The sequence below is a fragment of the Siphateles boraxobius genome, unplaced genomic scaffold, assembly GCF_051911475.1.
Source record: "Siphateles boraxobius isolate OS27281-9 unplaced genomic scaffold, OSU_SipBor_1 1, whole genome shotgun sequence".
NCBI classification, from domain to species: Eukaryota; Metazoa; Chordata; class Actinopteri; order Cypriniformes; family Leuciscidae; genus Siphateles; species Siphateles boraxobius.
This window is the reverse complement of record NW_027508699.1, coordinates 2977755-3102696: the sequence shown is the minus strand read 5'-3', so window position 1 is coordinate 3102696 and position 124942 is coordinate 2977755. Positions and strand designations below refer to the sequence as shown.

The 124942-nt window shown below is 40.5% G+C and overlaps 2 protein-coding genes and 1 pseudogene across 6 annotated transcripts; 1 reads left to right on the top strand and 2 right to left on the bottom strand.

Moving 5' to 3' along the window:
* The first annotated feature begins 28906 nt into the window (after window positions 1-28906).
* On the top strand, window positions 28907-96965 carry mov10l1 (Mov10 like RNA helicase 1). 2 transcript variants are annotated; one of them, XM_077242177.1, is made up of 26 exons: window positions 28908-29253; window positions 29374-29561; window positions 34657-34816; window positions 36231-36343; window positions 38168-38355; window positions 39875-40015; window positions 46628-46900; window positions 50575-50772; window positions 52500-52614; window positions 70443-70620; window positions 71700-71770; window positions 73940-74031; window positions 74117-74175; window positions 75244-75329; window positions 75440-75521; window positions 78667-78848; window positions 79746-79892; window positions 80078-80199; window positions 81512-81611; window positions 81721-81867; window positions 83741-83914; window positions 83993-84142; window positions 93257-93364; window positions 93785-93925; window positions 96435-96526; window positions 96633-96965. In XM_077242177.1, the coding sequence occupies exons 1-26, from the start codon at window positions 29157-29159 to the stop codon at window positions 96652-96654; spliced, it is 3426 nt and encodes a 1141-aa protein (XP_077098292.1). In that variant the 5' UTR covers window positions 28908-29156; the 3' UTR covers window positions 96655-96965. The 2 variants fall into 2 exon arrangements, with proteins under 2 accessions (XP_077098375.1, XP_077098292.1); XM_077242260.1 differs by lacking the exon at window positions 93257-93364 and having other exon boundaries at window positions 28907-29253.
* LOC143741919 (uncharacterized) lies at window positions 91237-92042 on the bottom strand (annotated as a pseudogene).
* A 1975-nt stretch (window positions 96966-98940) lies between the features above and the next one.
* LOC143752581 (uncharacterized) lies at window positions 98941-101868 on the bottom strand. Of its 4 annotated transcripts, none has more exons than XR_013207407.1 (4): window positions 101349-101422; window positions 100913-101038; window positions 100020-100706; window positions 98941-99979 (listed from the first exon to the last, which is right to left on the bottom strand). XR_013207407.1 is itself a non-coding variant. In XM_077245532.1 (3 exons), exons 2-3 carry the CDS (start codon window positions 100995-100997, stop codon window positions 100090-100092), a joined length of 702 nt encoding a protein of 233 aa, XP_077101647.1. In that variant the 5' UTR covers window positions 100998-101038; window positions 101349-101868; the 3' UTR covers window positions 98941-100089. The 4 variants fall into 4 exon arrangements, 2 of the variants coding, with proteins under 2 accessions (XP_077101647.1, XP_077101651.1); XR_013207404.1 differs by having other exon boundaries at window positions 100010-100706; window positions 101349-101421; XM_077245532.1 differs by having other exon boundaries at window positions 98941-100706; window positions 101349-101868.
* Between the last annotated feature and the right edge of the window lie 23074 nt (window positions 101869-124942).

Here is a 124942-nt window from a genome sequence, read left to right as displayed (position 1 = left end):
AAGCCATCAATAACACCACCACTAATAATGTCATCACTTCTTTTAAATGAGGACCTGTCCATCAACTCTCCCACTTTTTTCACCAGTCCACCTCCTATGGCCTCAGTCACCAACTCATGTCCAACTATGGCACATGTGTCAAACTCAAGGCCCACCACATCATTTTACTTGGCCCTCGAGAGCATATGATTGTCTTAAAATTAAAAGTCTATGCTGCTTTATACCGTAAATTGACCATAAACTACATCTCCCACAATGTATGTCGATTTTGTCTGCCTTCCGCCACTTGACTGCAGTGTTTTCACAACAGCATTTAACTAAGCAGTCTTCCAATAAGTGGAGTTGAGAAATATCTACAGATAATCCCGAATTGTCCAAGAAAATACAAAATTGATGCAGAAGGAAGGCAATTTAATGAAATATGGGAAAGCGAATACATGTTTGTGCTTCAAAGAGAAAAAACGATATATCTTTTGTGTTGTGAGGCAGTTTCAGTGGTGAAGGAGTACAATATATATCGGCATTTTGACAGCTAAGTGTGCCAAATTTAACCTCCAAGAAAAACAACAGATTGTCCAATAACTAAAAGGCAGACTGCAATCACAGCAGAATATGTTAGCCAAAGCGACAGCCCAAAGCATGCAGCAGTGAAAGCTAGCTTTATTGTGGCTGAAGAAATCGCCTGGGCTTCGAAGTGTATTTCTGAGGGGGCATTTTTGAAGTTGTGTCAGCAGGTGTGCCCCGACCAGATACAGAGTTACAGACCTTTAAAATGTCAGTTTGTCAAGAAGTACCATCACAGGCCGAGTTAGGAACTAGCAGGAAATCTAACAACACAGAGACCCACAGTTATCTGGCTTTTTCATTAGCTGTTGATGAAAGCACAGACAACACAAATATAGCGCAGCTATTCATTTTTATAAGAAACGGGAAGCAGCACTTCTCTGTCACTCAGCTCTTGGATGAAGCTGCCCTGTAAGGGACGACAACGGGGAGGGACGTTTTTGATGCGGTTGAGAAGTCCGTAAGTAATAATAAATTACCCTTGGAAAAGTTGGTCAGGCTAACTATCCATGTCGGGTACACCTGCAATGTGTGGAGAAAAAAATAATTGGTTGGACTAATGAAGGACAAAATGCGGAAAAGTAACTGCCATGCTCCTCTGATAACGTATCATTGCATTATCCATCAAGAAGCTTGATGTGAAAAGGTTCTGGAAATGGACGATAGAATGATCACTATTATAGACAGTGGACTAAACGCTACTACAGTTAGCAATCTCACTCCAATATATTTTTGTGTGAAGTGAACAAATCCCTCACCCTCAATTTTTCATAACTCGCCTGTTTGTACTTTAGTTAACCAATAAAAACATTTGCCGCGAGGTCACAGCGTTTGGGTTCGCGCGCTCACAAGGTTTGCAAAAAGTAAAGGCTACAGGCTAAAACACTCGAGGTTAGATATATATATATATATATATATATATATATATATATATATATATATATAGTATATATAAGGTGTAGAGGCATTGTTTTTATTCCACTATTGACTTCATCAGCTAAATTTACTGTTTAGATGCGCTCGAACTGTAGCATGCTGAGGACATCTGCTGGTAAAAGACGTGTAACTGTAACAAACTGATATTGATTCATTCAAAAGTATAAATCAAATTTGTCTTCAAAAGAAGGCAACTCTCTAATCAGAGTGACGGATTCTCCCAACTCTTCTCGTCTTTTAAGGTTATTGTGAACTTTACCCAAAAGCGCCTGTTTTTCTTTTGATGTTTTTGTGTAACGTAAAGCAGCAGCAGGTCATCCATTTTCACTACTTTGAAACGGCAGCACGGGCGCGCTTGCGCTTAAAATAAAATGACCGTTATCGTTCTTGGTGTGAACTAGACAGAAGTGACAGAACCCTAACACATTGAGTATGTACAAATATTAACATTTAAAGGGGTCATATAATGTCATTTTTATACAAGTTAATATAAATCTTTAGGGTCTAAATGAAAACTTTGTAATATACTTCTATTAAAAATTCTCATTAGTATTGTAAGAAAACACAAATTTTACCTGGTCAAAAACAGCTCTGTTTTCAGCATGCCGTTTCAGTGCATATGCCTTTAAATGATAGTGAGCTTTGCTCACTCCCCCCCCCTCTGTTCTTTGGGGCGTTTTGACACAAATCACGTGGAGTGTTGCCTTGACAACAGTTGAGGGTATATTTTGCAACACGAATGTTAGTGAGAGTCTCTGAGGAAACATCTGTGCAACCGTATCAATTTGAACCGGAGTCGGACCCGGAACAAGATGAAGTTCGACAATTAAGGCTCGAACAGGACGTTTCTGAATGGTTGGTTAACATAATGTCACGTAATGTACACCTGCGTACACAGTTCTTAATAACACATTAACCATAACGCGTTGTTCATTATGAACCGGATTATGAATTATATTGAGAACGTCGTAACGTTATATAAAAAACATGCTGTAATATACCCTGAGTGTAAACATTAGCCGCATTCATCGTGAAGCGTGCAAGCGATTTGCAAACATTTATATTTAAAGGTTAATAAAACGTTACACTCACTTCTTCTGGAGGTGCAGCAGGAACACGAATAGTTGGTAACGATTCTTTTTTCAGGACCAGCTTCTTAGCAAAACCAAATTTACACTGACGCTCGTTTATAAAGCAGTCTGGTGAGAAATGATTAGTGCAAACATAAAAGCATTTATGCGTCTTCAGCGGTTTGAATTTAGGAACATTAAAATGACTGCTGAGTTCCTTATTACAGCCAAGAACAGAACACCACAATCGCTTAGATGCCATTCTGCTCCAGTCTATCAACAATGGCGGACTACAGTGACAGCTCCCTCAGGGCGGGTCTGTGTTGAAATGCTGCTGTCAATTATCAATCGTGGGAGGGCAGTCCGATCTAGTGATGTCACAAAAACGAACGTCTCAATTTGAGGCAGGGGAAAACATATAAGGAGATTAAAACAAAAACACTGGATGGATTTTTATCATTATATGATGGTTGTGTACAGGCACTGCCAACACACATTTCAGTACAATCAACTTGTAAAAGTGCATGTACAATTATATGACCCCTTTAAAGTCACTGTAAAGGCAATAAAAAAAAAAGTGTAAACACATTATTAATGTTAGAAAGGTATTGCTAAAACACATTACAAAGACTGAACTGTGAAGTACTGAATTGTGGGGTTAGACCTTTAAACAGTTTTTCACCATTGCTGTGTTCAGGATTTTTTGGGCGGGGCTAAAACGGTGGCTCGATGACGCACTGGAGCCATTGAGCTCCTGGCCCCCCCCTACTGTCAATGACGCACTGGAGCCCCTGAGCTCCTGGCCCTGCCCCCACTGTCAATGACGCACTGGAGCCCCTGAGCTCCTGGCCCCGCCCCTACTGTCAATGACCCACTGGAGCCCCTGAGCTCCTGGCCCCGCCCCTACTGTCGATGACGCACTGAAGCCCCTGAGCTCCTGGCCCCGCCCCTACTGTCGATGACGCACTGGAGGCCCTGAGCTCCTGGCCCCGCCCCTACTGTCGATGACGTACTGGAGGCCCTGAGCTCCTGACCCCACCCCTACAGTCGATGACGTACTGGAGGCCCTGAGCTCCTGACCCCACCCCTACAGTCAAAGACGCACTGGAGGCCCTGAGCTCCTGACCCCACCCCTACAGTCGATGACGCACTGGAGCCCCTGAGCTCCTGGCCCCACCCCTACTGTCAATGACGCACTGGAGGTCCTGAGCTCCTGGCCCCGCCCCTACTGTCAATGACGCACTGAAGCCCCTGAGCTCCTGGCCCCACCCCTACAGTCGATGACGTACTGGAGGCCCTGAGCTCCTGGCCCCACCCCTACAGTCGATGGCGCACTGGAGGCCATGAGCTCCTGGCCCCGCCCCTACTGTCGATGACGCACTGGAGGTCCTGAGCTCCTGGCCCCGCCCCCACTGTCGATGACGCACTGGAGGAACTGAGCTCCTGGCCCCGCCCCTACTGTCGATGACGCACTGGAGGCACTGAGCTCCTGGCCCCGCCCTCACTGTCGATGACGCACTGGAGGCCCTGAGTTCCTGGCCCCACCCCTACTGTCGATGACGCTCTGGAGGCCCTGAGCTCCTGGCCCCACCCCTACAGTCGATGACGCACTGGAGGCCTTGAGCTCCTGGCCCCGCCCCTACTGTCGATGACGCACTGGAGGTCCTGAGCTCCTGGCCCCGCCCCCACTGTCGATGACGCACTGGAGGCACTGAGCTCCTGGCCCCGCCCCTACTGTCGATGACGCACTGGAGGCACTGAGCTCCTGGCCCCGCCCTCACTGTCGATGACGCACTGGAGGCCCTGAGTTCCTGGCCCCGCCCCTACTGTCGATGACGCACTGGAGGCCCTGAGCTCCTGGCCCCGCCCCTACTGTCAAAGACGCACTGTAGCCCCTAAGCTTCTGGCCCCGCCCCCACTGTCGATGACGCAGTGGAGGCCCTGAGCTCCTGGCCCCCCCCTACTGTCGATGACGCAGTGGAGGCCCTGAGCTCCTGGCCCAGCCCCTACTGTCGATGATGCACTGGAGGCCCTGAGCTCCTGGCCCCGCCCCTACTTTCGATGACGCACTGGAGGCCCTGAGGCTGTCCCCTGACTTCTATGAAATTTTTTGTTTATCCTATAGAAAAAGTTGTCAAAATAATTTGAATACTATAAAAGCCAGATGTGTTTTGAAGGCCTCATGGCCTACATGACTGTGAGAGAAGTTATACAGGAAAGAATGGGATTTTAACTTAAGTTGCTTGCGCGTGGCATGTGCAGTGATTGTAAGTTGCTCTTTTGGTTCACATGAACTTCAACATGATATCTTGATAAAAATAATGAGGCAAAAACACAGAATAATCACATTGTGGGACAATCAAAATATGTTTTTGACTGGTTGGCAGTCGGCCAATGAAGTAACTGTGGCGAAAATGTTGGGGAGATTCCAGAAAGAGAAAAGGGAGGAGAGCACTTGCAAATGAGGTCATCAGTTAAAACTGTATAAAAGTGTGAGTTGCGAGGGAGATAGTCAGATGTCCTGCAGGCATCTCGGCTTTGTTCAAGTCTTGTTTTGAATTCTGGAACTCTGCCTCTTGAGCTTCATTTGCAAGAAAGAGATGTCTTTTCTCAATAACATAAAGTTGGGCGAATGACAGCCAGGAGCGTCCGAGGCCTGACATCGATGAGAGCTGTGGCTGGTGGGGCTTGGCAGATCACGCAAACAAAGGCTATTAGGTAAGAGCAAATTTTTGCTAATTAATTTTAAAATGTTTGCGTGATCTGCTGGGTCAAACCTGTGGCAGTGATCGGAGAAAGGGCTTCACCAAATCGAATCTAGAAAAATTAATGATAGAATAGAAGATAAGGAGTTCCAGATTTCAAAAGATGCGCTTGTATAGTGTAGATTAGGAGTACTCTGGCCTGGGAGCAGCCATGGGATGTAAGGAGCCCCTTGGTAGGAGATAAGGGTGGCCTTATGGTGTTTACCACGTAAGAGTGCTCACACGAGTTTAGAGAAAAGAAGTATAAGAGTGAAACACCAGCAGAGAGGTGTAAGAGTATTTACATGCAAGAGGCGTGTGACACCTGACAGAGGTGTAAGAGTATTTACACGCAAGAGGCGTGTGACACCTGAGTGAGGTGTAAGAGTATTTACACGCAAGAGGAATGTGACAGCTGAGTGAGGTGTAAGAGTATTTACACGCAGGAGGCGTGTGACACCTGAGAGAGGTGTAAGAGTATTTACAGGCAAGAGGTGTGTGACACCTGAGTGAGGTGTAAGAGTATTTACACGCAAGAGGAATGTGACAGCTGAGAGGGCTAAAGAGTATTTACACGCAAGAGGTGTGTGACACCTGAGAGAGGTGTAAGAGTATTTACAGGCAAGAGGTGTGTGACACCTGAGTGAGCTGTAAGAGTATTTACACGCAAGAGGCGTGTGACACCTGAGAGAGGTGTAAGAGTATTTACACGCAAGTGGCGTGTGAAACCTGAGTGAGGTGTAAGAGTATTTACACGCAGGAGGCGTGTGACACCTGAGAGAGGTGTAAGAGTATTTACACGCAAGTGGCGTGTGACACCTGAGAGAGGTGTAAGAGTATTTACACGCAAGAGGTGTGTGACACCTGAGTGAGGTGTAAGAGTATTTACACGCAAGAGGCGTGTGACACCTGAGAGAGGTGTAAGAGTATTTACACGCAAGAGGCGTGTGACACCTAAGTGAGGTGTAAGAGTATTTACACGCAAGTGGCGTGTGACACCTGAGAGAGGTGTAAGAGTATTTACACTCAAGTGGCGTGTGACACCTGAGAGAGGTGTAAGAGTATTTACACGCATGAGGCGTGTGACACCTGAGTGAGGTGTAAGAGTATTTACACGCAAGTGGCGTGTGACACCTGAGTGAGGTGTAAGAGTATTTACACGCAAGAGGCGTGTGACACCTGAGTGAGGTGTAAGAGTATTTACACGCAAGAGGCGTGTGACACCAGAGTGAGGTGTAAGAGTATTTGCACGCAAGTGGCGTGTGACACCTGAGAGAGGTGTAAGAGTATTTACACGCAAGAGGCGTGTGACACCTGAGAGAGGTGTAAGAGTATTTACACGCAAGAGGCGTGTGACACCCGAGTGAGGTGTAAGAGTATTTACATGCAAGAGGCGTGTGACACCTGAGAGAGGTGTAAGAGTATTTACACGCAAGTGGCGTGTGACACCTGAGAGAGGTGTAAGAGTATTTACACGCAAGTGGCGTGTGACACCTGAGTGAGGTGTAAGAGTATTTACACGCAAGAGGCGTGTGACACCTGAGTGAGGTGTAAGAGTATTTACACGCAAGAGGCGTGTGACACCTGAGTGAGGTGTAAGAGTATTTACACGCAAGAGGTGAGTGACACCTGAGAGAGGTGTAAGAGTATTTACACGCAAGAGGCGTGTGACACCAGAGTGAGGTGTAAGAGTATTTACACGCAAGAGGCGTGTGACACCTGAGAGAGGTGTAAGAGTATTTACACGCAAGAGGCGTGTGACACCTGAGAGAGGTGTAAGAGTATTTACACGCAAGAGGCGTGTGACACCAGAGTGAGGTGTAAGAGTATTTACACGCAAGAGGCGTGTGACACCTGAGAGAGGTGTAAGAGTATTTGCACGCAAGTGGCGTGTGACACCTGAGAGAGGTGTAAGAGTATTTACACGCAAGAGGCGTGTGACACCTGAGAGAGGTGTAAGAGTATTTGCACGCAAGTGGCGTGTGACACCTGAGAGAGGTGTAAGAGTATTTACACGCAAGAGGCGTGTGACACCTGAGTGAGGTGTAAGAGTATTTACACGCACTAACCAACTGCAACATACACTTTGAGAGATTTTATTGGTAACTGTCATCCCCACCAGTGAACCAGAAATAGAGGAACTGCATTTTTTTTTTAAATGCCTGAGAAAGACTAATAAAATATCCTAATATTGTCTGACCATCTTGGTGAAAACTAGTTAAGAATAGAAACTGGGGTTTGTAAGATATAACATACAGGTGATAATAATTACAATTATAATGACATCAACACCTTTAGAGATACCAAGGTCAAGACATGAATTACGTAGAGATACTATAGGACAACCCTCCAAAAATGGGTAAAAAAGGCCAAAAAGCCTTTTTTAAAAGAAAGAAATGGCCCCTCAGAGAAACAGATGTCTGACACAACAGGAATAGTAGAAGTAAGAGGTAGGGCTGCACGATATTGAAGAAAAATTTGATATTCAACATGCCATACGGTATTACTTTAGGTGTGTAAAAGAAATTGAAATAGTGCCAGTTGGCGCAAGTACCGCAATGAGTTATTTTTGCGACTTATTGCGCTGAATAACTTTTTTTAATGTCAAGCATGTCACACATAAATAACAGTTTCGTGCCTAATCTATTCTCTGCTATATCTGTTGATCTAAAAATTTGACTTTTAACATTTTTTGAAGCAGCCTATTAAAACCATATAGATTTTGCAAGCTGTTATGCAGGATAATGAAGAAAGCACATCAAGTTACAGGGAAAAGGTGAGAGCAAGTGCATAAGACATGAGGATGAAAGGGAAAAGGTGGCATCAAGCCGAAAGTGGGAGTCAAGAAAAGAGACTCCAAGGCCATATGAAGAAAGCCTAAAGAAAAGACAGACATCTAATAAAAGTTTGGCAGATATAATGAAGGAGTTAGAGCAAGACATAAGGACTGATGAATGGATAAAGAAAGGGAAGCCCTGAGAAAAGAGCGCGCAAAGATGGATTTCTGAAAGCAACAGACAGACAATCAAAGGTTAACTCAAAAATGTTCAAATCAAACATTTCTAATGATTGGTCACATACATTTTTCAATTGGCCTAATTGAGTTTTTGTGAATTTAATTTGATCAGTTGTGGCAACAATCTATTAATGTCACGATGAGGTGGAAGCAAGGAGGAAGCAGGATCCAATTGCAGCACACTTTATTTAATAAACTCAAACTACATAAAGACTCTGGCTAGGGCACAAGACTCAGGAACAGAACCACCAACATCAAGGTACAACAACAACTCACAAAGACTGGACTGAAACACAGGGCTTAAATACAAGGCCAAACAAGCTAAACAAGATAACAAGGGGGCGTGGTATACATGAACACAAACGAGGAGCGGGAAAACTGAACAGGACTGAACCAAAAGCACAAAGACCGGGGGAACACAGACAGACATTACAACATAGCCCCCCCTCTATGGGCGGCTCCCAACGCCCATCAAAACTAGAGACATAGTTCGGGAGGGTGGTGGAGCGGAGGCGGTCCCGGGGGAGGGATGGCGGGCCAGGTCCGTGCAGGGAACGGGACCGGGGTCTTGCGATGGCGGACCTGGGCCATGGAACATGGGCGGAGCTGGACGAACAGACTGCCAGGGCGGAGCAGGCTGTGGGCGTGTCCACGACGGAGCAGGCTGAGGGCGAGGCCAGGGCGGAGCAGGCTGAGGGCGTGACCAGGGCGGAGCAGGCTGTGGACCCTCGGGCATCCAGAGCGAAGCTGTCGGACCCTCGGGCGTCCAGGGCGAAGCTGTCGGATCCTCGGGCGTCCAGGGCGAAGCTGCCGGACCCTCGGGCGTCCAGAGCGAAGCTGTCGGACCCTCGGGCGTCCAGGGCGGAGCTGTCGGACCCTCGGGCGTCCAGGGCGGAGCTGTCGGACCCTCGGGCGTCCAGGGCGGAGCTGTCGGACCCTCGGGCGTCCAGGGCGGAGCTGTCGGACCCTCGGGCGTCCAGGGCGGAGCAGACCCTTCGGGCGTCCAGGGCGGAGCTGTCGGACCCTCGGGCGTCCAGGGCGGTGAAGACCCCTCGGGCGGCCACGGCGGTGAAGACCCTTCGGGCGGCCACGGCGGTGAAGACCCCTCGGGCGGCCACGGCGGTGAAGACCCTTCGGGCGGCCACGGCGGTGAAGACCCTTCGGGCGGCCACGGCGGTGAAGACCCTTCGGGCGGCCACGGCGGTGAAGACCCTTCGGGCGGCCACGGCGGTGAAGACCCTTCGGGCGGCCATGCTGGAGAGGACCCTTTAGGTGGCCATGGTGGTGGCCTACTGCCCCCCCCCAAAAAATTCTTGGGGGTAGCTACGGGGTCGTGGCCTGGAGAAGGCACCGGCTCAGGAGAAAAAGGCAGAACCAGCGGTGAAGAGGGCTTTAGGCTGGGCAGGACCAGCGGTGAAGGAAACTCTGGGCTGAACAGGACCGGCGCAGGATCAGCGGGCTCTGGCGCAGGATCAGCGGGCTCTGGCGCAGGATCAGCGGGCTCTGGCGCAGGATCAGCGGGCTCTGGCGCAGGATCAGCGGGCTCTGGCGCAGGATCAGCGGGCTCTGGCGCAGGATCAGCGGGCTCTGGCGCAGGATCAGCGGGCTCTGGCGCAGGATCAGCGGGCTCTGGCGCAGGATCAGCGGGCTCTGGCGCAGGATCAGCGGGCTCTGGCGCAGGATCAGCGGGCTCTGGCGCAGGATCAGCGGGCTCTGGCGCAGGATCAGCGGGCTCTGGCGCAGGATCAGCGGGCTCTGGCGCAGGATCAGCGGGCTCTGGCGCAGGATCAGCGGGCTCTGGCGCAGGATCAGCGGGCTCTGGCGCAGGATCAGCGGGCTCTGGCGCAGGATCAGCGGGCTCTGGCGCAGGATCAGCGGGCTCTGGCGCAGGATCAGCGGGCTCTGGCGCAGGATCAGCGGGCTCTGGCGCAGGATCAGCGGGCTCTGGCGCAGGATCAGCGGGCTCTGGCGCAGGATCAGCGGGCTCTGGCGCAGGATCAGCGGGCTCTGGCGCAGGATCAGCGGGCTCTGGCGCAGGATCAGCGGGCTCTGGCGCAGGATCAGCGGGCTCTGGCGCAGGATCAGCGGGCTCTGGCGCAGGATCAGCGGGCTCTGGCGCAGGATCAGCGGGCTCTGGCGCAGGATCAGCGGGCTCTGGCGCAGGATCAGCGGGCTCTGGCGCAGGATCAGCGGACACCGGCTCAAGTGTGTGCGTAGCCCACACACACCACATGGCTGTGGCCATAATGGCCAGTGTTGCGGTCACTGAGGGCTCAGGCGGCGCATGCGTGGCGTGATCAGTCTCTGACTGGGAAGATGTGACGAGAACGGTCTCTGGCTGGACGGTCTCTGGCTGGACGGTCTCTGGCTGGACGGTCTCTGGCTGGACGGTCTCTGGCTGGACGGTCTCTGGCTGGACGGTCTCTGGCTGGACGGTCTCTGGCTGGACGGTCTCTGGCTGGACGGTCTCTGGCTGGACGGTCTCTGGCTGGACGGTCTCTGGCTGGACGGTCTCTGGCTGGACGGTCTCTGGCTGGACGGTCTCTGGCTGGACGGTCTCTGGCTGGACGGTCTCTGGCTGGACAGGCGGGATGTGGATAGGCTCCAGGGATACTGTGAACTGGCAGGGTGCTTCATCAGCCAAGCCCACCGTAGATGCCGAACCCCCCAAGTAAAGGGCCAGGTCAATATATCCCTCTAGGGTCCAACCAGTATAATCATCCGGCATCAGTTGCGCGATATCCGCATCCAGCCCGCTCCAGAACAGGTCCATGAGCTCAATGTCATTAAGCGATCCCAGATGGCAGCAGTTCAAAAAGTCCCTCACATACTTCTCGATCAGCTGGCCATCCTGAAACATAGAGGCTAGAAATCTTCTTAGTACCTGGTTGTGGACAACTGCTGGATCCATAGTTTGGTGAGTTGTTCTGTCACGATGAGGTGGAAGCAAGGAGGAAGCAGGATCCAATTGCAGCACACTTTATTTAATAAACTCAAACTACATAAAGACTCTGGCTAGGGCACAAGACTCAGGAACAGAACCACCAACATCAAGATACAACAACAACTCACAAAGACTGGACTGAAACACAGGGCTTAAATACAAGGCCAAACAAGCTAAACAAGATAACAAGGGGGCGTGGTATACATGAACACAAACGAGGAGCGGGAAAACTGAACAGGACTGAACCAAAAGCACAAAGACCGGGGGAACACAGACAGACATTACAACAATTAACATGTGCTCAATCAGAAATATGTTGAGCCAATGGATGATGCCATTTTTTTACCAAACCGTGTTGGTCCAATTAAATATTTTAAATTGTAGTAGCAATTTTATTTCTCACTGTCCCAAAAGAAAAATGTATGAAAAACAAATACATTAAGCCGTATCCCCCTGTAGCCCAAGACTGGTTGCCAACTGAAGCTAAGCAGGGCTGAGCCTGGTTAGGACCTGGATGGGAGACCTCCTAAGAAAACCAGGTTGCTGCTGGAAGAGGTGTTGGTGAGGCCAGCAGGGGGCGCTCACCCTGTGGTCTGTGTGGGTCCTAACGCCCCAGTATAGTGACGGGGACACTATACTGTCAAAGAGCACCGTCCTTTGGATGAGACGTTAAACCGAGGTCCTGACTCCCTGTGGTCACAAAAAACCCCAGGATGTCTTTTGAAAGAGTAGGGGTGTAACCCCGGCATCCTGGCCCAATTTGCCCAGTGGCCTCTGTCCATCATGGCCTCCTAATCATCCCCATTTATATACTGATTGGCTTCATCACCATGTCTCCTCTCCACCAGTAAGCTGTTGTGTGGTGGGCGTTCTGGCGCAATATGACTGCCGTCGCATCATCCAGGTGGTGCTGTACATCGGTGGTGGTTGAGGAGATCCCCCCTTCAATGAAAAGCACTATATAAATGTAATGAATTATTATTATTAAGCAAAATACATAATGCAGATAAGTCATCAAGTCACCTTTATTTATATAGCGCTTTTTACAATGCAGATAAAAAAAAAAAAGAGATAACAGGAATAAGGATAACTTGTTAGAACAGATGACAAGGTTTACATTATCACACCTGTGTTGGATTGATGACAGGTCAATCCAACACAGGATATTTGGTGAAAATACTTTATTTTAAATAAGGAAAAACACTGAATACATTCAATAAATCTTCTGCTTAACAGAATGTCTTGATGTGGTGAAGAAAAGTTTCAAAAACTGCACTATATAGGTTAAAAAACGGCATACAAAAGACTAACATTACTAATACAGTCCCCCTGCATAACATCTGGCAAGTGACAGAACAGAAGTTGGCCCACTTTTCCAATCGGCTGGGTAAAAAAAGTATTCAAAAACAGTTTACTAAGAGATCAAGTAGGATTGCTACTTAAATCTGCAAATTCAGTCAGAATTATAAGTAGGCTAATTTCACAATTACCAAGAAAATACCAATAAAAATAGTTAAGATTTTAACCTGAAAGAAAATAATAAAATTCAATAAATGTTAGTTGACCGGTCTATAGGGGAATTAAATTAATAAGCAGGCCTAACAGGGATTGATATGGAGGATTGCGCAAACTGGTGGCCATCAAAAACACTGGAGTTTTCTCCTTAGTATAAGTGGTTTGTGCAATTCCCAGAGGAAATTTAAATAATTGACAAAAAGGACTGTAGAAATATCAGACATATAGAGATAAATATATATAGAGAGAGACATGCTAGATGTGGGTATGACTGACCTGTTACAGTATATAAAGAAGACTGTAATATTTGTATCTTGTTATCCCTGGGAGACAATTTGAAATTTGATCCATTGCAGAAAATCAGATTTTTGGATTGTGTGACTTAAAATCACTTGTGCATTGTGTTGAATGAGCAGGATTGGGTGACCAAGCTAAACAGACATTTTTAACAGACATACTGTATTATACACAATTTACAGAAATGAGACTCATTGATTTAATCCTAAAAGGTTTGAAAGAGTAGGGATCAATATAACGAGTGATAAAAATACTATAAATGTGACTGAAAATAAGGCAACCCAGATAGACTGAAACGCTGCTATTTTCTGCATTCTGCAAAGAAGAAAGATTTTTGCTCATTTCTGCAAAGAATAAATTTCTTTACTAAAATTGCATGGGGAAACTGCTGTTGTCAACCAGAAGATACTTCTGAAATTAAGAGACAATTGAAAGAGATGGTTGCAGAATTTATAAAGGATGAATTTGATTCATGCGGATCTCTTAGTGTTCAATTCCAGATGATACCAGACAGCTTGTGGGACGGCTGCCTCAACATAAACAACAGCAACTGGACTGTGCAACAAGTGAGAACAAGAAACACAAGGAAATGGCTGCAGAGAAAAGAAGAGGCATTTGGTTTGTGGGCCTTCATCCCCCCTGAAAGAGGAAGTTGAAACTTGTATTAGCAAAGACTGAGTTAATGTAGAAACAACCAAGAAAAACATCCTGCCATTATGCAAACTTGCCTCCTCCGTGGCTTGAGCAAAAGCCAGGCTGATGAGAGGCAGAGAGACAACAGCATCTAGAGACAAACCACTATGTCCCAACATGACGCCAGGCCCTTGAATGCCATCAAAGACTGACAGATCAACTGCATCGGATGAGGAGGGAAACACACAGACCGCAGCCCAACCAGTTCAACTGATCCGAGCAGAAGGACTTTATCATTTCCTAAGTGGGCACAGGTGATACATTTACAATGATCACTACAGAGACCGCTTCAAATTTCATTGATTGGCCATTTTAATTGTATTTTGATTATTCACTGGTCCAACAGCAGTTCTCTATATTCTGTTAAGCTAACACTCTCTATTTGCTTTATTTCAACAGACATTAGTCAAGCTGTAAGTATTTCAAAAATTAAAAAAGAAAGAAAAGAGGAGGAGAAGTTGAGTGTTTGTGTGACTCAACTATTAACTAAAACTGGGACTGGACTATTGCATTAACCAATTAGGGGTAAATGAATGATTGATGATGTTGTTTCCAATGAACAGAGAGTTTTTGGGCTCTGCTTTCAAGACAGAGCTGCTAAGCTTGTATGATACTGAGCTCTCTATCAGGAAAAGAAAAAGGGACATAATGTGTTCAACAACAAAAATCTAGATGATAAAGCTACGGTGCTGGTCACTCCATCTTGGTCATTTTAAGTTTAGAAATAAAATAGTAACTACAAAATTTACAAACTCGTGATATCTCAAATGCTGTCATTACCAGGGATTACGTGATGTTAATATTGTTGGTCGTGAATTCGAGATTATGCTGAGATCTCCAGTCATTTAATAGAGCAGATGATAAGCAACAGAAGAACAGATTATGAAGAGAAATTAAATTAACAAATGAATGACAAATCAGATTAGAGAAATTGATATTGGTTCTTTCAAACTGCAGCATGTCCAGGCCTACCAGATCATTTGATCTGTTAGATATTGAAAAATTCGAGGTTTATGGCAGCAGTGTTTAACACAACCAAATGGCAACTGATATCAGCTGTGTTATTCCAAACATTTAGACACTGTCACATGGGGAATGCCACATTGCCTACATTCAGTAGCTCTTATCATCAGAGTTGTGTTACCAATTTTGATGGGTGGTATTCGAACCTTGATATTTAGGATGGATAATTGACTATAAAATTAAGTCTATATCAATAAGGCATAAGCAAAACGCCTCAACTTCAGACTGTTGGACAAATGAGGTATAAAAGAACAAATAATTACACTAGCAACACTTTTTACTATTTTAATTTCAGATGTGCGTGGTTTTGACATTTGCGCAAGGGGGGAAGTGATTAGAAAATAAAAACAGTCTATGATAGATGATTGATAGATAGCTGAATGCAATATTTGTGTTCAATACAATCTCAGAAAAGGTGTGTACAGATTTGATTGGTCAACCAAGTGGAATACCAAATAATTTTAAGCATATGGATGAAGTAAATCAGGCTTTGAGTACATTGAGAGACATTGAGAGCCTTGGCAGAACATTTGGAGATCCATAAGCGACATGACATGGCAAAACAGACAAACATTAAATTGGTTATTCTCTGAGAAAGAATGTGTTGTGTAATATTGGAAGCTAACTGTTTTACTTATGTTCCAAATAATACAGCTCCTGATGAATCATTCCCCGAGGCATTGAAGAAACTGAATAATAAGGGTAGAAGTCACTGAAAATGTAGGAGATAATCATATTGGGAGTTATATGTGTGGATCATGGCGTAAATGGCTTACTAAAATGGGAATAATAATAATAGCTACAGTAGTTGTTATGTTTGTGCTGTTGTTCTGTTGTGTTATGCCTTTCCTCAGATCAATGATGGCCAATGCAGCATCTAATCAGATGATTAATGTGTCTGTGTGGAGATCTGGAGTTGATGCACCAATAAGTATCCAATGGGTCCTGGATTGGATGAACTGAACGAGATTAAATAAAATGTGGTAGGGAAGGGGTGCCTTTTCTTTACTCTATATTTTCAAATTTATTGTATTCTTTGGACAGTAAGGGAGTTAGTATACTCATTGTATTTTTCTTTTTTTCTAAAATTATTTAGCATGATTAGAATTGGGGCAGAGTAGGCAGGAAGTTAGAGGGTGTTATGTTTGTTATTTTGGCGTATACCCCTTCCTGAAGTCATTTATAATAATCTATTTATTAAAATCAAGATCCCTCCCGAAAGTAAGGGGACGACGAGGGTCAGAAGTAGGTCATTGCCCGTAATACGAGGTAATGCAAGCAGATTTAAGGGGACATTAAGTCTATTTTGATTAGTAGCTAGATCAATTTTGAGTGTAATATGACTGAGACTGAGAAGGAAAGGATCAATGAGCACCTCAGTGTTTAGCATAAAGAGCAGACTCAACTGGTGGTTTTAAAAACCCGCGGTCTGCTCCAACGAGGGAGCAACACCGGATAGCACCTCACACTACCCTGAAGTAGATGAGGTACCTCTGGCAACGCAGGAGCACCCCAGATAGCGCTCCAGGCTACCGGAAATGTCTGGAGTTCCTCTGGCAATGTGGGAGAACCAGTGTATCAAAATAGATATTCTTAAGCATTTTATATTACCTGGAATAAGTTTAATCACCAATGTATTCTACCTATGACAACCATGGGCAATGCTCAGACATTCCACGCACATGTTTTAACACAAAATGTTTTTGTGTATTGTATTTGGTTTAGATTTTGTTGAGCGCCTACAACGTTGAGTTAGGGAGGCGGACTCTTTTACACTGCCCTAGTAAAAACTGTGGGCAGTGATGTTTGGCTGCGACCTCTTCCGGAGTGCGGTTGTGGAGAAAAGTCATCTCTTTCTTGCAAATGAAGCTCAAAATGCAGAGTTCCAGAAGTCAAAACAAGACTTTATTGAACAAAGCAACAAAGCTAAGATGCCGGCAAGACATCTGACTATCTCACTCGCAACTCACACTTTTATACAGTTTTAACCAATGACCTCATTTGCAGGTGCTCTCCTCCCTTTTCTCTTTCTGGAATCTCCCCAACACTTTCACCACAGTTACTTCATTAATTGTCTATCTTCTTCTCTTTGTAAGGGTGGCCAACTGCCAACCAGTCAAAAACATATTTTGATTGTCCCACACAGTAATCATTCTAAACTGAACTCAAATGGCACTGAGAATTGGGTAATAGACAAACAAAAAATTACTCTGAAATGTTTATTGGGAAATTGAGAGATGAAACCATGTTGATGACCTGAGTCTGTGGTAGAGTAGTGAGTTTACTGTAAAACTCGAGGTCGGGGACCAAATCTGTTCTGTGGGGTGCGGACTGGAGAAAGCACGAGAGACTCCGAACAAATGGGGTGCGGATTGGATCGATTCCTTTCCTATAGCTTTTCCTGTCCGATTTTAGGGAAAAATCAGATCTATTGGAAACATCCAATATACTGAAAGACCTCCACAGACACAGTACAATCAACATGGGTAAATCTCACAGTAAAACAAGCAGCTGTGTCTTTTTACTCTTTTAATTCTTTGTATAACTGTATTATCTTTATATCTCTTTTAATTCCTTTTTAACTGTTTTAATTTTCCATGCCTTTATTTTGTGATTATTATTAATTCCTTTCTGTGTAAAGCACTTTGAATTACCATAGTGTATGAAATGTACTATATAAATAAACTTGCTTTGCCTTGCCTTTCTTAAAATCCCATTCTTTCCTGTCTGGCTTCTCTCACAGTAAGGTCAGGTGACAAGATTTCTGAAATGGAAACCGGGAACATTTTCTATTTGAGTGGAAATTCTTTGGTATTCTGAAATCTCATTTGTTATTATCTATTCATTAAAAATGAGGACAATGCATTTTTTGAATGTTTTTTTTTAAATTGTTTTTTTTTATTATTATTATTAAAATGGCTGCCTGTATGGTACAGAATTCTTTTTAAGGCTCTTCACAATCAGGCACCTATGTACATGTCCAACATGTTGTCAACATATACTGCCCCCAGATCCTTGAGATCGGAGAATCATCACCTTTATGTGTTTGGACAAAATACAAACATAAGGGTGACAGAGCTTTCTCACGAGTGGGTTCAAAACTTTAGAATGATCTCCCCCTCTCTATTAGATCAGCCAAATCACTAGGTACTTTCAAATTTAGGTTAAAATTACATCTGTTAAACGCTATGTGAGCACTCTCATGAAGGGGTTTCGATTGCAATTGTGTCTGTTTTATGTGGTTCTATGTATTTATTGTTTTTTTAATTATTTTTTTATTGTGAAGCACTTTGGGCAACTCGTGCCGCAGTAAACTGTGCTATATAAGAATGAATAAATTAATGAAATGAGATAATAATTATAATGATTTAGTTTGATTATTAGAATTTTTGGTCTGGTTTTAATACAATTCATCACCGCACCCACAAAAAAAACAAAAAAACATTCACAATGAAAACAGTTCATAGTTAATAGTAACCATTGTAAATAGCAAGTAGTTTGAATCAATATTATAACAAAATTTTACAAAAAACCATTACAAAAATATATGATAAAACTACTGTATGTAAAATCGTTCTTTTAATGGATCAAGTCTCCAATGAGGTTCCAGCGGACGACGGCTCTACAAATCTACGGGCAGCAGTTGGAGCGATTTAATGAACTGATTAAGGAAAGTGAACTGTTCCAAATTGTTTGGTGGATCGCAGTGAGTACTACCAAACAAATGAAATTGATTCTGAAGAGACATTTTTTTTCTCTCTCTCTTTCTCTTCATTGATCGTGCCTGATTTAAAGGTTGATGGACATTGCTGCGTGTAGATCGCCTATTAATGGACTAAAATATATCAAACAGTTTCATATTTAAGGGCTATGTGGTTTAAAGTGAACTTGCTGAACATACTTTATCAAAAATAACTTGAATGTTAAATGTGAATGGTCTGTAATTTGGTGAACTGCAAATGTAAGAGAAGATGTCCACATCAAACGCAGGTGCAAGTGAGGCAGATAGGCAAACTGATAGCCACCATGCAAAAAATCAAAGTGAAAGTACACGCCAATCAAATCGCACGCATGTCCCTACTGAAAAATTTATAGCATACCAGCAAGAAGAGCTACAAAAGAAGGAAAAAAAGATTGTATCTTTATATAATCAATGGAAAAATAGAACCTTGTAGTGCACGTGAGCACCTTAAATCAGATGCACTAGGAACTCAACTAGCTATTTTGATGGATACTATGGAGGCGGCTAAAAACAAAGTTTTGAGTGCTTACAATGACTTTAGAGAGCGTGTAACGCCTACTATTGAAATGAGGAGAAAAATGGATGCATGTGAAGCAGTTACAGCTGACATCATTAAAATCATTTATGAAAGAATAACAGGTGTAGATGGAGATTTTGATGGTGAAAGGGAGAGAAGTCGTCTTCGTACATTATTAGACCATCAATATGCCCATTCAATCTTCGGTTCAACGGTGTCACGAGTTAGTCGGAAACCTAGTAATTACTCTAGTCATCGTTCTGCTGCATCAAGCTTAGAAGCCAAACGGGTGGACGCTGCAGCAGAAGTGGACGCGAAGCAAGCTGCATATAATGTTCTACTAGCAGAATCAAAACAAAAAGAAAGGATAAAGCAGTTAGAAGAACAACATAAAAGGGCTCTTGATGTCGAGTTAAAGGAATTAGAGCAAATTCAAGCGCAAAGGGATCTGAAAGCAGCTCAAGCTAAACTAAAAGTCTACAATCAAGAGGTTGAGAAAGAAAAGACCAATTTGTCCAAAGATTGCAGCAGTGCAAACGGATCAGAATCCGGTTTCTCTCAGACAAGTGTGAAAGGGCAGGAAACGTTTCAAAGGGTGTGTCAGAAAACCAAAAAGGAGAGAGTTCAAGCATCAGCGACTGATATACCTTCTCTTGTTCAAGCATTTCAAGCTGGCCTGACTATGAGCAAGTTGCCGATGCCAGAGCCTCCTGTCTTCACTGGTGACCCCATTCATTTCATTGAATTTAAACAATCCTTTAAGGCACTCATTGACAAGAAAACTATTTCTCCTGCTGATAAGATGTTTTATCTCAAGAAATATGTGAGTGGTCCTGCTAGAAAGGTTTTAGAAGGAATTTTCTTCAGAACAGATGACGAAGCCTATCAAGATGCATGGGGCAGACTGAACAGTCGTTATGGCCAACCATTCGTGATACAAAAAGCGTTCAGAGAAAAGCTAACAAACTGGTCTAGAATTCACCAAAAGGACGCCATTGGTCTTCAAGTATTCTCTGACTTTTTAAATGCATGTCAAGGGGCCATGCCACATATCAAAGGCCTTAAAATTTTAAATGATTACCAAGAAAATCAGAAACTTGTGCTGAAGTTACCCGACTGGGCAATTGGCAGATGGAATCGTCAAGTCACAAAATCTCTTTCCGAAGATCATGAGTATCCCACCTTTAAAGAATTTGCTGCTTTTGTGTCTGCTGAAGCAGAGATTGCTTGCAACCCAGTTACATCATTTCATGCGCTTCATGTTGCAGAACCTGTTACTGAAAAGGCAAAGCTGGAAGAGACCACGAGAAACCGAGTTAGAGTTTTCAACACTCAAACGAACATCAAGTGTCGGAAGGTTGTCAAACCAGTGAACAAAATTCCGTGTATGCTTTGCCAGAAAGATAACCATCAACTTGACCACTGTTTCAGCTTTCTCAACAAACCATTGGAGGAGCGACGGAAACTTATACAAGAGAAAAGGCTTTGCTATGGTTGTTTGAACTCTGGTCACAGCGCAAAGGAGTGTCGTTGTCGTCTCACTTGTAAAACCTGCAAAAGGAAGCATCCAACTAGTTTACACGATGACAACTTTGTGAAAATGGTTAAGACTCTATCTTCTGCAGTTCAGACTCAAAGTGATCCTGATGGTACAACGAATGCAGTAGCCTTGAGTGTAAGTGGAGAAGAGCGAAATGCGTACACTTCAATGATTGTACCTGTTTGGGTGTCTGTAAAACAAAATCCAAGTTGTGAGAAACTGGTGTATGCGCTTTTGGATTCTCAGAGTGATACCACGTTCATTGATAAAGGAGTGAGTGATGCTCTACAGGTAACAACATTTCCAGTAAAATTGAAGCTTACCACCATGCTTGGAAAAGATACCATCCTGCAGAGTGAGAGAGTATCAGGACTCCAAGTGAGAGCATACAAGTCTGGCAGTTATATTGATTTACCACCTACCTACACCAAAGACTGCATACCAGCTAATCGTAGCCACATTCCTACTTGTGAAGTCGCTAAGAACTGGAATCATCTTACAGTCATTGTGGACAAGATACCTCCATTGCAGGACTGCGACGTTGCTCTTTTAATAGGCTACAATTGTTCAAGGTCAATGACTCCCAGAGAAGTGATAGTGGGAGGAGATGATGAACCCCACGCCATTCGGACAGATTTAGGGTGGAGTATAGTAGGTTGTTCTTCACCACACTCTGTTTTAACTGGAGCCAGTGGATTGTGTCACCGCATTGCGGTCAAGGAGCTTCCCTCAATCACACCAGGTGATGTCATTTGTGTTCTTGAGAGCGATTTTAAAGATATCGAAGAAGAGAGGACAAAGGTTTCCCAGGATGATTTCCTCTTCCTTGAGAAATTAAAGAAGGGTATACAGAGAAATGTTCATGGCCATTATCAAATGCCACTTCCTTTTAAAGTAAGGCCCAACTTATCAAGCAACAAACAATGTGTTATGGTTCGACTCAACCATCTCAAAAGAAAGATGGCGAAGGATGAGTTGTATAAGAAACGCTACAATGAATTCATGAGTGAGATCTTGCAGAGAGGAGATGCTGAGGAGGTACATAGCGACGTCAAGGAAGGAGAAATATGGTACTTGCCTCACCACGGTGTTGTCCATCCGAAGAAGGCAGACAAACTGCGCGTGGTCTTCGATTGCTCTGCAAGATATGAAGGTTACTCCTTAAACGATTACTTACTTCAAGGTCCAGATTTGATAAACAGTCTAAATGGCATCTTAATTCGATTTCGTCAGCACCCCATCGCATTTATGTGTGATGTAGAGAAAATGTATCATCAGTTTCATGTCGACGAATCTGATAGAGACTTTCTGCGCTTCCTATGGTGGAAGGACGGCAATGTCAGCCAGCCTGCAAGTGAGTTTCGCATGAAGGTTCATCTCTTTGGTGCAACTTCCTCATCAGGGTGTGCTAATTATGGCTTGAAACATCTTGCAACTGAAAATAGCGAGTTGCATCCACTAGGTTCACAGTTTGTGATAAGAAATTTCTATGTAGATGATGGAGTGATCAGTGTAGAAAATGATGAAGAAGCTATCAAAGTTGTAGATGAGACACGTAAGCTCTGTGCTATAGGTGGCCTACGGCTCCACAAATTTGCGTCAAACAGTAAAATAATGCTGAACAGCATTCCCACTTCAGAAAAAATCTCTGATGTGAAAGGTTGTGATCTTTCATTCGATGAGTTACCCCTCGAAAGAACTCTTGGCATACAATGGGAAAGACAATCGGACTGTTTCAAATTCAAAGTCCAGTTGAAAGATCAACCTGTTACTCGACGTGGCATCTTGTCTACTGTTGCTTCTGTTTATGATCCTCTGGGACTTATTGCACCAGTACTGTTGAGTGGAAAAGGAATATTGCAGGATGTGTGTAAACGTGGTAGTAGATGGGATGACCCTCTATCGAATGATCTTAGTCTAAGGTGGGAGCGATGGAGACAAGATTTAAACCATCTGCAGAAAATAGATGTACCGCGAACATATGCACCATCTAGTTTTGGAAAGGGTAATCAAGCTGAATTGCATCACTTCTCTGATGCTAGTGACCATGGATATGGTCAATGTTCATATTTAAGACTCAAAAATGAGGAAGGGGACATTCACTGTGCACTGGTGATGGCGAAATCAAGAGTTGCACCTCTTAAGGTTACAACGATCCCTAGATTAGAGTTAGCAGCTGCCGTTGTTTCTGTAAAGGTGAGCTCGTTGCTTAAGAGAGAGCTGGAGTATGCTATTTCCCAGGAGACCTTTTGGACGGATTCCAAAGTAGTATTGGGATATATAAGTAATGAGGCACGTAGATTTCACACTTTTGTCGCTAATCGAGTACAAAGAATACACCTCAGTACAAATCCCCAGCAGTGGAAGTATGTTCCAACGGAGGAAAACCCTGCTGATCATGCCTCCAGAGGTTTGACAGCGAAGGAGTTACTTACCTCAAACTGGTTCACAGGGCCTAAGTGTTTGTGGGACAAAGAAGTGTCTGTACCGGAAGAATATGTTCCTGAACTTCTGCTTGGAGATCCAGAGGTAAAGACATGTTGTACGTTGAATGTTGATTGCGTAGAAAAACCGAGCTTGATAGATCTTCTTTTAAAGTTTTCTTCTTGGTCGAAAGCTATTGGAGCTGTAGCTCGTCTTTTAAGGAGAGCTAACAAAGACAAATATAATCATCTCAGTACTGTGTTTGAGCGACAAAAGGCAGAACTTCATATAATCAAATGTCTGCAAGATAATTCCTACCAGGATGATCTGAGAGGGCTAAAGAGTGGTAGAAGTATCTCATCTCGCAGTACATTATACTCTCTTGATCCTTTCATGGATAAAGACGGTTTACTCAGGGTGGGAGGCAGACTTTGTCGTTCAACCTTTCCAGACTCCGTAAAGCATCCTATAATAATCCCAAGAGATCATCAGATCGCAAAAATGGTTGTTGCTCACTTTCACAACAAGGTTGCGCACCAAGGGAAAGGATTTACTGTAAATGAGATAAGATCTAATGGCTTTTGCATACCAGGGATCAACAAAATTGTGACATCCTCTATCAGGAATTGTATTATTTGTAGAAAGCACAGGCGACCCGCTGAAGGACAGAGAATGGCTGATTATCCCAAAGAGAGAGTGGTTCCATCACCTCCGTTTACATATACTGGTATGGATTGCTTTGGCCCATTCCTTGTCAAGCAGGGCAGAAGTGTTCAGAAACGTTATGGCCTTCTCTTTACTTGTTTCAGTTCCTGTGCTGTACACATTGAGATGCTCACTGATATGACAGCGGATTCTTTCATCAATGCTCTGCGATGTTTCATTGCTGTGAGGGGCGCTGTGCGACAGATAAGGTCCGATCAAGGAAGCAACTTCGTAGGAGCAAAAAAACGAGTTGAAAAATGCACTTAAAGAAATGGATGTGGAAAGAGTAAAAATCTTCTTATCAGAGAAACAGTGCGACTTCATCATGAATGCACCGCATGCGAGTCATGCTGGTGGCGTGTGGGAACGTCAAATTAGAACGGTAAGATCTGTGCTAAACGTTACTCTGGCACTTCATCCGGGAAGATTAGACGACTCTTCTTTACGAGCCTTTTTGTGTGAAGCGATGGCCATTGTGAATAATAGGCCTTAAAGTTGATGATCTTGTCATCGTCAAAGAAGAGGAAATGCCTAGGAACGAATGGAGGCTTGGCAGAATAATTGAAACTATTTCTAGTGAGGACGGGCTTGTAAGAAGAGCTAAAATTTCTCTAGGCGACCCAAAGATTAGTGCAAAGGGAAAGCGTGTCAACAAGCCGTCCATAATTGAAAGACCAGTGCAAAAACTAATTTTATTAATGGAGGGATAGGGGGGTTTCCTCCCATTTGAAAATTTCTCATTGAGATATCGTAAAGTCGATGAGTATCATTTTAATTTTTCTACATTTTTAATATTGGGTTAAAGTCAAATTATATATATATATATAAAAAAAAAACATAAAAAAAAAACGTGTAGACAAAAAATAGGGGGATAAAGAGAAATTATTAGTGCTTGTATACTTGGTGTGAGATTTGCACTCATAATTTGGTGGGAGTGTTAAGGACTTTGTCTTTGACAAATATGAAATATTAAATGATTTATTTATTTTGTTTTGTATGGTATTTGATTTGATTTGAGTCTTATTTGTGTTGATAACGGGAGTCTTTTATTTTGAAGTTCACTAACGTGAGCGGATATAACACGCATATGGTCCAAACATATGGCGTTATTTTTTAGTCAAAAGTTACGAGCGTGTAAGACATGCTCACGAGCACATTATGTTATTTCACACGCGCAAAAATGAACCTTCAGCTGGCATGATATAAGTACTCGAGCACAAATTCAACAACCGAGAGGTGTATGGGAAGCTGCGAGCGAGCGCCTGGCATACTACAGATACTTTGACTCCGTGCTTCCTGTAATGAGAGCTGTCCATCAAGGTACAAGGATGTCCCTGTGGTTGTGATTACGATGAAAGTGACCAATCATAAGAGGGTCAGTGCCTTCCTTGGTTTCCGCCCCCAAATTGTCAAAAGTCATGTAGACTCGAGGGAGCAGAAATCAGCTGAGCGAGCAGAAATCCACTGCGCGAGCAAAACAGCACTCCGCGAGCAGAAGCCCGCTGCGCGCGAGCAGGATTCCACTGTACAAGCAGAGTTAACCTATGAGAGTATGCCAGGCGCTCGCTCGCAGTTACCTGTACACCTCTCGGTTGTTGAATTTGTGAGCGAGTACTTTTATCATGCCAGCTGAAGGTTCATTTTTGCGCGTGTGAAATAACATAATGTGCTCGTGAGCATGTCTTACACGCTCATAACTTTTGACTAAAAAATAACGCCATACAAACATTCCAGTATGAACGAGACCCAGACGCACACGGCCATGGTATCAAAGGCTTACGGTTTATGAGGAGTTTTAAAAGGATTTAGCTCCTGGTTTGAATGGAGAACAAGGTATGATATAGACTTCCTGTTATCTTTGTGTTTTTGGTTTGAGTTATATTGTTTGTGATAAAATTATTTATTGGTTGTTACTTTGTATAATGTGTAGGTTATTCATTGTTTTTGTTTACTTATTTTATTACTTTGGGTTGTTTAGATGTTTATTCATTTTCGGTATTTTGTTTTGTATACAAGCTTTTACAGTTGATTCCCAATGAACATGGTGTCCAACGATGCTTTGTCTGTGACGACGGACAATACAATAAAGAAAGGGAATCATCAGTATGAGTCCAATCGTTTTTGAACCGGGCAGCTACAGATGTCTCCAGAGGTCGCAGCAGGACCTCATGATCAACTAAGTCAAATGCAGCACTCAAATCTAATAAAACTAGAGCCAGTGATTTCCCAGAGTCAGTTTCAGTGAAAATATCACTTGAAACTCTTAAGAGAGCAGATTCGGTACTGTGTAAAGCTTTAAAACCAGATTGAAATGTTTCATGGAGGGAATTTACAGATAGATATGATTGTAGTTGAATCAGTACAACTCTCTCAATGATTTTCGAAATGAAAATTAGAAATTAGCGAATTAGAAATAGGACGAAAGTTACAGAGAGCGGAAGGATCGAGATTAGTTTTTGGCGATAGATATGGCGTCACCACAGCAACTTTCAGACTGCTTGGGAAGGAACCAGTTGACAGGAATTTGTTAATTAAAAGTAACAGGCCAGGACCAACTGTGGCCATTATTTGTCTCAGGAAAAAAGGTGGAATAATATCCTGTGGACAGATGGTAGGTTTTACATGACCAAAAATTTCATTACATGTGTCCAGATCAATCGGCTCAATCTCAGACCAGGTGGAGGGACAAAATGGATTAACATGTTTATATCCAGAGTTAGACAAGTGAGATCTTAAGGGTTGTTATTATATTAACAGAGAACCTCCCAAAGTTATCACAGAGAGCAGTAGAGGGTTCTAAGATGGGATGCACAGAGGGATTTAATACTGAATTATTAGTAGCAAAGAGAACTTGAGGTTTATGAAAATTATTAGATATGAGTTCAGAAAAATGTTTACATTTTGCAGACTTTGCAGCATTCTGAAACGCCTTGTAAGCGTTTTCATGATTTCATACGAAACCTGCAGATGGTCCTTTTTCCACTGACGCTCCGCCTGTCTACATACCCGTCTATGGGTACGTGTAGTGTCAGTGTGCCAAGGCACAGGTGCAGGCTTGTGGTTTTTATACTTCAAAGGTGCAATAGAATTCATAATGTCTGAGCAGGTGGAGTTAAAGTGCAACATTGTAAAGGGTCCGTCTGAAACAGTGTCGCGCGGCGCAGCGTAACATTCGTTCCGAACATTGTGTAATTAAATACATCGGTATGGCGGTATATTAAAAATTAATATCATAACAAAAATATACACGGTATGTACCGGTATACCGCCCAGCACTAAAATAAAGCATTTAGATCATTTTGAAATTTACATAAGTGTATAAGTGTTAAGTGTGTGTTTCTCTGACAGCTGTATAACTATCATTTTAAAGCTGCTTCGAAACAATCTGTATTGTAAAAAGCACTATATAAGTAAAGGTGGCTTGACAAGTAACAACATGCCACTCTGGGCTTTCTATGCAAATTCTGGGTGGCCCATCTTACCCCAAGGGACTAATTTGATCTTTTTACTTCAGAATAAAAATTATAACATTTACTCCACAATAATGGAGTAAATAATAATAATAATAATAATAATTATAATAAAAATGTTACTGTGTCCACAATCCCCTTTATTAACAATATAGACACAAAAAAGTGATAATTATTTAAAATAATACAGTGTCATAGATCACTATTTTCCAGAGACACAATATAGATAAATTAACCTTAAAAACCCTGTTCTTTGACCGGACACCTGAAAATGATGGTGTTGCCACTATAGATAGTTACTGTATAGCTCTCTATAGAGAAGCTTCTGAATTCCCTACTAGTTTTTGGACAAAATTACTTTACTAAAATTCTTACTTTTTGTCAAGGTTTATATAAAAAAATATTTATATTTTTTTAAGTGTACACGTTTTTGCATTATTATTACTACAGTCAAACCTGAATACAGAGAAAGCATTTTGTTACATGTAACATTACAATTCAATAAAAAAAAAATGTTTTATCACACCTTAATCCATCTGGATCTGATCTAATTTCAACCTCTTATTTCAGTCTTCTGACTAATTTATGCTGTATGTTAATAGCCCTACCAGTTCATTTGTGTGTATAATCGTGTGTGTGTGTTTTGCACTCTTGATGTTTCAGAGTTTCACCCCTTTATTGCTGTGCACTTTTTTCTGCATTATCGTGGCTGATTTGTAGATTTTACACACAAAAATATTCTGTTTTTCCATATTTTCTGCCCATTTCCCATTAATTTCCTATGGCGGTCATTTTTGACTGCGAAGATCATGAGTGTGACTTTTTTTCTTACTACCATTTAGCCTTTTCCAATAATGCCCTCAATTTTTTTGTGTGTTCATATACCAAGTGCCAGAAAAGTCACGAGGTTTTGTCAAAAGTGACCGAAGAGCAACAGAGGGTCTGTTTCGACTGTCTAAATCTCACAAATGCTGATATTAAGATGAAATGACAATTAAAAATTGCATAACCCTACATAAAAAGTGCCTAGATGAGATTTTGTGTCATCTGTGGGCAGGAGATAAAAATATGAAAAAATAACCTCATAGAACAAATATAGCAACACGTGACAAATCAAAATATTATCCTGAATGTCGGTGTAGTGGAATGTGATTGTGCATAAATACAATGTGAACAGTGAAACTAATGCATACTGTCATTAGATAAGCTCCTTTGTGCACTGTCACTAAATAACTGTCAACAAGTTGAAGAACTTGAATTACAGATATCCATCATATGCCCTAATTAATTCATTTGAGCTCCAATTGCCTTTCTGCTATAATTAAGCCTCTCATCATCATTTTTTTTCTGTTTTTTCTGTTCACTACAATTCACAGCAACACAGAAATCAAAATAGTATCCTGAATGTCTGTGTAGTGGAATGTGATTGTGCATAAATAGGCCTACAATGTGCGATCAGTGCGTTATTGACACGTCTTATATAATATTATTTTAACGCATTAAGGATTTTGAATTAATTGCATGCCAACGTTACGTTGCATTGATGCGTTAACAATTAATATTATATATAGGCCTATATATATATATATATATATATATATATATATATATATATATATATATATATATATATATATATACACACACACAAATTACATAATTTTTATCATGTTTTTATATTCGTAGTTGAGCCTGAAAACTTGTGCACTCCTACCTTTTTTATGGAAAATGTGGCAGGAGGAGTGTGCAGCCAACTTAGCGTTAGCCACCTTTTTATTTTCTTCGTCACGTGTTGATCGCGTACTAGCTTTCTCAAGCGTCACGTGCAAACGTTATCTCACTGTTAGGGCACATGTGTTCTTCATCTGGTATTTAGAACTCTAAACAAACCATATTTGCGCTGTTTGTGAAGTGATATTGGTGAAGGTCAGCTCTGTTTGGTAACAGACGGAAGTCATGGTGAGCGTCGTGCAGTGTTTCATGTCTAAGCTGCTTTCCCCGCTGTGGCGCAGAGCTCTTGAGGATGAGGAGGAGCAGAATCTTCACTCTGAGGGTTAGTGGATAACATGTGTAGAGTGTAAGTGTTGTTTTAAAGCAGGCGCCTTGCGTACAGGTGAGATTGAGCTGTTAACTCTGTGTGTGTGTGTGTGTGTGTGTGTGTGTGTTCGTTCAGGTGTGGCGCAGATCCGGCAGGTGCAGACGGGGGTCGTGACGCATCTGTGCGCGGATTATGGTCTCATAGATCATGCGGTGTATTTCACATCAGAAGTTGTGTTAGGAGGAGTCGTGCTGTGTGTGGGAGACTCGGTTCAGGCCCTGGCCGTCCGGGAAGGAGCTCATGGACAGTGGAGGGCGCTCAGGGTGAGATGAATGTCCATGAATGAGCAATAGAGTAACTTACACATTCACAGCTGGCATTCTGAGTTTACTCAATCTCCTCTACTTATATCTTCTTGCTCTTAATTGGCTTAATAGTTGTGTTCAATAAAGCATTAACACAGCAAGTTGTTTGAAGATAGTTTTACTGATATAATGACTCCTTGCTTACCTTGACATATTTGTCAATTCAATTGAAATTACAAACATGTCAAGGTATTAAGGAAAGCTTATCAGTAAAACAATAACATTTATTGTCAACCAACTTTTTCAAACTCTTTTAAACATTTTCCTGCTTTTTGGCTTGGTTTATTCAAATACAAATATATAAATATATATATCAGCGCCCTAGACTTTTTAAACTGGTAAATTTACTAAAATCCGTGCCGGCCCGAGCATTTTGGGGGCCCTAAGCAGAATTTGATTTGGGGGCCCCCTCCCACCATGCGGAGTCACCTGTGTTTGACTATTATTGACACAAATGTCACGCTATAATGTTACATTATAAATGAATACAGTGAAGTTATGTATTAATACAAAATGAATATTTAATTAAAAAAAATAGATACTTGAAAAAAAAAGTTGTAACTTTTACTTTACTCTTTTACTAACTCTTTGAAAGTTCCTTAAAACAAACTGTCACAAAACATAAATTATTTGCAAATGTGCAATCTTCAACTACAAAATAAAACCAAAATAGACAAACATTAATATAATAAAAAATAGGATGTTACAAAAAATAATGAAAGTGCATCAGCATTCCACTTTTGTTTCTAAAACTTTTAACTTTTACTTTACTCTCTTACTAACTCTTTGAAACGTCTAAAAACAAACTGTCTCAAAACATTTCAAATAAATGATTTGCTAAATTAATGAAAAAACTGAGAAATCAGAAACCTAATAACAGCAAGGGTTGAACAATGACAATTATTGTTGAAAACTGTGAACATATTATTATTCCTCAACTGTGTCAATACAGTGTAACTGTCCGCAAAATCTTTCCTTCCTAGCTTTCCTGGAGGCAAAGTCACTGATGACATCATTGTACGGTATTGCTTGGCCAACTTTGTTGTTATTAATACTAATACCAGCAAGTCCACTCAGTCTTTCCTGGGCCATTGATGATCTCAGGTATGTTTTAATCAATTTGAGTTTGGAAAAGCTCCTCTCTGCTGAGGCAACTATCACAGGCAGAGCGTAGGCTGTCCTGAGAGCTACCCAAAGATCTGGGTAAAGCTCACACATCTCATTTTGTGAGAGGAACTGTATGTGAGAAGCTCAAGGGCGGCCATCATAGTTTGGGGAAGTTTGGGAAGACTCCCAATCTCTACAGCCATTGCGCTACCATCATTATCAGCCTCCTCTCCACAACAGAGTTTTTCCCCAAGAAGCTCACATTGTTCCCTCCGGGACTTTCGATATATTTTCGGTAACTGATGAGTTCGCCTTTGTTCACAGGTTAAGAGCTACATCAAGCTGCATGTTGGTTGACTGTAGAAGCTTGCTAGTGATGTTCATTTTAGACAAAATGTCAAACCAGACAACACAACAAATCTGAAATCTAATGAACCTATTTCTTCCGCAAGGGAGTTGGCTTCAACAGCCACTACACAGGAGTCAGTCGCTTATTTCTAACTTCTAGCAGGGCTTCTCTGCCTGGTAGCGCAACACTTCAATGCTTTTAAATAGCAATTCACCCTTTTTAATAAAGGGTGAATCTCAATTCTCTCTTACCCCTTCCCTTAGTTTTGCAGGTTCACGTGAGAGTAAGAGCTATCCCAGTTCTCGTTTTGATCGAGGGCTAGGGTAAGGGGAAGTGGTAGATACCTCTTAAAACCAAGCATTTTCGCGGGCTTACTTGAAACCAAGGGGGAACCCCTCGATAAAAACAAGACCGGGGGTCTGTATCGACAGACACCCTGAGTGCAAGATTCCTCTCTGCCAAAGACTGAATGGTACTAATCAAACGGATGAGAACATCTCTCCAACGTTTTTTTTCTGCCTCCAAAAGGGCCATTTCTGTTGCATCCCTAGTCTTCTGCTTAGAAAGACGGAGGGCAAAGTCTTTCCACTTCACCATATCATTGCAATCATCTGGACTTTTCTCATGCTACATTTACCCAATTACGCTGTCCCTGTTGACAGTTTTGTGGACTTTCTCGAGAATAATTTGCAACAGAAGCAGTAAACTGCATCATTTTTCTTTTGAATAAATTAGCCAGCTTTGCTTGATTCATATTTTTTTCTTTCTTTTTTCCCATTAACTAATTGTCTGTATGTATAGTGGTAATGAAAGCTTCGTCCATCTGATTTTTTGGGGGAAAGGGTCACTTATTGGCACTGGCCCTCTTCTTACCAGATCAGTCCTTTCTGTGTCGGACAGGAACGCTGACATTCACCTGGGTCGATTGGAGGAGCTGTTGATCTATCTATCTTGATAGCTGGAGCTTGTTGAGGGAGTGGATGGGAAATCTATAGCAGTGGCTGCAGATGTAGAAGGACCTGTAGGGACATTAGATGAAAAAAAAAAAATATAGACTTATAACATAACACAGGATATTTTACAGTGAAGCCAACACAAAACAAAAACTGTTAGATGAACTGATCTGTCATGCCGGCTGAGGTTGAACACGATGTATCAGTGAATGTAAGTGCTGGTAACTGCTCCTCGCTTTCAGGCGCCTGTAACTCTGCAGTGGATGAACCGGCAATGATTAAATAAATAAATAAATAAATAAGCTATGTTAAATCTGTCATGTCATATTAACAGGCTATGTAACCGTTTGTATCAAGAAAAACCTCACCTGCTGTATCATCAGCTGTGGAGGCACTGGCACGTGATGAAGCATCAGGGGCAGGTAGAGCTGGTTGTGCTCCAAAGTACTTCAACAGTGTTCCTGGAAAAAAATAACATTGCATAAGTGCATAGTTGATCGAGCAGAATGAGTTTATTTTGCCAACATTACTTGCACTCATCAACAAGCAATTCCACACCTAACAATTCATATACAATTGGCAAAAGAGGCATAATTGCATGATTAACTTAACATGGCGATCTACTGCGGCCTAGCACCAGAGGGATACGTCCTTTTTTGTGACATGGCTTAATATTATAGTGACTATGCGCAGTTGCGGACGAATTGTCTGTGCACACGAGGTGTCTAGTTTATGCGTGTCAGAAATTAAGAGTCCAGTCACAGTGCCATTCTTTCCGGTCTGGTCCTTCCTAATGCACAACAGATGTTGCCAGTACATTCATACAGGACAAAGGAATCCTTATATAGCATGCTCATACACTGTATGCCGTGGACTATGCTGAGACTTTAGACAGTTAAACTAGAACTTCTAACAATGCGCATGACTCAAACGCTGGCAGTGGAGCAGCAGTTGTAGGCAGGTATATTGATCATAACATCAGAATTTTCTTGTCTTGAATTATTCATTCATTCATATTCATTCATTCATTCATGTATGTCACTTGTTTAAGTTATTTAATATGTAAAAAACAAAACAAAAAAAAACCACTCGATTGGGCCCCAAGCAGCCGCTTAGTTCGCTTATGCCTCGGGCCGGCCCTGACCAAAATGAATACTTTGATATGTCCATTGAAGTGGAATGAGCTCTGAAAGAGAGCAGAATTCAGGATTTTTACCTACATCTTTACATTAAATAGTACAGCGAAGTTTATGAAATGTAACACTTTAGAAAATCGATTTTTGAAATGTGTGATTCGCCAGAAGATAGAATTGTGATTCATATGTGAATCGACCCCCCCCCTGAAATAATGTCATATTTCTATTGTACACTATGCATTTTGTTACTATAAAGTTATGTCCCTGTCTGAACTCAACCCCGTCACGCCGACTATTCTCTGCCTATAATAATTTAGACTCCACCCATATGTGACATCATTTACCAGAAATGACATCATTCGGGTCTCTTTAACAGTGGTGCCGGAGATGGTAAGTAGCGTCATACATCATATTTTTGATGTCTATTATAGTCAGGGAGTGCACTGGCAAGCTTAACAACTCAAAAAAAGATGGAAAATTATTATTTTTCAAAATTTTCTTTTAATTCATAAGTATATACAATATAGCCTATTTCATTGCTGCCATATATGGTCTACTCTCCTACACTACACAAGGATCAGTGGCCATTTTGTGCAAAAAAACTCAACCCCCTCAAACTCTCACATATATGTATATCTCACATATATGTATATGGGGTTGCAACTTTTTCACTTCATTTATGAATTATTTTAATACAAAAAAATAAAATAGTCATGGTTTCAGTAAAGGTACACTTACCAAAATCATGACAACTCAATTTTTGTTATAAATAGAATATTTGATGTAATGTGTCCACTTAAACATCGACAAGCATCCTGTGTCAGAAATGGCAGCCACATCAGCAGCAGAAAGACCGTGTTGTAGAAACATGTTGACCCAGAAAGAAGAGCACAAAATGAGAGAGAGGCAAAATATAATAAAAAAAAATATTAAAAAATGTATGGCAATGCCTCATTTCAAACCGGTTACAGTCTTTCAGCCCGTCAAGCTATTCTCAACCTTGTCACATTAATATTTTTTTGGGGAAAAATAGGGAAGACGAGTAAAAATGAAGATGTTTCTTGCTGATCACCACCTGACATGTTAGGACTAGGACAATAAAATTGTGTTTTTACTGAGACATCTAAATTGAAAACATTTTTTACAAAAATAAAGAGACCACAGACACACAATCGGTCAATTTTTAAAGGACAGATCTGTCTTTGACCACACACACACACACACACACACACACACACACACACACACACACACACACACACACACACACACACACACACACACACACACACTGTCTCCAGGAATAGGGTTGAGAATCACTGATTGATTGGGTATTTCTATAGTTGTGTTGTGAGATTGTGAAAAGTAACTGATTGTGCAGTCTAGATGCTGTTTATTAATTTCTGCAGTAATATTATGAGCATCTTTTTTTCTATTGAAGTGTTGTTGATTTTGGAATACATTTATTAAAAAGTAAATAATGTGTACAGTGTGTTTGTTGATTTCAGGTGGAGCTACTGAAGGACATGTGGGAGAGTGGAGGATCAGAGGCACTCGCACAGGACTCTGCCAAACCCAAGCCTCTGATTGGAACAGTGACATCATGTGATCGAGACGGAGGACTTATCAACCAGACTACGTTTTTCCCACGATCGGCTCTCTGCGAAGGTCAGAAGAGCAGTTCATTCACTTTAATGCTCAATAGGATGCTGTGACAGGCCTTTATTGTGGATCACATACTGATATTTTATCTCAATGTGTTATTATTTAAAGGACTTTTCTCATGTATCTGTAACTGTCAGAACACTAAACCATTTCCCCAGCATGATTGAATTTCCCCAATTTCCCCAAAAAGCATTTATTGAGTTTGAGCTAGTGTTAATTTTGTCAGCTATTTTTTTAATTTAGTCTCAGTCCTGTGTCAAATGTTCTTTTTAGTTTTGATCATATTTAGTCAACCTTTGTCCTGTTTTTGTTAAGTCAAGTTTTAGTCGAGTAAATGTGTTTTAGATAATGAAAACTTAGTGGTTAAATTTGATCTGATAAATCGGCTATCGATTATTTTGCTCAATTACGTGTCGATTGTTGTCATTTAAGAAATGTATATGTACATTTCATCAGAATTATTCCACTTTCATATACAGTATAAGCACAAATCTAGAGAATGTTTTTTTTATAGGCTATTTGTCATAAATTAACACATTCTCTACACATTCTCACAAATAAAAACTGAAATTCCTCATAGTAATTTTAATAATTCCAAATTACATTCATGTTTTTCTATTAAAACAGCAAAAAAGGATTGTGTTTTGTCACACAGAGCTGCGCAAGTGCATTTATTCATATAGTCGAGATCTATAACCCTGAGAAAGATGGATCGCAGATTTAGTCACAGAATCCAGCGCAAGCGGCTCGTGAAGCAACACAGACTGACTCATTTACACTTTAATTTAAGCAGAATATCTCAAATGGAGATTGCTTAACTCCGGTTTACTTGTTTGCCTGTTTTTTTTTTTGTAGAGAGAGTGTGTGCGTATAGTTGCCAGATTGCAAATTTTAAGTGAAAAAAACACCAGGCAGAAAATGTATCCAAGAAAAGCTCTGATTGGGCGATTTTTAAAACCTTGACATCTGGCAACCACAAACATGAAAGCTCATAGAGGCTTTTTTAAAACGGTTTGTAATATTTTGTTCTTTTTTTTTGGACAAAGACAAAGAGGTGTATTTTTTTGTCAACGCAATTGCATGTTGATCTAATCACAGTTATCATTTAATGACATTGGTGTCGTTTTGTCATCGTTATTTATTTGACCGCTTTACATGGTTTGTTGCAACTGGTCTCTGATGTTTCAAATGGTTTAAAAACATTTAGTTGTTGCTGAGATCACGAATCCAATACACTGAGAGAAGGATTTGAGCAGAGGAGGCAAAGCGGCACAAAGAAAAGCTTATGCTTTTTCATCCTGGCTGTGTAAAAGAGGAAAAATACATAAATACAAATATGTAAAATACATAAAAATATCATCTATAAAAATTGTTTTTAAATCAGTTTCACAGAGTGTTGATGGTGTGTGTGTTTCAGGGTTCGAGCCGATGAAGGGGGACTGGGTGCTGGCGCAGTATGTGGTCAGTCCTGGAGAAAGTTGCAGTCAGGCTCAAGCTGTTTCTCCTCTGCGTTACCGCCGCATGGACGGGGTCAGTCATTCTCACGCTGGGCATGTGCGGGAATCTGGGCTTTCTAAAAGTCAAGAGTGATTACACACTTAGGGATGTCCTGACTAGGGTAGGGTTAGGAATTTTAAAATCTATTCCAATTCTGGAATCCAATCCAGTCCCCGCCATTGACGTAATTTTCCGGCTTTCCGTGTTTTTTCACTGTTATACGGTTACGGTAGGGGCGCATCTTCTGAAAAAGTGCTGAATCCAGCACTGATCAAAAAATATGTGAAAAATAAGCAGAAACAAGCAATCTCATAATCATATGTTAAATAACGTTATCAACATTAAGCAGCATATATACATGTCAAACCAAAATTTATTCAGACACCTTCAACATTTCTCACATTATCACAGTTTATCCGCTATAGTTTAGAAAATGGTAATAAAATATGACATGTACTCAGAGTTATCAAATCAGTTGATATTTCACTGGTTTTGTCCATCCTTCTGTTAGCTTGTCTCGCAGATGAATCAGGTGGAATATCTGTCAGCTGTTAAATTTAACTACACAATTACATAATAACAATTTAGCTCAACCAATTACCAAGCAATGCTTAATTTTGTTCAGTCTGTGGTGTAAAAAGGTGACATTAGCAAAACTGGTGTAAATCAACACTGCCTAATGTTACTGCCTAAATGTCGACTCAGGACGAGGTATAGGACTGTGAAGCTTTGGGGGTGTTGATGGACTCGATCTGAGTTTTGATCATCGTTCTGAATCGGATCCAGATGTAGTCTTTGACAAAAATGCGATTTTTTTTATTTATTTATATTTTTCTTTATCAGCTTTTTGCTCAAAATGTTGCTTTTTTTTTAATGAAACTTATTTAATGAAAAAGAATGCATGAAGCTAGAACAGGGGTGTCCAATCCTGCTCCTGGAGGACCCTGATCAAACACTCCTGAACCAGCTGACCAAGCTCTTACTAGGCACACTAGAAATTTCAGGCAAGTGTTGAGGCAAAGTGAAGCTAAACTCTGCAGGAGAGTGGCCTTCCGGGACCGAGTTTGGACACCCTTGAGTTAGAATATGAATTATATATATATATAATATATTATATTATATATATTATAATATATATTCTATTATAATATTATATATATATATATATATATATATATATATATATATATATATATATATATATATATATATATATATATATAATATAATATAATATAATATAATATAATATATTTATTATTATTATTATATATATATTTTTTTTTAAAGCAGAGGGTCTGTTCTTTCTTTTGATATACTGCATGTTCAGATATTCCTTCAATCAAATATTCTGGGGGCCATGACATTTTTTGTGAAAATGATCAAAAGCGCTGCCTGGCAACTTTAAAAAAAAAAAAAAAAACCTGGCGGGGTTCATGAATTAGATGCTTGTTATAAAACTAATATTTCTATTCCGCTTATCGATTCATGTGGGTGCATTTTAATGTGTTTTTAAACCATTCAATTCAGCACTCGCAGACTGTTTTCTGTGCTGGGCACATCCAGAGTTTATGCTCTGAATTGAGCTCTCTTTCGTGAATAGAGATAAATAATAAGACTATTGCTTTACAGCAGAATTTGAATGTATTGCATTTTTGAAGTTTGCATTATTGATTTAGTTATTTTCCTGTTTATTACCATGCTGTATTTTATGAAGCGCTATAAAAATGAAGGTGACTTGACGAATGCAGAAACCAGAGCTGGAATGGGAATTTAGTTGTGATGAGTCAAGTTATTGTCATTTGTACTGAGCGTTCGTGAGTTGCTCAGGACTCTCCTGCCGTCCGTCTCTTTTAGGTCAGTGTGACGAGAACACAAGGCAACAGTGGCGTCGTGGAAGACAGCGTGTTCTTCAGCCTGGAGTCTCTGATGGTGCCGCCGGGCTTCAGACCTGCTCGCGGTGACGTGGTGAATGTGGTGGTGTTGGAGAGCAGTCAGTCGCTCTACTGCTGGAGAGCTCTCTGCATGACGCCGGTTCAGCACAGGTGACGTCTTCCCTCGCTCCTGCGCGGTCACGTTTGCACCCGGCTGCCATTTATCCGAGAAAACCCACATGCGTTTTGCTGTCCAGTCACAGAATTTGTTCACGCCGCATTAAAGTCTTTGAAGTAAACCCCCCCTGCTGTGATTGGGTAACAGTTGTATATTAAAATCATTTTTAGCTTCCCAACCATTACACATGGAATTGATCATCTCTTCTGCTTAACTTAACGTCGAGAGGGGAATTAAACAAGCAGTGCCTTACTGACGTGATCTGACTGGAACTATGTTAAAAATAAAGTTCACCCACGCTTTCTTAATGTTAGGATCCCAAGAAAGGCAACTTGGCACTTCAAAACATCTTGTAATCCTCAAAGGTGGCTCTATGGATTTATTGCCGGAGTAATCGCGTGTTTGCGTCTGTCTCGTATTTACGACTATATGACATATGCGGATCAGTGGTCCGGGCTAAAGAGGCCATGATGTAGAAGTAGGTCTTCTGCAGAGGCGCTCTTTCCTCGCACTATGACGTAATAATGTGACAAAATCCAAAACGAGTCGTTTTCTTAGCTTGGGTTCAATAAGAGCGGTTTTTGGACTACCATGGAAGTTTTGAGTTTTGAATCTTGCAGGATTTTCTTATAGTACAATGACCTCTTATATGTCAAAAGAACAAGAAAACTTTCATTTCTCAATTCATGATCCCTTTAAATACAGCACTTCACAAGCTACTGGTTTGACAACCAAACCCACTAGAGGGTGGAATAACCAGTAAATAAAGGGAGTAAAGTAAATAAACAAAGTAAATAGAGGGAGTAAATAAACCAAATCAAGCAGTTTATTCTAGGTAAAGAAATAAGATTGACTGTCTGTTGAAATAAAAGTGTGCAATGTATTAAATGAATGTTCATGAATCAAATATAATTTCATAAATTGCCTGAACGATTAAAAACAAAAGAGTACCATGTTTTTATGCATAGTTTAGTACAAGGAACATGTATGACTGGTAACAAAAGTGGATGTAATCAGAAGCTACATCAAATCATATCAGTAATATGAGAAAACAAACACTTTAGCAGACTGTGTTTATGTATAATGTGAATGGAAAAAATCTAAACTATCAACAGTTTTTCCAATGACAGTCCAGAAACCAATGAAGTAACAATCATCTATAAGGGGCCATTAAATGTTGGAAAGTGTTCAGACTGAGCACTCCTCTCCAAACAGACATGGAGAATGACATAATTAATTATAAACGGCATCATAAATTAAACCAGACACAGAAAAGTTTGTTTTAAGAACTAATTTTATCAGCCGAGTACATGAAATAAGGAGATCAGTTACCCAGTTAAATGTAAATATCAAAACTTTAATTTTGGTTTCTGTAAAAAAAGCTTAGGACATCACTATTTTAAAATAATATAATACAACAAACCAATCACAAACCAAACTGTCATAATCGTGTCTAGGTTGAAACATTAATTCACATTATCACAGTCATGACTTTCTCTGTTTTTCTGATAGTCCAAACCCCTCGGAGCTGACAATGCCCGACGCTGAGATTCACAGTTTGCTGGAGAATAAGGGTGGGCTTCAGGTCAGCCAGGAAACACATTTTGGGCCTCTCCTACTGGGACACCGCAAGGAGCTGCTGATCTGGATCCAGTGAGTTCACACACGCACACATGTTAGTTTGTTTTAGTTAGAACGAAAATCCTGTCATTTATTTCCCAAATAGGAGTGTCAGGGGTTTTCTGGGGGATTTTTCCTTTACCTTTTGTTACATTTAATCAATACATTGGATTAAAAACCCGTGACACTACAGGCTGATATCAAATAAATAAAATCCAAATATCAAACTCCATTTTTGCACTGCAGAAGGGGCACAGAAGCTGCATTTAGATGCATTTACACTATAATTACAATTGCAATAAATACATGTTTAATATTTAAATATGAAATTATTTATTTTAGCTTTTTTATGAAATGTTACTTTAAACATGATACTAAAACTGCCAGCATGTGGCAGCAAGTCACTGTCTTAATGAGTGACTTAATTGAGTCACTTGTTCAACCAATCCATACAAACGGCTGATTCATTCAGGAGAGATGCATGTGACTGTCTTTATGAATGGATCGTTGAATCATTGATTCATTTATAAATACTGGATCTTTCAGGAGCCAAACAGTAGTGTTCTGTAGTCAGTGTTGAGTAGTTAACTACACGTAGTGACGCTACTAACTTAACTACATTTTTCAGTAGCTTGATATTCAGTGAGTTGCTTTTAAAACAGTGTAGCTTTTCCATTAGCTAACTACTATTTCCAGCAAGTACCGGTGTTGCGCAACCAAAAGCTACATTCTGTTTTGCATTTTGACAAGCTTGTAATGCATTAAAGCAGGGCTCGACATAAGCAATGGCCCGATGGCCCGGGGCCAGTAAAAGAGTATGTCGGGCTAGTTGATTGGCCAGTCACTGGCCCGCGCGGGCCAGTAGCGCGAAGAGTGTCAATGTTACTTCAATTGTCCTAAACATGACACAAGGTAGTATTAAGCGCTTTAAAATAACTGGTAAGATATAGTTAACAAGTTTAAAGCAGCTTCCCCTGCAGATGCTCTGACAGATACTGTTGCTGACTGACAGATAAATACTTGCGCTGTTCAATGCGTTTGAGACATGGTGCTTTCCTCAGTGCTTAACTTACATTTCACTGGTATATTCTCCATCTGTAAATGCTAGAAAGTCAAACAAATATGTCCATTTCACTGTCAGGAGAGGTCGAGCTTCTGCAAGTGAATCTCCGCTAAAATTCAAGCTTCCGTTAATGAGTCGCCAAACAAACGAGCACGATAGAATAGTAGCGCAATAATTCTGACTAAAATATACTGTAGATGTTGCTAACATACTTGTTGTTGGAGACTATAAATGTGCCATATGTGGAATTTTAAACCTACAAGTATATTTTTATGAAAGTGACCATTATAATGGGGTAATCAAATGCAGGCTAAAATAATTAGTGTTTGCTTTTGTTTTTATTTTCATTTTTAGTTTAGCCTTTCGTCATTTTAAAAACAAAGTTTTTAGATTGTAATGTTACAATTTTAGAATGTAATGTGATTTTAACCACCTTTTTGCACATAATATAGCCTATTGCATAGCCTACATTACATTTCCTATATTTGTTTCCATATCCTTCAATTTCAACATTTTGTTCTTCATTTTTTTTTTTTTGACAGCTTTTTTAGGTCATAAATGTTAAATGTATGACAAAAATAATCAGGCAAACTAATATACTTTAGTCTAATTTCGCCATTTTGAAGTGAAAATAGCCCTATGTAACGTTACTCATCACTCATGTATCAATAATTAGTTTGTCATTGTGAGGGGACAAGAAAAATTAATCCTAATCTATACAATAAATACAATTTAATGGAAAAGTGCTTTTCCTTCTATTTCTTTCAGGGCCAGTAAAAATATAGAAGGGGCCAGTAAAACTCTGATCTACTGGCCCTGGGGGCCAGTGGGGATTTTTTTTTTATGTTGAGCCCTGATTAAAGCATTGCAGCGTCGTCGTCTTATTAGGTCACAAACTAAAATTGTGCTTTACCGCCATCTATGGTTATATATAGGGCTGTGCCGGTAAACTTGAAAACCGCATCACCGACTGAGTAGGTGGTCCGCCAAAACACATTTTTTTTTGTATGTGAATGCTGTTTTACATGAATATTATGACACGAGTGAATCACAAATCTTTGTTTACAAAAGAAATAATAGGTTAGCAGTTAAATTTTACATTGCAGCCATGGAAACATTTGGATTTTTGTGGAATGAGAGAGGTACGTCACGTGAGCCCATACGTTTAAAGGTGCAGTGTGTGATAGGACTCTGCAATTAATCGAATTTTGATTTCAATTTCGATTTTGGCTCCCAACGATCTCCAAAATGGTACAATCGAGTAAAAACGATTATTTTGTCATGTTATTTGGTCTTGTGTTCTGAATGACTCGCGCACATCCGCCCCTCCCGAAGCCATAAACACTCTCAGCCTATACAGTCATAAACTGCAAGCACAATAAACTTCACAATAACAATTGGCTAATTTAATATAGACTGGAGTGAGACCATAGTCGAGACACATCTCTTTCTGCTCGAATACTGTAGTGCCTCAGTTCAAGCGAACAGCAGCGAGCGCACGTGACCTGATCATCTGTTCCACTATACAGCACGAAACAAATCGAGAATGAACACAGGGAGCGACATTAACACTTGTCTGCTTGTCCGGGAAAAGGGGATTTTTAAGTTTCAAGTAAAAGAGTTTTACTTTTTTCCGACCAATCGAAACGCGAGATGATTTTGATCTTGTACAGTCAGTGTAAACAAAATTGGTAATGGATAGTTTCTGGAAGCTGCGCTGCCTTTGTGAGAGAGACATTGGTGGACAAATCAAAACAAATGAGCCTAACAGCTCATACAAAAACTCAATGGTAGAAATGTTGAGTTTTTTATTTATTTATAATAGGCTATATGATAGTTAAGTAACATAACACGACTAAGGGCTGTTCTATAATATCACGATTGCAAATGTTACACTGAATTTATAGTTTTATAAACAAGTAGCCTAGTTTATATGTAGTAACTTACATTTTAGACGCAATATTGACTGGTTTTGTTCTATTTCACCGACGAAAATAGTTACAAAAGAAAAGCATCACTAAGCGCTGTGTTTTGTTACTGTATGATTCATTTGAACTAATCGTTTTAATGAATGACTCAATGATTCATTTATTAAGACGGTCACTTGCCGCCACCTATTGATTTATTGTTTAAAGGCAAATGCATCATTGATTTATTTTATTTTATTATTTGTTTAAACATTAATCTCATAATATTTTTACAGTTGTAATTTTGAAGTGTAAATTAATTTAATGGATAACAGCACTTTTTATTAACTGAATTTGATCAAATGTAAGAATTTGACATAAAACATATATTTAGTAAGGTTTAATAAATTGTCCTTTATATAGGCAAATAACGCCCTGGTGAACCCCTACAACAAATTACTTTGTAAACATGTCACCCTTTTCACCACTTGTGGGTTTCACCAAATTTAGATTTTTTTAAGAATTGTTGAAAGGTGTCTTTTAATAAATGCAAAATGTTCCCAAAGTCATGTGAAATAATCGTGTTACATAATCGTGATTTCAATACTGACCAAAATAATCGTGATTATGATTTTTTCCATAATCGAGCAGCCCTAGTGTGTGATTTTTAGCGGCATCTAGTGGTGAGGTTACGAATTGCAACCAACAAAAGTTAAGGTGGCCGACATGAAAATATGTCATCGTCTGAGACCGTAGAGAATAGCCAGTTCAGCAATGAGGTTTCTTTACAAGGATAAATGAAGAAATTATGTTTACTTAATTATTCAGTAAAACTATATGTTCTTGCGAATATTATTGTTACTTGTTCATCACTGTGTCAGTGTTTTATTCGCTGAACTAAGCTTGCTTCCTTGCAGGAAGAGCAACAAGAGCAGTAACGAAACGCGTTTGTCCGTTTAGGGCCACTGTAGAAACATGTCAGTGCATTTCAGTGTAAGGGAACCCGCGGTGTGTGTAGACAGAAACTGCTCATTCTAATGGTGCGTTCACACCGGATGTGAATAGAGCGTCTAGCGCGAGTGATTTCAATGTTAAGTCAATGCAAAGACGCGTTACATGCGTAAAAAAAAAAACCGGCGCGGTAGACGCGAATTCGCGAATTGAGCATCTGGCGCGTTCCGCGCAAATGATTTATTTAGTGCTTTTTGTGCATTCACGCGTTTGACGCAAATTCGCGTCTGCCGCCCGAGTTGAAAAATCTGAACTTCTGCGTCAAATTCGCGCCTCGTTAACCAATCAGGAGCCAGCTTGCAGCTGTCACGTGGTGAATTAAATATTTTACAACATAAAAACTTGATTTTATTATATGAGACATTCATTTTGTATGCTATTTATCTTATCTAGATTCTATGAAACATTATTATTATTCTAATGTAAAGAGAACCAACATACTTTAGAGCAAGAACATAGTTTGTGTCTGTGTTGTGTGAGGGGAAAAAAACACAGGACAGTTTAATCACTTTTGGAGGCTGGCTCCATTTATCATCAAAACAAAAATAAATTACAGATTAGGTTGGTGAGGGCGAGGGTGATCCTCCCTCCGATGCGGGACAGCAGGTCATTGAACTGGGCGCGGGACAGGCAGAAGTACCGCTGAAAGCGGCCGTCATCCAGGCGCAGCTCCTGGAGCAAATGGTGAAACTCGCCGAACTCGGTTCGCCTCCGAAGGGTCTGGTGGACACAAACACGGCGATGATGATCCCTACGCCGCTGTTCTGCTCTCCAGAGCAAATACAGAGCGGTGACTCTCTCGATAAATGACCCATCAACAACAGACATCTTGTAAAAAGATGGCCGCCAACGGGGTTCGAAACTTTTGAAACTTTCGTCTCTGACGAAATTTCGCTTCAAACTTTTTTTACGCGCGTCAGTTTCACTCTTGTCGCACGAATTAACACAAAGTGGTCAAGCGTCAAACTAGACGCGGTAGACGCGAATTTGACGCGCTATTCGCGTCCGGTAAGGCAGGTGTGCCCAAGCCTGCTCCTGTCGATCGACTGTCCTGCACATCTCCAACCCTAATTAAACACACCTGCCTTTAATTTTCAAGTGATCCTGAAGACCTTAATTGGTTGCTTCAGGTGTGTTTGATTAGGGTTGGAGATGAACTGTTCAGGACAGTCGATCAGCAGGAGCAGGGTTGGGCACACCTGTTCTAAGGTAATACAAATATAACAGTTCATTAAGTAAGGTCTTTATACAACACTGAAAACTTCTTTTTCAAGGTAGTGACGAAACGCGCTCTGTAGCGCTGTGTGTTCGCTGTCGGCTATGGTAGAAACATGACGACACAATATGTCGACCTCCATAGAAGGTGGTGCCCACAGTTATGGAGGTATAAATGTCTCATTCTAAGGTAATAAAACAAAACGGTTCATTATGCAAGGTCTATATACACCACTGTAAACATAGGTATGGATCTTATATTGCATTTCTGTCAATAGATCCTCAGAAATATTACACAATGCACCTTTAAGCTTTGTCAGCTTTGTATTATGTTTTGCAATCTGGTCACCAGATTATCAGCGAATTGAACAACATTTTTGCAGGGGATTATAAATGTTTCTTCCTTTGGTTCGATTTTAATTTGTCCTACAGCGTTTCTTTTCTACTTTATTGGTGTCTCAAAATGAGCTCAATCGCTGCATGTGCTGTGAGTTTCACCTGCATTTTTGACACTACTCCTGTGCATCCAATTTAACTTGCATACATTTTGTTCTTGCATTGATGTTACATTTGTGGCAATTTTGCACTTCGACAGTCAGATATTGTATGTATCTTTGAATAGTTTCACGAATGAAAACATACTCTTGCATTACGTTGCTTAAAATATACATTGTCATTGTAAAAAAAAAAAAAAAGCTGTTTCAATGTAGCTAGCTAATTTTTGATAGTAACTTGTAGTTTAGCTAACTATTTTTTCAGAGGGGTAGCTTGACTATATCTTACTACTTTAACTTATGAGTAACATGTCAAACTACAGTTTGTCAGCAGCGTTCGCTTCTGTTTTGTTTGGAACTATTTTATTTTGGCGAAACTGAGCAAAAACAGACACTAGTATGTCTATAATTTGACTTGCAATGTTAACTTCTAGTTTATTGAACTTGTATAAAATCAATAACACATTCACAATTGTGCTGATATTCTCTGTCATTCTATTAGGACTGTCAATAAGGCAAAGTGAGTGACGTACTCGATAATGTCTGCTTCCACAGCATCAAAACAACAGTTACCATATTACTGAGAAGAAGCATATCTCGCAGCGCCAGTTCCAAACCTGTATGACTTCTGTTGTGGAACACAAAAGGAAATGTTTAGCAGTGTCTGAGCTGTTTTTTTCTCAATACAACTAAATAAAAATCCCATAAAAGTAACCTGTATGAGCCATGCGCTGGAAAAACAGGATTGGCATTTGCTGTTGTGTGTGGCGTGACTGATGGTGCTGCACCAAATTAGTATAGGTAGAGTGAGGTAAAGATAGGTGAGTGAGTGATGATATTTCATTACTAGGTGTGTTGTTTCTTTAATGCTTGAATGCCTTTATTACAGTAATGTGACGGAAATAAAAGGACTACATTGTGACATCATTTCATCTTGCTTCTCTCTCTAAAACAGAAACACGGGCTCAGAGAATCACAGGCTGAAGTGCTGTGAGTTTGCAGGATGGGACTCAGGCCAGCAGTTCTGTCTCAGTTCTGTGTCTCTCAGCAATGGCAAAACTCAAGACACGCGTGCCTCCGGCAGCTTCCGCCGGCGCGCTGGAGAAAGCAGGACAGATGGGGAGGTGGAGGACGGTGAAGGGGACGATTCTGTGGAGACTCGAGCCCTGCGGATGCTGGAGATTGAACCCGGAGAGAAGGTGTCCGTGACCATCAGCTGTCAGGCCAAGTGAGGGGTTTTTAAATGCATTAATTCACTCATATCCCCTTTCACACAGCAATCCCGGTAAATTACCGTAAAATTGCCTGAATGACTTTACTGGTAAATTCAAAAATGTGCTGTTCACACAAGCAATAATGTTCTGGCTTTTTACCGGTAACGGACCATTCACACATCAGTTCCAAATACCACACAGCGCATATAAAGGGTCATTTACTGGTAATGTTACAACTTCCCTTACTACTGGTAAATTGCCGGAACCAATTTACTGGTATATTTCACACATGATTTGTTACCGGTAATTTACCGGTAAAGACTGTATGTGTGAAAGGGGCTGTTGTTACTGCATGATATATTGGAATAAAATTGAAATCTTGATATAGCTACCACATCATGCATCATTGGGGCAAAATTGCATTGAGAAAAAAAAAATCTGTATAAGTCGCATTTTATTATTACATTCAGAAATAATGTTAGGTATAGTGGTGTTCATCAAACAAATTTACGAAACGCAAGTGACTGTGTGCGGGGAGACGTAACTGTACGGTCGACAGCACATCTGTGAAGGTTCTCCTCCAGCTCAGGCCATCAAGCTTTGTGTCCACCATTAACTCTACTCATATTCATTTCATTAAGTGTTTCACCTTTTTGCCAGTCTCTAACCTCTTTCTGCTGCACTAAACTGAAACTGTATTTTGGTGTTATGATGAGGAAGAAGGGTTTCAGGCAAGCTGGAACTGGTTTGTTTTTCAAGCGCATTTGTGTGTATGCTTACTCTATTTTGCATGCTTGACTTCAATAGACCTTAGTCCGGTTTTAATGTTTTAACACAATAAATGGAAAAAATAATAAAATATTTATTTCGAAATGAACAGAAACCTTCATCCGTCATTTTTTTGTCAACTCTCCGTCAGTTTTTAACAACGTCAGAGTTGACAAAAACTTTCAGGACTATGGCACTGTCCCAAATGGCACACTCCGGACTTGTGGACTTCCTCAGAGTCCACACTTTGGTGACGTCATGTAGTGCAGACCTATAGAGCATTTGGCGTGAGTCCTCGAGGGCGCATTGAGAGGTATTTTTGGGACACACTCGATCGTCACGCCGGATATAGGAAGACGGTCTGGTTGTTGTTATGGACAGGAGCTGCAGGTTCGAGGAAATATGCTGCCTATTGTTGTTGTTGTTACACATGACTCAGTAAAGCCCTGACATTCAGTTCTATTTATTTAATGAATCATAATGCGATCGTATTATTCAGTGCACTATTATTAGCCTATGTTTGAGACATCAACCACTGGGCGATGACCATAATGTTTGTATAAACTGTTGGTAATAACTGGTAAAATGTACACCTAGGTCATAAAAACAGTAATGATACTTACACTTAAATATTTTCTTCTCAGCCATGTTAACAATTGTCCGTGAGCGAAATCTCCTCCCATTCGTTGTCTGATTGGTCTTTCGCAAGGATTCTGGGTAGTTAAAGTGTGTGAAGTCTGCATAGGGTACAAAAGGAGCGCTGCTAGGCACACTTCAGAGCGTTAAAATGATGAATGGGACGACATACGGACTCGTAGACTCAGCGAGCACGCGCAATTTAAGTCCACGAGACCGAAAGTCCACATGAAGTGCGCCATTTGGGACAGGGCCTACGTGTCCTGTTTAGAGAAGCTGTCAATCACAGCTGTCAATCATGACGTCACATTCCCGTTTTTATAGCATCAAATAACTAAGACCAAACTTATTTAAAAAAAATGAACACTTGAATTTACATCAGCGTGAAAAACAAATTGCTAAAATGACAGAAAACATCCTTGGAAAAAATTGATTTGAAGTGTTATTTGATTGTTTGGTATCCATCACGCTTATTAGACTTCATGGGGAGGCGGGTTTATGACCTATACTGGGACCAGCCACCGAGGGGCGATCGAGACACTTTGGCTTCACTTTTCAGGACTTGTGTGGCACGCTTGGTGAGGACAGGTTAAAGTGTGTGTTTCCAAGTATAAAGCATGTATTTAAAATAATACTAAAGAAATTATTTAAAAATAAAAGCAATGAATGTCCCGAGTATCCAGATTTCCTTTAGATGCAAGTCTATTTATTTTGATGAATTTCTTTATTTTTAACAAAGTTGAATAATTGCAACAGACCTCATTGGTTCTCGTGTGTCACACGCACATTTGAGCTTCTTCTTTTCCTTTTAATGGAGGTCGCTGGTTGGCAAACCCACTGGAAGGTTCATACGCCACCTACGGCACAACACCGTCATGACAGCTGATCTAAAATAAAGGCTCGGGCTTAGAATAGTCAATACCGATCAGTTTTAAAAAATTGCTTAATCATCCCTGATTACATCCCTAGTTTCAGTGGATTGTACTATTATTTAACAACATACATTATTCAGCTGACATCAGGGGTGCTTCTCATTTCTTATTTGTGCATCCTCGTTTCCTTTCCTCGCTTCCTTTCCTAGCGTCTCAGCTCCTCCCCCCTGTAGGATACGAGGGAAGGCTGCAAGGAAAGAAAACGATGAATCGAATGAAAGCTTTTTTATACATTGGAATACTTGATCACTCGAGCGTCACTTCACTGCGTCATCAGCAGCGCTCAAAGGATCTGCCCTCATGTTGTTGAAGTTTAAGAAATTCATAATGAAAAATAATAAAGCAAGATACCTTGTTGAAATATTTGAGATATGTAGTTTATATAAACTGCAAAGGTAAAGAATAAATTAAAATGATTGTGATCGATGTGAAGGGGGAGGAGATTTGATACGTGCGTCACGTTTAGTCGATAAAACTCTCCGCATAGGATACACCCGTGTATCCTCGCTCATAACTTCTCTGGAAGCCTCCTAACTCCTCGATCCTCGACTCCTCGCGGTGAATTGAGATGTCCTTCAAGATGGCTGCGCTCGTTCGGTTTCCGGGTCATAGGATGGAGGACAGAGGAATGAGGAGACGAGGAGGGATATTGAGAAGCACCCCAGGTCTTCCCGGTAAAACAAAGTCCCTGTTTAGTCCCTGTCTCTATGAAGCCCCTGCTTCTGACAAGCAAACTGTGCTCTGATTGTGATTGGTTAACCACTTCCAGCGTGTTTAGGAAATGTCCCACACTAATAACTAACTCAACCAGGCCCCGCACCTTTATTCTGCGTATGAATTATTGAAATGATGAATATTGTGACGTATTTGCTCCCAGAAGAAAACTCAAGACTACAATGGAGGCGTTTCAGAGTTCAGAAACACTGACACTGATAGAGAGAAGAACTCCTGCTGGAGGGACCTTCTGCTTTATAACTTTACAGAGCTTTTTCATGCTCAAACAGCAACATTACAGACTAAACATAAATATGTAAAAAAAACAAAAAAAACATAATAGGTCCTCTTTAACATTTTAGAAATTTTGTTGTGGGTTTTTCTTTCTTTTTTAAATATCTATATATATTTTTTATTCATTTTAATTCCAGTTTCGGTTATTTTAGTGTATCGAGTTAAAGTAAAATGAAAATGAGAAACATTGCTTTGGCAGCTAGCTGAAGTAAAATACGTTTTTTTTATGTTTTATTTTCATTTTTTGGTTTTAGTTGACTATGATGATCGTGGTGTGTGTCACGTCTTCCTGGTTGAAACGCATGGTAAGGTGTTTTAATGCTCTTTGAATGTGTTTGCTGTAGGACTCTGGGTCGCTCTGCTGAGCTGCTGCTCCTGCACTTCTCCTCGTTCACCATCGCGAGGCGTCTGGAGGTGTTGGTGAGCTGTGCGGAGGAGAGTCTGCTCAAACCCAGAATCCCCTACACCGCTCTAACAGCAGTGCCGGCGCAGCAGAAGCCCATCCAGGTGCTCACGGTCACGGCTCCTCCGGCTCCCATCAGGTGACGCTCGCTGATCACATCCTTAACATCACTGATCGTCTGCTCAAATGTGTTTCCTTTCCTTCACTTCCTCAGTGAGGTTCTCTTCAAACTGGAAGCTGGCGGTGCTTTAAAGGGGTCATATGGTTCTAAAAAGAAAATTATTTGTGTTTTTGGTTTAATGCAATGTTTTAGGTAAAACAACATTGCATTAAACTGTGCAATGTTTGCTCCTCTATGACCCTCTATGTTGCTCCTCTATGACCCGCCTTTCTGAAACACGTCGATTTCGTTCTGAAAAGAGTGCTGTGCTCTGATTGGCCAGCGATCCAGTGCATTGTGATTGGCCCGAATACCTTGCGCATGTGACGGAAATGTCACGCCCCTTACCATATTTGGAAGATCAGCTCCCAAAGCAACAATGACAGGTGATCATGTCGGTACTACCTTATCAATTCGAGCCCGAATCTGAACCGGAAAATGCAGATGACCACGCTGATCGATCCACTTTGCCAGCGCGACTGGACCAGAACGTATCAGATTGGTAAGGTTTTATTTCATTGGGGACATAATTACTGATTATAATGACTTACTGTCTTTTTACACGCTGTGCCGCGAATGAGGGGAGAACACTATGTAAACATAAAACCATGTCTGCATTTGTGATCGTAGAAGTGAACGACAAGCAAGCACTACTCTATACTACTAAAAACTTGCATTTGAATAGCCTTTAAACACATTTTCATATTTTAAGAATTTTCCATAGGCTGTGAACAATCCTATCCGCCCTTTCTCGAATCCCGATCGTTAGCGTGTGTTAAACAGCATTCTCTAGCAGTCGTCAGCCTGCTCAACTCACACTAGCTGTACTCCGTTAAACACACATTGCAAGAGAGGATGTCTGTTTATCGTAGCAGAAGTTCAACAAAAATAATGCGAAGATGATAACGAATGACAAGGCAGCACCAAAAAATTAACATACATAAACAAGAGTTTGTTGTTAGTTGCCAACAGCACAGCAGCTCCAGACACACATGACACTCAAACCCAGTGCTACTCGCGTGTGGAGCGAATCAAAGCAGCCCCCGCGTCTGTTTTCAGGCCTTCCCGCTTCTCTCTCTCCAGCGCTGGACAGCGTTTCTAATATTAACGCAGGTCCTAAAGCTCTTTCCAGATCATAACCCTTCTTTTTCCAGTGATATTCTTATGAGCTTTTCTCTTTTGTAATGTCTCTCAGCCATCTCTCTTTCTACAGTCTTTTCTTGCTCGTTCTCTCTCCTCCACCTTCATACGCCCCATAATGCTGATTGGCTACACGTTTGTTGTTGTGTCCATATATCGCTTACCCCACCTTTAAAAAGAGACTAAACGTATTCCAAAGCATTTGAGTACAGATCTGTGATCAAAAATGTGGGGGATAGTTACAAACTCGTAACTGCTGTTTTTCCATTCCATTACACTTCTATTACATTTATTACATTCCCTCCTCCATCTCAATTGCGAGTTATAAAATCATAATTGCGAGTTTTAAAGTCTTTCTGAAGAAAAAAAGAATTGGACTTCATAACCCGCAATTATGATTTTAGAACTCGCGAATTTATATCACACAATTCTGAGAAAAGAAGTCAGAATTGTGAGATGAAAAGTCGCAATTATCCTTTAAATTGGTTAACTCTAAATTGTTTTTACTTAAAACATTTTTTTATTATTTTTGTCTTGCTTTTTGAGCATTTTGTCTCTTTCGACAGGCTTACAAGGCGGCATCTTCCAAACTTCTTGGGTCAGTACGCCGTGCCGCAGGCTCTCAGAGATTGTGTTGAAGCCCAGAAGGACGTGCTGGTTGTCCAGCCGGCTCTGGCAGAGGTAATGTCGACTTCAGTGCTGTCTCTCCCACATCATCATTCATCTCAGTCGTTGCTCCAATTACCAAATTCTGTGTTTTCCTCTTTATTTTTTCTGGATTCAGATTTAATGGGTAAATTACATTTTTGTTATCCAAAAGCATGTCTTGTTAGGTGAATTTATGAAACTCGTATAATTTAACAACAATATGTTAAGTTTAACAAAAATGTAATTTTAAGGGCTTAAAATCCTTTATTTATTTATTTCCTGTATTCCATTTTAATGATTTAATTGAATTATTAAAATCGCAAATTATACATTCTACTGTTCAGTTAAACCGTACTTTTATTTTAGTGCGTAGTAGTTAGGAGCTTTGAGTTTCTGTGTGTATCTGACGAGAGTTTTCTCAAATGAAATGGTGAAATACTGGTGAAGTGACTATCAGAGCAGCTCTGGAGGTGAAGTTCATGTCCTCATATAGTAAGACGGCAGACGAGCGTCACATGCTTGAGTTTGTGTAATAGTGTTACTGGAATGTCTTACTTCGATACGATACCTTGAAAAATATTGTGGTGGGGTGAGAAACTGCCCATAAATACTGCCATAAAGATGTTTTAATATTATCTCATAATTTTTTGTCCATCCATTTAAAGTCTTGGCAATATTTTTTATGCTTCAAAAATGACACATCGTAACTGTCACAGGTGGGCTTTGTATAGAGATTGCTAATGTGTCGTCATCATGACGTATTACCAGTGATGAACGCAAAGCATTTTGGGAATCCGCGGCACAAACATAAGGCGCCAGACTTGATTGCATGGAGGGAAGAACGCAGTGTTCAAGATAGCGCTTACCTGCTGTTATACACTGCAATATAAACTTCAATAACTGCACAGCCAACTTAATGCAAAAGATGTGAAACAGACCAGGAAGTTAGCTCATGTCAGGATCCACGTGGAGCGAGTGATGGGGTGTAAGCGCTTACCTGCTGTTATACACTGCAATATAAACTTCAATAACTGCACAGCCAACTTAATGCAAAAGATGTGAAACAGACCAGGAAGTTAGCTCATGTCAGGATCCACGTGGAGCGAGTGATGGGGTGTATGCGCTCTAAGTTTAACATATTAAATGACACAATACGCCTGGGATTTGTGGTGCCTTGTGAGGGGGAGGATAAGACTTTGCTGGATAAAATTGTGGTTGTGTGCTGTGCTTTAACCATTTTACATTTACATTTAGTCATTTAGCAGACGCTTTTATCCAAAGCGACTTACATTTGAGGATTAAACCAAGCGAGTCATCGTGGAGAGGCAAAAACAACGCAAGAGTGCTCAGAATACAAAGTTCAAACATTGCTCGGAGTAGCATAAACCAGACAAGCGAAGATTTCAAGAGAAAGGGTTTTTTTAAATTTTTATTTTATTTTATTTTTTATGTTAAGTGCTCACGGAAGAGATGAGTTTTCAGTTGTCTTTTGAATGCTGTCAGGGATTCTGCATTACGGACGAGGGTGGGTAGGTCATTCCACCAGCATGGAACCGTGAATGAGAATGTTCTGGACAGTGATTTTGTGCCTCGCTGTGAAGGCACCACGAGCCGTCGCTCCTTGGCCGATCGTAGGCTTCTGGTAGGGATGTAGACCCGTAGGAGCGAGTGAAAGTAGGAGGGAGCTGAGCCGGTGGACAATCTGTAAGCAAGTGTCAGCGCCTTGAACTTGATTCGAGCAGCGAGTGGTAGCCAATGCAGGGAGATGAACAGCGGAGTGACGTGGGCCCTTTTGGGCTCGTTGAATACAAGACGAGCAGCAGCATTCTGGATCAATTGTAAGGGTTTAGTTGCACATGATGGAAGACCAGCTAGAAGAGCATTGCAGTAATCAAGCCTAGAAATAACCAGGGCCTGTACAAGAAGCTGTGTTGCATGCTCAGTTAGGAAAGGCCTGATCTTCCTGATGTTGTGCATTGCAAACCTGCATGTTCGAGCTGTCTTTGAAATGTGGTCTGTGAAGGTTAGCTGGTCATCAAAGATTACTCCAAGATTTCTGACTGACCTTGATGGGGTGATTGAGGATGAGTCTAACTGGATAGTGAAGTCGTGCTGTAGAGACGGATTGGCAGGGAGAACAAGAAGCTCAGTCTTTGCCAGATTGAGCTGCAGGTGATGTTCCTTCATCCATGCCGAGATGTCCGCCAGACAGCTAGAGATACGTGCAGCTACTGTGGGATCGTCTGGTTGAAATGAGAGGTAGAGCTGGGTGTCATCAGCATAGCAATGGTAAGAGAAACCATGTGCCTGTATGATGGGTCCCAGTGATGTGGTGTGAATGGAGAAGAGGAGGGGTCCAAGGACTGACCCCTGGGGAACCCCTGTGGTCAGTCGATGTACTTTGGATACCTCGCCTCTCCATGCGACCCTGAATGACCTACCTGTGAGATAGGACTCAAACCAGTGGAGGGAAGATCCAGTGATGCCCAGTGATGAGAGGGTGGACAGAAGGATCTGATGATTCACAGTGTCGAAGGCAGCAGACAGGTCTAGGAGAATGAGAACTGATGATTTGGAAGCAGCTTTGGCGATCCGCAGGGCTTCTGTGACTGAAAGTAATGCGGTCTCGGTCGAATGCCCTTTCTTGAAGCCAGATTGGTTAACATCCAGCTGGTTATTCAGAGACAGGAAAGATGATACTTGGTTGAAAGCAACTCTTTCAAGTGTTTTTGCAATGAAAGGTAGGAGAGAGACAGGTCTGTAATTCTCTAGAAGTGATGTGTTTAAAGTTGTTTTTTTAAGCAGTGGGGTTACCCGAGCCTGCTTAAATGCTGTAGGAAAAATGCCAGTATGGAGGGATGAGTTGATGATGTGTGTGAGTGCTGGTAGAAGTGTGGGAGAGATGGGTTGAAGAAGGTGTGAGGGGATGGGGTCTAGAGGGCAGGTGGTAGGATGACTGGAGAGGAGAAGTTTAGATACTTCTTCCTCGGTTAGAGGAGAGAAGGAGGAGAGAAGGTTATTGGCTGTGGGAGAGGTTGGACTAGGTTCCTGTGTGTGTGGAGGAGAGAACTGACTGCTAATGGTTGTTGTTTTGTTAGTGAAGAAGTTAGCAAAATCATCAGCAGTTAGCGAGGAGGTGGGTGGTGGTGGAGGTGGACAGAGGAGAGAGTTGAATGTCTTGAAAAGTCTTCGTGTGTTAGAGGAGGAGTTGATCTTGTTGTGGAAATATGAAGATTTTGCGGCATGAACATCAGCAGAAAAGGAAGAGAGCAGAGATTGGTACATACTCAGGTCAGATGTATCTTTTGATTTGCGCCATTTCCTCTCCATTGCCCTGAGTTTAGTCCGGTGTTCCCGAAGAACTTCAGATAACCAGGGGTTAGAGGGGGTAGCGCGTGCTGGCCTGGAGGAGAGAGGGCAGATAGTGTCTAAAGAAGAAGTTAATGTGGAGCATAAAGTATCCGTTGCGGTATTCACATCTAGAGATGAGAATTGTGAGGGTGAGGGAAGAGAAGATGACACAGCAGAGGAAAGACGGGAGGGAGAAAGTGAGCGCAGGTTTCGTCTGAAGGTAACTGGTAGGGGAGTTGGTGGAGTGTGGATAGTGAGTTGTAGATTGAAAGTAATGAGGAAATGATCTGAAACATGGAGAGGTTTCACCAAAATGTTGTCTGTGATGCAGTTGCGTGTGTAGACCAGGTCCAGTTGGTTGCCTGACTTGTGAGTACCTGTGGTGATGAGCCGATTGAGATCGAATGAGGCTAGGAGAGAGATGAAATCTGTAGCATACGGCTTCTCTAGATGAATGTTGAAATCGCCAAAGACTACAAGTGGAGTGCCGTCCTCAGGGAAAGAGGACAGCAGCACATCCAGCTCCTCAACAAAGCTTCCCAGTTGACCTGGGGGGCGATAAATGACTACAATCTCGATCTTAAAGGGAGTTGTAAGTGTAATAGCGTGATATTCAAATGAGTTGTTATTGCATAGAGAGGAGAGAGTTGAGTATTTCCAATTGTTAGAAATGAGAATACCAGTCCCCCCACCCCTACCAGACTGGCGAGGGGTGTGAGAGAAAGAGAAGTTGTTAGAGAGAGCAGCAGGGGTTGCTGAGTCTTCTGGACGGATCCAGGTCTCAGTCAAGCCCAAGATATTAAGAGTTGAAAGAGATGCAAAGGCAGGAATGAAGTCAGCTTTATTGACTGCTGACTGACAATTCCATAGACCCATAGAAAGAGAGAGAGGTGTGTGTGTGGATGAGAGAACGGGACGCAGATTAGCAGTATTGCGCTGCCTTCTGTGCGTGATGAGAGTGCGTTGTCGGGAGACAACAGGAATGTATTGAAAGCACATGTTGATTAAGGGAAATAGAGTACAAGTAGGAAAGGAAAGGGAGAAGAAGATACTTAAGTGCGTAGCTGGTGTCGTTGCTCGGGGGAGTCGCACAGGTAGAGTCGATGGTCTTTACCCGAGTCGGTCTTCACACGAGGAGGCTGAACGCTTCCGCTGGCGCTTCCGCGACAGCGCGCGCACTACATAGATATAATGCGTACTAACGCCTGAGTGAGGACAGCTGTTTCTGCCCAGCAATTAACACAGCAAACGCAAATCACCCGAATAATGGGAGAGGAATCGAAACTAGCTGTTGGACAGCGCTCACTTAAGTGCTATACAATTTAAACTGCAATATTATTCAGAGCGGCTGTTATATAAAGTGGGAACGCGTCTAATTAAAATACAAATTTGTGAGAAGGCAAAACAAGAAAATAACCAGAGAATCGAAAACAACCTTACCTGCTGGTAGATACTACACTGAAACAACAGGAGAACTGGATATTCAGAAAAAAACGACTTGCGCGCTCTTGTCTCGTTCACGGACTGACCGCTTGTCCTGGCCTTGTTCTGGATCTCTTCGACTTTATATCTGTTTTACAGTTGCTGTTTCTGCCCAGCAATTAACACAGCAAACGCAAAACACCCGAATAATGGGAGAGGAATCGAAACTAGCTGTTGGACAGCGCTCACTTAAGTGCTATACAATTTAAACTGCAATATTATTCAGAGCGGCTGTTATATAAAGTGGGAACGCGTCTAATTAAAATACAAATTTGTGAGAAGGCAAAACAAGAAAATAACCAGAGAATCGAAAACAACCTTACCTGCTGGTAGATACTACACTGAAACAACAGGAGAACTGGATATTCAGAAAAAAACGACTTGCGCGCCCTTGTCTCGTTCACGGACTGACCGCTTGTCCTTAACCAGAGTATGTGAGCGGTGTCCTTAACCAGAGTATGTGAGTGGAGCGGCAACAATTTTCCCTCCGCGCTCCGAGCATTTAATAATCAGTCCGCTCCAGCTCCGCTCCGGGTTCACCATTTACCGCTCCACTCCTCGCTCACTGATATCAGAAACACCGCTCTGTCTTCGTTCCCCGAGGAAATTGCTAATAAAGTATTTAAGTATGCTTTGAAATCTCACAAAATTTCTCCTCATCATAATATATAGGCATATTTAATAAAAAACAACATTAGGAGAATAGTTTCAATATGGTTTATTGGATAGTGTGCAAACTTTTCATATGACATGCTAAGCTTATTATATGGTGTTGTGGCAAAAATTCATCTCAAACAAACATCACTGCGTAAGAGACACTCATAGTCAAATTATATAAAATAGAAGTATTTATTCCTGCAAGAATAGGAGCAGTCTAATACACAGTTGTTACCCTGTGCAGAAGAGTGACACACCCCCAGACAGACTGAACTAGCTTTTATCTTAGTTTCAAGGCCTTCTTCCCCCCAGAGCCTTCCTCCCAGTAGTTTTCCATAGACGTCTAGTTGGCCCACTAAGCTCCCCTGCACCAAATGGCCTTCTGACATCTAGGTCAGAGGTCCTTGTTCGTCTGTTCTCTGGAGTGTCTCCCCCTTCTGCCTCCCCAGGTACATAAACAGAATCTTCTCTCACTACAAGTGAGAGACACACATGTGACATTATTTGAATCATCTATATTTTACTAAAGATCAATGAATATCATTAAAATTGCCACCACAACTCCTCACTTTTTATCATTATTATTACCCATAATCACAATAATAAACAATAAGACAAATTTTAAGTCATATCATCACACTTATACTCTTCATTTCTGATTTTTGCATAAATGATCACTCTCCTTGAACCTGTGAAGAAAAGTTTAGAATGAAGAGGCATAAGGCTGTTTTTGTGGGGATAGTCCCTTAAGTATTAGCAAGCAAGTAAAGACTTTATCTGCGGCCGGGCTGAATGAATAAGCACTGTTATTGCACTCCCGACCTAGGTCGGACCCTCAGTCACCTCAGTATAAACAAGAAATAGTGTATAGTTTAAGTAGGAAACACATCAATTTAACACCCTGGTTATCATTACACATCTTGAAACCCACATGGCATTTCAACAGGCTAAGAAATACGAAGAAATAAAAGTAGAATAAAATCCCTCATTTCGACCCCTCTCCTTGTACGTCAACACATAGCGGATAACCACAGCTTTTAACCTTCTGTTCATATCAAAAACATTCATAGAAATAAAGAAAAAGAAAAGGAAACATACACTTTAACACATGTCACAGTAGCTCCCACTACTTGTATCATCATATTTTGTTCATCCAATTGAACAGACTCCCAGCTTTAACCAGTCTCTGTACTGAGCTGGAAACACACTATAATGCATGGTAAACATAACAATATTGATAATCCTATCGCTGAAATTGGTAGTACAGTACCCCCAACCCCCCAAAGATTAACCAATCTTATCCATTTACCATCAGTCCACGCCCATTTCCATACATCGCCTCCATTTTCCTAACCATATTTTCTTAACTTTTAACTCGATTCAGCCAATGGTTTTACTTAGTAAGCTCTATTTAACACCATATTTAATAAAATCTATCCAGAAAAGGTTTTATATTTTTTTTTATCCATTCTTTTAACCAATGTAGTTGTTCAAAATTAACTCTAATATTTCCATTACGGACACAATCAATATATTTTCTACATTTACAATCAAATCAATACCTAGTTTGATTCAATCAAACAAAATCATCACAAAAACAGATTCTTCTGTTAAACTTAAACCATCAGTTGTGTTGATCATCTCGTTCGCCCCACGGACGTTCCGTGTTCTTTTACCTTTAACTTTTAATTCAAACATGCTGTGGTTCTACTTAATAAGCTTCAACAATTATCCCTATAATTTACATTAATTAATAGATCTTCTCTTCCCAAAAACATTTTCCTTAAATATTTCCTAATGAATAAGTAACCAATCAAATCTTTTGATCTAGTGTATATCAATACTAAGCCCTATTTTGATTTAATCGAATCAAATCCTCAAAATAATCACAAAACCACATTCTTAAACCATTAGTTGGTTCACATCCTCCTCCAGGCGTGTTGATCATCTCGTTCGCCCCATGGACTATGGGATGGTTGTGGCCTGTTGGTGTAGGTGAGAGGCTTGGACCCAGGTGTCACACTCTCCAACCATTTTCTGATCCTTATAAGGTTTTCCCTTAAATCACGACCGCACCCCCACTGGAGTGAACTGTCACCTGTGAATGGAGACCTTAAGTATTTTGTTAGTGACCGCTTGACCGCTTCCCTTTGGTGTGACCTGTGGAATCAACAACCTGAAACATTATCTCCGGATAATTTCTTGCTCACTTAATAGCACTCGGGGTCCTTTTACCCTGAAAAACACTCAACCCCTATCCTCATGTCCACACAATATTTATACATTTGGAACAGAATTAGTTCTGTTTGATCCAATCCTTCCTGACATTCTGTAAAAGGAAAATTTTAAGTTATGCGCTGCGCAGGTGTAGCACCTTTCTGCCACACTAATAACCCAGGCCAGGACAGTTAGCCAAATTCATCCATAACCATTATTTTAGTGGGCACATTTTGCCCTGTCTCCCAATCCTGCATGCTCTCTGTAAAGAGAAACAGATTTCGAGGTTATTGTCAGATAGTAAAGTACGTAGTTTCTTTTGTCTACTGTTCTCCCGTGGCCTTCGATGCCCTGGCGTTTCCTGTTGAAACAAACTTTGTTATTGGTGTGTGCGGCACACTCACAGACATCCATTTTGTTAGGCAGAAAAAATGGCTTCTTTCAGGGCTTTTATCAAATTACCCCTAGTGTTCTCCCAACATTTATTCAGCAAATGTGAACCCCTTAATAAACCATATTTGGCAATTGTTATACCATCTCCCTCTTGATGCACGACACAACTCGAGCATCAATTTAACATAACATTTAACATAGTGTTTTTTATAAAGTTTGCCATCAACACTAACCCAAACGTTGTCCTTCAGACAAATTTCCTCCAGACATCTTTCTCTGCCTCTGAAACAAAAATATTACATTCTTCACTTAAAGCCACAATCTCATCTTCTTATCGAAGTATTTGAAAGGCAACGGCCCTCAGTCTCACAGCGTATTCTGCTTTTCAGGCCTGTTGTTTGGTCTCTCAAGTCAGTCATCTACAAACATTTCCAAAGTCATCAATTTTCCCTATCATTTCAGGTCGTGCTGTGCAGACTTGGTCAATGTCAGTCAATCATTTCTCCCCCTTTGTTCACAATAATCATAAATGTGAGGGGCTCTCTTGATAATTTCATGTTGACTTAGCCAATATGTCACTTTGTTGTTTCCCTCAAATCTACAACATTTTCATTTATCTCAGCCCATGCCAGATGGTGATCTACAACTACACAATTCCAATTTACTGATCTTCAAATCTACATTATGTATGACAAAAGTATTACTACCAGACAGAGCTTGATGGCCAATCAACTTAAAGCTTGTCCCATGTTCTGTATTGTCTCTTCATCAGAATTATCAGCTTCTTTAAAATTTGTCATTTGCCTTAACCCATCTGTAATGATAAACTCATTCCAGAGGTTAATGAGGCAATATACACACCATTCAGGCGGAATATTAGTGCCCCAAACTAATACATACAAGACATAAAGTGCTGTCACCATCACACACACACACTCATACTAGACACACATATGTTAACTGCTCATTCTCAATGTTCACTTTTCTTTATATTATTGCTAAAAGATTTAAATTTTAAATAAGATTTTAAACTTCCCATTTTCCTGTAGCTTCTACCTAATTTTACATGGTATCTTAACCACTTTCAAAGCACGTCTGTTCATTATTCATTTGATTTTTAGACAAGTCAGCTGGGTTGTTTTGTTTCATTATCATTATTTTGCTTCAGCTTGCTCTAGCAGGCAGATAACAGAAAGACAGACACAGTTTCCATCCCTTCCTCCAACTCAGGCAGTCTCTCTCACTATAACAAATAATTTTTCCACCAGCCTCCTAAGGCTGTAACTTAGACAAAATTTGTATTCATTACAATAACCTTTGACCATTCACCTTTGTCATCCAGACTTTCCTTAAATCAAAAGCTGTCTTCATCTTTAGCCACCACCATGTCTAACGACCTTCAAGAGTTAAAACTATGTCATAGACCTATTAGTTCAAAATCAACACTATGATTTTCCTTGCCCATAAGGCAAACCAGTACATAAAAAGTTTCGCTACTGTCTCCACAACAGCTAATGGGAATCACTTCATGGCCTCAGCTGGCTCTTGAAAGCCCACTCCTGTTAGCCCTTTATCTATAATCTCCATCAGGGTGTTTTCCCCTGGCATATTTGCAGACGCTTGTCACAATAAAAAAACAAGCCATACAACTAATGCGGTTTCTTCTGGCGAGTGGTATATATAGAGGAGCTTTGCTTTATTGGGGAGACATGCCGTGACTCGTCACCGCGTCTTCTCCCCTTAACGGCATAAGGACGCTGCTGGCCTCACAGCTCCTGCTCAACCCTCATACCTGTCTCACATAACACACCTCCATTCAGGAGATGCCCAATGACTTTACGTGATCCACTCTGGCTTAGGTTGCCCCCTGTCTGGCCAAAGAAGGTCTTACCCGTCATCGAGATGGTCACTCGTGCCCACTGGTGACCGCTCTTTCCAATCACACAATCAGTTCTCTTCAACAGACCTCAGCTGTTTTCTGGAGCTTAGGAAAGGCACGTTCAAGAGTCACCAGGGCCATTCGGATTGCCTAATAGTGTTCACACAGGGAGACAGGTCAATAACAACAGTATTTAATCACTTAAATCCATTAAATATCTTAAAAGCAGAAACCTAGCTGCTTAGATTATACTCAGTGAATTTAGATCACAACCGTACATTCAGTGTACTTCATCTGTAGCCGGAGCCATCGGTCCTGAATGGTGGAGACTAAATGAGACAAAGTTGTTACTGGTCCTAAAATACGCTAATCAAAATGTCACCTCTATCGTTTAAGGTCTGCATTATTTTAAAGACTTCTTTAAAGTCATTCAGTTTTACTTAAATCCATTTACAAATACAAATTGCCCTCTGAACGGCAATGATTTCTTTTAACCTCTCCATGTCTATGATTTTCAACTTAAACACTGTGCTTTACTTATGACACAGGCTCAGATAACAGCTTTTAGCTCACATTGAATCAGAGAGAGACTCTGAGGCATTCAGGACTGGTACACTGCATTTTCATAAAACTTTTAACATCAGACTTTATCTACCATATTTTAACTCTAGCCCAGCTTAAGGCATCTTTGCCAGAAATTACATGTGTTTTCAAATAAACATAGTTTTACAGTTGTCTTTTGCCCACGTCAGGGAATCTAGACATTACAAATTTCCATTCAGATTGAGTCTCTGTCGCCCTGGCACTTTCAGCCACAGCACACACCAGATTCAGATAAGCGAACTGTTTCAGCCAAATCACAAGCTTATCTTTTAAAAGCAAAGCATCAGCTTCTAGCTCTTTCATGGTCAACTTTTCAAGCTGTTTGTTTAATCAGATGCCTTTCAACACATTTTACATTTAGCAACTGTTAATTCAGTAGCCTACTGCTTCTGCTTATTTGTTCTTACATAAAAATAATTATTCTAGTTCTCAATAACGTTTCACATTTCTCAATCTCAATTTTAATTGTCAAGTTCTCAACCATAGTTTAATATTTGACTTAAGTTTTCTCTTGGAGTTTATCAATCTCCAATTAGGATTCACACTAATTTTGACAAGGCTACTCTGCATCTTTTGCAGTTATTATAAATCATCTTTGAGATCTGTCTCTCTATATTACCTTTACATATTTTGCAACTCACATTTGTTGGAGTCACAAAAGGATTCACTTTAAGACTTCAATCTTTTGACCTTGTTTTTTTATCTCTTATTTCTCAGACCAAAAATTGTCACTGTCGTCATTTAAACACTGATCTATTTTCAACCCCACATTATTATCAGAAATGTGTCACGTGTTAAATGGTCCTGCTGACCACAATCAAGACACTCTCTGTCATCTGGTTGGTTCGTGTGTCAGCCTCAACTACAGCATCAGACACCTGTCCTTTACTATAGTTTGATCACTGTGAGCTTCCAAAGGGCTTCAACTTAACTGCACACCCTTGAAGCAGTGTGTGTCCCATTCAGGAATGTAACCAGACCCACTGATAAGCAGTTCTCTGTATTCCTTTGACCATCCACCAATGGCGGATTCAATCACAATAGCCAACTCATACTCTTCATCATTATTATTGGCAGAACATAATTTCATGAGCAGCACAGAGAATGCTCAAAATATTCGAATTTGTTTTCTGTCTTTACCTTACTAATTTGGTATTATCATCAACAACACTAATTACAAGTACTGTTGCTGTTATCCCAGCTTATCTTTTACAAAACATCATCTGCAAATCTCTTCAAAATGAGATCTTCAGAGCAGAGCTGTTTACAGCATTTGCTCTCTTCTGTCTCACTATTTATTTATTTTCCCGGACTGTTCAGTTACTCTTCATAAAGTGTAACAATTTGTACATCATTATTTTCATTACAACTGGTTTGAAGCCTTTTCCCTTCCATCACATGGTTAGTCTGCAGATTCAACTTAATATTATCATTATTGTCTCAGTCTTATCTCTACTGTTTCTCCAAAACAGATTATATTACTCAGTCCGTAAATTACACAGACAACCATTATAGCTACTTGCTTCAATACCCTTATTTTCTTAACATTAATAAAATAAAGCAGATATATCATCATTTCAATCATTATTTTATCAAAATCTAGAATTGTTCCCCATTCTGCTTAAAACATTCTTCATATCATGTTAATCCCTGTCAATCATACCATGCCTTATTTTATTCTAAAACTTTTCATATCATTTAAACAGTTAATTTGACTTCCATAAATTCTGTCAGACCATGTCTATTTTCATCACATATAGTTTTCTACTATATTTCTCCTTTCTTTTCCCTACATGCCAGTTCCTTCATTATCCTCTCCTTTCTTTTCTCAAACATGCCAGTTCCTTCATTATCTAACCAGTACATGATTGTTTGCACAATCCCCACACACACATGTCTCACACACCACCTTTTTGTTTTTTCACTTCCCTCTTCCACCAAGTCTCACTTACAGCTCCCTCTATTTCACACAGACAGCCTTATTGCTTCTTCCTACTTCAATATCTAAAACATACATTTCCCCCCATATTTTCCTAGTTCTACAGAAAACCGGTGTATCAAATTTGGCATGCTTACTCTGAGATTTTCCCATACTGGCTGTTTTCTGTTCCCTGTGGATTTCTCTTCAACGCGCGTTTTCTCTAATCTGTTTAGGCGTCCCCAACAGACCCGATTCTTTCTTTTAACCCAAATCGGTCGGGTTGCACTATTAGTGCCCTCCTAATTAAGGTTTACCCAAAAACTGTTCTGGTTCCCCCTAATTAGCCTCAGTACCTAAAAACAATTTGCTCCGTCGTGGAACAACTAATTTTCAGGGTACCTATCTGTTTGAAATCTCTTGATCTGTTACAGTTCTCACTTAATCCCAGATTATTTATCTGCTTGAAATTTCTTGTTCTGTTACAGACCTCAATTAATCTCAGATCATTTTCCCTCGTATCTGTTTGAAATTTCTTGATCTATATAGATCTCAATTAATCTCAGATTACGTACCACAGAAACAGCCTTCAGCCAATATGGTTCAATTTCACTCTTCTCCCCAATTAAACTGAATTTAATTAACTTACCCAAAAGAAAATAAATTGAACTGTCTCTTACCAGAGATGCTTCTGTTGCCACCGGGTTCTTTCAATTGATTCCAGTGGAGTTTCTCCTGGCCCTGATAGCGGTCGGCCCCTCTCTCTGAAATTTACGAGGTAGAGCTGGAACTGCTCAGTCCAGGTGGCCAAACACCGTCCGCTCTCAGGTCCAGAAGGCACTTCCAAGGAATCCCACTTCTGACACCAATCTGTTGTGGCAAAAATTCATCTCAAACAAACATCACTGCGTAAGAGACACTCATAGTCAAATTATATAAAATAGAAGTATTTATTCCTGCAAGAATAGGAGCAGTCTAATACACAGTTGTTACCCTGTGCAGAAGAGTGACACACCCCCAGACAGACTGAACTAGCTTTTATCTTAGTTTCAAGGCCTTCTTCCCCCCAGAGCCTTCCTCCCAGTAGTTTTCCATAGACGTCTAGTTGGCCCACTAAGCTCCCCTGCACCAAATGGCCTTCTGACATCTAGGTCAGAGGTCCTTGTTCGTCTGTTCTCTGGAGTGTCTCCCCCTTCTGCCTCCCCAGGTACATAAACAGAATCTTCTCTCACTACAAGTGAGAGACACACATGTGACATTATTTGAATCATCTATATTTTACTAAAGATCAATGAATATCATTAAAATTGCCACCACAATGGTTATCAGCATTATAAGTTAAATATCATTGCTGCTTTTTGCAGAGCACATTTTGTTTGGAAAGAAGACAATAACTACGTTTTCATCAGTTATTTTATCTACGGGTCGCTACATTTCTTACTGATTTCTGCTCATTCGAAATCAAATACCGACAGTACTGTAAGATCACATTTATTTGAATGCAATGCATTAGTGAGAAGGCGAATAAGTTTGAATAAGTGTTACCTGTTTAAAATATGCTTCACCCGATCCAGCCCGATCTCATGAAAGTGCGTATATATAGCACAAATTTGATTTCTCGTACCATTTATACACCAAAAATCTGATACGCGTTCATATGATACGCAATTTATGACGTGAACCCACTTCACACCAAGGGGTTTAGTGTGTTTCATTTGCACGCAAAAACTATTTTTTGCCATATAAATGGCACGAGAAATAAAATTTGTGCTATAGATACGCACTTTCATGAGATCGTGTTGCCCGATCATTTTCAGTAGGCTTGAGAACCTCCCGCAGCCACTCATGTCCATCGGCGTCATCATAACCTTTAAATTTTTTTTCTGATTTGAGTGATCCATCTGTATCATGCTAGCGTAATGTGTTTAACGTGTGAATCCTTACTAAAAATGCAGTTCTATAATGAGCCTCTGGCATGAATCGACTTTTAAAAAATCCGCTCCTCACACCAAGCTCACATCTAATATGTTTTTTTGTTTTCCAAAAGATTTTGTAAGGTCACTTCTCACATGTAAGGATTTTTAGCCATCTCTGTAAATAAAATACTGCCTCCTTTATCTGTATTAAGGAAGAATTGTGCACTTACATGCACTTCATGAGGGATAGATGCACATTTGCACACACGCAAGGTCTCTCACTCTCTCCCTCTCTGCGCTACACTGTTTGGAGCTCGCGGGCTCTAGATTCCTGGAGATTTGAACTAATTTGCAGGCATCTGGGAGCCGCTATCAATATGCGGGAGACTCCCGGAACTTCCGGGAGACTTGGGATGTCTGGCATCGCATTGCCATGACTCTTCTCTGGCTGGTGTGCTGATGAGTCCCACGCAACCTAAATGGAACCACTGTATAGGACCGTTCTGATTATCGCAAGCAACCATGTCATCAAGCTCTTCAGGCTGTCTGCAAAAGGACCCCAACACAGCCGGCTGCATTTTGTAGGATTATATTCTGTTTTTCACGCTAATTTTTCATTTTTTTTCATGCCAGAACACTAGCCTGCTATGCTAGCCCATGTAAACGGGCAAAACATACCCATAATTCTTTGTGTTCTAATGACGTTGCCGCCCAGTTGGTCACATTTCTCAGCGATCTCTATTATGTCTCAGTTCTGTGTCCCGGTTTTCAGTAGTTTCCTGAATTCAGTAGTTTGTTGCCTACATTTCCAATTGTTTAAGTTGTCACCGCTGGGTCTCGTTTCTTTGATTAGTTTGTCTCAGTATTTAAGCCCTTTATGTTGTTCAGTTCTTTGTCTGATCTCGTCAAGTTTATAGTGTTTTTTTCCTGTTTCCTCCTGAGTGTTTTAGATTTTGTTTAATAAAGAAAGGACTGCTGCACTGAAATCCAGCATTTTATTTTTGCATCTTGCTGCAACCATACATGACCGAATCGCTAATCCATTTGAATTGAAAGTTAAAGGGGTGGTTCGGATTTTTGGACATCGGGCCTCATTTACAAGTTAGCCTGTGTGTTATTTACCAGTGGAGTCAGTTTTCGAAAATGTTCACCCAGTCCTTCCAGTTGCATAGTTCGCCGGTGCTAGGCTAGCGCGAGTCAATGGTATTGGTTAGCCTACCATTAAAACAGTTTTATCCACTCCACAGTTCACCAAAAGCACATCAATTATAACGCCAGACTATCGATGTAAATGTCTGTTGAGAGAATAATGTTAGAAATCAAACTACTCAATGTAGTTTGACATATCAAAATATATTTCAATGATCGAATTACATTTACAGGAACTAGTTTCTCAGCAGCGGCTGAATTTTACTTTGCTCCGGGAGTAGTACTGCGCCGGAAAGTAAACACAACAGAATCGCACTACGTTCAGTCGGAACGTCAAGTAGTCTCGATTTTGAAACTTTCGATCGGAATTGAAAGAATTGGCAAAATGGTTATTCACTGTAGTTTTAATTGTACAAATAAACCAAAAAGATGGTCAGCAAAAAATTTCTACAGATTTCCAGTAAGAGATCCAGAAAGGAACCAACTGTGGCTTCTTGCTGCTGGCTTGGATAAGGAGACACCGACAGAGACACTACTAAAGGCCCGAATTTGTAGCGATCATTTTAGATCAGACGACTTTGTACAAAGTGATCGAAACGATAACAAGTCACTGAGTTGGAATGCAGTTCCAGCCGTCTTTCCAGATTCACCAACAGCTACAGATGAACAGGTAATAACTTTTGTTAGGCTACTCTAACGTTAGCTAGCTAACGTTAATGAAGCTACTCTTTCATAACTGATAGATCGACACTGACAACATTAGTGGAGATAACGTTACAGTTCAATGCATTGTGGAGAATTTTTTCTCTTTCTGACCTTTTAGCATCCATCTCGATTAGTTCTTCGTCTGTGTATTCTGGCTCATACATGTAACGTTATGGTTCGTTGAATAACACACATTTCCTCATCTTCATCGTCTTCAAAGTCCGAAACAATGTCATGGCTTTCAAATGTGGCCATAATCATATGTCTTGTTGCTTTATTCTTGAAATAAACTCTGTTTCTGTAGTGATGACGAGTGTCAGCGGCAGGTAAATACACTTGCGTGATTGTCATGTGGACCGGCTCTCTCGGTTGCCTAGGTAACTTAATATCACTCCGCCGCCGCTGTAGACTATGCTGATAAATACAGGGAACAAAGTATAACTATTGCAATGGGATGAAAGGGTAGTTTGATTTCTAACATTATTCTCTCAACAGACATTTACATCGATAGTCTGGCGTTATAATTGATGTGCTTTTGGTGAACTGTGGAGTGGATAAAACTGTTTTAATGGTAGGCTAACCAATACCATTGACTCGCGCTAGCCTAGCACCGGCGAACTATGCAACTGGAAGGACTGGGTGAACATTTTCGAAAACTGACTCCACTGGTAAATAACACACAGGCTAACTTGTAAATGAGGCCCGATGTCCAAAATTCCGAACCACCCCTTTAACAGTAATAAAATAAGAACAAAAAATCTAATTACAAATTATAGCACAAATAAATACAATGGAATAAAGAAGTTTTTCAGGTAGGTCTAACAGTAGTATTCGGTTAAGAAATACTACAGAAATTGAATGAAGCAATCAAATGTCAAATAACACTGGATAGTCCTAATTGTGAACATTACATTTAGATTTATTCTTGCAATTAAAGTTAGTTATTAAGTCAAGAGCAGTGAGTGATTATATTGTTGTCTTTTGTTGTTCAAGTAATATTGACACAGACAGCAGCAGATGTATTAGGCTGCTGTCACTTTAAGAGTGAATGTACGGATCCAATATGCTGTTTAGTAAAGTAACGTTACGTTGAAATCGATACTGATATGATGCCTCCAAACGGAACTTTTAAATTATTACTAATAATGTTAAGTGGGTATCATAACCCATTTTACTCTATTTGAAAGCCGTTGTAACGTACAATGCACCTTAATTACAAATTATTGATTGTTTTTGTGAGAAAAGAGCTGATGCTGCGATGTATATTTTGAGAAAGTGCTTTTTGACCTTGGATGCATGTAAACTTATTTGTATGAGACCTCCGAAATGAGTAACCTTTAAAATAGCATAACAATGGCTTTTTAATAGCAGGTGTAAACAAGGCTTGGGAGGTAAAGTGCAATCACCAAGTAGAATTGCACAATAATGACTTTTAAATACATGTCTTGAACACTCCCTCCGTCTGGTTGGACAAACGTAACCCCACCCCAAATCTCAGCATTTCATAAAAAAGTACTATTTCAAAATACTTCTTTTTAATACACGTCCCTTTTTAATAGAAACTGTTATAGCTCTTCTCCTGTTTTTGCAGTGCTTGAGTTTGTCGTCTATGTTGCGGCGTTTCTCTGCTCTTCTGTGGTTGGAGGAGCTGGAGGCTGAGAGGGAGCTCAGAGAGTTCAGCCTCATCGGCGCCATCCTCAGGAAGGGAGCGGTAAACTTACACCTGGAGGTGCCAGGACTCACAGAGGGCCGGCCAAACCTCTTCATTGGTGAGGATGTTCTCTAGTAATGTGTACCTTTTAATCGTTAGCATGTATACGTTTAGCGGAAAAAGATTCAGCTTAAAATTAATTGGAAAGCATAAGCAGCAAAATGTAATAGTTAAAGTTGCAGTATATAATTTTGTGTTCAAATTTAGTAAAATTTGAAGCGAGTACATCATGAATCCGTTTTCCAAGCTCTGTTTTTGTCTTATCCCGAATCACTACGGTACAGTATTTCTGTCGTAACTGAACGCGACGCGCTGTTGGAATGGAGAATGACTGAGGAGAGATGAGTTTCCATTAACTTTAACTTAACGACTTAATTTTAACTTCACATTATGCTATCGAATGACATTAGAAGTCTTGGAATATAGTGCACGAAAGCTTTATGGTGCGTTACAATGTTTTTTAGGCCTTTGTGTTATTGTTAAGCCCCACAATAGTATTCACAATATCGGACCTCACTGAGAAGCTGCAGCCGTGGCGGGATGATGTTTGGTGTGGCGGGATGATGTTTGGTGTGGCGGGATGATGTTTGGTGTGGCGGGATGATGTTTGGTGTGGCGGGATGATGTTTGGTGTGGCGGATGATGTTTGGTGTGGCGGGATGATGTTTGGTGTGGCGGGATGATGTTTGGTGTGGCGGATGATGTTTGGTGTGGCGGATGATGTTTGGTGTGGCGGGATGATGTTTGGTGTGGCGGGATGATGTTTGGTGTGGTGGGATGATGTTTGGTGTGGTGGGATGATGTTTGGTGTGGCGGACGACCACGGCAGAATGAATATAGCGGAAACACTGATGTTCTTCCATAAGACGCATGCAGTTCTGTTTATAAACCAGTAGAGCGCCAAAAGTTACGGACTGCAGCTTTAATCACTGATAATAGGAAATAATACTGAGGAAGAATAATATTAGGGAGAGTAAATGCAAAAAAAAAAAAAGTTACACTTTTTAATTAACTATTCCTATAAAAAACAAACAAACAACTATTAACATTGGTGATCATTAAAAAAGCAAATGTTGCATCTAATTTTTTATTGTTGTTTGGTGTACAGAATAATAAAATTGTTTAATCCTCCTCTAGGTGATAAAGTGATTCTGAAGAAACCCTGTAGTGGAGGAATTGTTCTTGAGTATATGTCTTATGTCACAGAGGTATCTTGACAATTTCTATTCTTAATGTTCAGATTATTCTTTCCTTGTTGGTCTGCAACTAATGACTGTTCATCTCATTTATTAATCTGACCGTTTCTTCAAATAATTAATTTACATTTATCAATGCTTTTTATCAGTTTGTGCATTTCCTGGTAATCAAACCCATAGCAAAAACATTTTTCAGTAAACAAATAAAGTTGTAACCACTGATCTATATATGTAACCAATAAGAGGGTGAATGTTTTGTAGGAATGCTCAAATCCCCTCGTCTGAACATAGTGATGCATTATTGAAATAGCTTTGTCCTGTAAATGTACAGGTCCTTCTCAAACAATTAGCATATTGTGATAAAGTTAATTATTTTCCATAATGTAATGATAAAATTAACTTTCATATCTTTTAGATTCATTGCACACCAACTGAAATATTTCAGGTCTTTCATTGTTTTAATACTGATGATTTTGGCATACAGCTCATGAAAACCCAGAATTCCTATCACAAAAAATTAGCATATTTCATCCGACCAATAAAAGAAGTGTTTTTTTAATACAAAAAAAGTCAACCTTCAAATAATTATGTTCAGTTATGCACTCAATACTTGGTCGGGAATCCTTTTGCAGAAATGACTGCTTCAATGTGGCGTGGCATGGAGGCAATCAGCCTGTGGCACTGCTGAGGTGTTATGGAGGCCCAGGATGCTTCGATAGCGGCCTTAAGCTCATCCAGAGTGTTGGGTCTTGCGTCTCTCAACTTTCTCTTCACAATATCCCACAGCTTCTCTATGGGGTTCAGGTCAGGAGAGTTGGCAGGCCAATTGAGCACAGTAATACCATGGTCAGTAAACCATTTACCAGTGGTTTTGGCACTGTGAGCAGGTGCCAGGTCGTGCTGAAAAATGAAATCTTCATCTCCTTAAAGCTTTTCAGCAGATGGAAGCATGAAGTGCTCCAAAATCTCCTGATAGCTAGCTGCATTGACCATGCCCTTGATAAAACACAGTGGACCAACACCAGCAGCTGACATGGCACCCCAGACCATCACTGACTGTGGGCACTTGACACTGGACTTCAGGCATTTTGGCATTTTCTTCTCCTCCAGACTCTGGCACCTTGATTTCCGAATGACATGCAAAATTTGCTTTCATCCGAAAAAAGTACTTTGAACCACTGAGCAACAGTCCAGTGCTGCTTCTCTGTAGCCCAGGTCAGGCGCTTCTGCCGCTGTTTCTGGTTCAAAAGTGGCTTGACCTGGGGAATGCGGCACCTGTAGCCCATTTCCTGCACACGCCTGTGCACGGTGGCTCTGGATGTTTCTACTCCAGACTCAGTCCACTGCTTCCGCAGGTCCCCCAAGGTCTGGAATCGGTCCTTCTCCACAATCTTCCTCAGGGTCCGGTCACCTCCTCTCGTTGTGCAGCGTTTTCTGCCACACTTTTTCCTTCCCACAGACTTCCCACTGAGGTGCCTTGATACAGCACACCGGGAACAGCCTATTTGTTCAGAAATTTCTTTCTGTGTCTTACCCTCTTGCTTGAGGGTGTCAATGATGGCCTTCTGGACAGCAGTCAGGTCGGCAGTCTTACCCATGATTGCGGTTTTGAGTAATGAAACAGGCTGGGAGTTTTTAAAAGCCTCAGGAATCTTTTGCAGGTGTTTAGAGTTAATTAGTTGATTCAGATGATTAGGTTAATAGTTCGTTTGAGACCCTTTTCATGATATGCTAATTTTTTGAGATAGGAATTTTGGGTTTTCATGAGCTGTATGCCAAAATCATCAGTATTAAAACAATAAAAGACCTGAAATATTTCAGTTGGTGTGCAATGAATCTAAAATATATGAAAGTTAAATTTTTATCATTACATTATGGAAAATAATGAACTTTATCACAATATGCTAATTTTTTGAGAAGGACCTGTATGTGCATTTAACAGCATGTGCAATCTGATGATAAAAAAAAAAAAAACGCCTGATAAAATGCTTTTGAGCATAACCCTAACTTTAAACAACTTGAGTCATGCACTCTTATTCTGTGGCTTGTGTCATTCCACAAACACTTGTTTTGCAATATAACAATATTATCCGTCACATCCATATATAATGTGTTCTTGTTTTGGTCAGTGTTTGAGATTGAGATTTGTCAGTCAAAGATTCTGTGTGTTGACGCTCCCAGATCTCAGAAGATGACGTGAGTTTACGTGTGAATGCTGATTTCCAGCACAGTTACCTCGGAGAACCTCTGGACGTGGAGTTCACCTTCAACAGGTGCTGCTGGCTCGTCCACCTTCACAGTGCTGACTCAATCAGTTCATGTCTAAAGATTCCTACACCAATATCCTGTTTTTTCCAGGGTGACCACGAGGAGGTGCCATTGTGCTTTGGAGCAGGTCAAACATTTTGGCGACAACAGTAAGAACCACATTGTGCTAATTATCATATCATATATATTTCCAATGTCATATTGCTTTGAGGAATAGCTCGTCTTTGCTAATGGTTTCTTTCACCATTTGGGAAATTATAAAACACTCTCATACTTTTATTTCCAAAAATGTTCTTGCGTAAAAATGTGAGCAGCAGTTAAAAGTGAGTCTCGACACCTTTCTGAAGTTCTTGACACAATGTTTAGAAAATGTTAGCGCTCCTATGAGAGATAAAAACACGGTTTGGATTAATATTTAGCATATTAAAATGCTAAACAGCAGTCAATTAAACATCTTTTCACTGAATCCCAGCCTCTGACAGTATCAGACTACTGCTACAATGGCCAATCTAATGAAGGACCAAATGGTTCGATCAATTGTGACCAAACTCCTAACTATTTGTTAGGGGCTGTCCCGGCTAAAGATTTTCTAGTCGAATATTAGTCGCTCATTTAAGCCATTAGTCGTCCAGTCGCACATTTACGATATTAATTGAATTATTTAAATATATACTAGAGGTGTAACAGTTCACAGAAGTCATGGTTCGGTTCGTACCTCGGTTTTGGGGTCACGGTTCGATACGAGTTCGGTACATTTACAGAAAGCAGCGGTTGCTTTGTTTACGGGGTTACTGCTCCATTTCTATATTAAAATGTATTATTCTATATTAATATCTTTCCATCAGCGCCACCTGCTAGCAATAAGAGTGTGCGTTTTTATTCAGCACGTCTCCACTCGTTCTGCCATGCGCTGCTCATGCGTGTTGGGCTTGTTTACACAATTGCGCGTGCATCTCTGTTACGCAGCATGCAGAGCATCACATGTTGATATGCATTTTGTCAAGAATTAATAATACAGCGTGTTTCAATCAACACAGAAAGGGGTCACCGCGACCTGCATGTGAACGGGTTTTATCAGGGTGGTTTTGCTCTGGGTGAATCTGGGTCCTACTGTTGAGATTTTTCCTACCATTTAAAAATATAAAGTGGATGATCATTTGAGTTGTTTTTATAGAGAAACAATAGTTTATATTTGGTGTTGCTTTGTCTTGGTTGAGTTTTGTTTCCCAGCATGCTCGCGCAGCAGCCGCCCCTGTGGAGCGGAGAGTGGGGTCCACAGGAAGAGGAAGAACATCTCCAAGAAGTGAGCGTATTCATTTATTCATCATAGTTATGACGAGACCTAAACACGCTTGGAGTCTGTAATTATATGATCTTGTGGTTGATAAGACTATGTTCTGGTTATGTCATCAGGAGAATGACGCAACGCAAACAATCAATGGCTCATCGTCACAGACAGCAGAGATGGTGTCTGTGGCCACACAAACTAAAACAGGTAACTCAGAAAATAATAAGTGGAATTAACTTTGCTTTAGCCCCTATTGTAAAGGTTGGTTTTCTTTATCATTTTTCTTTCCAAATCTGTATGGAAGCCCTAGGAACCTCACATAGGAAACTGATGAAATCTGGCACACTGATTATGGTGTTCCTGAATACTAATGTGAGACTCGGATCAACTCCATAGCACCACCGGCTGTTCAAAAATTCTCTTTTCTTTTGGTAAAATCCTTTGTTCACCCGATTACTCTTCTCATGCTGATCACAATCAGTGTCTTAACCAATGTTTATACCATGGTTAATGAAAACATAGAATCAGGCTATTAATTAATTGTATATACTGGCGTTCTGAGCTTTTATAAGCTCTGAGTTCCCATATGAACTGATCGGATCGATTATCAGCGCAGTATGACTGTAGCCCAATTGTTTTATAAATATAAAATTATAAGAATAAAATGTGTGACCCATTTGAATTCTATTTAGAATTGAATCACCGTTACTATAATTGATCAAGTTTTATTGTATTTATTGTGGTAAATTTTGACTAACTTGTTACAGGGTTTAATTACTAATCTTTTTAGTAATTAGGCCGATTTTCAACTTTGTCGTGCAGTGTTCGTGCGGTGTTCGTGCGGTGTTCGTGCGGTGTTCGTGCGGTGTTCGTGCGGTGTTCGTGCGGTGTTCGCGCGGTGCAGTGTTCGCGCGGAACACTGCGCGGTGCAGTGTTCGCGCGGTGCAGTGTTCGCGCGGTGCAGTGTTCGCGCGGTGCAGTGTTCGCGCGGTGCAGTGTTCGCGCGGTGTTCGTGCGGTGCAGTGTTCGCGCGGTGTTCGCGCGGTGCAGTGTTCGCGCGGTGCAGTGTTCGCGCGGTGCAGTGTTCGCGCGGTGCAGTGTTCGCGCGGTGTTCGTGCAGTGCAGTGTTCGCGCAGTGCAGTGTTCGCGCGGTGCAGTGTTCGCGCGGTGTTCGCGCAGTGCAGTGTTCGCGCGGTGCAGTGTTCGCGCGGTGTTCGTGCAGTGCAGTGTTCGCGCGGTGTTCGTGCAGTGTTCGTGCAGTGCAGTGTTCACGCGGTGTTCGTGCAGTGTTCGTGCAGTGCAGTGTTCGTGCGGTGTTCGTGCAGTGCAGTGTTCGTGCGGTGTTCGTGCGGTGTTCGTGCAGTGCAGTGTTCGTGCAGTGTTCGTGCGGTGTTAGTGCAGTGTTCGTGCAGTGCAGTGTTCGTGCAGTGTTCGTGCGGTGTTAGTGCAGTGTTCGTGCAGTGCAGTGTTCGTGCGGTGTTAGTGCAGTGTTCGTGCAGTGCAGTGTTCGTGCGGTGTTCGTGCAGTGTTCGTGCAGTGCAGTGTTCGTGCGGTGTTAGTGCAGTGTTCGTGCAGTGCAGTGTTCGTGCAGTGTTCGTGCGGTGTTAGTGCAGTGTTCGTGCAGTGCAGTGTTCGTGCGGTGTTAGTGCAGTGTTCGTGCAGTGCAGTGTTCGTGCAGTGTTCGTGCGGTGTTAGTGCAGTGTTCGTGCAGTGCAGTGTTCGTGCAGTGTTCGTGCAGTGTACAGGGGGAAACGAGAGGCGATAAACCTCTCCCGCACGGCAATCGGATGGTCGGATGAATTTCTGGCATGTCAGAAATGTTGGTCACTCCTCGTGACTCTAGTTGAAGCAGAGTTACGAACTGATTTCCCTAAACTCAGTGTTTTTTCCCTCACTGTGCGAAAACAGAGGTTTAACCATTTGTGACCCTGGATCACAACACCAGTCTTAAGTAGCACGGGTATATTTGTGGGAATAGCCAACAATACATTGTATGGGTTGAAATTATAATTTTTTATTTTATGCCAAAAATCATTAGGATATTAAGTATAGATCATGTTCCAAGAAGATATTTTGTAAATTTCCTACCGTAAATGTATAAAACATTTATATTTGTGAGTGAATGCAGCACAATCACGAACATAAATGGACAACTTTAAAGGCAATTTTCTCAATGTTTCGATTTTTCTGCACCCTCAGATTCCATATTTTCAAATAGTTGTATCTCGGCCAAATATTGTCCTATCCTAACAAACCATACATCAATAGAAAGCTTATTTATTCAGCTTTAATGTGATGTATACATCTCAATTTCAAAAAAATGTCCCATTAGACTGGTTTTGTCATCCAGGGTCACATTTCATCTTTAATGCAGCAAGAAAGAAAACGACAAGAGGAAGATATTTAAGTTATGTACAGTAGCTATCAAACTATCTACAAATTACTGTTGCTTGCCTCCAGTTCGTGTTGCAAAATTGATAAACCATGTATAACCCACGTCTCTCAAGCCACCTGTGTGTAGCTACACCGTGCCTCTTTTATTAATTTGTTAAACAATGTTCATGTTAAACGAGCTGTTTTTGAAATAATGCTGTTTTTAATTTTCATTGATGACTGATTATTGCAGTGTTCGGACATATTATAGACTCAATAATTTTAATTATAGGGCTGTAATTCAGTGTTAATCCACCTAAATGTTTTTAGACTATTTTCAATGAGGAGGAGTAAATGTCTATGTAATCTTTTATTATCCTCGCAGCATGTCATTTATGATGCACTATGAAATTATTACGTGCCAAATTAATTATAATAGCCTATCAATTTAATAATAAAAGTAGGCCTTCCCTAATAGTATTAATACAATAATACTAATAATAATTGAATACATAAATTGGAAATGCTAAATCCTCTTGATATTGATAGCTGATGCTTGTTTTAACAATATCACTGCATAAACGATAGCATGGTCTATTGGTATGCATTCTGTGGTTCGTGCTGAATCCGTCAATACCAATTTTGCTGGGACCATTTTGAATTTTGTCTCAAAGTGCAATATGTATGTGTGTGTGTAAATGTATATCTTTTTTTGTTTTGTTTTTTTCACTTTGACGTATCAGCAAAAAATTTGGTAGAGATCATAGTCATCATCTCCTGATGGTGCCTGACAAGTTTGTAGACAGTGCCACTTAGCGCTCACTTTTCTGAAGTGCACGGTGTGTGTGTTTTTGCCCTGTACTATGTTAACTTGGCATACTAATCAATAATCTTGTTTCTATTGTGGCCTTTGCTGCTTGCATCTATATTTCCTTTGGAATTTGTCATTGTGATTTCAGACAAATCTATGCCATTTCAGATTTGACATTGTCTGCAAAACGCATCCCAAACCCTGGACAGTTCTTCAACGTTCAGCTGAATTCTGCCCAGAAAGAGGCCATTAAACGGATTCTGAGTGGAGAATGTCGACCCACGCCCTACATCCTGTTTGGGCCTCCTGGCACAGGCAAAACCATTACACTCATAGAAGCTATTCTGCAGGTAGTTACTACACCGTTTCTGCGTGTGCCTGGAAATCTGAGGCAGAGCAAATTCTTTTAAAACAAATGCTATTAATAAATGTTTAAGCATTGCATAATGTTTAAGTGTGCTCTAGAGTTTGGCTAATATTTGGCATTTTTTAACCTTTTAGTGTCTGAAGCAGGACTTTTTATTTTGAAAGTACTTGGATGCACAGGAAGTCCCATTCTGTCTTCATTAGCTTATTGTCTTATAAAATTATAAGACTATTAAACAGAATTAGCTTCCTTTTAATTGGTAATCGAAAGGCAAACACTGTTATACTTTCTCATATACCGTTGGTATTCAGCAAATACACATTCATATAAACGATCACTAGTTTGCTCAATTTGTCACTAAACAAGTATATTTCTCTTTATTATAACATCAATGTAAAGCTGAGTCAGAAAGAATACAGGAAATGTACTAAAACAGAATCATCCGTCATTGCCTCTTTTAAAGCCACAATTTACCGACACGAGACATAATTTGCTGCTTTATTATAACACATGTAATCTTGAAAGGAAAATGGAAATGTAATCATGTTGTTTTTTGTTTTTTTTCTCACATCAAAGCACAATAATATACATAAACATTATGTGGACGAGTAGTTAATTGCAATGCAGGCTGTGCAAGTTGTCAAAAAACAAACCCCGCCACAATAATAACTAAACTGCAATAGTAAACTCTTGCACTGCTGCTAAATAAAAGGGCAAGCTTTGCTGTTTGGTATTTTTCATGGCAATAAATTTGGGTTGGAAATAAATAATTCATCGCTGAATTTCTAATCTCTCAGCACTGTTTGTAGTACAAATTGTGTATTTTGTTGAGTTTGCCTTGAAGTCAGATGTGTGTGTGTGTGTGTGTGTGCGTGTGCAGGTGCATCACCACATCCCCTGCAGTCGTGTGCTGGTGTGCACCCCCTCCAACAGCGCCGCTGACCTCGTCTGCATGCGCCTGCACCAGAGCGGACACTTGAACACCGCCAGTCTGGCTCGTGTTAACGCCACCTGCAGGCCAGAAGAGGTGCGTTGTGTCTCCAGCTGGAACTGCAGCCTGTTGTTTTAATGTGTTTCTCATTCTGTCATTCTCTTCCATCTGACGATTCTACACGGATTAAATAGACCAAGGAGGATTTATTCCTGGACCTTCTGATCTTTACAGACAGTAGTTTTTTTTTTTTTACTGTAATCATATTTTGTGCCCTACAGTCTATGCCAGAGGAGTTGCGTCAGTACGCAAGAGCTGGAGAAGATATTCGACATGCCAGTTTTCATCGTATTGTTGTTTGCACTTGTTCCAGTGCTGGAATGTTCTACCAGATTGGTCTGCGGTAAGACGCTGACATTTAAGGGCCTTTATTGCATACTGTGTGCACTACATGGCTCTGTTCTTAAATATACTTAATAAACTATTGTGCTTTATGAACTCCCACACTTAAATGGGTTGGTTCACAAATGAGAATGCTATCATCATTCACTCCGGTTGTGAATGTGGCGACCGACGTGTGAATATGGCACATGCGCTGAAGTTCTGTGCGGAATAAATGTAAATGAAAATGTGATCGAACTGTGGGTCATATAAAAAGAGCTTTCAGAATCCAAAATCACGATATATCGTTTTAGCATCGATATCACGGTGTGTGCATCTGCGATAGTCACATAGCAGGATGTGCGAGGTATAGGGATCATAGTTGATCCGTACAGACTAGGAACCATGTTTCGAACCGCACGTGAGTCCTGGATTAATTGCAAAGTTTAACCATCAGGGAAAGTTTATCATTTGCATGTGTTTTCGGTTCTGTCAGTTTAAACATTCAAGCGATTTTAAACCGTTCGATTGCAAGAATAAGCATGAATGAACACACACACGCAACAATTATGTAAAAATGTCCTTCTCGTGAGTATTCTAGTAAATGCAGTCGAGTATGGCTTATCTGTGGATTCGGTCTTAGTGACATCAGCCTAATATTCATGCTGCTGACTGTCATTCATGTCAATCAAACAACAAAATACATAGAGAAAATCGACTTTGTAGCTTTAACAAAGATTAATTATATTTAAGTTATTCAGTGAAGACTATTCAGTGAACACTATGCAGTGTTATTTTACATTTGATTATTCAATTCATGTACCTGAATACTGTTAGACTTAAAAACATAAAATACTGTTTATTTCATTTGTATCTTTGTTCTATTGTATTTATCTAGGCTTGTAATTTTTTTATTATATTCAATGCAGATTCAGTCCCCTACAAAATCACCCTAATCATTCCAGAATGCTTAATTCTTTCCAAATTGAGCTATCGAAGTCATCTGGTGAAAGTTTTCATATCCAATAAATACAATAAATATTGCAGAAAAACTAAATATCGAAATGCCCTAATGTAAACACATCTAATGGGGTCAAAGAGTTTCATCCTCTGAAAAGGACATAAAGATAGCGTTAAAGAAATCCAGATGACTCTGTTTGTATACTGAGTGAAATATAAGGGTTATTCACTCTCAAACTAATGTCATTGGTTCTTGCACAATGGCATCATGTCACATGCCATGCAAAGAACCAGTGAGGTTTGAATTTAATGATGCATTTTGTGTGTGTGTGTGTGCGTGTGTGTGTGTATACGTGTGTATACGTGTGTTTTAGGGTTGGTCATTTTACCCATGTGTTTGTGGATGAGGCTGGTCAGGCCACTGAACCTGAAACTCTGATCCCTCTGGGTTTACTGTCTGAGACAAGTGGGCAGGTAAGACTTGACAATGTTTGTGTTGACCCTTTGGAACTATATTGAGCTTATAATTGTTAATTTGTTTATTAGCCTATATCCTCTGACTTAACCCATCTTTATTCAATAGATTGTGCTGGCTGGTGATCCAAAGCAACTGGGGCCAGTGGTGAAGTCGAGACTTGCTGCTGTGTTTGGACTAGGGGTTTCTCTTCTCGAGAGGCTGATGGGAAATCCGCTCTACAGCTGCAGCGAGAGAGGCTACAATCCCCTGCTGGTCAGGAGAGAATATCTCAAACCTGTTTGTTTGTGTGATATAAAGTTAAATGCAGGTTAAGCTTTATTTACAGGATGTGTGACATGCTGTCAGTTACCACACAAAATAATTTGGTCTACAGAAATTAAAATGTTTGAAATATACACTATATTGCCAAAAGTTTTGGGAAGTCTGCCTTTACATGCACATGAACTTTAATGACATCCCATTCTTAATCTGAAGGGTTTAATATGGAGTTGGTCCACCCTTCACAGCTATAACAGCTTCAACTCTTCTGGGAAGGTTTTCCACAAGGTTTAGGAGTGGTCATTTTTTTGACCATTCTTCTAGAAGCGCATTTGTGAGGTCAGGCACTGATGTTGGACGAGAAGGCCTGGCTCGCAGAGTCCACTCTAGTTCATCCCAAAGCTGTTCTGTCAGGTTGAGGTCAGGACTCTGCAGGCCAGTCAAGTTCCTCCACACCAAACTCTCTCATCCATGTCTTTATGGACCTTGCTTTGTGCACTGGTGCGCAGTCATGTTGGAACAGGAAGGGGCCATCCCAAAACTGTTCCCACAAAGTTGGGAGCATGAAATTGTCCAAAATGTCTTGGTATGCTGAACCATTAAGAGTTCCTTTCACTGGAACTATGGAGCCAAGCATAGACTGTAAAAAAAATATGGACGTAGTGTCCATGACGTCACCCGTAGGTTTCTGAAGAGTGTTTTTGAAGCCTAAAGTGGGCGGAGTCGGCCATATTATAGTCTATCTGCTCCGTAAGATCAACGGCACCGCAGAACGAGTGTGGCCTCTATATCTTAGACGTTTTTAAATCTGAACTCCAAAAAGCAACGATAAAGTGTATGGTCACAGAGGAAAACAACTGAAGAACGCTGGTTGTTCTCTCGACACTCGACAATGATGGAATCCAACGGCGTGGGCGAAGGTATAAGGGCGGCGTGTTATAAATTGTATGAAATAATAAAAAAAGTACAAACACGGCAGAGATGGCAAGTTCAGCAGCTGGAATCAGCTGAGGTGACAGAGCAGACAAACGGCTAGTAACAGCAGCGGCAATCCACCTGTCACTCAAGTGGCCACACCCTTGATTATGCAGCATTTTAAGGCTTAATATAATTTAAACGGATGAGTTCTAAAAAACATTCACCCCCCTCACAGTTGTCACGAAGGGCAGAATTAGCTGTATAGACCAAAACAACTTAAGACACCAGGCTGTAAACATATTTTTTTCTGTGGTAAAGTTGGGCATTTTAACATGAGGGAGATACAGCTTTGACTCACTTTTGCTGCCAGCCTCAAGCGGCCAGGCGATGAATTGCAGTTTAATTCACTTCCGTGTTGGTTTCACGAGAGAGACAGGGAGGTCGCCGGTTGGAGCCAAGCCCAACCCCTGAAAAACAACCCAACACCATAATCCCCCTCCACCAAACTTTACACTTGGTACATGCCTTGGTATATGCCTACAAATGGCTTATTTATTGATATCTCTGCATATTAAGCTGAGATATAAGAAGGTAACATTGGGTAAAAAATTACGTCACCTTTTAATTATTTTTTTAAATGAGGCCTATAAATGGTCCATATTCTAGAGTACTTTCAGTATTGAAATAAACACAGATACCACTTTGACGCTTCAAAAAGTTCATAAATAGATCATGAAAATAATCCATATGAATTGAGCGGATTAGTCGAAATGTTCTGAAGGGATTCGTTCACTTTATATGATTGCTCCAAATGAGTAATACTACAAGAATGGATAAAGCCATAAACCAGTGGCTCTGTTCAGATCCTGTGATGGGGAACCACTTCCCAGGCTCTCCATCACAAAACCTCCCCTTTGTTGTATATAGTTTAATTTTTGTTGCTTTGTAGGTGACTAAGCTGGTCTATAACTACCGCTCCCACGAGGCTCTGCTGGAGTTGCCTTCACGTCTCTTTTACGCGGGCGAGCTGTGTGTGCGCTCTCAGAGAGCTGTGGTGGATGCTCTCTGCCACTGGAACAGACTTCCAACTAAAGGCTTCCCCTTTATTTTTCATGGAGTTCGGGTAAGTGAAGACTCAAATGTCACTTCTCAGGCCCTGCTTGTGTTTTTGTCTGCTGTACATGTCGATTGTGTTTTGAAGGGCACTGAGATGAGGGAGGGCAGTAATCCGTCATGGTTTAATCCTGCGGAGGCAGTGCAGGTCATGATGTACTGTTGCCAGCTAGCAAAGAGACTCTACAACCCCATACCAGCCACAGACATTGGCGTCATCGCGCCCTATAAAAAGCAGGTGAGTCTCTGTACTGCAGATGGACAGTTTTCTCACCATCTGGCCACGATTTCAGACCCTATGTCTCTTTACTGTTTTGTTTATGCCATCGATGCAATGTGGTGTTATTATTTGCAACCTCCCCCTCCTTGTTTTACGAGATTTGAAATGCATAGCCCCATGACAGAAAAAAGTTTTTAAAAGAAACCTCATCACTTCAGGTTGACTTTATACCAGGGCCATTTTTTCCATCACAGACTAGTTTTAAATATTGTGTGGGAAACAGAGATAGGATCAGTTTTCCAGATACAGAAGGCACTTTGATGTTGACCAGTGTAAAAGTGCTGTGTCCTGATTGGCTGAAGATCAGATCTGCTTGATCACATGTTAATGTCAAGTGTAAACGCAGGCTGTAATTGCTCTGTAACAAGGACACATTAAAAAAATGTATCATTGATGTAAACAATATGATTTGTGATATAGAGTTAGTTTTATCCAAGCTTCATAAAAATAATCAATCGAGTGGTGTAATTCAAATCCAAGCCTGAGGAGACACGGTGGCTTTATATGATGAACAGATTTACAACAAAGTGAATAGTAGAGAGGCGGGACATGGCAAGCACCGGGAGAGTCTGTGTGTGTGCGGCTTATCTGTGTTAGAGCAAATTCCTGTGTGTGATTCTGTATGTTGAATATAATGTACAATGCAATGGGGGAATATTCGTGGGAACTGATAAAAAATAAAATAAAAATATTATTTTAATAATAATAAAGTAATAATAATAAAAAACTCTCTTCTTCATTTTGGCTTAAAATATTGTGATAGTATCATATTGCGCGATTTGTATCGAATCGTGGCATGAATGTATCATTACACCCCTAAAAAGGAGCTGTTGTAAGTGATGATTATTACAGAAGGATATGCAATGCAGAGTATAACTGAGAATGAACATTGAAAGTATGGCTTAGGTAACTATATTCTATATTAGAACTATATTCTAGACAGAGATGTGATGAGAGGAGGGAAATGGAGTAGTGGAATATAGAGAGAGGATAAAAGTGAGAGAGGAGAGAGGAGAGACCCCAACTTAATCTGCCATGCCTGCCTCATATGTAGGCCCCTCTTTGAGCTCTTGCTTATGTCTTTTTACCATTTTGGCTATGTCACAGCTCTTTCTTTTATGTTTTGCACAAGCAGAGGTCAGAGAATCTGCTTTTGCTATTCAAAGCCTGTCTACACTTTTAATTGCATTAATTGTGACCTCTGTGGTCTCAAGCCACAATCTGTCCATTACAGATAACATGGCCGAAGCATCTTCATTGAATGTTGAAATAGCCGTACTGGCTGCTGCCTCAACTCTGATTTTACCAAAAAATATAGTTTTGGGACACCTTGACCAAATTACTGAATTTCAAGCACTCGTTTGCATTTTGGGTGCCCCTATGTTGCATTCTTTGCAATAGGCTATCGCTGGACATCCTATGATATAAAGGAATAAGCTTTTTGCCAACCTCTCTTGTCAGAGAGCAACCTGCATATGCTCATTGTGACACTCTGGTGTCAAAACATGTCCTCTGCTTTCCTGTACCAGCACCATGAGGGTTTTGCATCTGTTATGCAGGGGAATCTCATCAGTTGACATGGAGTGGAGGAGGCTAGCCCAAATAGCAGTTCTCATTTGTTCTACGGTGCCCTGATTATTAAGTATTGCCCCTCTGTAATCATTTTCAGCTGTGAGCTTGCCTGCTCCTTTCCCACCCAATTTCCCCTGTGCACTAAGTTTTCTTAGAGCTGTAACCATACGTTTATGTGCATGGTTGATGCATTGCAGTGTTGTTACTTCATTTCCTGGATAAGGATTCAGTGCAACAACCTCCTTAAACGCTGCACTGTCTCCATCAGAAAGCATGTGTAGCGCATCTGATGATTCCTGCTCCATGGCTTGCTGGACCCAAAAAAGTTCTTAGTAGTTATTGTGCATTTCTTTCGATGTTTTGTACTCATCCTCTGTGATGTTTCTTTTTCTCCTTGCATTTTCCTTTAGTGCACATGCATGAGTAGGGCTGGGTATCGTAACAAAATTTTCGATACCGATACTTTGACTTCGATACCGGTTCCTGAACGATACTTTTTTCGATACCAATTTTATCAATATAACATTGAAAAAATAAAAGTTATTTTTTTTTAAGGTAGTTTGACTTTTTTACTCATATTTTGAGTCTGTAAAAAAGCACCAATGCTAAAGTTTTCTATGTTTCCTAAACATTTAACAACATGTATTCTTTACTTCAATCAGCTCATTTTTTCTGCCTTAACTTAATGCATTGTTTAACAATGAAACTGAATGAAAATTAATTGAAATGCATTACACACAGTCACCTCTGATAACATTTAGACACATGCATTTTCTGTAAAGCTGCTTTGAAACGATATGTATTGTGAAAAATGCTATACAAATAAATGTGAATTGAATTAAATATACTGCAGGATATATGCCTTGCGCTCAGCACACATGAAGCTTGCCGCAAAGCACTGGCAAAAGTAGCCTAATGATTATGGATGTTTCGGGAAACGATAGCAAGGAGATATTTTAATTATTTATTAATGAACAAGTGTTTACTAAGTGTGTTGGCTGCAAAGATGATTATTGTGAATTTGCGATGCTGACTCGTCATTCCTGCAGGCCTATATGGATTAGGTAATCAAACTATTTATTTCTAATTGTTTCGTTTAAAAGTAGACATATTTTGAACATATATAGGACTATTTCTCATGTCTGTGAGGCAAGTATCCTATACGCTGAGTTTCGGTTCATATGTGACGCGCTCCAGTTCTTGTAGTCGAAGACGGATAAACTTTCTACTCTCAAATATTCTGTGCGCTTTTAAGTGCCTTATCAGATTTACCGTGTTGTCAGCAATTAACTTGTCGAATATTGCATCGAGTCGGTTACATAGGTACACTTTTGATCATTTCCACATATTTTCTATCTATCTGGGTTGGGACGCTTACACACATACACACACACACACACACACACTACAGCCTCACGCACACACTACAGCCTCACGTGCGACGAGGCACGTCTCTGGGCAGCCGTGTAAACTAGTGTTTTTCCGCCACAGCCAATCATGCTGTAATGCTGCATGCTTATTGTTTCACTGACGTTGACGAGATTAACAACTTAGGTACCAAAATTTGGTACTGAAAAACAAGACATGTTTTCGATACTCTGTACCCAGCCCTATGCATGACATTAAGATGATAAAACTTCGTCTATCACAAGCCCTGTAATAAGGTCTATGCACACACCAATGCCATAGCGTGAAGTAAAGCCCCTTTTCTGCCAAGTCCCATCAAAATAGAGGTTAGAGGTTTTTTTCTTCAAAAAACTTATTTTCCCTCAGAATTTCTTCCACATCTGGATCAATGTCTGCATAAGCCTGTCTGACCTGCTCTCTGGCCTTTCCTAATGACTCCAAGCCTTGCTCAATCTCTGGCTCTGGAAGTAAAAATATAGTTTATGAAAAGACTGTTCGATCTATCAAAATGTACCTATACAAGTGCTAATCTAAGTATTACACAATAAATTGTAAATGTCAGCATAAATCGGGCTGAATAATACACTTTTTATTCAATCATTGTACAGTGGAAATATGGTAGGCCTACCCTAAATTTTCTGAACAACCTCTTACATTGCGGGACAACTTCTAACTGGCTGACTTTAGCTGTCACTCTCCTTTTTTGTCTCTGAAATGTCTTCATGTGTAGTAAAGGGATACCCAACATTTTGGATATTTTCTTTAGAGCAGCATATCAACAGTCCTAACTCGTGTGCTAACAGAACCATTCTTTCATTTATATCAAAAGCTACATCACTACTTGTTGATTCCTGTAGACGTGAGGATGAGAAAACACTTTTTCTGTACCCATTTTCTTGTGATTTATATTCTTTGCATTCTAGCAACAGACTGCTACAAAACCCTTGATTTTGGGGATCTGTGTTTATTTTTGTAGAGCATCTGACATACAATTTGGACAAATCAATTCTTCAATCAACTCGTTCAAACGCGAGACGTGCATTATTGGTGTGTAACTGGGCTTAAATCCACTGGGATATTCCTATCGTTATTCATTGCATGTATTTTGCGCTTCGATGCACTATAAACGTCAATTTTCTTATTCTCGCAAATAGAATCTTTTTTGCATGTACTTTCCTTGCTTATTCGAGCTATACAGGTGCTGGTCAACGAATTAGAATTATTTTAAATAGTGCAATCATGAAATTCTTTGAATGCATTTTTTGTGCAGAAAGCAAATCAGGTGTTCACCGCACCTGTCCTACTCGTTAGACTAATCACAGAACTCGTTATCTGGAAAAAAATTTGCTCAGCTGAGCTTTCCAAAAGGCCCATTTAGGCCATTTAACTGTGACACTGTTGTTTTATTGAATCAGAATAATGGTGAAAGCGTTTCATTGAATTAGAATAAATGCTCAAATTTTTGTTTTCTGTGAAGAGTGTTCACTGTGCAGTATAAAGTCAGGGTTGAGTAGAATTTCTAAGTTGTAAAATCAATCATGGGTAAGCAGCGCGACCTCTCAACCGGAATAGTGGCTCAAATTCAAGCCCTTCGCCAACAAGGCTTGACCCAAACTAAAATTGCTGAGCAGCTCGGCATCAGCCAGTCTTCCGTCTGCAAAGCTCTCAAGAAAAACTGCAGCAAGCGCACCAACTGTTCCGGCGTCCGAAAAACTTCTGCTCGCGACAACAAGCAGCTGAGAAAGATCGCAGTCAGCAACCGGTTCAAGTCCACTTCCGAGCTCACCGACTTGTGGAACAAGCAGACCGGCGCTGACGTCTCCAGATCAACCACTTACCGTCGTCTGCGCGAACTCGGCTTCAAATCTCGCGTTCCAGCAGTAAAACCGATGCTGAACAAGAAACAAATGGTGAAACGGCTGAAGTGGGCCAAAGAACACGGCGAGTGGACTGCTGAAGACTGGCAGAAAGTGGTCTTCAGTGACGAATCACGCTTCTGCATCTCCTTCGGTGACCAAGGTCCTCGTGTCTGGCGTCGTGGTGGCGAAACTTACAACCACGAGTGCGTGAAAAGATCCGTCAAGTTTCCCCAGAGCGTTATGGTCTGGGGATGCATGTCCGCTCGAGGTGTAGGGAAACTCTGCTTCCTCAAGAAGACTGTCAATGCTGCCGTATATCAAGATGTTCTGGAAACGTTCCTGATTCCGACTGTTGAGGAACAGTTCTGCGAAGAAGACTTCATATTTCAACAGGATCTTGCACCGGCTCATGCGGCAAAGTCGACCAAAGATTGGTTCACTAAAAAACAGCTTGAAGTTTTGGCATGGCCGGCCAACTCGCCTGACCTCAATGTCATTGAAAGCCTTTGGGCCATCGTCAAGCGGACAATTCGCGACAGAAAGCGTACTACGCTGGACCAACTGAAGCAGAACATCGCCACTGCCTGGGAAGCTGTGAGTGCGGAAACTTGCGACAAGCTGGTCAAATCAATGCCGCGGAGACTTCAGGCAGTCATACAAGCCAAAGGGGCAGCCACAAAATACTGAGAAAGTGATGATTGTAATTATAATAAAAATTATTGCAATTCAATGAAACGCTTTCACCATTATTCTAATTCAATAAAACAACAGTGTCACAGTTAAATGGCCTAAATGGGCCTTTTGGAAAGCTCAGCTGAGCAAATTTTTTTCCAGATAACGAGTTCTGTGATTAGTCTAACGAGTAGGACAGGTGCGGTGAACACCTGATTTGCTTTCTGCACAAAAAATGCATTCAAAGAATTTCATGATTGCACTATTTTAAATAATTCTAATTCGTTGACCAGCACCTGTAGATAGCTGCTTGTGTCTCTTTTTTGAATCTTTTGCACGGAAATTCTGTTTTCCCCATCTTTACCGCACTGATGTCTCAGTCTGTGGTAAACTAGCGTTCCGCATCACGTGCCACATTTTGGCAAATCAGGTCACCAGAACTGGACTTTAATCTTCCTTAGCCAATGAAATTTCGGCTCGTGGGTTAGATCGGCCTTTAGTTTCTCCCTATTGGTGAGATCGGAATAGGAAATTACCATATTTAGACTACCTATTATGATGCTAGAGAGAATGATCTTTCTAACAATACCAAACACACACTGTTTTCAAAAGCGACCACGGAGATATATCTGTTTAAAAAATGCTAACTTTTAACAAAGTTAGAGAAAAACAGACGTAAGAACACACAATGTCTAAAAATAAACATTTTAATGTGAACTTTTGTCCTTTTTATGGTTTCACATGTTATAGAAGCAAAGTATACCAAATTCTGAAAATCGACCGGTATGCACAAAAATGATTTTTTTTCCTGCCGTGTCTCGCCTTAAATTGAGCAGCAGTTTGGGTAGAGGATTACAGCTCACTCCACCACAGAGGAGCAGAGAAGGTGAAGGATCTGGAAAGTGACCTAATGCCTTGCTGTGAAGGAACAGGGAGTCGTTTGTTCAGTGAATGTAACTGGCAGGAGAGGGCATGCAGGAGTGCATGAAGTAGGGAGGTGCCATTTCAGTGGCAGTCATGAAAGCAAGCGTCAAAGCCTTATAAACTCAGCAAAAAAAGAAACGTCCTCTGACTTTCAACTGTTTTTAATTTTAAACTTAATGTGTGTAAATATTTGTATGAACACTAAAAGAGTCAACACCATAAGACATAAACTAAAAATGTTTCACAGACATGTGACTAACAGAAATAGAATAATGTGTCCCTGAATGAAGGGAGGCTCAAAATCAAAAGTACCAGTCAGTATCTGGTGTGGCCACCAGCTGCTTGAAGTACTGCAGTGCATCTCCTCCTCATGGACTGGACCAGATTTGTCAGTTCTTGCTGTGAGATGTTACCCCACTCTTCCACCAAGGCACTTGCAAGTTCCTGGACATTTCTGGGGGGAATGGCCCTAGCCCTCACCCTGCGGGTGCCAGACGTGCTCAATGGGATTGAGATCCGGGCTCTTCGCTGGCCATGGCAGACCACTGACATTGCTGTCATGCAGAAAGTCATGCACAGAACGAGCAGTATGGCTGGTGGCATTGTCCTGCTGGAGGATCATGTCCGGATGAGCATGCATAAAGGGTATCACATGAGGGAGGAGGATGTCTTCCCTGTACCGCAAGGCATTGAGATTGCCTGCAATGACAACAAGCTCAGTCCGATGGTGATGTGATATACCGCCCCAGACCATGACGCTCCAAATCTATCCCGCTCCAGAGTACAGGCCTCGGTGTAACGCTCATTCCTTCGACGATAACAACAAATCCGTCCATCACCCCAGGTGAGACAAAACCGTGACTCATCAGTGAAGAGCACTTTATGCCGCTCCTGTCTGGTCCAGCGAAGGTGGGTTTGTGCCCATAGGCGGCATTATTGCTGCTGATGTCTGGTAAGGACCTGCCTTACAACAGGCCTACAAGCCCTCAGTCCAGCCTCTCTCAGCCTATTGCGGACAGTCTGAGCACTGATGGAGGGATTGTGTGTTCCTGGTGTGACTCGGGCAGTTGTTGTGGCCATCCTGTACCTGTCACGTAGGTGTAATATTCGGATGTACCGATCATGTGCAGGTGTTGTTACACGTGGCCTTCCACTGCGAAGATGATCAGCTGTCCTTCCTGTCTCCCTGTAGCGCTGTCTTAGGCGTCTCACAGTGCGGACATGGCAATTTATTGCCCTGGCCACATCAGCAGTCCTCATGCCTCCCTGCAGCATGCCCAATGCACGTTCACGCAGATGAGCAGGGACCCTGGGCATCTTTCTTTGGGTGTTTTTCACAGTCGGTAGACAAGTCTCTTTAGTGTCCTGCGTTTTTAGAACTGTGACCTTAAATGCCTACTCTCTGTAAGCTGTTAAGGTCTTAACGACCATTCCACAGGTGCATGTTAATTAATTGATTATGGTTAATTGAACATGCATGGAAAAAATTGTTTAAACTCTTTACAATGAAGATCTGTAAAGTTATTTGGATTTTTACAACATTATTGTTGAAATACACAGTCCTGAAAAAGGGACGTTTCTTTTTTTGCTGAGTTTATTTGATTCTGGCCACAACTGGGAGACAGTGGAGAGAAATTAGGAGGGGCGTGACATGGGTTCTCTTTGGCTGATTGAAGACCAGACGTGCTGCTGTATTCTGGGTCGTCTGCAGAGGCTTAGTAGAGCATTGCCGCAGTCTAGTCTTGAATTTGTTATTCTGACAAGAAGGGTTTGATTTTCTTGATGTTGTAAAACACAAAGCTACACAAACTGACTGTTTGTGAATTGTGTGGTAAAGCTCAACTGGTCATTAAAAACAACCCCCAGGTTCCTTGCGGTCCTGGTTGAAATTACAGATAATAGAGCTAAGCCTTTAATGTTTGTTCCCAATGTCAATAGAGAAAAGAAGAGGACCCAGCACTGAACCTTGAGGCACGCCATTGATTAGCTGATTTGACTCAAACACCCCTCTTCTCTATGAAACCCTGATAGATCTGCCTGTAAAGTTAGACAGAAGCCACCAAAGTACCGTGCCTTTGATGCCCAAGTCATAATTGGTGGATTTGGTGGTTTACAGTGTCAAAATCTGCAGACAGGTCAAGTAGAATAAGGACAGATGATTTGGAGTTTGCTCTCTTGCTGTTAATTTTGCCAAAATTTGTGCAGTGTGAAACAATGCAGTGTTAGAATGTAATGGCTATATGCTTAGCAACCAACAGCCAATCGAATGCCTGATATTCATGTGCTTTGGACAGTCATGGAAACACCATGTGCTGTATATAAACAGTCGTTTAAGCATTTGAGGAGGGAATATGTCACATGGTGATGGAAAACTCAGTTTCATTCTTACCTTTTATAGTTCGAAAAGTCCCAAAAATTGGTAGTACAGTTGGCAATATATATACAAGGATGTGCAGTGCTAGAGCTTTTATGTAAACAGTTCGCATAGTTTGTTCATCCAGTCAGTGACACTGATACAGCAAATATGCAAATAAGATTGTTAACCCAGGGTTTAGGAATGTACAGTGACGTCAGATTATGAATACCCTGGATTAACGTGAAACCCAGGATCACCCAGATTTTGTGTGCGTGTTGTCAGGTGGAGAAGATCCGTGTGCTGCTCCACAGGGTGGGTCTGGGAGATGTGAAGGTGGGCTCAGTGGAAGAGTTTCAGGGTCAGGAGTTCCTCATCATGATCCTGTCAACGGTAAGAAGCCCTTCCTGGGCGGGTACTTTGGAAATAAGTGACCTGTGGAAAAGTTGTGAATCCAGAGACCTACTTTAACTAATTTGGGAGTAACTGAGGCCATTTTGTAGACTTTTATATCCACTGTAACATGTAATGCCATTTTCAATAACCAGGCTGACCAAGGCAAACCATAATAAAGATTACTTTTTTTTTTTTTTTATTATTGTACACTTCACCATACTGCTCAGGGTTTGCACATAAACTAAGAACCATCCTAATAAATCTGGTGAAACTGGTAAAACATATACTGTATTATAATGAATGTTTTGAAGAAATGTTTGAAGTGGTCTATTAAATGATTTAACACATAGGTATAAATGACAGGTGTTCAGATTTATCTATCTTATAAGATGATTTTTTTTTTTTTTTTAACCGTAGGTCCGGTCCAATGAGTCCTTGCTGAATGAAGAACTGCAAAATGTTCTTGGATTTCTCTCCAACCCAAAGCGTTTCAATGTTGCCATAACACGAGCCAAAGCTCTCCTCATTGTTATCGGAAACCCACACATTTTAATCAAGGTGAGATTTAAAGCCCTGTATACTTACAGTAACTGAATGTCTTTTGTATGGATATGCAAAGGAATCCAATGAGAGGCGCTACACTCTACAAACTCTCTCTGTCAACTCAGTATAGAGTGGTGCAGGAATGATGTCACTTTGTAGGCCAATCGTCAGTTAGCGTCACAGTGGTTCCCTCAACAAAAACCCAATAGGACTTTCCCCATAGGCTTTTGGATTATCGCCAAACACCAGCTCTGTGATCAACTACAGTTTATAATAATTGCACGTTTTGTCCATCAAAATCATTTTCACCGATGAATACAACTTTTATGAATTTTAAAGTCTAAATGCAGTCGCCAGAAGTAAAAAGCTAAAGGCTATTAACTAACTACACCACGGTCCCACGAATTCAACGTCACCCTCACTAAGCTTCCGACAGCTCTTTCAGTTTTTATCTAAAGACATTTTCCCAGAACGTTTGAGGTAGAATAGTTTATAAGAAAAAATCATGAGTGGGGTAATACTGATGTATTCTATGTCATAGAATAAAACGTGAAAGTGTCTTGAGTTTGTGTTCACCACAGACCTTATTTCAGTCATTTAACCAAAACCCCATTCAAAAAACCCACAAACTTCAGGACGATGGAACCAGAAGTGCTAAAATGCAACTTGCTACAGCGTTTTGGTCTACAAAGTGATGTCTTAACTGCACCACTCTATAGATCCTGAGCAGTAGATCAGGGGCCTATACCATGAAGCCGGTTTAGGTGGCTAGCCAGCTATGTTTCAATTTAGTTTGCGACAACCCTGGGTTTTAGGGACCATGAAAGTGGTTTCGCTTTAAGCAGTGTTCATCGCCATAGTAACTTAAGTTCCACGGCTAACCTGGTCCGGGTCAGGTTATGTTCCAGGTAAGAGGTTGCAAACCGAACTTGGACCAATCAGCTGTGAGCAAAGTGACACATGTCTAAGCACTGTTCATCGCCATAGTAACTTACGTTCCATGGCTAACCTGGTCCGGGTCAGGTTATGTTCCAGGTAAGAGGTTGCAAACCGAACTTGGACCAATCAGCTGTGAGCAAAGTGACACATGCCTGATGCGATAAAGTCACTCCACCTGTTTCTACTCCAAATTAAAGGACACTACATAGCAAATGATTTTTAAAGACAAGATCGTCTGGTTTTTAGTGATGCTTATTAGAATAATAAATTTGTATGATTTAGATATTATTTAGGCCTATGTAATTATTATACCCTTAATCAAACACAGATGTACAATTTTAGTTCATAAATTATTATTACGCAGTTTAAATGAATAAATATATAAAGGTAATATAAATACACTTTAGCATCAATAGATGAAGCTATAAAATAACTACATGTGAACTTAAATGTTCAATTCTCTCTATACCTTTATCAGCTGTATAAAATAACTTCACAACTTTTACTTGCACTGATATACAGTAGCGAGACTTTTCCTTTCAGTTGTCCTCTTTCATAGACAGCTGTTTTCTTCTTGCTGTGTAAACTTGTTTAAATTCGTACTATTTTAATACTTAATTTTTTTTTCTATTTTTTATAAGTGAATTGCGCTGTTTCTCTCGCGAGAAATTAATCTCAGTTTCACTCTTTCTCAACGTGTGATTGGCTGTTCGCTACTGATGTCACACCTAAACTCATAAACTCAGGATCAAAGCCTGAGTTGACAGAGAAAGTTGATGATCAGCATCATGGTACCAACAAAGCCTTGTTGGATTGGTTTGGTTTTGTCAACTGAACACTAATCCTGTAACCCTGAGTTTGTTCAACTACCATCATGGTACAGGCCCCAGGGCTGCCATGAACCGTTTTAAAGGAATCATGACGACCTTTGTTTTGTTTGACCTGCATTCTTTTTTTTTTTAAGCAAATAATTTATATTAATTTCTGTTATACAGCAATTCATTACCTTTTTTTGTAGAGCAAATGTTAACTCTTGAATAAAAAGACATTTAGTATGACATTCCGCAAGGCAGTGAAAATATAGAAATATCAAACATAAAATCACGACAAGCTTCTGAATAAAGTAATGGAATAACGTCTTGCTGCCATTGTAATATATCTAACAGGGGTAAAAGAGATTGTATCGTTTTTTGTTTTTTTATGGCTGAGAGGTTTAGTACAAGAACCACTCAAATTGAGACACATCTCGATTTCTTGCTTGTAATGTCCTGAATGCTATATTTTGAAGATACAGAAGAGCAAGTTCACTTAGATACTGATAATTTACAGATTTAAGTTTTATTTGACTACACTATTAATACTACATTGCTTAAAATGTGTTTGTAATATAAAATATTGAATAAATAATTCTGGATTGTTGATGGTGCCTAGCACACTGATTCATTTGGTCCTTCTGTTAGTCTAAGTGTGTGTGTGTGTGTGTGTGTGTGTGTGTGTGTGTGTGTGTGTGTGTGTGTGTGTGTGTGTGTGTGTGTGTGTGTGTGTGTGTGTGCGCGTGCGTGCGTGCGTGCATCTATTTCTGCAGGACCCGTGTTTCAGTGCTTTGCTGCAGTACTCGTATGATAACCGAGCGTTCGTGGGCTGTGACCCTCCAGTGAGTCTACGGGCCTCCTCAAGGTTTGCTCGTTTGTATTTTGTCACATTCAAGAACTACTCATGCCTTTCTGTTTTGTAGGTCAGGAATAAATGGTTTCATCACTTTATGCTGTTCATGTTTTTACAGGATTCTCTCCGAAGAAACCTAGAAATCACTTTGGCCTGAACTTGGACCAGCGGAGTGTTGGATAATTATTCCGCGATTGTTTTGTATTAAATAAATAATTCTTATTAAAATCTAAATGCTTCACTTGAAGACCACACTAGATCTGCATTATCTGAAGAATAGAAATACGTCTTCCTAGTTCCCAGAACAAGTAGTTCTGACTGAAACTTCCTGAGATTTGTTTGTCGTGCCTCTGGCTGAATGGAGCTGTGTTGAGGCACTGCACTGAGAGAGCCAGTGTTGATTTCTGTTATGTTCCTTGAAATGTGTTTATTAAAATCATTTCAGCAAGTATTAATTGTAAGTTTTCATCTGTTCCATTTTTCTGTTTTTACATTTGAGATGATCTTCTGTTTAGTTGTCTGGCGAAGTATTGGTGGTCTGAGCATTATTGCTTGACCATCATCTAAAGCAATCAATAACTGACAATTTTGTTAATATTATGGGCAGGTGTGGTGTATATGGTATTCTGTAATTCCTAACTAATTTGAATTACAGATGTGCTAAGGGGTTATCAGAGATTGACAATTTAACAATCCGACATGCTAATTGTTGCGGCCCGGCACATCGTAAACATGTCTTTGTTTTCTTTTAAAATGATAACTCGTGTACCCTAATGTAACTCCTTGCCAGTCATGCAACCAATCAAATTGGAGCTTGACGTTACCCAATGAATACATTAGTGAAGTGTTTCTCATCAAATGTTGTGCTTACTCAGACAGTATGTAATGTTTTATAGCTTAAGTGCAGCAGGCATAATTAAAGCTGTTTTGGGTCGTAATAAAGCAGCTTTTTACAAGGGAGTCGAGCTTAAAGCATGTTAGCTTGTTGCAGATCTAAGCTTGATCAAGGTTACCGAACCCTTTAAAGTGCCTGGATGGCCAAGTATGGTAACCCATACTTGGAATTTGACCTCTGCTCCTAATGTGTGTGCACTTACTTGGATGGGTTAAATGCAGAGTAGTGAGTAGTGAACACACACTGCAAACGTGGATACACACACCCAGAGCAGCGGGCAGCCTTGAGTGGCGCCCGGGGAGCGATTGGGGGTTAGGTGCCTTGCTCAAGGACACCTCAGTTATATTCCTGCCGATACTGGAATCGAACCAGCAACCTTTGGGTCACCAGTCCAACTCTGTTACCATTATATATTAACACTTTCAGACACTCATTCATTCCAGTGGACATGATTTTTTTTTTCTGTAGCTTTCATGGTTTCTGTCATGTGACACCATCCAAATTTCAGAATATTATTATACCTTTAAAATCTTCAATTGAAATGATCTATGGTGGTCTGCGCAACTCGATTGCAAATGACTTTTTTATTTTATTATACGTGGTATTTTTAAGAATTGTCATCTGACTATATGTACCGTGAAACAATAAATTATGACCATTATTAAATCGATTCTTTCAGTCTGAACGGGCTCATTCCATAATTCCATAAATACATTACCCTGTCATATGTTATGGTTGGTTTTAACTTTGGTTGTCATGACACCATTATAACTGTGACATGAATATTTTACTTGTCCTCATGTAAAGTGGAACACATTGCACTAGTTATAAAGATGTCATTAAGGGTTATTACACTGTCAAATGCTTTAACAACAGTGACATTAATATTTCCCCCTACCTCAAGTAAAGTGGAACACGTTGGACTAGTTATGATTTCTTGGTTAATGTCAAGTTGTCATAACAAAGACATTTTTAACAATCCCAAATTTACATTAAAAGTGTCATCATTTACCGAATGACACTTAATGACAACAGTCATAAAAATTCATAAAGACTCCTTCATGTTTATGACAGTGTCATGTCAGTCTTATACACACCCCTTCAAATAAAGTGTTACCAAAGGGAATAATAGTGAATGAATTCTAAGCAATCATTGAAGGCTAAAGAGACTATTGAGCTTAAACGCTGAACATATTTTACAAAGCTAAAGCCAATAAGAAAATAACACCCATTAAGTCCCGAGATATTTTCTTGAATATCTGAATAGCCTTAGTATACGTCAGAAGTGTATCAAATCAAAGAATAATCGCTTGTCATAACTGCCAAAATTATGTTTTTTAATGCAAGAGCTCTGGAGTGGGATTGTAAGGATCATGTGTACCATTTAAGATGTCCTGTTATTCAAATAAGCCCACTATGCTTTTGGGTGCCAATGCTTCATATTTTATTAAATAAACTTGAGTGATCTTTGGTTAATCAACTTAATCAAAAGAGTTGAACAAGAGTTAAACATGACTGGTCAGCATACTCATTTAGGAAAAAGGTGATTTATTTTATTTTTATTCATAGACATACAATATGAAAGGCTCAGTCAATAAGAGAAAGTATACCTATAACAAGCAATGTGGAATGATACAATGTATTGTATTACTGGTATATAGTGGTGGATTATATACACACATACATTTCTGCAAATGTTGAATTTGGTAGGGTCTGTGTTACCCTGAAATCTCTTATTCAATTTTCTGGGATCAAATCCAATGTCATTCAATTATCATTACTTTTCCCAGCCGATGATCATAAGTACGGTAGATCACTGGAGAAAGTCAGGTGTGAAACAGATGAATGTAACATTTATGCATTTCACATGTTTTTAGCCAATACTGCTTGTTGAGTCACATTTATTTATTTAGGACTTTACACGATACAGATCGCTTCAGAACATTTACAGTGATACACAGGGGAAAAAAGAGCATCAAAACAAGTCATATTATCGAATCATCAATGTTGCAAAATTCTTCAATGAGGAAACAATGAATCCACTTCTAATAACTAAAAAGCACCTCCAGAGAAGAAAATATAGTGGCATTATTCAGCTCTCGGTTGATAGTTACATATACCAGTGTGAACTTTTAAGTCAACGGCTCGGCTACACGATCACCATGTGCAAGCATGTATGTTTTTATCTGGGATTTTCAGTAATAGTCACTCAAAGTCTCATCACAAGTATAGCTCGCTCTGCACACATCACTTCTCAACAGCTTTGATTGACTAAATTGAATGCTTAGACTAACACGGAGGAAGATATAATATTATTTAGCAACCCTCTTGTACAATGTAAAATATTTACAATTAACATGATTTACAACTGCTAGTCCCAACATAAAAGCAATGCTATTAGTTTCCCGAATTAATATTTTGACTTGTCCTTCTAAAATATTCTAAAATTGCTCTTTATATTACTCAATATTTTCTTAAATATGCCGGACCGAAAAATAATTATAATTTTGCCATCACTAATTGAAACCATGCTTTTCTCTACAACTGAGTGAAAACTCAGGTACAGGTTACTGGCCGCATTCCCACACACACACACACACACACACACACACACACACACACACACACACACACACAGTATATTTTATGGTTCTTTCAAACTCGGCGAGGCATAAAACACTCAGGATTTCTCCTTTGCGTGCCATCTCAGGTGTCTCTTTAAGTGTGCGGACAGGATAAATCTCTGACCACAACGATCACATTTAAAGGGCATTTCTCCAGCATGATAGAGCACAGGAGTTTTGAAATTGCACACTTGCGCAATTTTCTTGTCACTGTGAGGACTTCGGCTTGATTTCTCGCCCACGTGAATTTTCATGTGACTTGTGAGGTTTCCTTGATGTCTGAAATTATTCCCACACTGATGGCACGTGAAAGGCCTCTCTCCGAAATGACATATTATGTGTTTCTTCAGGTCTCCCTTGCGTGTGAAGCTCTTCTCGCACTGAGTGCATGTGAAAGGCTTGTCTCCGTTGTGGATTAACACATGGTTCTGGAGGTTGATTTTTTGCGTGTAACTCTTCCCACACTGAAGGCACGTGTACGGCCTCTCGCTGTGAATTGTCATGTGATCCTTAAGGTCTTCTTTACATTTGTAACTTTTTCCACAATGTGGGCATCCAAACGATTTTTTGGCCCCTGGACTTTGTGAGTTTTCTCCTGATGTGAAGCTCTGCGGCTCCTGATTTTTCTCCACTTCATTCTGGTCTTGACTTTCCTCTTCCACTTCAATCAGGTCTAAAACGAACAAGGCGGTGATAATCAATTCAAGAGCAACAATGGTGAAAGATGACGTATAAATGAACCTCATTTGGAGTGCAGGTAAGAAGATTAATTATTTTACTATGATCATTGATGTGATAAAATGGCATCAAACGTTGGTAAACAAATACACACAACATCATGATCATTTATATATTTTCTATTCAGGATCAGACACCAACCTCTTTGTTCCTCGGGTTCTTCTTCTTTGACTCTGAATGGTTCTAGATCAGTTAGATCCACAATCTCCACTTTAATAAACTCCATCGTTACGCAGATCTCGATCGACAAACCTCTGGCGTTTCTTGCTTGTTTGGAAACGGGTCAGCAATTACGATCGAGACGAGGATTAAGATCAAATCGAAAGGAAAAAAGAGGCAAAACAGTATCTGTTACGGGTGCTCTCAGGAACATAACACTCGGACATTAAGGTTTGTGGTAAAAGACGTTATCGACACGTCATATACATGCATTGTAAATACAATCAATAAGTTAACAACCTAACGTTACATTAATTTCAAAATTGTATGAAGCAAAACGTTTTTAGTAACATTACAAAGCTGCTGGAGCAAAATGTGTAAATAACGTTGGACGTTTTATACAGCTGAAAACACACACCTTTTATCCAGCGGACATCAGGGAAGACGCGGGCGCAGTGTTTATGACGTCACGCTAAGCAGACCCCTTCAAAATCAAATCAAAATTAAAGTCTCCAGTAAATTTCCTGAACTATTGACCAGAGCTTAACTGAAATTAACTATTTACATTGATATGGAAAAAATACGAAACATTACATTAAATTTTTTTCGCGTTAATTTAACAACAGCTCTGACAAAATTCCTGTAAAACTATCTTTTTTATAAACAACTTCTCCACAAATAGTTATATAATTTGTCACAGCAAGGATATTCTGTACAAAAATTAATCCACGACGTAAGTTATTGGGCAAATAATGACATTATTTTGTTTAGCCAATTGTTTAATTACACAGATGGCACTTTAAGTCTGAAGAACTTGTGTTTTATTATGGAATGCGCTGGAATAATATGCTCTCGCTTTTGGAGCCATTTCCGCCTAATTGTTATTAGCGAGGGGCGCTTTCCTTCGTGAAGCTTCGAATCTTTTGTTTCGAACCAGTGAATCGGAACGCGTAAACTGCCGAAAGTCACATGGCTTCGTTACGTCATAACTATTTTGATATGTTTCGAAATGCCATTTGTTCATGTTTGTGGGAATAAGGATGAAACACTGATCCATTTATTTTTCCAGTGTGAAAAAACTCAAAACATTTGGAATAAGTTATATCTTCATATGGGTAAGCACCTTGATTCTTCCAAATCCTTTCAGTTAAAATATGCTGTTACTACTATGAAGGTCTACAGCTAATACTTCAATGAAACACATTGTTAATATTTTTTATTTTGTTTGGAAAAACATTTATTCACAAGCAAAAATGATCAAACTCGCAGCCGACTTTTCCACATTTCTTAATTGAAATCGATGCATTTCTCAACAAAAAAAGTGAGAGATTCTTGAATTTTTTTTATGATTTTGGTAATGCCACTGATGCATAATGTTTCCTCTGTATGTGTTTATCATGTTATTTTATTTTTATTTATTTATTTTTAGTTTGTTTATTCTTTTGAAACTTTACATATATTTGAATATATTTGTAATTTCATTCCTGTAGAGGTTCTATATGTTCTTTCCTTATGTCTGCTTATTGTTTGATACATAATAAAAATAAATAAATGTGTAGATATTTAATGGCACATTTGTTCACAAAAAGACGTTTGTAATGAGGTATTTTCATGCCTGAGATCTGGTTTGAGTTTTCGTTGCATTTACACGGTTATGATCAGCAGAGGTCGCGAGCCCGTGGCGTTTCCAGCGCTTCGAAACACTGAATCATTTTGAGTTCCATTGATTAGAAAAGCCTTTTTTTCTCTCCCATCACTGTCTATGAAGGGATGTAAGCATTTTTTTTTTTAGATATAGAAAACATCAACTGGTAAAGAGTGATATATTTTTTTAATTTGTATTAAAATTAACGAAGTGTCTTATAATAAGTTCCTTTTATTTTCTTTCGACTCTTATAAAAAAAATATTAAAAAAAAATGCAATGGTTTATTTCTGAAGATACAAATTGCTCCAAGCATGAAGACATTTGTGAAGAGATGATGTGTTTTTATTGGTTGTGAAGTACTGTCTGCAAGTATGCCAATAGCCTACCAAGAATCTCTGGAAAAACATTTTAAATATTTTGGTGGAATCTTTATATGAAAATTCATAATTTCACACATTATAAGAAAGAAGAGTGGTGTTTATTTAATAAATTTTGTTTCGTTTTTGACGTGTAACATTATTTTTTTGATTTTTTTTGTGGTCTTAAAACTTTGATTTCTGATTCTTCTAATAGAAAGTTGTGAAAACAGTACGTCTAAATCTTTTCAGTAAAGACATTCTTTTCTTGCCCATTGGCATATAGCATATTGTCATTCTGTCTTTAGGGCTTTCCACACTCGAAATAGTTAACCCTTGGTCATTCTAAACCCTGGGTGAACAGAATCCTACCCCAGGGTAAACAATTAAGGTATTCATAAGCTGCCGCTTCACACTGCACATTCATAAACCCGAGTTAAAGTCCTTATTTGCATATTTGCGGTGTCAGCATTGGACGTCCTCATATTAGGCTACACATTGCTGGCTGTAATATAATTTTTTTTTTTCTGAGTGAACTTCTCGAACTATAAAGGTAAAGGCTGATTTATACTTCTGCGTCGGACCTAAGCTACGCTATAGACTACAGCCTCTACGCCAGGGCTGGACTGGCCATCGGGCATACCGGGAATTTGCCCGGTGGGCCGACGTGCTTTTTGGGTCGATACAGATCATTCTTTAAAAAAATATATAATTTTTTTTGTTTGTTTAAACGGCCCATAATACTCGTACATCGGCGGCCCATTCGTTTAGTTTTGCTCAATTGGCGGCGCTGGGATCTTTGTGCCGGTGTAATGCATTGGACAAAAAAAGTCCAGTTTCATATTTGTGCATCCTCGTTTCCTTTCCTCGCTTCCTTTCCTAGCGCCTCAGCTCCACCCCCTGTAGGTTGTGAGGGAAGGACGCAAGGAAAGAAAATGAGGACGGAGGAATCGAATGAAAGCTTTTCTTATACATTGGAATACTTGATCACTCGAGCGTCACTTCACAGCGTCATCAGCAGCGCTCAAAGGATCTGCCCTCATGTTGTTGAAGTTTAAGAAATTCATAATGAAAAATAATAAAGCAAGATACCCTGTTGAAATATGTGAGATGTGTGGTTTATATAAACTGCAAAGGTAAACTATAAATTAAAGGTGCAATGTGTAAAATCTCTGTGGATCTATTGACAGAAATGCAATATAAAATCCATAACTATGTGTTTAGTGGTGTATAAAGACCTTACTTAATGAACCGTAAAGTTTGTATTACCTTAGAATGAGTCGTTTATATCTACATAGGCGCGGGAATCCCCTTCTATGAAGGTAGCCATGTTGTGACGTCATATTTCTACCGTAGCCGACAGCGGACAAACATCGTTACAGAGCGTGTTTCGTATCTAACCGGAATAGTAAGCAGCAGAAAAAGACGCGGCAGAATTTCTGGAGAATGATGGACCACAGTTATTGTTCAGGAAAAGAATCGAAATCGGGTAAATCTGCTTCAAAGAAGAGAAAGTATGATGAAGCTAGAAAAATAAGGCAGAATCGTAGACAAAAATCGCGGATCAACATCGGTGTGGCTATTCCCAGATGGAAGGGTCTTATGAGGGAAAAGGGCTTTCAAAGCGACGCCGAGGTTGTTTTCTGCTGGACAGGTAAGATATTCAAACTTTAACAATCAAAATTAAAACTGTTGTTTGATAATGTTAGCAATACCTAGACATAGCTAGCCATAGACACCAAGTGTCAGTTTTGTAAAATATGTAACTTAGATTGTTTCATGTAACTTAGTTCTTCTCCCTCGCTGTATTATGGGTTTGCTATGTGGGAAGAAATTTGCTGGTTACGTTCGTGAGACAATTAGCTGATTAGTATAATTATATTACATATTAAGGACCTTGATCCTTACCTGACTATGGATTTGTAAACATTATCTATGATTTCGGTTTATAATGGACTGTTGTATAGAAACTGTGACAATGTTACACACTCTTGGCTTACGTTTGCTATGTTGTCTGTCGGTGATCATACTTGCACTAGATGTCACATTTTTTGGGATGTTCAGTTTATTAGGCCCGATGAGCAAACCATAACAATATGTTACACATTGTGAATTACAAAACAGTAATGTATTACAGTCGTATACGACTGTGTCATGTAGCACTTCATTTATTGATGCTGTTGTTTTTTCTCCAGGTACGAGACAGGTCCTGCAACATCAACTCCCTTGAAGATAAAACCTTTTCAAGTCCCAGCTCCAGCATTGTCTAGTATAGGTGCTTCCAGTGGAACAGACAGGTAAAACATGCATTATGATGTATTAATTTTGTCCTAATATCTTTGATTATAAACATGATCATTAAGATTATTGTGTAATTTGAATTTATATTTGGTCTATATCTAGTGTTGAATGTGCATATGTGGGATATACACAACTTTCTTTGGTAATTCTTTACAGAGATGAGCATCTTTATGCCATTGTAGAAGCCACTGAAATTCAGGGCCTTGAACAAAAATATTATAAAATATTTGATAACTATATTGTACCCTATTACATGTCAATGAATGATATTTGCTGTACAATATAGTCTGTAACTGTGTGATGGCACTGTATTCAACAGGACCATTACTCCAACCAGCATCTGATGTGGAAGGATCCCCAAAGGAGATCACCTTGCATGTGTCCTTGTCAAGCAGGATCACGATGGAAAGAACTTCAATTCAACGACAAAGTCATAGCTTTCAACTATTTTCATCTTATTCTGCTAAGTACACTGTTAACAGCGCATATTATTTTCAGTAGGTAGCCCAAATTAAAGTTATACTATATATAACTATAAAACATAGATTAAAATTAAATAAAGACGGGAACAATAGTAATAAATATATATAGAAAAGTAATAAATCAAATATTAAATATGCACATTTGTTTGATGCCTTGATGATGCTGAGGCAGATTTGTGAGTACTTGTGTAAACTGTATGAACATGCCAGAGGGCCTGGAAGGAAATTCATAGTCCAGGAATAAAACCAGTGTAGTGTCCTTGAGGATCAGGGAACTTGTCCCTGATCCTCCAAACACAACAACTGGGAATGACAAGTTGGTTTCCCTGGCCTAAAGCTCCATGTTGCCAATAGATGAAGTGTCTATAGGCTCCATAACGGTACTCTTTGTTGTCATGCCCAGGCTCCCTGATGTTGCCTAATGCCGTAATGTCCTCCCGGTACTGTCTGTGAATGCGAATAAAGCCTTCTTCAAGGCAGTACTGGGAGAAGTGGGGCATTAGGCTCACACAGTTTGCTTTATCCTGGCCACAGCATTTCCTCTCCTGGTCCGTAGGCATTTCCCGACAGTTACCATAAGTACACCAAGGTACTTCTGGGACTCCATCAGAAGGTGGAGCAACGTGTCTGCGCTGATGCATTATCAAGGCATCAAAGACCAGGCCTGGCTGTCTCTCAAGCAGAAGGGTGGAGAGCTCTCTGTGTTCTTCTAGGGTCATCTCCTGTAGAAGTCTCTGAAGAAAAGGGACACAGGGAAAAATAATCAACATCTAATATTCTCTATTTATATACTCTGGTTACTATGTCTCAATAATGTTGTTTTTAATATTGTATCCACTCAAAATGAACTATAGCAGTACTCATTATTACTGTTAGTATTTGATGCTCTAGCACTATTTATCATTACACTTCTGCTGATGTTGTAAGTTATGTCAACGTCATTAACTTTATTTAGAATTATATTTAAAAATTTGTTTATCGTATTGTATTTCCTACTTACCTACTTTATATAGTGATTTCTTTTCCTTAGTATCTTGACATGCAAGCTTAGCAAATGTGAACCAGAGTATCCCATAGGTTATCAATACATAATTTCTGATTCTGATAAAATATGTACATATTTTAAATATTAAATATGTTAATATCGTACCATATTGGGGTTTGCAGTCTGGCGAGTATTTGCTAAACTTGTGTAATATGGCTTCATATAATCATTGTTGCCCAGTAAATGACAGGTTACACTATGAAAACATTCAACTACTAACTAACGTTACAGTACCAGGGGTACATGTGAACAGAGCTACTATCTAAATAATGTTATCACTGTGTGCTTGGATGTCATAAAGTGCAGACAGGTCAGAATATAATAACGTTACAATAACTTTATAAATACAAACCTCGTTAACAGCTCTCCGGTTCCTTTGGAGGGCTAACACTCTTTCTTCATCCTCTATTGAGCGATCGATCCGGGTAGGTCCTCCTCTGCCTCTCTTTTCCCTGACTGCACCTCCAACACCTCTGCCTCTCCGCCTTCTTCCTCTTCCTCTCCCTCTACCTTTCCCTCTCCCTCTTCCAGTTACCTCTGGTACGTTCAGGTTGTCCCTGACTCTGAAACCGTGTATAAGCAATGGTGTCCGAGTGATGCCTCGGAAATCGTAACGTTAACTATTTCCCCTTACGTAGCTGCTTTGATGCTCTTATCCATAGCTCTTATCTTGTACTAACTAGCATGGTAACAAGCTAACTTATGGTAAAGTCAGTGAATAAAACACTAACACAATGATGAACAATTAAAAATAACAATCGCAATAACATGTGGATTTACTGAATAATTAAGTAAATACAATTTAATATAAAATATAATATAAAAAAAACCTTCATTGCTTGACTTGCTACTCTGCTGACTCGACGACGACATACTTTATCCTCTTTGACTTTATCCTACGTTGGCCACCGTAGCTTCGAAATCGTGTTTGCAAATGGAGGGAGAGGCCGTGAGTGACTTGCTGTTTGCAATTCGCAACCTCACCACTAGATGCCGCTAAAAACTACATACTGAACCTTTAAAAAGATTGTGACCGATGTGAAGGGGGAGGAGAATGTATACGTATGTCACGTTTAGTCAATAAAACACTTCCGTTGTATCCTCGCTCATATCTCCTCTGAAAGCCTCCTCACTCCTCGATCCTCGACTCCTAGCGGTGCAATTAGAGAATGAGATGTCCTTCAAGATGACTTTGCTTGATTGGTTTCCGGGTCATAGGATGGAGGACAGAGGAGCGAGGAGACGAGGAGGGATATTGAGGAGCACCCAGTGCCATAGAGAGAAAGAGTTGCGACACTCCCATAGACCGCCATAGGAACTTTGGAATGCGGAAGTAACGCGTGTCGTCGTGGAGCAGCCAATAGTTCCAAACACTGATAGTTCCAGCATTGAACCCCATTCATTTTCAGTGTTTCCGAAGTACGCTCGCTGGTAAATTAATGAAATTACTGTATTTTTTTACTTTTAAACACATTAGCCGACCTCTCGTGAATCTAGTCAGTAGTTATATTTTTTGTAGCCAGTTTTAGTTAATGTTTATTTGAAGATAATAGGTTAATTGCAGCTATAGCTTACGTGACACTAACGTTAGCTAACTTACGGTAACCTGATGTATATAATATATACTATTATTAATAATAATATTTTTATATATATATATATATATATATATATATATATATATATATATATATACATACACACACACACAGACAATTCATTTATTTAAATGGGTTAGGGTTATGTGTGTATATATGCATATTTGTCAAAATGTGTGTTTTTTGTAATAATACATATAGGCCTACATAAATACACATGCATTCATATGTATATATATACAGGTCCTTCTCAAAAAATTAGCATATTGTGATAAAGTTAATTATTTTCCATAATGTAATGATGAAAATTAAACTTTCATATATTTTAGATTCATTGCACACCAACTGAAATATTTCAGGTCTTTTATTGTTTTAATACTGATGATTTTGGCATACAGCTCATGAAAACCCAAAATTCCTATCTCAAAAAATTAGCATATCATGAAAAGGGTCTCTAAACGAGCTATTAACCTAATCATCTGAATCAACTAATTAACTCTAAACACCTGCAAAAGATTCCTGAGGCTTTTAAAAACTCCCAGCCTGTTTCATTACACAAAACCGCAATCATGGGTAAGACTGCCGACCTGATTGCTGTCCAGAAGGCCATCATTGACACCCTCAAGCAAGAGGGTAAGACAGAAAGAAATTTCTGAACAAATAGGCTGTTCCCAGAGTGCTGTATCAAGGCACCTCAGTGGGAAGTCTGTGGGAAGGAAAAAGTGTGGCAAAAAACGCTGCACAACGAGAAGAGGTGACCGGACCCTGAGGAAGATTGTGGAGAAGGACCGATTCCAGACCTTGGGGGACCTGCGGAAGCAGTGGACTGAGTCTGGAGTAGAAACATCCAGAGCCACCGTGCACAGGCGTGTGCAGGAAATGGGCTACAGGTGCCGCATTCCCCAGGTCAAGCCACTTTTGAACCAGAAACAGCGGCAGAAGCGCCTGACCTGGGCTACAGAGAAGCAGCACTGGACTGTTGCTCAGTGGTCCAAAGTACTTTTTTCGGATGAAAGCAAATGTTGCATGTCGTTTGGAAATCAAGGTGCCAGAGTCTGGAGGAGAAGAAAATGCCAAAATGCCTGAAGTCCAGTGTCAAGTACCCACAGTCAGTGATGGTCTGGGATGCCATGTCAGCTGCTGGTGTTGGTCCACTGTGTTTTATCAAGGGCAGGGTCAATGCAGCTAGCTATCAGGAGATTTTGGAGCACTTCATGCTTCCATCTGCTGAAAAGCTTTATGGAGAAGATTTCATTTTTCAGCACGACCTGGCACCTGCTCACAGTGCCAAAACCACTGGTAAATGGTTTACTGACCATGGTATTACTGTGCTCAATTGGCCTGCCAACTCTCCTGACCTGAACCCCATAGAGAATCTGTGGGATATTGTGAAGAGAAAGTTGAGAGACGCAAGACCCAACACTCTGGATGAACTTAAGGACGCTATCAAAGCATCCTGGGCCTCCATAACACCTCAGCAGTGCCACAGGCTGATTGCCTCCATGCCACGCCGCATTGAAGCAGTCATTTCTGCAAAAGGATTCCCGACCAAGTATTGAGTGCATAACTGAACATAATTATTTGAAGGTTGACTTTTTTTGTATTTTGTATCAGGCAGATCAGACAACAGCCTGAGAAAGTAGTCACTATGTCTGATTTTGAAGAAATTGATGGTAACATTTTGGAAGAAACCGTACAGCACCTTAAAACATCAACCTGCGCCCTTGACGCACTTCCCACATCTTTTTTCAAAAATGTGTTACACAGCTTAGAAGCAGATCTCCTAGAAGTGGTAAATGCCTCACTTCTCTCTGGGAGTTTTCCGAACTCCCTGAAAACGGCAGTTGTCAAGCCCCTCCTGAAAAAGAGCAATCTGGCTAAGACCATATTAAACAACTATAGACCGATCTCAAATCTTCCTTTCATAGGCAAGATCATTGAAAAAGTTGTCTTCAATCAACTGAACAAATTCTTAAGCTCAAATGGACACTTTGACAATTTTCAATCTGGTTTCCGACCGCACCACAGTACAGAGACAGCGCTCATAAAGATAATAAATGATATTCGCTTAAATACTGATACAGGCAAATTATCAGTGCTGGTACTACTCGACCTCAGTGCTGCATTTGACACTGTCGATCACAACATACTTCTTGACAGGCTGGAAAACTGGGTCGGGTTTTCTGGGATAGTCCTAAAATGGTTCAGGTCAAACTTAGGAGGCAGAGGTTATTATGTGAGTATAGGAGACCATAAGTCTGAGTGGACATCCATGATATGCGGAGTCCCTCAAGGCTCAATTCTTGCCCCACTCCTATTCAACCTGTACATGCTCCCAATGAGCCAAATAAAGAGAAATAACCAAATCGGTTACCACAGCTATGCAGACGATACACAGCTCTACTTAGCCCTATAGCCTAACAATTACAGCCCCATTAACTCTCTGTTCCAATGCATTGATGAAGTAAACAATTGGATGTGCCAAAACTTTCTTCAGTTAAACAAAGACAAAACTGAAGTCATTGCGTTTGGAAACAAAGATGAAGTTCTCAAGGTGAACGCATACCTTCAGTCTAGGGGTAAAACAACTTAAAATCAAGTCAGGAATCTGGGTGTGTCTCTAGAGTCAGACCTTAGTTTCAGTAGTCATGTCAAAGCAATAACTAAATCAGCATACTATCACCTGAAAATATTGCAAGAGTTAGATGCTTTGTTTCCAGTCAAGACTTAGAAAAACTTGTGCATGCTTTCATCACCAGCAGGGTGGATTATTGTAATGGACTTCTCACTGGCCTTCCCAAAAACACCATAAGACAGTTGCAGGTCATACAGAACGCTGCTGCTAGGATTCTGAGCAGAACCAGAAAATATGAACACATCACACCAGTCCTCAGGGCTTTACACTGGCTGCCAGTTACATTTAGGATTGATTTTAAAGTATTATTACTGGTATATAACTCATTCAATGGCCTAGGACCTCAATACATTGCAGATATGCTCACTGAATATAAACCCAACAGATCACTCAGATATTTGGGTTAAAAACATCAGCTAGAAATACCAAGGGTTCACTCTAAGCATGGCGAGTCTGCTTTTAGCTACTATGCCAGCCGCAGCTGGAACCAGCTTCCAGAAGAGATTAGATGTGCTCCTACAGTAGTCACATTCAAATCCAGACTCAAAACACATCTGTTTAGCTGTGCATTTAATGAATGAGCACTGTGCCACTGTTCGTCCGACTGTTTGTACTGTATTCTATTTTATGTTTTTAATTATTCTGATTTCTTTTGATTATTTCTGTATTTTATCTTTTACTCTAAACAGTTTTAATTATTCTGATTTCTTTTGATTATTTTAATTTCTTCTATGTAAATGTAACTTTGAATTACCATTGTGTATGAAATGTGCTAGCTATATAAATAAACTTGCCTTGCCTTGCCTATTAAAAACACTTCTTTTATTGGTCGGATGAAATATGCTAATTTTTTGAGATAGGAATTTTGGGCTTTCATGAGCTGTATGCCAAAATCATCAGTATTAAAACAATAAAAGACCTGAAATATTTCAGTTGGTGTGCAATGAATCTAAAATATATGAAAGTTAAATTTTTATCATTACATTATGGAAAATAATTAACTTTATATTTATATACATGTGTACTGTACACAGTACATCGTATACATGTATTTGTGTGTGTTTTCTGATGAATGGTTTGGTCTATGATTAGGTAGGATGAAGGGGTACATTAGCCATACTGAAATGAATCCCGTTAACAGTTATTTAGCTACGTATTTAGGAACATAGTTAATTCACTCATTAACTATCTCTCTGGTTTCATTTTATGAAGTTAATATTTACCGAACATTGCTACAAATATAGTCGTTGCTTTCTACGTTATGGGAGCAGTCCATTTCCCTCCTAAATCATTCATTTGTACATGCACAGCGTAATTATTTATATTTTATGTTGGTTGAAATTCTGAACGGACCGCCACTGCAGACCTCTTTGCGTGATCACGAAGGTAGGCTAATGGCTGAATCGGAATTTATAATCAAGATCACGGATCAATAGCCAATACAGCCCAGTTGTGCTAAAATAAATATCATGAGACGTCCATCATCAGATGAAAGCCGCTAAAGCCAGTGCTACTACCCATGCGAACATGAACACTAAGCTTTTCCCTCCAAAAAAACCCTACAACTTATCTAAGTAATATACAGTATTTCGTTGTGACCCTGCCTCACCAAATGAAAAACTGACATTAACTAAATGCAATAATGCAGTAACAGCTGAAAAAGTACTTGGGTGTGTGTTTTATTTTATATTTACCGTTCAATAATGTAATCGCTGCTGTCTGCCCCATAGAAGAACATGACAGCCAGCGTATGTTTTGGAACTATTGAGGCTTACATGAACCACGTGACAGCCATAGCGGCGACATTAAAGCGTGTCGCAACTCTTTAGGCTTGTTCGACTTCATGCATCTCTGCGCAGACCGATCAGTGGCTGACTTGAAGCAGTGCATGCTGGTTAGAAATTTTGTCCGACTTGATGCCGCGCAGACGCCACATGACTGTGACATATGCCATTAAAGTAGCGCGAGAGCGATTCGAGAGCAGCCGCAGGACTCAGCCAGCGCAGATTCTCAAGAGCAGCTGCATGAGCTCTGATGACAACACAACTGTTCCACGATTGGCCGGATTCACCGCATGACAACGATCACGTGTTTCGTGTTTATTCTCACACCTTTAGTTCCACTAAAGCTCACAAATAATTTTTTATAACTATTTTCATGTAGTCACGATGTTATATTGTTCAAACAGACGCTGTATAAAGCAGTACATAAAGTATTGAATGGAAATGTCTCTGAAACATCTGTATATTTCGCAAATATTGCATTTATTTCACTTCAGCTGTGGTAAAGTATGCAAACACCACGTGAGCGGTCACACTACAGGAGTGTTCCGACTTCCCGTCTCTGTTTGCAGCTCCTCCCCGCCTGCACGCGGCAACTCTCGCCGATCGGTTACATCCAGCCGCAGCTGATGTCGAACACACCTTGTATCTGTCAAAATAGTCAGAGATGTAGAAGAAACGCAAGGAATGTGCAGATAAGTAACGTGAAAAAAAGAGACGGGCCCTTCAAGTGTCTGATGAGGATATTGAGGACGATCAGGAGAGAATGAGTGAGTGTAGAGAACCATGGTAAGCAGAACTAGGCAATTTTCAGAACACTGAGGCGATGAGTGTAGGAACCCATCACCCAGTTACGCATTATTAACACATCGGCATAGTTGATGATTACACATTTTACTAGAATTGTAATGAGACGCGTTTGTAAACCATGTTTTCCGCCAAAATAAAAGATCATGTGTTTATCTATTTCAAGCACGGAAATTAGTACAAAACTAATTATGAAAGTTCCTTTTATTTTTCAGTGCATTTGTTTTACAATATATGGCTATTACTGTCATGGAATTAATATTATAACTATTATTATGTAGTAGTGTAATGCAGACAGACACCATATCACAGCTAAAAGAGTTTTGAGTTTTTCTTTGTTCAATTTGCACACTGATTATGGGTTGGAGCTCTTAATTTTTAACTCTCAGAGTGCACCAGATTGATGAATTTAAAATTAAAAAGCAAAAAAATTTCTTACGGGGGGGGGGGGGGGGGGGGGGGGGGGGGGGGCTCCCCCGAACCCCCCTAAAGGGACAGAAGTCCACCTACCACAGATTTACCAAAAATCCTGTGTCAAACACTGGTATTGCTATGCCAATGCAGCTTATAGCTTGTTTTAGGATTCATCATTGTGGAGTAGTTCGATTGTATTTTACAATTAGTACTTATTTCATCTATTAACTCTTACTCATTCCTACTCACTCATTAGGCTACATGGCATTAGTGGTTTTAATAGGAGTTAGTATACATATTCAGGGGCGTGAAAAGATCGATTGTGTTTATGATTATATGTAGTGGGCCAGTCTGGGCCAAAATGCCCGTGCCAATTTTTTGTCCCAGTCCAGCCCTGCTCTACGCTATAGACTACGCTACGCTATATTTAAGTTGGTTTTCATAAATACTGTGTCGTTGTCCGCGTTGACGCGCAATTACACATGCAGAGGGAGCATGTGAAACCCGAGGGAGCAGTTCTAGCAGACCAATCACAGCACTGAAGTAAGTAATTATTAACATGGACCATAGAATAAAACTTAACAAAGATCAGGGCTATTAGAAGTTGAGAGAAACATAATGTAAATTTTATTTCTTTTGAACAGACTCGTTCCCTGCAGCCCATTGATGAAATGTTCTTGTTTCTCAACTACCTTGCACTGGGTTCACAACAGCGTGACCTTGCTGACCGGTATGGAGTCCACCAGTCCACAGTCAGTCAGATCATCACAACGTGGAGCAACTTTTTGTACGCTGTGCTAGGGTCTGTGAGGATCTGGATACCAGAGGAGAAAATATGGGCATCTGCCTGCTGAGTTTAAGGACTGTGGAGACACTAAAGTCATCCTGGACTGCACAGAGCTGAGGTGCCAGTGCCCTTCATCACCTCTTCTCCAAACTGAAATGTTCTCAGCATACAAGTCCCACTGTACTCTCAAAGTGTTCCTCATGGGGCGGTCACATTTATCTCTCCACTTCCATCAGTGCCAATCAGATCATGTGAGAGTCTGGAATTGACCCCCTTCGCTAAGCCCCGCCCTCCTTAGTTACTGTTGCTACGCCTGTCAAGCTTTCGCGTCTAGCATGTCTATTACAGTGTGAATGCACCGGTGTCAGACATTCTCGATGAGATAATTAGTCATTTTTGGCGAACATGTGAAATATCTGAGAGAGCAAGACAAAAGGGACTGCAGACAGTATGCATTCGAGGGATATATCCACGACATAATATGCAACCGATTAGAGAATAATTTCATAAAAATTTAAGCTAAAGCCTATAGTCGCAGCAGCCGCCGCCTCATACGCTGACCATTCACATGGGAAACACACAAATCAAGGAACAGATATGTTCGTGCACAGCAGGGTAAGTGAAATGTGAAACTAATCTAATAATTATAAATCAAACAGTTTATCCATAAATCTTGTGGAATAACACTAACACCGGGAGAGCCACGATCGGATTGGTTTAAAGTTACTCAGTCAGGGGTAACGGTAAGTTAACTTAGTAGGCCGTCGATTAACAAAATGCTGAAATATATTTAAAGTATGTCAGTGACCCTCCGTCTTGTCTTTAAACGTCTCATTTTACGTTAAAACCTGTGCATTATGAACAAAGAACCGTAATTATTTCCAAATTTCAAGGAATAGGTGTTTTTGTTAATCCTGTGGACTTTTAGTTGTGAATGGGGTCACCCACACTGCTTGATCCACGCACATCCTTTCTCACCTTGGCTTTTAGATTTTCGGGAAGGAAAAAAATTCCACTCCCCTGTCCAAACTTTTAGGATACCGGGTATCAGATTTGCACAATCCATACGCACAACGCTTCGGCATGTTTCCCTCGCTCCAAAGCTTGCCAGACTTCCCACGCCTAGTTACGGTTGCTAAGACACGATTGGCCAGTGGCGGTTTTCGGGCGTGGCTTAGCGAAGGGTCAATTCTCTTTTCCCTTTTTATTTGTGTGCGGTCTCTAATGCTGTTGGCAGGGACATTATGTGGTTCTGCTGATATTCAGTGCAGACAAAAGAGCAGCGGGTCCCAGCCTGTAACCCTGAAGTGGCAGCTGTGGGGGAGAAGGAGCATCTGTGTGTGGACAGGTTTTTGGAAATCTCTTGGCTGGCATATATATATATATATATATATATATATATATATATATATATATATATATATATATATATATATAATTTATTTATTTTTTATTTTATTTTTTAAATGAGCCATAAAGTAAGTTCCACATAAGTTGGCAAACAAAATAAATAAATAAATAAAGGGTTTATTTGTTTGAAAAGCCAGAAGAGAGTTGGAGGTTTGTAAAGTCCAAGAGGTTTGGACTTTCTTGCTTGAACAACTGACAGTATCAATACTAACAATGAATGTTGTATCATATGATCAGATGATTACTTTATCTGAGGTCTCACTGATTACTACAGAAAATGTCTTTAATGATAATAACAACAATACTAACCTGATGCCTTCCACCAGTTTTCGTTCCTTGAGTCTGGCTGAAAGAATCATTAACCAGACCAGGTTTAACACCCTGCATTTAGGTGCACAGATATCCATAAATAGAATCAAAGTAGTTAGAAGTTAGAAACATTAGTTACCATGGTTCTTGGTTCTTGGCTCATGCCACTTCTGTTCAGTCTCTGTGCAGCTGCGTGCTGGGGGAACACAGGTGATGATTGATTAGCTGGTAATACAGTGCTGCCACATGATTACACAAAGCTGTACCTGTCACACAGGTTACACTGGCAGCTTTGTAGCTACACAGGACGGGCATCCCTAAGCACAATCTGAAAATACACAAATCTGTTACAACAGAATAAAAATGCAGTTTTTAAAAAGGAGAATGTATGAGTACAGTGAGAATTTTTGACAAAACAAACAAATATGTACCATTGACATATAAAGATGACATTAAAAAAACAACAACTACGGAACAATTTGTAGTAGCTAATATTGTAGCCAAATTATTATTTATTGTAAAGATGGTTCTTTGTGTGGGATGAAAGAAGACAAGGGTCGGCGTAACGGGGACTCGTACAATTTATTAATAACAAAAACAAAACAAAGTAAAGGTGCGCCACATGCGCGTTCACCATGGTAAAACTACAGCACAAAACAAAGACACTCTTTCCCACTGGACTCGGCTCTCAGTTCACTTTTATCAAACTCTTCCCGATGTTTAAACTCAGTCCATTCATAAAAACTCTTTCCGATGTGTAACTCAGTCCTTTTGACAGCCAGCAGGTCGTGAGTGTCCGTACGAGTCCCCCAGTCCTTCTCTCTCCCGCTCTCTTGTACCAGCCAGCTTATATGCGGTCTCCCCACGCCAATTATTGCAATCAGAGACAGATGTTCGTCATTTTGCACTTGATCTGACGAACAGAACCTCTCGTGAACCATCCTGCGCTGAACCTGCAGGATAACTTTCCCTTACGCTCAAGCTGTGAGGCTTTTGGCTTTTCCTCATTGATCTGTAGCACTCAGACCTAATGGTTACCTCTCCTGTGCTTGAATCCTTGTTTGAAACTGACATTGACAAAGGAGTTAGTAAAATTGGATGTGATGTGATTGACACATAATAGTAATAGCGGGGAAAGGCAACAAGAACAAGAGAGGATGGAAAAAGACAAGTTAACAAACCAACGGGAAAGGCTTCCTAAAAGAGTGGATAAAAACAAAACAGAGCTCTTTAACTTTCTGGCCAGGAACCTTGTGGAAATTTCGACTACCAAACAACTTGTTTACACATGCGGACCCAATCATCTCACCCACAAGAATCAGATCAGATTACACCTTGCACACATGAAAAGGTACATACAAGGATGCTACTCCATGCGGTGGATGCTGCAAGGAAAGGATTTAAAAAGATCACCCTGGGCACTGTGGACCAACTTTTGTGGTTCTAGCCACAGCACATGTGTCAGAGTCAGGGGTGGCCAGGGGTGGACCCCTCTCACAACTGCTGTTTCTGTCTCTCTCTTATTTTTACAAGAATTGTGTTTTTAAAACATAGAACCGTCTCTTCAAGACCACAAAAAACGTGAAACTTTTCAGACGCGCACTCCAACTTCACCTCAGCGTCCGCCAGGCGCATTAAAAAAAAATAGATTCGATGTTCCTCAACTGGTGGGTTGCAAGACCGTTTTGAGTGAGTCGCATATGTCCAGTCAAAGAAACAACAATGCAATTCTCTTTTTTTTTCTGATTCTACACTTATTTTGAAAGATCTGTGTGAAAGCTTGCGACACTTCTGTCAGATGCGGAGAAAAGCGTGTTGTCCTGAATAAGTAGGCTATCTGCGGTAAGATGAGATGTTGTAAGGTCAACAAATGTCAGTAAAACTAACTTTCACTGCCCTTTCACAGCGGTTGTACTGTACTTGCACATCACACGCAATGTGGCGTGCTGTAGCCGTAGTTCTGTTGTCAATTAGCTAACTCATGAAATAATCAAAAAGGCGATAAAATCTGTGTCAAAACTGCATGCATGCATATTTGTTAATTATGCGTCACATATGTCTTGTCTAATATTCTGCCATGTGAAATCAGAATTTAAGGCACACACTGATAGGCTGTGTGATTTTTTTAATGTTCAAATAAATGTGAGCACTGTGCATTTGTACTAGAAGATAGGCGGTAATTTTGCATTAATTTGTAAAGGAAAAAAAATGTATCATTTTTAAATCAATAAAATAACTAATTTTACATTCTGGCATTTATGTGCTGTTGACTTCTGCCTTGTTCACATTCTTGCACATAGGGATACAAAAGTGTTTTTTTTCCCCCCTTTTTAATTTAGGTATGATAGAACGGTTTAAATTCTTTATTTTGACAACTAATATAGAAAGTTGAAGAGTTAATTGATTATATAAAATTCAATGAAGGTTAAATAATCTTTGAACTACATTAGTTATCTGCATGTCTCATCCATGAAGGTGCAACAATGTTGGGGGTTTTGAGAACCAGAACCAAGGTAGCTGAGCAAGTTGAACTTTAGCTATAGTGTGTGTACTCTTTATTAATATGCCTGGAGGTGGTAAGTAGCTAATAATAATAAAAAAGATCAAATTCACTCAGTATTCCATGATTCCTAATTCACTACTATCTCAATTACAATTAAGTACAAATGAACTGTATTCAGTTGTGTAGGAAGGCACTAAAACGGTCCAATACATTATTTAAACTAATTTTTATGTTAAAATAATTAAGATTTATATGCCACCCCAACCTGTTTGCTGGCCCTTGCCTGGCCACCCCTATGAAAAAATCCTGGCTCCGCCACTGGTCAGAGCTGGACATTGAGGAGTTGTGGGTGGCCTTTAGGGCTGGCAAGAACTTTAGATACACACCTGGCCATGAGACTGCCAAGTGTCTGGGTCCTGACAAAACCAAGGTCCTTCCTGTGTTCCATGTCTTCACTGGCTGTGACACAGTCTCTGAATTTGTAACCAGGGGCAAGTAGGCAGTATGGGATACCTGGAATGCAGATGAAATGGAAACATAGGCCTTCATGGCTCTGTCAAAGGTTCCAATAAGCATTCCAGAGAAGGTAATTTCCATTGTTGAGCTCTTCACAATTCTCCTCTACGATCGCATCAGCAGCCAACTCAACATTGATCAAGCCCATCTTGAGTTGTTCACAAAGAAAGGAAGGAGGAATGGAGCAAATCCCCCAACTAAGGATGCACTGGTGCAGTCAAGTCAAGTCAAGCCACCTTCATTTATATGACGCTTTTTACAATATAGATTGATTTAAAGCAGCTTTACAGTGATAATAGGAAATTCATTTAACAAAGATTGTTTGGGCCGTACAGCAGCTCTAGGAGAAAATGATTGTCCAGCTTAAGTAAGTTTTTTATTGATTAATTTCCATTATAATGTTATTAACTTAGGGGCCACTTACACAACACCTTTCTCTACTGAAAACAGAAAACCCTCAATGCACTCCAGCCGTTCATCCACACGACAACGGCGCCCTGGTGGCCCCAGAATGCAAACCCTGAAATAGGTTTCAAAGTGCAAGCTCCTAAAAACGAGTTTTGAAAATGATGCCGTTCTCATCTATGCGTAAACTTCAAAAACGTGAATCTGTGAAAACGGCGACGGTATGCACATGCGAATTACGTGTTCAGTCCACAGGTATGCACGTTTGAATGCATATGTGCGCGAACGCATAGTCTTTGTTTACAAAGTGCAGCACCTCAAAAAGAGCAGTGTACCAAGGAGGAAACTTTTGGGGAAAAGCACTTGAGGTGGCACCAAATATGTGACCAGTCACGGAAACTAGGGACACAAGTCGGTTCTGGGGCATTTTTAGTTATTCATAGATTCTGAGAGTGTAATATCCAAGCTTTCCAACGATGTGTAACATGTGGAAATCTGATAATATTTGGAGAAGTTGTGGCCATTTTAAAGTAGGCACTTAAAAAAGCTCAAAGAGGAGAAAACGAGCTAAAGATTGTGCAGTTCTCACCTGTCTCTGCTGCTGGGGGTGACAATAGGGCTCATTTACATCTCATTTAGATAAGCCATACCCCCGTAAAGCTCCTCCATGTGCTTTACAGCTTTTTTTACACTTCGAATGAGTGCACTTCTGCCGCACTAGGCGAAAAACAATTGTGCTGCCCCTCTATTTGCAACGTACCAGCAACAACACACAAAGACCAATAATGCCATATAGCCTGCATATAACGCGAAACCAGCAACAACACATAAAGACCAATATGCCATATACATGTAACGCAAAACCAGCAACAACACACAAAGACCAATATGCCATATAGCCTGCATATAACGCAAAACCAGCAACAACACACAAAGGCCAATATGCCATATACATACAGTATAACGCAAAACCAGCAACAACACACAAAGACCAATATGCCATATACATATAACGCAAAACCAACAACAACAAACAAAGACCAATAAGCCATAGGCCTACATATAGCGCAAATAGTACGCAACGCTCGTGTGCCCAAAATGTCAACAATATTAAAGTTTATGTAGGAGGCAAATGCCTGCTGGCATTTTTCTTTAAGCAGTCATTTCTGCAATTTTCCAAATAATCACATTTCACCTCCTCAAATTACTGTTGCAAATCTCTTTACACCACTTTCTTATGTGCGTATACACACACAAATGAAATGTCCGCAAGCACATTATATCATCAGCAGGTTCAGCATCTTAAATAACGACTAAAGAGCAAATGAAGCTTAACTTACATTTCAGAAACACGCACGGCAGGCCTTCATCGCAGCAGCAAAGGTCTTAACTGCATCCTCTATTTCGATTCTCCGTCACATATGAAACAGCCAGCCACCGCTGTCAGCGAGCCGAGCCGCTGTATTGAAGCACTGAGGGCGAGCGCGCTGCGCCCATACCTCCGGTTCAGTTTCCCGAGCCCACGAAGTGCGGTGAAAACATTTTCGGTGTAACTGCCAGACGGTTCATCTCGTCTGCGACAATCTTTGCGGCATCCATCTTCATTGAATTTTGATATCAGAGAGAGCTGGCCAGAGCACAGCATAATAAGTAGCCATGTGGTTGACTTGGAGGGCGGGGGCAAAAGCGCCGGGTTATTCAGTATGGAAATACACACAGACAATGACACGCCACGCCCCTACTGCATACTAGAATCTCCGAAAACAAGCCGATTTCAACCTCAAAATGTAAGCTTTTAAATATACCAATACTGCTATCTCAAACATGGAGAGGCTTCTTCGTGATTTCAATTAACAGATTCTCCAAAAAATTGAAAATCACCAATTTTGAAAAAAAACTCTTCTTTCTCATTTTGCTCGAAAGTTGTGCTGCCGACTTGTGTCCCTGGCTTCTGTGACGGGTCACATATGCCATCATCAAACCCCAGTCTGTTGAAAGAGCCAAGCGATTAGAGACCATTGTGGTAAACTCTTCCACAGGCAAGCCAGTCCATCCTTAAACTCTTAAGTTGTGGCTGCAAGAAAGGCTGCCTTTTGTCATTGCAAATGTAAAAAAGCCTCCTTAAAGTGGACAGCTCTGTGTCAATGTGGAGGAGACTGTTGTAACGACTGAGACAAATCAGACGCAATTATTTGTTATATGTAACAAATTATCTTCAAAACTCACCCTGGGATCTATGGTCCCATCCCCCCAACAAGGGCAAGAAGGATCTTGGTTACCATGACTGCAATGTGGTCATATGGTCAAAAATGTGATCATGTGGTCAAGACGGAAGCCATAGGAAAGACCTACAGACCTTCCTGCTTTCTTTTATAGACAAACTGATGAACATGCATCTCAGGACATTGTGTGTGATAATTTACTGTCTTCTGTAGTGTCTTTTAATATTATTTTTTTTTAAATATATATACTGTGTATTTTATAATAGAACCAGCGATCAATGTAACCTCACCTATACCATATTTGGTCTTTATAAACTGGTGCTTTGAAGATTGAAATGATCGTGTATATGAGATGTTGATAGCTGCACAACATATTAGTATTACAAGAATCTTTCATAGTTTCTTCATCAGCAGCCAATCCAGCTGCACATGCAAATGAGCACGCTTGAAACAAAAGATCCATAAATCAAATTCTACCGCTTGGAAATTCCACCTTTCTTATTGGTCGAGCCAACCCTGAGAGGTGGGACCTTACTCAGGCTTTAAATTGCATCAAGCCCTTCTCTCTCTTGGCCGTGTCCGGCGGTCGCACGCGCTTCTCTATCTCCTTGATCCGAGGCACGAGGGGGCAGTGGCTTCGGCATCGCGACTTGTCCTCTCTAGTCCCCAACAACGGAGGGGAATAGCGGCCCGGCATCATAGCCCGTCAGCGGCATTACACATGTTCTCCGTTCGGGCCGCGGGTCCGGCGGATTGCAGCTCCGGCACTCCAGGAATCCCTCCGCGGGATAAGGTACGGGGTGGCGCTGATTACAAGGGAGAGGCAGACGATCCGTCACATGATGTATGTGTAATTGTCTGTATGTTAGTTATGTTTTCGTGATTTTGTTAATAAAACTTGTGCAACAAATTTTATTTTGATCTTGTTACATGCTCTAAGCGCTGTACATTCTAAGAAAGAATACTTTTTCTGTGGCCATGAAAGATACCCTTTTCTTAGAATAAATGAATAATCAAAAGAGTTCGTTGGACGAACTGATTAATTGATTGTAATTGTCACGGATCCACCATCATCAACAGCAGACATCCTCACTCCACCCACTCATTCACTTTCCCCGGAATACTAATTATCTACACCTGCCTTCACCACCTGTTGCCACTCAGTATCCAATTCTCTAGCACTATTTATACACAGCAGCTTTGTCTGGTCTCGTTGCTGTTACACCGACTTACCCGACTCTCTACCTCAAAACCTGCATTGTTTACAAACCAGCTAGTCTGCTTACCTTCATCATCCGGTCTCAATCCAGTCTCCTTGGGTTCTCGTCTCGTCTGATCCTCCTTCCAGTCTGGTCTTCAGCCTTCCTCTCTCCGGTTCTCCTAGTGTGCCTGCATTCAGTTAAGAGACTCGTTCAGACCCCCATTCTCATCAGTTCTCATCTAGTCTACATTGTTCATCTGACTTCTACCTTTATCGATCTTGTGCTCTTAATAAACCTTGCTGTTACTAAATCTATGTGTGTCCTGCCATTCCATGACAGTAATATTAATTTAGCTACATCAAGTTAATCCAATTAACTGACCCAAATATTCATAATTAATTATAACAAGTTATGAATTATTATTAATATTTCCCCTGTGAGCTAATTCGTTACACTGTGAAGGAGACATTGAAGAATAGGTTCAACAACCAGAAAACAATCAAACAAAAATGTTTCTGAAATAGATTTGAAGTAAATCTTTGTGCTTGACACATTCATTTTAAGCTATGCTGCTAAGGTAATACTGAATATTCTACTCTTTACAGTCATTGTATTGTCAAGGTTAATGAACAAAAGGATTAAGCTTTTTAAACTCTACTCAACATGCATGCAACAGACATGATATTATAAAGTCTAGCCTAAGTTTTTCTCAGATTCTGTGATTTCCTTTTCACAACCCTGAATTCAACATTAACTATTCAAATAAAATCAAATCAAATCCTTTTATTGTCACACAACCATATACACATGTGCAACAGTGGGTGAAATTCTTAGGTGCAGTTCTGAGCAACATAGCAGTATGACACGATGTGACGTAAACAATTACAGCAAACATCAGATTTACATAGATTACACATCTGATGTGCGCACAATTACTCACAGTACCATACACACTAACAGAACAATAAATAATATACAATATACACTATACAATATACAACAATTTACAATATACAACAATATACAAAAAATACAAAAAGAGGTATGTATACATGCAATAGATACACGTAAGGTGGATATATAAAATTTTTTATATATATATATATATATATATATATATATTGTAATATGCAGTAGGTTATGTTGTGGTGTGTTGACAGTTAGACTGTTTATGGTTATTGATCATGAGAGATCAAGAGTTTAGAAATCTAATTGCTTGTGGGAAGAAGCTGTCATGGAGTCGACTGGTGTGTGTCCTGATGCTGCGGTACCGCCTGCCGGATGGTAGCAGTGAGAGCAGTCCATGGCTCGGGTGGCTAGAGTCTCTGATGATCCTCAGAGCTTTCCTCACACACCGCCTGGCATATATATCCTGGAGGGAGGGAAGCTCACCTCCGATGATACGGCTGGCAGTGCGCGCCACCCTTCGCAGGGCTTTGCGGTTACGGCTGGTGGTGTTGCCGTACCAGGCAGTGATGCAGCCAGTCAGGATGCTCTTGACGGTGCTGGTGTAGAACTGTGTGAGGATGTGGCGGTTCATTTCGAACTTCCTCAGCTGTCTCAGGAAGAAGAGGCGCTGATGAGCTTTCTTCA

Coding starts and splice junctions, on each gene's coding strand:
- mov10l1 (XM_077242177.1), top strand. CDS start 29,157: ATGGTGAGCGTCGTGCAGTGTTTCATGTCTAAGCTGCTTTCCCCGCTG. Junction 74,032..74,116: donor GTGGAGTTCACCTTCAACAG/GTGCTGCTGGCT, acceptor TGTTTTTTCCAG/GGTGACCACGAGGAGGTGCC. Junction 80,200..81,511: donor TTCTACCAGATTGGTCTGCG/GTAAGACGCTGA, acceptor CGTGTGTTTTAG/GGTTGGTCATTTTACCCATG.
- LOC143752581 (XM_077245532.1), bottom strand. CDS start 100,997: ATGGAGTTTATTAAAGTGGAGATTGTGGATCTAACTGATCTAGAACCA. Junction 100,707..100,912: donor AGAACCCGAGGAACAAAGAG/GTTGGTGTCTGA, acceptor TGTTCGTTTTAG/ACCTGATTGAAGTGGAAGAG.